The sequence below is a fragment of the Jaculus jaculus genome, chromosome 11 (assembly GCF_020740685.1).
Source record: "Jaculus jaculus isolate mJacJac1 chromosome 11, mJacJac1.mat.Y.cur, whole genome shotgun sequence".
Lineage (NCBI taxonomy): Eukaryota > Metazoa > Chordata > Mammalia > Rodentia > Dipodidae > Jaculus > Jaculus jaculus.
In genome coordinates this window covers 55,420,400-55,564,578 of record NC_059112.1, presented here as the reverse complement: position 1 = coordinate 55,564,578, position 144,179 = coordinate 55,420,400, and the positions used below count along the sequence as shown (strand labels likewise).

The following is a 144,179-nucleotide window of genomic DNA, read 5'->3' as shown; positions in this document are numbered from 1 at the left end:
GCTGGTGTTGAGTGCTGGAGCTGGTGCCAGATGAGGTACACAGGTGGAGGACTGGTCAGACAGCAAGCAGCTGGCTGGAGCACAGGCTCTGGGGGAGGCTGGTGCCCTGCTGTCCGCAGCAGCTGCTCCTGGTCTTTGTGTCTGACATTTCTTTGGTGGCTACACCCTGGTGGAAATGCCAAACCCTGGCTGATAAGCTAGAGGGTTGTTGGTGGGGCTGAGGCTCTTACCAGGCCCCTTGGGTGGGTGGTGGGAATCTTGCTTCACCATCCCTGACCCTTATTCCCCTCAGCAGAGGGCAGCACTGTCACCTCAAGTCCCTGCTGAGGTTGGGCAGGAGAGGGGATGGTGCAGCCCACACCATGGACACTGTGGATGGGTTCCTAGTAAGTGACAGAATGGCTGAGCAGAGGGCCAGCATTACAACCGTTCACAAAGCCAGCAGCTCTGCCATCTGTCACAGATCCTGACTGGATTCACTAATTGGCATCTTTATCTTGCCTCTGTCTCCTCTCTGTTTGTCCTCTCTCAAAAGCCAAGATCAGATATTGTCTGCCTGATGTTCTGCTCTGATGAAAAGGGCAGCGGTATCCATAGGAGGCTAGGGCCTTCCTAGGCCCCTCTTCCCCCAGGTGCCCATCAGAGTGGCCACAGGATTCCCCTCTTTGTGAGTAAAGGTTTGCAGAACCATACAAAGGGTCTGGGGAAAGGAGCAGTCCGTGGCAGCTGTGCAGGAAACTAGGCTCCTGCACTCGTTCCATGCAGCCAGCCCAGGACATTAGGCAGTGATGATGGCTTCTCTGAGCCTGGAAGAAACTAGGCTATAGTCTCAGGGCTGATCCAGGGTAGGCTGGCCCTGGGCAGAGTTACAAAAGCAATGATGCCTGTGGTCAGCAGGGTAACCAGGTCAGGCAAAGTGTAGCCTGCGGACACCTCCCCAGAACCCTTGTACCTCCCCTACTTCAGGGCATGGCATGGTGGGGGTGGGGGCTCCAGCCCAGGTCCCCAGTGGAAGGGATGCAAGCTGTGTCCACAGCAGTAACAACAGGAGTAGAAGGCTACCTGCTTTTGACACCAGACCACTCCTGGTTGTTTTTCTGCCCTTGACCAGTGGGTTAAAGGATGGAGGGTGGAGGGACAGACAGATCCAGGAAGCATCTCAGTGTGGGACCTGGGAGACTTGCCTCTTGAAAACTAGTTTGTTCCTTGATCACAGAGAATAGGTTCATCAGGTGCTATATTCGGTTTCCCCTCCCTTAGGCCACAGGCGTAGGAATGGCGTGTGTGACAAAGGGGCATTCCCATGTGGAAGTCAGGAGGGAGAGGGAAGCTCTGGTATGGCGCAGGGCTCAACAGGAGTGATAATGGCTTGTGGCAGAAGGGCTACCTTGCAGTGTGCCCAGCCTGAGGTAGTCAATGCATGGACTCACCCTCACTTAAAATTTCGTGGATAATATAAAATCATCTTGATTGTGCTTAGTGTTTTTGCCTGGAATTCTGCTTTGATTGTTTGCTTGTGTTTGCCAGAAGTGCCCTTGCATGCTTGGCCTGGCACTCCTGTGGTTTCATTCAAGCACACAGAGGCAGTTTCATCACTGTTCACTCAGGGCCTTGGAGGTAGTGCGAGTACTCAGTTAATGTGTCATCACGACCTGACCTGTCACCTTACTTTTAGATGTGCTTCTTTGAGGTTTCAGTGATTCATCTTAATATGGGAACGAGATTTTTCTTTTTAGATCTTAAGGTACTGGGGGCTGGAGAGATGGCGTAGTGGTTAAGGCACTTGCTTGCCTGCAAATCCAAAGGACCCAGGTTTGATTCCCCAGGACCTACATAGGTCAGATGCACAAGGTGGCACATGCTTCTGGCGTTTTTGCAGTGGCTGGATGCCCTGGCATGCCCATTCTCCCTCTCTCTTTCTCCTCTCTCCCTGTCTCTTTCTCTCTTTCAAGTAAATAATAAAGACTAAAAAAACAAAACTTAAAAAACAACTTAAAGTACAGTCAGGAGCATTGCTGTAGGTTCAAGGCCCACTTGTCCCACATAGTGAGTACCCATCTCAGAAACCTAAAACAGGCTGGGCAAGGTGGCATATGCCTTTAATCCCAGCACTCTGGAGGCAGATGGAGGAGGATCGTCATGCGTTTGAGGCCACCCTGAGACTACATAGTGAAATTCTAGGTCAGCTTAGACTAGAATGAGACCCTACCTCGAAAAACCAAACAAAAAAAACTAAAACAGGGCCTTCAGAGATGGCTCAGCAGTTGAGGAGCTTGCCAGCAAAGCCTAATTACCCAGGTTCGATTCCTTGGTACTCACGTAAAGCCAGATGCACAAAGTGGTGCATACATCCAGAGTCTGTTTGCAGTGGATGGAGGCACTGGTGCGCCCATTCTTTCAGTCTCTCTTCTCCCTACCTCTTTCTGCTTGCAAATTACACATGCGTGCACGTACACACACATACACACACACACGCGCACGCACACACACACACACACATGCACACATACAGGGGCTAGGAACATGGCTCAGTGGTTAAAAGCTGGTTGACCCAGGTTCAATTCCCAAGCCACCCACATAACCCAGTTATGTACACACACACACGCACACACACACACACACACACACAGAGAGAGAGAGAGAGAGAGAGAGAGAGAGAGAGAGAGAGAGAGAGGGAGGGAGAGACGGAGGGAGGGAGGGAGGGAGAAAGATGCAAGTAAATGAATAAATAAAAATAAAAGTCTGGGGAGATGGTTCAGTGGTTAAGACACTTGCCTGCAAAGTCTAAGGACCCTGGTTTGATTCCCCAGGACCCATGTAAAGCTAGGTGCATGAAATGGCACATGCATCTGAAGTTCGTTTGCAGTGGCTAGTGCCGCTGGTGTGTCCATTTTCTGCCCTCCAACTTTCTCTCTCTTCTTGGAAATAAATAAATATAAATTAAAAGATATAAAAGCAGAGGCTGGAATTATAGCTTAGCAGTCAAAGGTGCTTGTTTGAAAAGCCTAGTGGCTCAGGTTCAATTCTCCAGTACCCACATAAAACCAGATGCACAGAGTAGTGTATGCATCTGGAGTTTGCAGTAGCAGGAGGCCTGGGCAATCACATTCTCAAATAAATGAATGAATGAATAAAAATAAAGAAAAATAAAGAATAGTCAGGCATGGTGGTGCATACCGTTAGTCCCAGTATTGGGGGGGGGGCAGAGGTAAGAGAATAGCTGTGAGTTTGAGGTGAGCCTGAGCCTACATATTAAATTTCAAGTCAGCCTGGGCTAGAGTGAGACCTTACCTTGAAAAACAAAACAAAACAAAATTGAGAGACATAGAAACAGGCAGAGAGATACAGAAGAAAGAGAGGGAGAAGTGAGTATGGGTGCACCAGGGCTCCCTGCCACTGCAAATGAACTCCAGACACATGCCACTTGTGCATCTAGCTTTACATGGGTACTAGGGAATTGAACCCAGGGCATCAGGCTTTGTAATCAAGTATCTTTTTTTTTTTTTTCTTTTAAGAGAGAGAGAAGAAAGAATGGATATGTTATATGCTAGGGCTTCTAGCTGCTGCAATTGAACTCCAGATACATGTGCCACCTTGTGTGTATGTAGCCTTGTACTCTTAAATCACCTTGTGAGTCTGGCTTATGTGGGACCTGGAGAGTCAAACATTGGTCATTAGGCTTCTCAGACAAGCACCTTAACTGCTAAACCATCTCTCCAGCCCCAATCTAGTATCTTTACCACAGAGCCATCTTCTCTCCCACCCTACATTTTTAAAAAAATTTATTTATTTGAGAGTGACAGAGAGAGAAAGAGTGAACGAGAGAGAGACAGACAGAGAGAGAGAGAGAGAGAGAGAGAGAGAGAGAGAGAGAGAGAGAATGGGCATGCCAGGGCTTCCAGCCACTGCAAAGGAACTCCAGACGCATGCGCCTCCTTGTGCATCTGGCTAACATGGGTCCTGCGGAATCGAGCCTCGAACCGGGGTCCTTAGGCTTCACAGGCGAGCGCTTAACTGCTAAGCCATCTCTCCAGCCCCCACCCTACATTTTTAAAAAATATTTTTATTAATTTCTTTGCAAGAAAATACAGAGAGAAGGCATACAGAGAGTATGGGTATGGGTATACCAGGGCCTCCAGCTGCTGCAAACAAACTCCAGATATATTCACCTCCTTGTGTGTTTGGTTTTATGTGGATATTGAGGAATCAAACCTGGGTTGTTAGGCTTTGTAGGCATGTGCCTTAACTACTGAGCAATCTTTCCAGCCCTGCATTTATTTATTTATTTGTTTGTTTGTTTTTCTAGGTAGTGCCTTGCTTAGTCCAGGCTGACCTGGAATTCACTGTGTAGTCCCAGGCTGTCCTCAAATTTATAGCAAGTGATCCTCCTACTTCTGCCTCCCAAGTGCTGGGATTAAAGCATGTGCCACCACACCTGGCTCAGCCCTACATTTCTTATACAACCTCGGTTTGTCCCACAGTTAACATGTCTCATTTTTTACTTGGTCCCTCCCTCCCTCCCTTACCTGCAGCCCTCAGCACTGTATGTTCATGTGGATGACTATGCCAGATGCTCTGCTAGGCATGTGTTCTCCTTGGAACTCTCCCGTCTATCTGCACTGGTGGTTTTCTAGGCAGCCATGGCACTGGTCTGAGAGTCGCTCTGGGGCTTTCTGGCTCCAGGCCTTCCTGAGAATAGTGGCAGACTTAAGGAGGTCCCTTTGTTCTCCTTTAAGTTTTTTGAGGTAGGGTCTCACTCTAGCTCAGGCTGACCTGGAATTCACTCTGTATTTTCAGGGTGGCCTCAAACTCACGGTGATCCTCCTACCTCTGCCTCCTGAGTGCTAGGATTAAAGGCATGCACCACCACACCTGGCTCCTTTGTTCTTCCTTGTGAGGGCAGTTAGGTTGGGTATAAAATTCTAGATTTGAAAGAATTACCTCTCTGCACATGAAAATGAAGACTTTTTTTTTTGGTTTTCGAGGTAGGGTCTCACTCTGGCTTAGGCTGACCTGGAATTCACTATGTAGTCTCAGGTGGCCTCAAACTATTGCCGATCCTCCTACCTCTGCCTCCCAAGTGCTGGGATTAAAGGCGTGCGCCACCACGCCCGGCTGAAGCCATTTCTTGTTCCAGTTTATGATATCACTGAGAAATCAAGGTGTGCTTCCTGCCTGCTTTGCTGGCTCTTCTGGCATCAGGAATTTCAAGTTCTAAGCCTTGCTGTGGGCCTGGTTTTGTTAACTGTGGTGGTGTGATACCCACTTTCCAGAAATCTTGTTCATGTTGCTTCATGGTTCTCAAATTCCCTGTCCTCTTCTGGAATTCCAGACTCAGCCATGGGCTCCCCACACTGGTTCTGTTTTCTTTTGTTTTCTCTTCTGTTGTCCATCTGTTTAGCTTTCATTCTATTTTCTGGAATATTTTAACATTTTATTTTCTGACCTTTCAACTACATCTTTATTTTCTGCACTTGTGCCTTTAATTTCCAAGAGCTTCGGAGTGTGGGACACGTTACACTTGCTAAGGACAGTGTTGGAATGGTGTGGTGCGTTAAAGGTCACATCAGGAAGAAAGCCAGGAGCCGGCTGGGAGGCAGAGCTTCTGGTGACTGGCCCCAGGCTTAGCTGTGTGATGTAGTGTTTGGCTTCCCTGTCTTGCTGTGTCAGCATCTCACACTCCTTGTCTGTCCTGTTCATCTGCTTTTCTGGTTGGAGACTTTCCAGGGGAGCGCCTTCTGTTTTTCTAGCGGGGGACTGTATCTCTGAGCTTCCCTGTGGCCCTGTGTGGTGAGGGGCTGGTTGTCTTTAGGGTCCTTTGTCAGGTTTTGGTTTCATCTTCCCCAAAATGTATTCTATGTGACTGAATGATAGGCCTGGGTCTGAGTGAGAGCTCTTCTTTCAGGACAACAAACACTCCATCAGTTCCATCTTTGAAGGTTATTTTATTTTACTTATTTTCAAGGTGAGAGAGAGAGAGAAAGAAAGAGAGAGAATGAGCATGCCGCTGCAAAATAACTCCAGATACATGCAACCCTTTGTGCATCTGGCTTTACATGGGTACCGGGAAACTGAACCTAGGATGTTAGGCTTTGCAGGCAAGCACCTTAACAGATGAGCCCTCTCTCCAGCCCAGTTCCATCTTTGTATGTCATTATACCTCCCCAGTGCCTGGGGACTTTTCTGTCTGGGGTCTCTGGTTCAGTTTCTTCTCAATATCCCAGTGCTACCAGGAAGGGTGGTGGGTCACTGTCTCCCACACACCTTCAGCCCATGCCTCACCTCCAAGATGTGGGGCTCTTGCCAGGCAAACCAGCTCCTTGGCAGCACTTCCCTGATTCCATCTACATGTCTGCTTCCATGTCCTCAGCATCATACTTCCTCATATGGCTTCTTCTCCTGTCCTGTGGTCCTTTCAGAAGTAGACTCTTTTTTTTTTTTTTTTTTACAAGATAAGGTCTCGCTGTTCTAGGCTGACCTGACCTGGAATTCACTATGTAGTCTCAGGCTGGCCTTGAACTCTCACTGATCCTCCTACCTCTGCCTTCTGAGTGCTGGGATTAAAAGGGTGCACCAGGGCTAGAGAGATGGCTTAGCGGTTAAGCATTTGCCTGTGAAGTCTAAGGACCCCCGTTCAAGGCTCGATTCCCCAGGATCCACGTTAGCCAGATGCACAAGGGGGTGCATGCGTCTGGAGTTCATTTGCAGTGGCTGGAGGCCCTGGCGCACCCATTCTCTCTCTCTCTCTCTCTCTCTCTCTCTCTCTCTCTCTCTCTCTCTGCCTCTTTCCCTCTCTCTCTCTGTCATTCTCAAATAAATAAATAAAATGAACAAAAAAATTTAAGAGGGTGTACCACCATGCCTAGCAAATTATACTCTTTTTTGAAAAAAATAGGATTTATTTGCACAAGGGAGGGAGGAAGTGAGAGAAGGAGACAGGGAGATACATGTGCACCAGGGCCTCTTCGACTGCCTGTGACACATTGTGTTTGGCTTTATGTGGTAATGGGAAATCGAACCCAGGCCAGCAGGCTTTATAAGCAAGTACTTTAACCACTGCATCATCTTGCCAGCCCAGGGAATTACACTGTTAGATTGCCTTTATTCTCACTTTAATAGAATTTTGGAAAGGGGTGTGTGGATATGTGTTTGGTTCACCATGTTTAACCAGAACTCTGTGCCCTACAGCTTGGATGCCCAGCCTTAAGATAGGCTGTAAAGCCAGGAGTGGTGACACATACCTTTAATGCCAGGACTTGAGAGGCAGAGGTAGGAGGATTGCCATGAGTTTGAGGCCACCTGAGACTACATAGTGAATTCCAGGTCAGCCTGAGCCAGACTGAGACCCTACCTCAAAACAACAACAGAAAAAAAAAGATAGGCTGTGGTTCGACCACCTCCTCCATAACCCATGTTGAAATGTAATTACCATCTTAGGTAATTTTTTTTTTTTTTTTTTTTTTTTTTTTTTGGTTTTTAGAGGTAGGGTCTTACTCTAGCCCAGGCTGACCTGGAATTCACTATGGAGTCACAGGGTGGCCTTGAACTTATGTCAATCCTCCTACCTCTGCCTCCCGAGTGCTGGGATTAAAGGCATGTGCCACCACGTCTGGCAGGTAATTTTTGTGTGTGTGTGGTTCTGAGGATGGAACTTAGGACCTCACACATGCTAAGCAGGTGTTCTGCCTTTGAGCCACACTCCAGCCCAGGCATAATGTTTAATAGGATGTGATTTGGCTTTGAGGGCTCTGGGATCATGGGTGGGATGTTGTGAGTTTTATTCCTTCTGAACTCTCTTTTCCTTCCACCCCTCACTATGGCTGATACCACCCTGGCCAGATGCCCGACAGTCATTCTTGGACTATTCAGTTCTAGGATTGTGAACCAATACACTTTCATTTGTTAAAAATGTACCAGTCTCAGACTTTCTGTTATAGACAGGCACATGGGTTTAGAATGCCTAGTATTGAGCCCCTTGCACTGGACAGATAGCTCTAGGATGCCTGTCACTGGGGTGGCAGTCTCATATGATACCTGTAATGGATGGCAGCATTACAGTGTCTGGTGAGAGCCTTTAAGAATTCACCACCACTGACCACCTATGTGCAATGCTGAGCATCTGTCATGGTCAGTTCAGGCTGGGGAAACTTACTTCTCCAAGCTGAAGGTGCCAGTGGGTTGGGCTCCAGTTTGGGCCCTCTTTCAGCTGCAGACTCAGTTTTCTTATGTCTTCATGTGTCAGGGAGAACTCAGCCCTGTCACTGGCTCCCCCCGCCCCCAACACCATCCTCACTTCTTGCCGGGAGAAGGAGTCCACACAGACAGTTGGGGACACTGTCAGTCTGTAGCAGTACTACACTCCTGGGCTGTTGGGAGCACCACGCTCACATGCAGTTATCCAGTCAGTATCTGTTGAGTGCATCTCTGAGCTGAACATGGCACCATGGTCTCTGGCCTGACGAAACTCACACTCAAATGGGAACTAGATGAACAACAGGCAGGTCACAGTCCCTGTGATGAGGTGAAGTGGCTCAAACCAGGCAAGGAATATGGCAGGCTGCGGGTTTATCTGAGGCTAGCTGTCATGTTGAGTGGGCCCAACTGTAGCCGTGGCAGGGAGGCAACTGTTAGAACCTTGCTGACTTGTCATGAGATGAACTCTGGCCCAAGATGTTACTCAGTGAAGTCCTCTGATGATATTTTCATATTCTGTACTCTAATGGTGCATCATCATACATGAATCACACACACTCAAACACAGGCTCTACCAAACACCTGCTGCCTCATAGCTAAACTTCATCTCCCTCCCCCTGTCCTTTCCTCCCTCTACTTCCTTCCTTCCCTCCTCTTCTCTTTCTCTCCTTTTTTCCCTCCCTCCCTCCCTTCCTTCCTTTTTTCATTTTTGGTTTTTTCAAGGTAGGGTCTCACTCTATTCCAGGCTGGCCTGGCACTCTGCAGTCTCAGGCCAGCCTCAAACCCACAGAAATCCTTCTACCTCTGCCTTCCCAGTGCTTTTTGAGATGGGGGGTGGTCTCACTATGTTGCCCAGGCTGGCCTGAAACGCCTAGACTCAAGCAATCCTTTTGCCTGAGCCTCTAATTGCTGAGACTACAGACACCTGTCCTCCATACCCATCTTGGGCTCACTTTTAATTATTTTTTTTTTGAGTAATTATGTGATTCAACACCTTACATTTATTCAAGAATTTCTGAATATCGGGTAATTGCCATTCATGCTTATTGACTATTTTTACATTTGAGATGGATTTTTTGTTATCAGCTCTTACTGTTCTGTATTTACCACTTTGCTATTTACCTTGATGATGTTTTGTGATGTTTCACTGTGGGTTTCAGCTGTTAGTTCCATCAGGGTTGGGCCTGACTTCCTCATTTTGGGGTGTTTCCAGCTTCTTTGCCGTGCATGATAATTTTTGACTACAGATACATTGTGAATTCTATCACACTGGGTGCTGAGTGGTTTTATGCTCCCAAATATATGCTTGGATTATGTCTACATATGGCCAAGCTGCTTCAGAACTGCTGGTTCTTTCCCATCTTCTTAGACTTTGTTTGCAGGATCAGAACATTTAGTCTAAGGGTAATTTTCCTAAAGGCTAGTCTATGCCTTTCTTGTACCTCTGACTGGTGCCCATGGCTGGTGATTTCTGTCCTGTGTGTTTTAACAGTACTTAGTTAGAAGGCAGAGGTAACTGGGCATGGTAAAACACATCTGCCACTCTAGCGCTCAGGAGGCCGAGGCAGAGGGATTGCAAATCCGTGGGCAGCCTGGGCTAATAGTGAGGCCTTATCTAAGAACAACAACAAAGAGATCAGCCAGGTGTGGTAGCACACGCCTTTAATCCCAGCACTCGGGAGGCAGAGGTAGGAGGATCCCTGTGATTTCAAGACCACCCTGCGACTACATAGTGAATTCTAGGTCAGCCTGGGTGGAGTGAAACTCTACTTCAAAGCAAAAAAAAAAAAAAAAAAAAAAAAAAAAAAAAAAAAAAGAAAGAAAGAAAGAAAAAAAGAAAAAGAAAAGAAAAAAGAGAGCAGATTATCAGATTGAATTTTTTTTTTTTAAATCAAGATCTGATGCCAGGTATATTGGTGCATGCCTTTAAACCCAGCACTCAGGGAGCAGAGGTAGGAGGATCTCTATGAGATTGAAGCCATCCTGGAACTACAGAGTGAGTTCCAGGTCAGCCTTGGCTAGACCCTACCTCAAAAATAAATTAAGATCTGAGAAGTGGGGAGATGGCCCAGTGGTTAAAGGCACTTGCTTGCAAAGCCTTCTGATCCAGGCTCAGTTCCCCAGCTGGATGGGCATTTGTTTGTAGTGGCACAAGAATCTGGTGTGTCCATGCACACACATGTGCAAATAAATGAAAACAATTTAAAACTTAAAATCTAAGGCTGGAGATGCATTTCAGAGGTAGAATTCTTGCAAGGCGTGTGAAAAGCCATGGGTTTGGTCCCAGTACTATAAAGGTCCAACTCTGCTACCTATAAGAAATCTACTTTGGGACTGGAGAGAGAGCTGAGCTGGTAAGTGCTTTCCTCACAAGCACAAGGACCTGAGTTCAATCCCCAGAACCCTTATAAAAATACTAAGGATGGTGCTGTACATTTGTAATCCCACAGCAAGGGAGGCAGAGACAGGAGGATCTCTGGGGCTCCCTGGTCAGCCAGCCTAGCCTAATTGGTGCATCCTGAGTATGCATCTGGCCTCCCAATACATGTGCTACATACACGTCTGTAATGCCAGCATGTATACCCATGCATATAGGCACACCAGCATACACACAAATGTTCACACACATATACATACACATACCCACATTCATAAAAAAGAAACCCTCTTTAAATGTAAAGACACAAGATAATTAAAGTTAAAAAGATGGTACCCGGCATAGTGGTGCATGCACACCTTTAATCCTGCCCTCGGGAGGCAGAGGTAGAAAGTTTGCTGTGAGTTCAAGGCCACCCTTAGACTACATGGTGAATGCCAGGTCAGTCTCCGCTAGAGTGAGATTCTACCTCTAAAAATCAAAAAGAAAAAAAGGAAAAAGAAAATAACTTAAAAGATGGAAAAAGGACTGGAGAGATGGCTTAGTGGTTAAGCGCTTGCCTGTGAAGCCTAAGGACCCCGGTTCGAGGCTCGGTTCCCCAGGTCCCACGTTAGCCAGATGCACAAGGGGGCGCATGCATCTGGAATTCGTTTGCAGTGGCTGGAAGCCCTGGTGTGCCCATTCTCTCCCTCTCTCTATCTCTCTCTGTCACTCTCAAATAAATAAATAAAAATAAAAAAAATTAAGAGATGGCAAAAGCAGGTTGGAGAGATGGCTTAGTGGCTAAGGTGCTTGCCTATAAAGTCAAGGATCCAAGGTTAATTCCACAGGGAACACATAAAGCCAGATGAACAAGGTGGTATGTGCATCTGGAGTTTGCAGTGGGTAGAGACCCTGGTGCTCCCATTCTCACTCTCTTCCTCTCTATCTGCCTCTTTCTCTCTTTCAAATTAACTAGTTAATTAAATAGTTCTTTTAAAAGATGGCAAAAGATAAAATATGCTAGCATTGGGCTGGAGAGATGGCTTAGTGGTTAAGGCACTTGCCTACGAAGTATAAGCCCAGGTTTGATTTCCCCACTACCCAAGTAAGCCAGATGCACATGGTGGCACATGTGTCTGGAGTTCATTTGCAGTAGCTAGAGGCCCTGGTGTGTCCATTCTCCTTCTGTCTCTCTCAAATAAGTAAATAAAAATAAAATATGCTAATATTAATCCAAAGAAAACAGTACTACCTTATAAAATGGATGTCAGGGCTGGAGAGGTGGCTTAGCGGTTAAGCACCTGCCTGCGAAGCCTAAGGACCCCAGTTTGAGGCTCGGTTCCCCAGGTCCCACGTTAGCCAGATGCACAAGGGGGCGCATGCGTCTGGAGTTCGTTTGCAGAGGCTGGAAGCCCTGGCGTGCCCATTCTCTCTCTCTCCCTCTATCTGTCTTTCTCTGTGTGTCTGTCACTCTCAAATAAATAAATAAAAAATTTAAAAAAAAAAAGAAAAAAAAATGGATGTCAGAGGGGAAAGCATTACCAGGACAAAGGTCATTTTTTGTGTGATAAAAGATCACATCTGATGGTAAAGAAGATCAGTTCCTATAGTAAGGAGATCAGTTAGCCAGAAAGTCATAACAGTCTGAGCCACAGTCATATTTTGTAATTGAGCTTCAAAATATACAAGTAGAAATCAACTCAAGGAAATAGTTAAATCCACAATTTTTTTTTTCAAGGTAGGGTCTCACTCTAGACCAGGTTGACCTGGAATTCACTATGGAGTCTCAGGGTGGCCTCAAACTCATGGAAATCCTTCTACCTCTACCTCCCGAGTGCTGGGATTAAAGGCATGTGCCACCATGCCCAGCTAAATCCACAATTTTATGTGGAAGTGTTCAACTCCATAACTGATAAGACCAAAAGACACATTGGGCATGGTGGCACATGCCTGTAATTCCAGCACTTGGGTAGTACAGGCAGGAGCATCAAGAGTTCAAGGCCACACTTGGCTACATAGTGAGTCCTAGGCCAGCCAAGACTACATGAGCCCCTATCTCAAAAACAAAGCAAAACAAGGAAAGACCCAGATAACAGAGAGGTTATTTTGGCTTATGGTTTGAGAGGTTTCAGTTATTGGCACTGGCCTTACTTTTGGGCTGTGGGACTCAGCCATGGTGGGAGTGTGAGGCACGAGGCAGAGGAAGTTGCTCACAAGCAGCAAGAGCCCTAATATCCTTTGCACGCCTGCAAAGATCTAACTTCCTCAGACCTACTCCAAAATTTTTGTTCTGTCACTTCCCAATACTTTCCCTAGCCGAGACCAAGACAGTCATAAAAACTCTATTAGAAAAGAAGACAGGCTACAAATGATTGACATCAGCTTTTAGCATAAGAAGCTGGAAGAAGAGAATCAAATTAAACCTAAGGTTGGAAACAGAAAGGAGAAAGTAAGGATTAGAGCAAAAATGAATAAAGTATGGGAAAACAAATCAAAATTAGTTCTTTAATTGCAACACAGACTGATCAGAAATAAATAATTGGTGTTCAGAAATGAGGAAGCTTTATCTCTACAGTGTTACAGAAAGTAAAAGGACAAGTGAATGTTCATGCCAATGAATTAGGCAATTTGGACAAAAGAATCAATTTCTTAAAAGACTGCATTAAAAAATAAAAACAGCTGGGCATGGTTACACATGCCTTTAATCTTAACACTTGGGAGGCTGAGGTAGGAGGATTGCTGTGAGTTGAAGGCCACCCTGAGACAACATTGTGAATTCCAGGTCAGCCTGGGTTAAAGCGAGACCCTACCTCAAAATAAATAAATAAATAAATAAATAAATAAATAAATAAATAAATAAATAAATAAATAAATAAAAAACGTGCTGGGCATGGTGGCACATGCCTTTGATCCCAGCACTCAGGAGGCAGAGGTAGGAGGATCACTGAGCGCAAGGCAAGCTGAAACTTCACAGTGAATTCCAGGTCAGCCTGGGCTGGAGTGAGACTCTACTTTGAATATATATATATATATATGTGTGTGTGTGTGTGTGTGTGTATGTATATATATATATATATATATATATATATTTTTTTTTTTTTTTTTTTTTTTTTTTTTTGAGTTAGAGATGTAGCAAGCTACCTGGTATGCACTAGGCCTCAGGTTCAATCTTTAGCACTGAAAAAAAAGTTTCATGTTTTTAAAAAATTATTTATTTACTTATTATTTATTTACAAGCAGGGAGAGAAGAGAGACAGGCAGAGAGAATGGGCATGGCAAGGCCTCCAGTCACTGCAAATGAACTCCAAATGCACATGCCTCTTTGAACATCTGGCTTTCTGGGGAATCAAACCTAGGTCCTTAGGCTTTTCAGGCAAGTGCCTTAACTGCTGGGCCATCTTTTCAGCCCAAAGTTTCTTTTTTTTTTTTTTTAAATATTTTTAAAAAATTTTTAAATTTATTTATTTGAGAGCGACAGACACAGAGAGAAAGACAGATAGAGGGAGAGAGAGAGAGAATGGGCGCGCCAGGGCTTCCAGCCTGTGCAAACGAACCCCAGACGTGTGTACCCCCTTGTGCATCTGGCTAACGTGGGACCTGGGGAACCGAGCCTCGAACCGGGGTCCTTAGGCTTCACAGGCAAGCGTTTAACCGCTAAGCCATCTCTCCAGCCCCAAAGTTTCTTTTTGAAAGCATACTTTTAGTGGGGCACCAACCTGGGCTACAGAGGGAGTTCCAGATTAGTTTCAGCTATGTAGCAAGATCCTGTCATGAAGGGGAAAGAGAGAAGAGGAGGAGGAAGAGGAGAATCAAAAACAGGAATAGCCAGACATATAAAAGTTGATGAATCACTAGAGATATGCAGATGAAAGCTGCAGTGAGGCACCATCTCACACCCACAAGGTTGGCCACCAAGCCAGTGCCGTGTTGTGCGGGGCCCAGCCTTGTGTCTGCCACAAGGTGGGTGCAAGTGTAACGTGGTGGAACCAGCTCTGCGGATCTGTTTCTTCAAAGTGGAACTTAAATGTATTGGACATCTTGGCAATGGCTCTCAGGACACACCTGGAGAAGTGACCAGTGCACTTGTTCTGGAGACCCAAGGCAGTTCTTGGTAGAAACACCTAGTGTGCACCACCCCACAACAGACAGACTTACTGTTGCCTCACCGTGGAACCTTGCAGTGAACGATCCACACAGGTGGCACACTGGCTCCTATATGCATAGGAGGGGATGCTCAATCCTGAGCCAGTCCCAGGCTACATACTGTGGGTTCCACTGATCTAAAATTTCAGAGAACACACCACCAACTCTCTATGGTAAAGAGGACGAAGCCATCTGGGTGCTAGAGTGAGGGGGCGCCGTGGCCATCAGGAGCCTGCCTTTACTTTTATAGAGGTTCATGTGTGTGTTTGCTCTGGCAATGGGCTCTGAGTGTGGCAGGGGATGAGGGGGCAGCTACCTCTGCTTGCCATGGTCATGTTGTGACTGTGTGTGTGGACCTCACCCCTTAGCCACAACTGTACAAGGCAGGATGAGGGAGGAGGAGTAGTGGAGCCAGCAGGGAGTAGAGTCATAATGCTACAGAGCCCTTTCTAAAGGAAGATGAAAGCTACAGCTACCCCAGCCCAGAGCTTTGCGGACACAGGATGCCATTAGCTTCTGTCTGTAGGGGTGGGGTAGGTGCTGGGGCATGCAAAGATCAGAACAGCATCTCGTGACATACATACAGTCCATGATGGCCCCTGTGCTTCTGGGCAGCATCTGAGTCATGACTGATGATCTTGATGCTGATCCATCTCTATCTTCCCAAATGAGCCCACTACATGCTCCCTTCCTGGAGGATTCCCTAAGCAGTACCAGACACCAGCTTCCCTTCACTGCTGGGCATTTTAGCAGGTTTCCATGCTGGGGCCTAGCACTGGGTGGGTAGCTTGTCTGCCTGCCTGCCTGTCTCCTTCCCTCTTATGCTAGTTTAATCTTAAAAAAAAAAAAAAAAAAATAGAGGATCTTCTAAAGCCAGGCATGGTGGCACACACCTTTAATCTCAGCACTTGGGAGACCAGGGTAAGAGGACCGCTGTGAGTTTGAGGCTAGCCTGAGTCTACATAATGAATTTCAAGTTAGCTTGGGCTAGAGTAAGACCCTTTCTGGCAAAACAAAAATAAATAAATAAAAAAAGAACATCCTAACTACCATGGGAATTATCTGTTTCTTAAGTATTTGAGAAATCCCATCTGTGAATTCTTAGACATCATTCTTGGCTTTTTATAACTTTTTTTTGCAAATGTATTTCATTCAAGATTGCCAAATGTATGAGGATAGAGTATACGGTGTATTATTTGGTCATTTGAATTTTCTTCTGTTTGCCTCCCCTCAGCTGTCCCTCCAATGGAGTGTTGCTGCACTTGCTTTCTGTCCTCCACTCACTGACCTCCTACCCAGCCTCACCGTCAGGTTTCCATACCCACTCCAGCTGTCTTGTCTCTTCCCACTCACTGCTCCATGTCCTTATCAGCTTACCATAGCCCCTTTCTTGGGCTCTCCCTGGCTTGTTTGCCTCTTTTTCTGTAGAGGGCTGAGGCAGAGGCGTACCTCATCCATCATGCAAGCCCTTGTTGGCCCAGCAACTATGTTCAGGAATATGTGACTGGCTGCTCTTCAGGTTCTGTTGAACTCAGGGCTCATCACCAGAGAGGTAGCAGCTGTGGTCCGACATCCACAGCTCAGCCACTGTTAGAGAGAAGTCACAGTCACACACGGGGTGGTCATGTCATTCCTAGTTGTGCTTTCACCATGCTGCACCAAATTGGTCACAACCTTATGTCTGCTTTAGGGAACTTGGTGGGAAGATGGAGTTACAAGTAATTTAAAATTGTCGTTATCTTTTGTATTGTGAAAAAATATGCTTTAACCATTTTAATCATCTTTATGTACACCATGCAGTGGCAGTAAGTACTACCATGCTATTGTGCAGCTGTTGCCTCTATTTCCAGAATATTCTCATCCTCCCAAACTGAACCTCTGGCCCTCAGGCCCCACATCTGCCATTCTATTTTCTGCTCTATGGGTTTTGATGTTTCTAGGGACCTCAGAAGGAGCTCACAGCGTCCATCCTTTGTGGCTGGCTTATTTCGCTCAGCATGATGTCCCCAGGGTTCTTCCATGCTGTCAGGTCAGCATTCCCTTTCTTTTAAAGGCTGAACGACAGCCATTGTGTGAACAGATACATTTTCTTTCTCCATTCACCTGTGGACTGGTGCTTGCTGTTTCGCCTCCTGGCTGCAGTACGTGATGCTGCCATGAATGTGGGTGGACAAGTATGTCTGAGGACTTGCTTTCAAGTCTTTTGTATTCATACTTAGGAATGGAATTCCTGGGGGCTGGAGAGATGGATTGGCAGTTAAGGTGCTTGTCTGCAATGCCCAGTGAAGTGGGTTCAATTTCCCAGTACTCACATAAAGCCAGATGCACAAGATGATACATGCATCTGGAGTTTGTTTGCAGCAGCAAGAGGCCCTGGTGCACCCATTCTCTCTGTCTTTCTTCTCTTTCTCTCTGCTTACAAATAAGTAAATAAAAATACTTCAAAAATTTAGCCAGGTGTAGTGATGCACCCCTTTTAGTCCCAGACAGAGGGTGACAGAGGTAGGAGGATGGCCTTGAGTTCAAAGCCACCCTGAGACTACATAGTGAGTTAGAGGTCAGCCTGAGCTACAGCAAGACCTTACCTTGAAAAACAAAATAAATAAATAAACAAAAGAGAAAGAGATTGCTGTGGTAATTCCAGGTTGGTCTTTTTGCGGATTCGCCGCACTGTTTTTCACGATGGCCGCACCATTTCACATTCCTACTGTTGAGGCACGAGGAGTCCACTTTCCCCACAGCTTTGCTAATACCTGCTGCTGTTCTAATCGGTGCAAGGGGTGTCCCATCGTGGTGGACACTGATGTGTGGTGCATCTTGTGAGTGTTCTTCACAGCTTGAAAAAAACTGCACGCTGCTTTCCAGGGCTCAGGATTAGTGCTAGGCCGGCATGCGGTCTCTGATCCCTTTCCATTCCTAGAGAACCGTGAAATCATGGCTTTCTCCTCCCATAGGCCTTTCTCTTTGCTTTCCAATAATGCGTCTGTGATGTACTTGTCTGCATGCTAGGCAGCCCCTCTCTCTGCTCCAGGCCAGCCATAGCCCTGTCCTGAGTGTATCTACCTCAGCCCCAAGTGCCCTGTGACCTTGTGTGGGCTGCATGTGTGGCCAGTATACCCATGACATTACTTTGTCTCTAGCCATATGCTGGGGTTGTGAGCATTACTGTGATTGGACAAATGGCTTGCATGTGACAGCAGGGTAGAAGGATGTATACGATAATATCTGGCTGTTTTTCGAAACTGCTGCCATTATACCCCTTTCCCCATGATCTGAAAGTGTGCCTTATCCAGTAATACACACAATCACATTTATTTCTTTAAATTTTATTCACTTACTTTCAAGTGAGGGGGAGAGAGAGAGAGAATGAAAATATGGGCACACCACAGCCTTCTGCCACTGCAGACGAACTCCAGATACATGTACCACTTTGTGTAACTAGCTTATGTGGGTACTGGGGAATGGAACCTGAGCCACTTTGCATGCAAGCTCCTTTATTTATTTTAGAGAGAGAGTAAATATGGTAATGCCAGGCCCTCCCCTCCTGCAGATGCATGTGGTACTTTGTGCATCTGGCTTTACATGGGTGCTGGGGAATCAAACACCAGGGCCAGCAGTCTTTGCAAGCAAGTGCCTTTAACCACTGAGCAATCTTTCCAGCCCCACAATCATATTTGAAATGCCTTTGATGTGACTTCTTTGAACTGTCTGTTACTCTACTGGCCTTTCCAGGGCCAAGGAAGGTGCATTTACACTCCTCCTCTTCTTCCTCCTCTCTCTCTCCTTTTTTATTTTTCTTCAAGTTTTTTGAGAAAGATCTCACTCTAGCCCAGACTCACCTGGAACTCACTCTGTAGTCTCAGGGTGGCCTCGAACTCATTCTTCCAACCTCTGCCTCCCAAGTGCTGAGATTATTGGCATGCACCAGCACGCCCAGTGTTTGTTCATTTGTATTTTGAGAGAGGATCTCATATAGCTCATGCTGGCCTCAGACTCACTAGCTGGCTGAGGGTGGCCTTTAACTTGTGATTCTCCTGCTGCCACGTCCCAAGTGCCGGGATTACAGGTGTGTACCACCACCTCTGGCTCTGTACTCTCACCAATTATAGAATTTGCTGTAAAACTTCTTTGATACTTCTTCTGCTATATGAACTTTAATTTTATCCAGACTTTAAAGATAGAAAGAAAAAAGAAACCCTAGAGTTGAAATCAGAGGTGTAATCAGAGATATAACGTGTGTGCATGCAGTTGAACTCCTTGTTGGTGCTGTTGCCATCTTCAGGACACTGAGCGTATCCAGCAGGAAGCTGGTGTGTCTTTCCAGAACCCTACAGTGTGGTTAGAAGGTCCCTTCCTCACAGTTGTGGATTGCTTTGTCAAGTGTATTTTATGTTTTCATAATTACTGTGGCCAGGTGGCATACACCTTTAACCCCAGTACTCTGGAGGCAGAGATAGCAGGATTGCTGTGAATTTGAGACCAGCCTGGGACTACAGAGCAAGTTCCAGGTTAGCCTGGGCTAGAGTGAGACCCTACCTCAAAACAAAAACAATAATAGGGCTGGAGAGATGACTTAGTAGTTAAGGCACTTGCCTACAAAGCCTATGGACCCACATAAAGCCAAATGCACAAGGTGGTGCATGTGTCTGGAGTTTGTTTGCAGTGGCTGGAGGTCGTGGTGTGCCCATTGTCTCCCCCTCCCCCTTTGTCTGTCTCTCTCTCTCAAATAAATCAAAATAAAATATCTTGAAAACAACAACAATAATAGTAACTGCAAATGGAATATCCCTCCCACGTGTGCCTAGCTAGTGTTGGCAGTTAGAAGCAACACTATTGGCTCTGGATGAAAAGATCATGCCCAGTGTCCTGCCAAGTCCACAGTTCGTTCTGGCTGGTTTTGCTAGCATGTTCTGGTGTTTGATACACCATGGTATCAGTAGCAAGAGAAGTGGGAGACAGAGAGTACTGTGCCTTCTTTTAGGATCTAAGACTAATGGTTTCATTTTCTTTTCTTTCCTTTTTTTTTTTTTTTTTTTTTTTTTTGATTTTTCGAGGTAGGGTCTCACTCTAGCCCAGGCTGACTTGGAATTCACTGTGGAGTCTCAGGGTGGCCTAGAACTCACGGTAATCCTCCTACCTCTGCCTCCCGAGTGCTGGGATTAAAGGCGTGCACCACCATGCCCGGCTTTGGTTTCATTTTCTTATGAAACTCAGTGGTACCCCCAAAGCAATGTTGAATAACAACAGCATGAACTTGGCCGTCCTGAGCTTGACTGTTAATGTAAGTGGGTCCACATGTATTGCTGTTGGTATTCTGCATCAGTTACTCTTTTCTCTTCCTGTCTGGGTTATTCTTTTTTTTTAATTTCTTGGAATGAAAGTGAAGTCTGTCTACTTTCTGTTTTTCTTATTTTATTTTTTTTCTACCTTTTATATTTATTTACTGAGAGAGAGAGAGAGAGAGAGAGAGAGAGTATAGACACACTAGGGCCTGTTACTGCAAACAAATTCCAGATGCGTGTTGCACTTTGTGCATCTGGCTTTACATGGGTGCTGGGGAATTGAACCCAGGCCTGAGGCTTTGCAGGCAAGTGTCTTTAACCACTGAGCAATCTCTCCAGCCCGTCTTTTCTTCTTTACAACAAAAGGCTGTCATTATTTTTCCAAAACAGTTCCAGCTACAGACTCTAAGCTTAGATGTGCAGTCTGTTGGACTGGACGCATCCAATCATGGATCAAAGATATTCAGAAATTAAAAAACAAAAGACCTGTATCTGTACTAAAAATGTCCAGATTGTTTTCTTTACAGTAGGTGGGAAGATGTGTGCAGGCGCTATGCAAATACTGTGCCATGATGTACGTGGGATCATGTGACCCACCTGATGTCAGGAACAACAAGAGGGTGCTTGTTTGCTTTATGTTGTTTTCTAACTTTCCTCAGTTGCAGGTTTATTTATTTATTTATTTATTTATTTATTTATTTATTTATTTATTTCAGAGAGAGAGAGAGAGAGAGAGAGAGAGAGAGAATGGGCACACCAGGGCCTCTAGCCACTGCAAATGAACTCCAGACACATGCACCATCTTATGCATCTGGCTTATGTGGGTACTGGGAAATCAAACCTGGGTCCTTAGGCTTTGCAAGCAAGTGCCTTAACCGCTGAGCCTTCTCTACAGTTGCAGTTTTAATCCCCTGTTGAAAGGCTAACTACCATGCATATTTCTAATGCTTGAACTTTTTGTTTTGTTTTGTGTTTTTGAGGTAGGGGTTCACTGTGGCCTCAAGCTTACACCGATCCTCCTACTGGGCCTCCCAAGTGCTGGAATTAAAGCTGTGTACCACCATGCCTGGCTTTACTTGAACTTTCTTTGGACTGAATTCAGGGCTCGCACATTCAAGGCAAAGGCTCTACCACTGAGCTACACCCCAGCTCTACTATTTGAGCTTCTGTGGCTATGAGTTTTGTCTTCTTTTTTCTTTTAGAACCAACAGCTTGATCACATTAGCACCAGGGAGGATGGTTTCTCCTACCTCTAGATTTGACAGTGGCGTGGCGGGTGCTCAATGGTTATGAGTAATCATGTTCAGGGATCAGTCTACAAGTTCTGTGGGCCAAGCCTGTTGCCCTGCCTCCTGCCTACACCAGACAATTCCCAGGGTGTCTTGTCACTGTAGCTTAGCTTACACTTGCATTTACAGAAATGAAATTGTTAAATTTGCATTTGGCTTTTTGTTTGTTTGTTTTTGTTTATTTTTTTTGAGGTAGGGTCTCCCTCTAGCTGAGGCTAACCTGGAATTCAGTATGCAGTCTCAGGCTTGCCTCAAACTCACAGCAATCCTCCATCTCTGCCTCCCAAGTGCTGGCATTAAAGATATGTGCCACCACATCCAGCTACTGTATTTGGCTTTTTTTCACCCAGCATAAAGATTCTCAGATTCCTCCATAATATCATCCTGTAACAGGGTGCTAAGGGTCCAGGAAAGTCCTTGAACCCCCAACCCTGGGCTCATTTCAAATTTTTGTCAAAGAATTGAATAAAAAAGAAAACCAAGAAGGATAATTATTAAATTATTATTATTATTTTGGTTTTCCAATGTAGGGTCTCACTTTAGCCCAGGCTGACCTGGAATTCACTAGGTAGTCTCAGGGTGGCCTTGAACTCCCAGTGATCCTCCTACCTCTGCCTCCCAAGCGCTGGGATTAAAGGTGGGGCACACATGTCTTAAATTATGTTTATTGAGGGAAGTAGAGCCAAGGAAAGGCACCCACATGGCTATAGATCCCATGTGGAGGGCCTGGGAAAAAAAGCATGGAAAGAAAAGAGAAAAAAGAAGTTCAAGGAGCTCCTGCCATGTGGTGAGATGCAGGGGATAAAGAACCCATGCGGAGAGTAAAGGCTGAGCCCCTACCACCCCCAGGTGGAAGTTCCCAAGTGATGAGAGAGAGAGGGTGGGTGGGGAGCCGGGGGGGGGGGGGGTGAGGTGGGGGAGAGCCTGCTCTCCCCTTGCAAAGGTATTTATAACCTCATGGGGGTGGGCTGACCTGAGCCAGAGGGACAGCTGGTTGGTTAGGGCTAGGGGCAGTTTCAGGAAGAGATTAGCCTTGGCACCAAATTCTAGGGGCTGAATTTGACCAACTACAATGTTTAAATCCCATGAAAGACCTCCCTCCCAGGAGGGGACCTGAGTATAGACAAACAGTCTATGGAACTAAGCAAGAGAGATAAGAAATCAGATCATCTTTGATTTCTAGCAAGTGCAGACTTTCCTGCCCTCTTTACCTTCAGGGGTCTAGTCACCCTAACTCTATCCCGCACCTCAATCCACTAGTCCATTTTGTGTCACCAAGTAGAGCTCCATTCATTACATATATGTTCCACAGTTTACTTACCCACTTGCCTGTCAATGAACATCTGAGTTGGCTTGCTTTTTACTATTACAATTAAAATTGCTGCAAATTTCTTGTTCCTAAATTTATGTGAACGTAAGTTTTTATCTCTCTTGGGTAACTACTTGTAAGTTGCGCTTTTGAGCCACAAAATAGGTATAGTTAACAGTATAAGAAACTGATACATTGTCAAGCCAAGTGTGGGGGCACGTGCCTTTAATCCCAGCACTCAGGAGGCAGAGGTAGGATTGCTGTGAGTTCGAGGCCACCCTGAGAATACAGAGTGAAATTCAGATCAGCCTGGGCTAAAGTGAGACCCTACCTCAAAACAGCAAGAACAACAAAGAAACCCCAAATAAACAAAAAAAGAAATTGCTACATTGTCTTTCAAGAGTCTGTGTCATCTGCATTCCCACCCATTATGTGAAGTGTCCTGGAGCCTACGCCTCACCACCAGCACTCATATGACCAGTCTGTCTAGGTTTACAAGCTTGAGAGGTTACAGGGAGGCATTTCTGTGATTTGAGTTTGAATTCCCTGTGAGTGATCACATTGGTCTGTGTTGTTTGTACCATCCAACTGAATGTTTTTAAAGATTTTATTTTTATTTCTTTATTAGAGACAGAGTGAGAATGGGGACGCCAGGGCCTCTAGTCACTGCAAATGAACGCCAGATGCATGCACCACCATGTGCATCTGGTTTGTGTGGGATCTGGAAAATAGAACCTGGGTCCTTAGGCTTCCAGGCATGCGCCTTAACTGCTAAGCCATCTCTCCAGCCCCACCCAAGTGAATTTATAAGTGTGTGTGTGTGTGTATTATTTATTTGAGAGAGAGTATGTAGCAATCAGCCTCAGGTCACTGGGATGAACTTTCAAACCAGACACAGTTATGGAGGAAGGGATATTTATTGAAGCTTACAGATCCAGGTGATGTTCCATAATGGCAGAAGAAGCTGGTCTGCTTTCACAGGTCCAAGTAGAGAGAAGGAAAAGCCACAAGCCCCCATCAAAAAGCAAACATGCACACACTTCAGGAGACTCCATCCAAAACTCAAGTATTTTACTTATCTTTAGACTGGAATTCCAAATCCACCCTGACACCTTAGGATCAACTCACAGTGACACCACCTCCAGCCAGGTGGCTACAGATCTAAATTATAAACTTTAATAAAATCCTGAATATTGCTGGGTGTGTGGTGCACACCTTTAATCCCAGCACTCGGGAGGCAGAGGTAAGAGGACTGTCGAGAGTTCCAGGCCACCTGGCTACATAGTGAATTCCAGGTCAGCCTGGGCTAATGTGAAACCCTACCTCAAAAAAACAAAATAAACACGAGGCCCTGGGTTTGATGCCCAGCACGACATGAACCAGGCATGCTAATGCACTCCTGTAATCCTAGCTCTCAGGAGGTGGGCACTGGAGGATGGAGGATCAGAAGTTCAAGATTGGGGCTGAGGAGATGGTTCGGTGGCTAAGAGCACTAGCAGCGCAAGCATGGTGGCCTGAAAGTGTTGCTCTGCCTTGAGTTCAATTCCCCAGCACCCATGTAAACTGCTGTGCATGGTCATACAGCCTGTTATCTTGGTTCTGTGGGGAGGAAAGACTGAGGAATTGCTGGGACTCATTGAAGGTCACTAGTCCTCCTCTGGCTTTGGCATGTGTGCATGAAGTGTGTGCATCTGCATACACATGTGCATACATCGCACACACCCCACACCACATCACACATACTATAGTGCACGCACACACACACGCACACACACACCATTGACTACATAGGAAGTTGGAAGACAACCTGAGAAAATTCCCATCTTTCAACTGTAATAAACTGAGACTGATTACTTACGAATTCATTACGATATTTGCAATAATAAAGCAATTTTGTGAGGTTCAAAAAAAAAAAAGATAGTTCTAAAGTCCCAAGTCCCATCTGAGATTTAAGATTATCTCTTAACTATGAGTCCTGTAAAATCAAACAAGTTATATATGTTTAACATACAAAGGCACATAGTGAACATTTTTTTAAAACAGGTTTTTTAAATTGTTTACTTATTTGAGAAAGAGGTAGATAGAGAGAGAGAGAAAGAGACAGAATGGGCATGCCAGGGCCTACAGCCACTGCAAACCCACTCCAGACACATGTTCCACCTTGTGCATCTGGCTTATGTGGGTCCTGGGGAATTGAACCTGGGTCCTTTGGCTTTGCAGGCAAATGCCTTAACCACTAAGGCATCTCTCCAGCTCAGAGTAAACTTTTTTTGTTTTTTTTGTTTTTCGAGGTAGGGTCTCTGGTCCAGGCTGACCTGAATTAACTATGTAGTCTCAGGGTGGCCTCGAACTCATAGTGATCCTCTTAACCTCTGCTTCTCGAGTGCTGTGATTAAAGGCGTGCGCAACCACGCCTGGCTCAGGATAAACATTTTTAACTGCTATAAGGCATGGCAAGGAGAGACTGAACAATGTAAACCCAATAACCATCAAGCAAACATCAAACTTTTGCAGTTAACAAGTCTGATATAACAACCAGTGACTGACAATGCTATGGTGTCTGGTGTCGCACAAGTAAGACCATCGACTCACTGAATGTGAGGCAAAAAAAAAAAAAAAAAAAGAAAAGAAAAGAAAAGAAAGAAAGTCTGCTATATCAGCTCTGTACCCCAGATTCTCAGAGTGTAGCACTGAACTGTTCCGAGTGTCAGCTTTTGTTGCAAATAACCACATGATGTTAGGGGAAAAAAAAAAAAACAGGATGGGAGTTAAACCTTAAATCACAATATACATGTGACAGTTACAAGCATAAAAGTTTAAAAAATAAAGGAACTTGTAAACAGATCTGTTGGTCAGTTACAGGAAGTGCCACCTGGGGGTTGCGAGGTAGGCCTGTGACCAGGAGTCCTGCTTATCTTAAGGAGTTTGATCCACAGTGCAGGCCCCAGGAAATGCTATTCATCCCTGCAGAGCCTCTTGTTTACCTGCCAGCAGCAGAGCCTACTACAAGGAAGTGACTTCTATATTTCTCTAGGCCAGGTATAAGGAACTGTAAAGAAATACATTTTGCTTTCTTTACAACAAATCTCTGGATTAAAAAAAAAAATTATTGTTATTTATTTATTTATTTGAGAGTAACAGACAGAGAGAGAAAGAGGCAGACAGAGAGAGAGAGAGAGAGAGAGAAAGAAGAGAGATAAGGGGGCATGCAAGGGCCTCTAGCCACTGCAAATGAATTCCAAATGCATGCACCCACCACCTTGTGTATCTGGCTTACATGGGTCCTGGGGAATTGAGCCTTGAGCCAGGGTCCTTAGGCTTCACAGGCAAGAGCTTAACTGCTAAGCCACCTGTCCAGCCCCAAGTCTCTGAATTTTTCAATTCCACCCCTCCAGCTGGGCTGAATAGCCAGGGAAAATTTCCATCTTGAGCCAACAGCCTCCATGGTACTCCTTGCACAGAGTTCTGGCATAACCAAAACATCTTTGGGTCTCAAAGTAAACCATGGTGCATCTTCCAGTGGCTTGCCAGCCTCTTAATAAGGGTCATCATGCCCTGCCTATATGCCATGTTTCAGCGTGGCTCCTGGGACTGTGTGTACTTCATGACCACTCCATGCATTTTTCATGCTTCCGAAATCAATACTGTGCAGGACACAGTCATAGTCTGTTTTTTGTTGTTGTTGTTGTTTGTCTGTTTTGTTTTTTGGTTTTTGGTTTTTCAAGGTAGGGTTTCACTCTAGCCCAGGCTGACCTGGAATTCACTATGGAGGCTCAGGGTGGCCTCGAACTCACGGCCATCTTTCTACCTCTGTCTACTGAGTGCTGGGATTAAAGGCGTGTGCCACCATACCGGGCTCACAGTCATATTCTTAATTCAGGGACAAAATAAATCATGATCTTGAACAGCAGGTTCCTTCTCCAGTCAAATCTTTTCAAAAGAATTTACATTTTTATCGTAGTCTTTTCTTAGGCATCCTTTTCATTGTTTTAATGTAAAGTAGTTGGGCCTTTTTACTTAAGATGCTAATGTGTTTGACAACAGCAGTTTCTGTAACCTAAAACAAGTCTCTGTGCCAGTAAATTTTAAACTTGCTTGAATTTTTTCAACTTAAAATCTTAAATCTCATGGGCTGGAGAAATGGCTTAGTGGTTAAGGCAGTTGCCTGTGAAGCCTTAGGACCCAGGTTCAATGCTCCAGGTCCCATGTAAGCCAGATATACAATGGTGGTGCATGCATCTGGAGTTCGTTTACAGTGACTAGAGGCCCTGGCGTGTCCATTCTCTCCCTCACTCTGTCTCTAGTAAATAAGTAAATAAATAAATAAATAAATAAATAAATTTAAAAAATAAAAATAATTCTTAAATATCAGCCAGGCGTGGTGGCACACACCTTTAATCTCAGCACTTGGGAGGCAGAGGTAGGAGGATCACTGTGAGTTAAGGCCACCCTGAGACTGTATGATGAATTCCAGGTCAGCCTGGGCTAGAGTGAGACTCTACCTCAAATTAAAAAAACAAAATCTTAAATCTCTCAGTCCCATATCTTTAGCCAAGTACATCAGTCTATTACAAATTTAACCTTGATCAAACTCCCTGCCCATGGGCAGCAGAATGCAGCCAGCCCTTTTGCCAGTAGCCCAGTTCCAACAAGGTGGGTTTCTTTGTTTTATAGTTTTTCCTTCCCCTTAGAAAGTTCATAAGCTAAGCCTTCAAATTTACTTGTCTGCATTTAGCATTTTCAAACTCTCATCAGAATAGTTCACAAAACTTGACTTACTGCTCTAGAAGGTGTCTTCATTTGCAAGTACCAAGTTCATGCTCATTTCTCCAAAACAAAAGTTCCAAAATACCAACATCCACATGGTCATATTCATCTCAATCACAATCCACTCCTCACAATTCTGTAGTAGTCAGCCTTAGGTTCACTGAGATGAACTTCCAGACCAGGCACAGTTATGGGAGAAGAAATATTTATGGAAGTTTACAGATCCAGGGGAAGTTCCATAATGGCAGAAGAAGCTGGCCCTGCTTTTACAAGCATACTTCAGGAACTCCAGGCAAAGCTCAAGCACTTTGCATATCTTTACACTGGAATTTCAGATCCACCCCCACACCTTAGGTTTGACCTTAGGACCTGCCCACAGTGACACTACCTCCAGCCAGGTGGCTGCTGATCTAAATACAAACTTGAATAAAATCTTGAATATATTGGGGACCATTCATTCAAACTACCACAAAGTGTGAAAGAAACAGGCAGAGAAGCTGGACATGGTGGCTCACACCTTTAATCCCAGTACTGGGGAGGCAGAGGTAGGAGGATTAGCATGAGTTCAAGGCCACCCTGAGACTACATAGTGAATTCAAGGTCAGCATAGGCTAGAGTGAGACCCTACCTTGAAAAACCAAAAAAAAAAAAAAAAAAAAAAAAAAAGGCAAACAACAAGAGAGGCAGAGAGGGGCGAGACAGAAAGAGGGAGAGAATGGACATACCAAAGCCTCTAGCCACTGCAAATGGACTCCAGATGCATGTGCATCATCTTGTGCATCTGGCTTTGCATGGGTACTTGGGAATCGAACCTTGTTGTTAGGCTTTCCAGGCAAGCACCTTAACTGCTGATCCATCTCTCCAACCTTTGAAAATATTATTTATTTATTTGCAAGCAGGGAAAGAGAGAGAGAGAAAGAAAATTGGAGAAAGGGGAAATGTTGCACCAGGGCCTCTTGTTACTGGAAACAGACTCCAGATGAATGCATCATTTTGTGCATCTGGCTTTACATGGGTACTGGGGAATGGTACTCAGGCCATCAGGCTTGTAAGCAAACCCCTTTAACCGCTGAGCCATTTCTCCAGCCCCCTAATTGTATTTTTCTGTATTTAGTTGCCATGCACAGCTCAATAAAATGTTCATTCAAACCTGTTTCACCTATTTTTTTTTTTACTTTTTTATTTTTATTTGAGAGAGAGAGAGAGAGAATTGGTGCACCAGGGCCTCATCTACTGAAATCCAACTCCAGACACTTACGCCACCTAGTGGGCATTGCAAACTTGCACTTGCCTCACCTTTGTGTGTCTCGCTTATTGGGATCTGGAGAGGTAAACATGGGTCCTTAGGCTTCACAGGCAAACACCTTAACTGGTAAGCCATCTGTCTAGCCCTTTTTCATCTACTTTTTTTTTTTTTTGAGGTAGGGTCACACTCTAGCTCAGGCTGACCGAGAATTCACTATATAGTCTCAGGATAGCCTTGAGGCAATCCTCCTAACTCTGCCTCCCAAGTGCTGGGATTAAAGATGTGTGCCACTATGCCTGGCTTTTTTTTTCATCTATTTTAAGATTAGGTTACATTTTGTGACTTTTCATGGAGATACTATTTCTGTTCACCCAAGATAGAAAAGTCATTAACACACCAAAGAAACAATTCCATCCAAGTCCAGCTTGATAATCCAATGAGTTTATTGGATTTACTAATGGGAACATGCATGGTGAGAAGTTATTTATAGGAGCATGAGTGACTAAGGCAGCTACATCACCGAGAAGCCTACCCCAGTATTGATAATGGTTCACAGAAGCTGCTTTATCAGAACTCCCTTCACGATTTGTGGGCAGTTTCACAGAGGAGTCTTCTCTCCTCCAGCAATTATTCATTCCTTATATAACTTTAGAGAGGGGCCTCATGTCTTATAAGTTTCTTGAACTTTATGAGTTTTGTGAGTTTCCCTCCAGGAAGAAATATTTCAATCCAGGAGAAATAGCTGCACCCCTTTTTTCTGGCTCATATTCTTTCCAGCTATTCCATTAATGGAGTGATGGAGTGATAGAGATGTATGCTTATTTTTTTCTTTTAATTTGTGGTTGAGCATTGAGCCACTATACCTGAGAAGCAGTCACTTATTCTCAATAGTTTTTCCAGTTGAATTGCTAAAGTAACTACTTTCCACCATAAAATCAAAAGAAGCTTGAGCACCACACCTTTAATCCCAGCACTCAAGAGGCAAAGATAAGAGGATCACTGTGAGTTCAAGACCAGCCTGAGACTACATAGTAAATTCCATGTCAGCCTGGGCTGGAGTGAGATCCTACCTCAAAACAAAAAAAAAAAAAAAAAAAAAAAGAAAAGAAAAGGAGAAGAAGAAGTTGTTTCGTTCATGACTAAGATGGACAGCAGCAGGTGTCTACTGGTGTAAATTCAAATATTAAGAAAGCAAGTTGACAGGGTATGTATTTCTATCCATCCATTGTTAGGGTCTATAACTTATCCAGTCAGGTTTTTCTCTTTGCTAATTACTGTACCAAGCATGAGTTCCCTCTTGTGGAACAGTTCTTAAATACAACTGGAAAATAATTGCATTCATAGCAGTCATGCCACTATTGCACCAGTGGACACATCTTGCCTAGTATGCTGATAGTGTAATATGCAAAGGCCATAGCTAAACAGGGCCACTGGCAACAAGTCTCCACCAGTAGCCTGCATAGAACCCTTAGCACTATAAATACCAGCCAGTAGGGAGGGAGCTTTCAGTTCAGTTTTATGATTTCTCCATGTCTTGCAATTAAAGTGTATGATGTTTCCAACAATAGGGGCTTAGTATGTTGTTCTGGCCTGTAACCAGAATGAATAGCAATGGCTTGTATTATGTGTGGAGCTTTAGGGGGCTTCCTATCCAACAACTCATAGTGAGATGGCCCACCTCTGGCACTGTGATTGTCACCCAGCAACATTATGGTTTCGAGTCCACTTATCTATACATACAGGACATTGTTGCTCAGTAGTCTTCAATTGCTATTATTATTGATCTTCCAGATGTTTATTCAGACCTGTAAGACACTTAAATGTTAGCATTATATAATGAAACTTTTTTTTTTTTTTTATTGGTTTTTCAAGGTAAGGTTTCACTTTAGCTCAGGCTGACCTGGATTTCACTATGTAGCCTCAGGGTGGCCTTGAACTCATGGTGATCCTCCTACCTCTGTGCTGGGATTAAAGGCGTTTGCCACAATGCCTGGCTCTGAATCTTTTTTTTAGAGGGTAGGCAGGATCGCTTCAAGCAAGTGCCAATTGATCTTGGGATTCAGAAACTAAGGGAATACTTAAAAAAATTAACAAGGTCCAATACAGCACAAAAATTTCATTACTCTTATAAATGTTCTATTAAAAGAGCAATGTTAGACTGGAGAGATGGCTTAGTGGTTAAGGCGCTTGCCTGTGAAGTCTAAAGACCCAGGTTCGATCCCCAGTACCCATGTAAGCCAGATGCACAAAATGGTGCATGTGTCTGGAGATCATTTACAGTGGCTAGAGGCCCTGGTACACCCATTCTCTCTCTCTTCCTCTTTCCCTCTGTCTCTCTCTCTCAAATAAATAAGTAAGTAAAATTTAAAAAAGACCAATGTTGCTGGGCATGGGGGCACATGCCTTTAATTGCAGCACTTGGGAGGCAGAGGTAGGAGGATTGCTATGAGTTCAAGGCTAGCCTGAGACTACATAGTGAATTCCTGGTCAGCCTGGGCTAGAGTGAGACCCTACCTCAAAAAAAAAAAAAAAAAAATGAGGGGCTGAAGAGATGTCCTGGCATGCCCATTCTCTCTCTCTTACTCTCTCTGCCTCTAATAAATAAATAAATTAAGGGCTGGAGAGATGGCTTAGTGGTTAAGCACTTGCCTGTGAAGCCTAAGGACCCTGGTTCGAGGCTCAATTCCCCAGGACCCACGTTAGCCAGATGCACAAGGGGGCGCACGCGTCTGGAGTTCATTTGCAGTGGCTGGAGGCCCTAGTGCACCCATTCTCTCTCTCTCTATATCTGCTTCTTTCTGTCTCTGTTACTCTCAAATAAAAAAATAAAAATGAACAAAAAAATTTTTAAAAATAAATTAATTAAAAACAAGATAGTAATGGGGAGGTAATATGATGGAGAATGGAATTTCAAATGGGAAAGTGTGGGGGTGGGGAGGGAGGGAATTACCATGGGATATATTTTATAATCATGGAAAATGTTAATAAAAATTAAAAAAAAAAACAAGATACATAAATAAAGTAAAATAAAAACAATGGTGGGCCAGGGGTGATGGCACACACCTTTAATCCCAGCACTCAAGAGGCAGAGGTAAGAGGATCACAGAGTTCAAGGCCACCTGAGACTATATAATGAATTCCAGGTCAGCTACGGCTAGAGTAAGGCCCTGCCTAAAATAAATAAATAAATAAAAAGTAATATTGGGCTGAGGAGATAGGAGATGGGTCAGCTGTTAAAGATACTTGTTTGCCACTTGCCTATGAAGCCTAAGGACCCTGTTTCGAAACTCGATTACCCAGGACCAACGTAAGCCAGATACACAAGGTGGCATATGCATCTGGAGTTCGTAGGAAGTGGCTGGAGGCCCTGGCATGCCCATTTTCTATCTATCTGCCTCTTTCTCTCTCTGTCTATCTGTCACTCTCAAATAAATAAAAATAAACAAAAATAAATTTAAAAAAGATGTTTGCTTGCAAAGTCTGATGACTCAGGTTCAGCTCCCCAGTACCCATTTGAAGCCAGATGCACAAAGTGGCACGTGAGTGTGGAGTTCATTTGCAGCAGCAAGAGACCCTGCTGTGCTTATACTTGCTCTCTCTGAAAGAAAGAGAAGGCTGGTGAGATTGCTTAGTGGTTAAGGTGCTTGCCTGCAAAGCCTAAGGACCCATATTTAACTCCCCAGATCCCACATAAACTAGACGCACAAGGTCGCACATGTGCACAAGGTGGCACACATGTCTGAAGTTCAAGTACAGTAGCTGGAGATCCTACAGTGCCAATATGCTCTCTCTCATGAAAAAGGCCAGTCTGTTGGATCCTACCCCACCCCACCCCACCCCGCCAAAAGAAAGAAAGAGGGGCTGGAGAGATTGCTCAGCAGTTAAGGCACTTGTCTGTAAAGCCTTTGACCCAGGTTTGATTCCCCCATACTCACGTAAAGCCAGATGCACTAAATGGTGCATGCCTTTGCAGTAGCAAGAGGTCCTGGCATGTCCATACTCACTCTCATTCTGTCTCTTTATCAAATAAATAAAATATATATTTTTTAACCTTCCAGAGGTTCACAAGCACTGAATTTGGCTTCCTGCCAAGTTTTGTTCAGGAAATTCCAGTTTGATACAACTTTCCCTACATTTGCTTTTAAGTGACCCAGATAGATCTCTTTGTCTTCCTTTTTTTTTTTTTTTTTTTTTTTTTTTTCCGGCTTTTCAAGGCAGGGTCTCACTCTGGCCCAGGCTGACCTGGAATTAACTATGTAGTCTCAGGGTGGCCTTGAACTCCAGGCGATCCTTCTACCTCTGCTCCCAAGTTCTGGGATTAAAGGCGTGCACCACCATGCCCAGCTTGATTTTTTTTTTTGTTTGTTTGTTTTTTAGCATCTTATAAACCTGAGTTACATGCCAGTTTAAATCACTCAGATCTGCCTCTCCTACCTTGTAAAAGAACATGCCCTACCATGGAGCTCAGCAAAACCACTAAGATCCCATACCAGTCCTGAAGTATCTCCTAAATTAACTTCTTTCTTACCTCTCCCATGAACACAGTTCGCAGTGAGCTGCATATCAAACTGCCTCTCTCATGCTCACTTTTCTTAGCAATGTCTAGCACTCTATCATATCACAATCCTTAATATTAATGGGTGTCTCATGCAGTGATAACCAGGTTTCCCTAATGGTTTATATGAGCCAGTCTATCAGGGACTGATTTTGCTCACATCGCTTCAGGTTATGGAAAGGCTAAGCAGTTTATATTACTCAGCTTATTTATTTATTTTGGTTTTTTGAAGTAGGGTCTCACTCTAGCTCAGGCTTTCCTGGAACTCATTATGTAGTCTCAGGGTGACCTCGAACTCTTGGAGATCTTACTTCTGCCTCCCAAGTGCTAGGATTAAAGGTGTGCACCACCACACCCAGCTCTTATTTTTATTCTTATTTTTTGTTCATTTTTATTTATTTATCTGAGAGTGACAGAGAGAGGGAAAGAGGCAGAAAGAGAGGGAGAGAGAGAGAGAGAATGGGTGTGCCAGGGCCTCCAGCCACTGCAAACGAACTCCAGATGCATGTGCCCCCTTGTGCATCTGGCTAATGTGGGTCCTGGGGAATTGAGACTCTAACTCGGCTCCTTAGGCTTCATAGGCAAGCATTTAAACACTAAGCCATCCCTCATCTTTTATTTTTAATATAATTTTATGTATTTATGTTTAAAGTATGTATTTTATTAGCATATATTAGTTAAACCAAACAAAAGTTTCATTATATTTTCATACATGCACACATTTTTTTGAAGGTCTCATTCTAGCCCCAGATGACCTGGAATTACTCTGTAGCTTAGACAGGCCTTGAACTCATGGGAATCCTGTTATCTCAGCCTCCTGAGTGCAAATATGGAGGTAAAAAATGAGTGCTACTACACCGGGCTTCACAATTTTTGTTTGTTTTGATTTTGGAGGTAGGATCTTGCTCTAGCCCAGACTGATCTGGAATTCACTTTGTAGTCTCCGGGTGGCTTTGAACTCATGGTGATCCTCCTACCTCTGCCTCCCAAATGCTGGGATTAAAGGCATGTGCCACCATGCCCAGCTTCACAATTAAAAATTTTTTTAAATTTATTTATTTGCAAGCAGAGAGAAGAGAGACAGAGAGGCACCAAAGCCTTCAGTCACTGAAATGAAGTTCAGATTATGTGCTTCTTTGTACAATAGGCCTTACATGGGTACTGGGAAATCAAACCTGGGTCATTAGGCTTTTCAGGCAAGCACCTTAACGGCTGAGCCATCGCTCTAGCTCACAATGTATTTTTTAAAATTTATCACATTAACCATTAGCCTCTCCTGCTCCCTAACTTCTTACCAACCAGTCCCCCTTCTACTTACATGTCTTTTCTTTTGTCCTGTGGACCCAATGAGTTTCATTATAGTTGCACAAGGTCCTGAGTATTTATTATTTAATTAATTAATTTTTTTTTTTTTTTTGTGTTTTGAGGTAGGGTCTTGCTCTAGCCCAGGCTGACCTGGAATTCACTATGTAATCTGAGGGGGGCCTTGAACTCACAACAATCCTCCTACCTCTGCCTCCTGAGTGCTGGGATTAAAGGCATGTGCCACTATGTCCATCTTATTTATTATTTTTTAGATTCACATTGTGGCCCAGGTTAACCTCAAACTCATGGGAATCTTCCTGTCTTGGCCTTCCGAGTGCCCAGATTACAGGTGTGATCAGCTTCATTTCTTGTTTCAATCAAAGCAGGTCAGATATTCCTTGATTCATAGTTTCCTGCTCGAGGCCATGACCAAGGCCCCCAGTCTGCATGTTTGCCGGGCCCTCTGGCAGGTAGGGCTGTGGGAGAGCGGGTCCTGCTGGTCTCTCCTTGGGGCTGAGCGGGATGGTGAGTGTCCACGACCCAGACCCCTCCTAGTCACTGAAGAGAAACACACTGAGGCGGGAGACTTGTCGAAGCAGGATCTCACTTTATTGTAACAGGCAGGTGCTTATATAGCATTGAGAAAGGATGAGGTGTAAGGGGCAATAGCATATCGCTACTTTTGAAATGATTGGTTCTAAGTGCGTGTGGGAAGTCTAACTTTTGCAGAAGTAACAGGCCAGAGGCAATGTGGAGCCCTGCTGAGTCATAGCTAGCCAGAGACAGGTCGGTGAACTTTAGCTACACTCAGGAAGGTCCACTAGACCTCGCGTCCGGGCCTCTCAAGGCCCAACACATGTTGACTCATGGATTTCCTCTGCCTGTGTATTAAAGGCTGGACCTGAAGGGTTTCTTCTCTAGCTTCTCTCTGCTCACTGTCCAGTTCTTCCCTTGGGTTCCAAGTTTTTGGATCCCAACAAAGGCATTTTAGCACAGATCTAATTTGTGCTCTCTTTCCCTTATGTCCTGCCAGCTGTAAAACACAGCAAGCCAACACCTCCATTTCATTCTCTCGTTTTTTCCATGTTTCCTGCCAACTCGGAGGCTCATGCGGAGGATAGCATCTGCATGTCTTTTTCTTGTAATTCTTCCCTTAAATAGGCAAGTTCTTTCCAGGCAGACAGCTTAGCTTTAGATGCATGTCTTATTACCCATAGCAAGAGCCACACAATTACCAGTATATGATTCTATCATATAGTCTTTAATCCATCAGCTATTTGGGAGGCCTTCCCCTTACTCACTTGATGGAAGTGTGTACTACCCCATACCACACAAAGGAAGAGAGCGAGAGCCACCCTGACATTCTCCCTAGGGATATTTCACACCCCAATGACATGCAACTGTGTCTCCCAGGCCCATATTTAATCCTGCCAGTCCCTAAGAGTATCACATGACTTTTCCTGTCAGGTGACCAGTATAGGGGAGATTATTTCTCTTTTAAAAAAATTATTTATGTATGAGAGAAAGATGTGGATATATATAGAGAGAAAGAATAGGTGTACCAGAGCTTTTAGCCACTGCAAATGTACTCCAGGCGCATGTACCACATTGTGCATCTAGCTTTATGTGGGTACAGGGGTATTGAACCAGGCTCCTCACTTTTCAGGCAAGCACCTTAACCACTGAGAAATCTCTCCAGTCTGAGATTCATTCATTCACTCTTTTTTTTGGGGGGGGGTTTAAGGTAGGGTCTCACCCTGGCCCAGCCTGACCTGGAATTAACTATGTAGTCTCAGGTTGGCCTCGAACTCGCAGTGATCCTCTTACCTCTGCCTCCTGAGAGCTGGGATTAAAGGCATGTGCCACCATGCCCAGCTTTATTAATCTTTTTGAGGTAAGGTTTTACTCTAGCCCAGGCTGACCTGGCACTCACTTTTTAGTCCCAGGCTGGCCTTGAACTTGCAGTGAACCTCCTACTTCTGTCTCCCAAGTGCTGGGATTAAAGATGTGCACCACCACGCCTAGCAGGAGAAACTATTTCTATTTATCTCAGATACAGAGGGCAATGACAGACCAAAGAAATGACTCAGGTCCATTCAGTGAACAAATGAAGGAGCATGGATGGGAGATAATTTAAAGAAGTATGGTGACTCAAGCCACTGCATAACTGAAAAGCCCATACTAGTATAACAGAAGATTCATGAAAGCCCCAGCACTGGAGTCCATGCACAACTGGCAGGCAGTTCCTCTGAAGAGTCTTCCTCACACCCCAGCACTTGTTTACCACTTATACGACTCAGGGAGGAGCCCCATGAGTCTTGTAAGTTTTGTGAGCTTCCTGAGTCCTTGTGAGGACTCTTTCCAAGAGGGAATATTCCAATCTGGAGAAAACAGCTTCACAACAGGTTATGTTCTTATTATTGACTTTAAGAGTTCTTTACAGGGTCTGGAGAGATAGCTTAGTGATTAAAGGCACTTGCTGACAAAGCCTGGCAGTCTGGGTTCCATACCCAGGAACCACATAAAGTTAGATGTATAAAGTGGTCAATGTATTTGGCAGGAGGCCCTGGCATGCCCATTCTGTCTCCCTCTGCTTGCAAATAAATAAATAAACTTAAAAAACAAATAGCAACAACAATAACAACAACAATGAGAAAAGCCTTTGCTTAAGCCAAGGCCTTAGAGACTCATAACTCACCAAATATTTGTCAAGCACCTGCTGCACACTGGTCACTGCCCTAGTGCTGGGGCCAGAGCCATGAGCTGTGAGTCTCTCTGTCTGCATGGAGCTTTTTAAAAAAATCTCATTACTTTAATCATTTTGTCAAAATAATATAAGCATATTTGCACAGATTTGATTTGTTAAGAGAATGTGTAGCCTAAAAGTCCCTGAGACAAGGGCTGGAGTGACTTAAAGACAGTTATTCACCAAACTAATTACCAGGGACCTGGTTCCTATCCTGGATATCTGTGAAATTATAATGTGTGTATGTATGTACAAACACACACTCAAGTGAAGCTGTGCCTGTTTTCTGCATTTCCTACTCCAGGGTATGAACTCATTTCCAGACTTTAAGGAAGGTACATGGAGAGCAATTAGCTCTTAAAGCTTTAGGGTGACACTTAGCAGAATGAGAGCAAGTAGAACTGGAAGATCCCATGAGTTTTTGTCCAATCCCCTCATTTTGCAGTTCAAGTGACAGAGGCACAAGGGGTTGTCACACACAGACACAGCTGTCTCTACCACTGTTACTGTCCCCTTAGGTAAGTATGGACCTATATTCATTCCTGTTTCTATAAGAGACTGGTGCTGATATCAGCTGCATTTTCTTCATGGACCAGGCACTATAGTGAGTACATTAAGTGTTTTATGCATTCCCCTTTATACCTCCATGGATGAGCAAAACACAGAAAGCTTACATAATTTGCCCCAGTGATCTCTACCTCCAGAATTCTTAAATTCCAATTCTTACTTCCCTTTTAAGAGATGCCTATCAAGCTAGTTAATTATATCTGTGAACATCTAGAGCCAAACTGGCAAACTGAGTGGGCCAAATCTAGCACCCCTATTGTGCCATGTATCTTTGAGGCTGCTTGCATGGAGCTTTTTGTCTAGAGGGAGAAAGGTAAGAAATGTAACTGTTGTTACTGGAGCCTGTAGTCAAGGTGGGGAGAAAAAGATATGGAGAGAGGAGAAGAGAAAGAAAAAGAAAGCAAAGAGACAGAAAGGAAGACAGGAAAAAAGGAAAGAGGAAAAAGAAGGAAGAAGCAAAGAGGGACAGAGAACAAGAGAAAGATAGAAAGAAAGGGAGACAGTGAGCTAGAGAAGTAAAAAGAAATGAATCATAGACAAAGAGAAATAGAGGAAGCCAGATGTGATGGCACACACCTTTAATCCCAGCACTTGGGAGGCAAAGGTAAGAGAATCTCTGCCTTCTCTGTCTCTAGCCTTGGAGTCACACGGTTTCCCAGAACTGTCCTGCTACAGTCCACAGGCTCAGTTGCCTCATGTCAAAGGTGGATCTTCCCTCAGCCAAGTGGATCTTCCTAGAGCCCAAGGCAGACTAGACAAGAGGTCCTGGCCTGTTAAGAGGAGCCAGGAAAGGCAGCAGACACCAAGATAGTGCATATTCAGTTCATAATTGGCACTCAGTAAGTGGTGTTTCCATTGCAGGACCAAAGTCTCCATGATGGGTCAGAGGAGTGTTAGGCATGCAGCCACAAGTCACATCGCTCCTCTTGCCTCATCCAAGGCACTGCACACCTTTCGCTGGAGAGGAGAGACATTGGGGCCAGGTTTATCCCTCTCTGCTTTAAGATGCCAGCATATTTCAGGAAGGAAAAAAGTTATGTCTCTCTCTCTCACTTTAGTGAAAATATTCTGGTGAGGCATACTTGCACAAAAGCAGTCAAGATTATAAGGTTTGTCCTTGGCTCCCCAACCCCTGCCAAAGACAGCTGAGAGATTCCAGTGAATTATCTGGAAACATGTTAGAAGATGCTATTTTATGACTCAGTTTCCCTCAAGTCCTTGACTGGAAACCTTTGCAAAAGTTTCTAGATAAGGCTGAAAAACTGACCATGAGCATCCTTTTTTTTGAGGCAGGGTCTCTCTAGCCCAGGCTGGTCTTGAAGGTATGACCATCTTCCTATCTCAGCCTCTCGACTGCTGGGATTAAAGGTGTACATCACCACACCAGGTTCCAGGCTAATTCTTTGTTGGTTGAGATTTGTTCTGTTGGCAAGTTCTTAGTCCAGTTTGGCTGCTTGTCTCCTTTGTGGCAATGACAAGAATATGGCTTTGGTCTCTTTACATCCTATCCACTGTGGTAGAGTGTTAAGTAGCCAAAATGTCCCTAGCCTATCAGGAGGACTCAGGGCCCCGCAGGCATCTGGAAAGCAGGTGTCAGCAATTAGTGCCCAACACTACTGTCACTCTTTGGAGTGGCTCCGGTCTTTTGGTCAACCAGCCTCCCACAGCTTATCACAGGGCACTATGCAGAGAAGAGGGTGTGGGTGTGGGTGGCTTTGCTTCTGCCTTCCATAGTGCAGAGTGAGCAAGGGCTCTAGTGAAATGTGGCCCAGAAGACCCCATGCTGAGATCCAATGGGGCCTGCCGGGTCCTGGGTGACTTTGGTGTCTGGGTGTAGTGGGCTGGGGTTTGCCCATGGGGCTGTGCTCCAGGCTGTAATTACAGTGTCTGTCCTGTGGGCCAAGCTACAAGGGCATTTGGGGAGGTGTCTGTAGGGCCTGTGACTCAGGAGCTCATGAGAAAAGTAGTGGGTAGCACAGGGAAAATTAGAGTCTTGGTGCTGGTGGAGACAGGCAGCATCTGGAGCCCAGGCCACAAGTGCCACCCACCTGGCACCTGCTTTGGTCCTGGCACAAGAGCTGGTGACCTTGCTAACCAGATATATCCCCTGCCTGCTCTTCACTTCTGTATCTGCATTTCTGGTTCATTCTTCCACCACCTTCTGGAACTTCACCCTCCAGGGGACCCAGGGAGGAAATACATGTGCCTCTTAGGAGTATACAGATAGCAGATAAATCACTACACACAGGCACCATCACATGACCATACAGAGATCTAGAGACACACAGATACATAAACAAACATGCAACCACAATCCAGCTGTACATTCATGTGGACACACACAACCACACACAAGTAATCACAGTACACACAACCACACACAGTCACACCTCTCAGAAACCAGCATGTCCACCCATTTCCTTTGAAGGACGGACAACACTGGATCCCATGGATAACGGGGGGGGGGGGGAGGGGGACTGAGAGTGCTGGATGCAGCTGTCTGACCTCTGCTTTTGTCCCCAGGGGCCACCAAGGACATGGGGAAGATGCTTGGGGGTGATGAGGAGAAGGACCCTGATGCTGCCAAGAAGGAGGAGGAACGACAGGAGGCACTGCGGCAGGCAGAGGAGGAGCGTAAGGCCAAGTATGCCAAGATGGAAGCAGAGCGTGAGGTCATGCGGCAGGGCATCCGTGACAAGGTGGGCAACTGAAAGGTATGAGAGGAGAGCTGTGGGCCTCCTTCCTTGAAAGGCTAGCAGCTCCTCCCTGACAAGGAGACTTCTGTGGAACCACAGATGTTCACATTGCGATAGGGTTCACTCACAGGGCTGACTTATCCTGACCCTAACATTGCGACCGGTCGTCCTTTTTGGGTTAGTCTTGGCTCCTTGCCCAGGGGAAAGACTCCGCGAGAGGGATGGAGGATGATAGGGCAGGTGGTCTTAGCCAGACAGGGTAGCCAGGGATTCCTCCTGAGGTAGCCTAGGCCTTAAGGTCAGGTGAGCCCCAGGAAATTCTTGCGCCTTCTGGACTCACCCAAGGGGATTGGGTGGGCAGGTGACCTCCTGGGGTGGGTCAGCCAGAGCACCATGCCCATAGCTTGTGAAAAAAAGTGAGGTTTCAGGTGGGATCTTGAGTTGAGGCTTTTGTCCCCAGCACTAATGGCCATAGCAGCCATTCCAGAAGATGGCCTGTTCCCACTTACCCTCATCCCTGCTGTACCCAGTGGTATGGAACAGGTTCCACAGCGTTCTGGAGAAGGGGTAGCTGAGGGGTGGTTATCAGCTTTATTAATGAGCATCTGAAGAGGCTGCAGGTAGCCAGGTGGGAGGTCACAACAGTGGAGTCCAGGTCTCTGTCCTGGGTCTCTGGATGGAGGTGAGGGTGGAATCATGGTAGTAGACCATAAGCTCTGCTCATAGGCCAGATGCATAGTGATGACAACTGCTGCCCACACAGAGGAGAGGCTTGGAGCCACCAAAGCACCTCACCTGGGTCCCTCCCAGAGATGCTTCAGCAGGCCCAGGTGTCATAATACTCCAGTTCTGGACTCGATGAGACATGAGGTTGTGGCAGAAGTGTGTATACATAGAAGACCCAGGCCCTGAGCTCTGTTCTTTCTTTTTTTTGGAGGTAGGGTCTCGCTCTAGCCCAGGCTGACCTGGAGTTCACTATGTAGTCTCAGGTGGTCTCAAACTCACAGCGATCCTCCTGCCTCTGCCTCCTGAGTGCTGGGATTAAAGCTGTGCATCACCATGCATATTCTTTTTTATGAGAGAGAGAGAGAGAGAGAGAGAGAGAGAGAGAGAGAATTGGCACGCCAGGGCCTCCAGCCACTGCAATAAAACTCCAGATGCGTGTGCCACCTTGTGTGCCTGCTCAACCTTGTGTGTCTGGCTTACGTGGTCTCTAGGGAGTTGAACATGGATCCTTAGGCTTCATAGGCAAGCGCCTTAACCACTAAGCTATCTCTCCAGCCCCTGAGCTCTGTTCTTAAGTCTGGGGGCTGACAACAGTTTCTGTGTCAATGTGTTAGGGGTAAGGATTTCCATGGACCTCTTGAGCTAGACAGAGAGAGATGTTTGGCAGGTAGCTGGGCACATTCTGTTCCCTGAGCACACAGAGGGCCAACTGGGTGGCTGCCTCCTCTCCCACATGCCCTAAACTAACCTTAGCGTACATGTGGCCAGGATGCAGAGAGCTGTTGATAGGGACTGGCTTGTTCACCCTGACACCCCATCTTGGGGTACCATCACTCAACAGTTTCCTGGGTCCTGCAGAAAGTACCAGTTGATTTTGCCATGACCCAACTTGCCACAGCCAGTGAGCCTCATACTCTTTTTACAGTCCCTTTGCAGTCAGCAGGATATGCCACTGGCCATGTGAATGATGAGGTGACATACTTCATTTTGGCTGTAGTGTATCAGGAAAGGGGGATGGAAATGAGGAAGAGGGAGGCAGTCAAGCAGCAGTTCTGGAAGAGAGACAGTCAGATGGAGGGATAGAAATAAAGAAATGAAGGGACAGAGAAGCAAGAAAACAGTCATAAAGGTCCCCAGATGGGGCTACAGGACAATAGCTCAGAAGGGAAGAGTGACTGGAGAAGTAGGGAGGACTGAGTGTCCAGGTATGCAGCAGCTCTGGGAAGCCGGGCCTCCCTCATGTCCAAAGTTGGGCTGGGTGCAGGGCCCAGGGGTGTCTTGTGCTTGGCCCAGTCCCTCCGTGCATCCCTAGGCTCCCAGACACCATCCCACCCATGAAGATGTCCTGGCCCCCAGCCGACCTGGTCTGGCCAGTGAGGAACACAGGAGGTGAGACTTCCAGCTCCCACTGCTGCTGCATAGCTGCTGGCCCCTGTAGCCTCACCCTTGGGCCTTTGCTACTAGTACCCCACCTTTCCTGTTCTCCACAGGCACACAGCCTGCCTGTCAAGAGTGACTTCTCAGATAGTCTTCGCTGACTACTCCTTCTCCCTGGCATTGGCTCCCCAGTCACCCTGGACCATGGGCACCCCACTGTCTTGGGCACTGGTCAGAGAAGGAAGGCTACTGAATAGTGGTCCAAGATTTCTCTTTGCTGAGGAGTTGGATGAAGAAATGAGGGTTTGGGTCTAGTTCCCACATCTTCATGACTTGAGGCCCCAGAGAACCTCATCCAAGGAAGAAGTAGGCATGGCTACTTGGGACTGTGGGTTTCTAGGGTGGTTCCCAGAGGAGCATCTCATTGCCATCAAGTAGCCACAAACTGGGCGTGGTGGTACATGCCTTTAATCTCAGCACTGACAGAGGTAGGTGGATTGCCTTGAGTTCAACCCTGAGACCACATAATGAATTCCAGGTTAGCCTGAGCTAAAGTGAGACCCTAACTTGGGAAAAAAAGAAGCCACATAAACCCAGCATGGTGGTGCACGCCTAATCCAGAACTCAGGAGGCAGAAGGAGAAGAATCACCATGAATTTGAGGCCAGCTTGGGACTACAGAGTGAGTTCCAGGTCAGCCTGTGCTAGAGTGAGACCCTATCTGAAAAAAAAAAAAAAAAAGATGTCATAGAAGCAAATACTTAATTTGCATACCCACTGTCAATTTGCATTCTCATCACCTGCTTTGCAGAGAGCCAGCTTTGCATACACACCTCCGGATTTGCATATACACCACATGATTTGCATGTGCTTTCAGCCACCCACAGTGGTCTTCTGGTGAGGAGACAGACAAGGCTCTCAAGTGTCTCAAGTGGAGCTGGCTTGCCCCAGTCCCCCCACCACCTGCGCTCACTAGGGCTCCCTTAGCCTGTGTGATGTCAGCAGGTGTACAAGTGGAAGCCAGCCAGAGTTATTTGCTCTTAGCCACTATGGACTTTTTTCACCAATGTTCTCAGGGCTTCTGTTACCCTCCCACCCCACCCCACTCCCAGTCTTGTCCTGGCCAAGTGGAAGCTACACAGGATTCAATTTGTAGCAGTCCTTGCTGGCTAGTGCTAGTTTTGTCTTTGGGCCATTGCTCCTGGCAGTAGTCACCTGATATGATTGGATTGGCCTGGATTGGGCTGGCATTTATATCTGGAGCCCAGAAGCTCACAACTGGCCACACCACATGAGTCTGACTCTGAAATGGAGACTGGATAACATCCCCCAGCAGAGTAACCATGACCCTCCCTCAGGTGAAGCTCAGAGTGGCCACAGCATTAGTGGAAAGAGTGGCACTTCAGGCCAAGCTTAATGACCACAGGGCAGTGGTGGAGCTTGCTGTTGTACAGGTTTCCTGCACGCTCACATTTTCCTAGGGTAGCCTTGGGAAGCTCACTTTCCTGGGTGGCCTGCAGACCTCACCTGGCCCATGCCTGCTGCTCCGCTTCTGCTTGGAGCCGCCCGTCCAGCCTGGGCTGCTGGCTGCTCTGAGAGCCTGACCTAGTTTCTGGAGACATCTCTCCCAGCCCACACACTACCCCACAGGACACTGAGACACATGTTCCTCCTCTCCACAGCAGGGGCTCTGCCTGTGTGGGTGAGGCTGCCTCAGGAAGTGACCTGCAGTGGCCAGCACAAGGTTGGTCACAGAGAGGGCCTTGTTCTGTTTGCTTCTCATTCTGGCTAACTCATCATCTGTCCTGTGCTGCCAGGTGCCAGTGGATGTGACTTTCTCTTGCTGGTCATGAGGACCTGCACTCTTAACTCTGTTAAGGAGTGACCGAGGAAGCCAAAACAAGCCCCTGCTGCCTCTTCTCAAGGGTGACTAGTGTCCTCTGTATCTTGGCTAAATGTAGCCTTTGCCTCTTCTACATCCAAAGCCACCCATAGCACCAGGAGAAAGATGCCCTTGGTGGGTGAGGAAGCAGAGTGCACCCCTTCTCTGAGGAAGGGCTGATGGAATGATAGATACTCCAGGAATGGCCATGTTGCCTTTCAAACAGGGGAAGCAAGACCTTCAGGCTTCCAGGGAAGAGAAGTCTGTAGCAGGAGGGGCAGGAGAAGGAGCCAGATTTAGTGTGTGTGTGTGTGTGTGGGGGGATGTCCTAGCATTACCTCCACTAGGGAGTCCCAATGTGCAGCCTCCACATGTCTCTGTGATCTCAGGCATCTCTCTCTCCTTTTTTTTTTTTTTTTTTTGAGGTAGGGTCTTGCTCTAGCCCAGGCTAACCTGGAATTCACTCTGTAATCTCAGGGTAGCCTCGAATTTACAGCAATCCTCCTACCTCTGCCTCCCAAGTGCTGGGATTAAAGGTGAGCATCACCACGCCCGGCTTCAGGCACCTCTTAATTGCCCCGCTCTCAGTGTGGGTCCCCCATATCTTAGTGAGAGCACTTCTGGTGCTCTGGTGCACAGGATGTGCTGGGGGCTCTGCTTGGGTCTTTCTCAGCATGGGCACCACTTTTCAGGGTCCTTGGGTGATTCCTCCAGTGCAGGGAGGGCCCAGACTCCCTGGGTATGGTGTGGGTGTCACCCAGGCTGGGGATGGGGCATGCAGGATGTGGGAGGCCTGGGATTGACCACCTTCTCCTCCACAGTACGGCATTAAGAAGAAGGAGGAGCGTGAAGCTGAGGCCCAGGCAGCCATGGAGGCCAACGCGGAGGGTAGCCTGACTCGACCCAAAAAGGCCATCCCTCCAGGCTGCGGAGACGAACCAGAGGAGGAGGATGAGAGCATCCTGGACACCGTCATCAAGTACCTGCCTGGGCCACTGCAGGACATGTTCAAGAAGTAATGCTACCCAGTCAGCGATGGGAGCCCCGCCCTCTGTACAGATTCCCACCCCCCACCCCCACCCCCGCGGAGGCCCCCCCACCAAGGGATGTTGGGAGCAGATGCAGCCCCCCACGCCACAATAAGCCATAGTCCTAGATCTGTCCTGCCCATGCCCCCTAGCGCCTCGGGAGCCTTCGGCCGCCCCTCCCCGCACTGCCATTACTGACACCACCTGACAAAGGATTGACCCTCAGGTCTCCGGGGTCCTGCTGAAGGCCAGAGTCTCATACTCTCCACTCTTGCCTGTGGGTGGTCGGACCCTCCTCCACCTTACTGATCTCGCATTCACCCCCCCCCACACACCTAGCCCAACGAGGTCAGGCCCCAGAGGGCCAGTCCTGACCATGAAGCATCGTCCCTTCATGGGTGGGTGCCTGTTGGGGCCCAAACTCAGGAGCACAGCCATAGTGGGGTGGGGCCTAGGGAGTGGGCAATGGGTGCCCGGGGGCCCCAGCCGCTCCCAGAGCCCAATGCCCCAGTTTCTGGACCCATTGTACCTGCTGGACCACGCTCTGTCGTCTTGTCTAGTGTCCGCTGGCAGCCCTTCCATTCTTTGTCCAGCTGTCTCTTTGTTGCTCCCCCTCTTCCTTCTTCGCTGTTGTTCCGAAAGGTTTGGCCTCTTGGGAATGCCGCTCCCAACTCAACCAGGGGAAACAAAGCAATAGGTTTAGGGGCGTTCTCAGACACACCTCGAGTCCTTTGGCACTCCCTGTGATGCGAGCTCTCCTGAGTCCCAACTCTTCCTGGTAGTCTCCTGCCCTCTCCACAGAGGGCACAGTTGGTCCCTGGGGAGCTCCTGCCTTTCCTACTGAACATCCATCTTCAAATCTTTCTAATCAAGAAATCCAAGGCTTTGGGGACCCACATGCAGAGCAGACAGAGGACCTTGGGGTTGGGTGTCCTCACCCTCCCAGCCCATCCCTCCTCTGAAGGGCTGAGGGTAGCCAGCAGGTGCAAGCCCCTGGGTTGGGGCTGTGGTGTTCTGTTCTGCTCTGCAGGAAGCCCAGCCAGGCCTGCGACCCAGCTCCCCTCTCCCTCTGCCCGGCCAGTGACCCTTTGTTCATTCTTGTTTAATTTACATCATAATATGTTGAATCTCAGGTAAATGAGGTCTGTATTTGATGAGTTTTCTCTTGACAGAAAGGCCATCGTAGCCTGGTTTTCCCCGGCCCTTTCTGTCCACATCAAAACTGCATTCAGCGTTCAAGAGTTGCGTGGGGCCAGGGGCGTGGCTTGGCATTGACCTTCATGACCTTACATAGCTCTTTAGAGAAGCCATAACAATTAGACTGCAATACTTACTAGACTGCCCTCTGCCCAAAGACATGAAGCATGCCCGGCGCACGCGCGGCCCTTTGCGCCCCCACCGGTTTTCACGCGTTGAAAAGCCGGCTGCGAGCAGACTGGGCATTCGCTAGTTACCCTGCATCTCGTTCCTCGCATGGGGCGCCGGGCCGCCGAGCTTAGCATAGCGCGTGTTACCTGTCCGTCTGTCCTGTGCCTGCGCCTCCTCCTGCATGTCGGAGGTCTCACGTGTGTTCTCTCCGGAGGGAATCACAGCCAATAAACAGTGATTTCACACCGTGTGGCCATTCCTTCCAGGACTCCCACTCTGACTGGCTCTACTCTCCCCGCCCTCTGACCTCTTGCAGCGGACAGTGCCTGCCAGGTGGGAGGCATATCCCCTCGTGGTGAGGCAAACACAAGGTGTCCCCTTCAGACCCCAAGTCAGATTTACCATCCCAACTCATTCTGTGAAGGCAAAAGCTGTCCCTGTGGGCCCCAGCGCCCATGGTGAGCCTCCAAGATGCTCACACTCCTCACAGCTCTCCCAGGCCCTGGGGGGCTGACCACACTGCTTCCCAGATCTGGGCCTGTCAGGAATTTCCTAGCCCTGCTCTCTTGCCTGAACTGAAAGGCTGTTCCTAGTGTCTGCAACACTGGGTCTTACACCTTTAGGGATGGCTGCCAACTCTGCTGAGGCGGGAGGAGATGCTTGTAGGACTTGCCAGCTTTCTGGTCTGGCAAATTTTATCTGACCCTGGGCCACAGAATAGCCCATGTGCCTCCTTCCGTGTGTGGTTCTACCATCGCAGGCTGTCCTAATGCTCAGCCCAGCCCTGAGGCACCAAACCTGGGAATCCTGTGACCTTCCCCACATTGGGACCTTCTAGCAAAACCTGCCCAGTCCAAGCAGAATGGCCACATATATCTCATCTCTGTTTGGGTATTCCTGGATGTGGGGTGGGTACTGGTAAGAGTGGAGGTAAAGGGGATTCTCAGAGGGATCCTTCTTTCCCCCAAGTAGGAAGTGGATCCTATGCCATTCCCTCTGCCTTTGGGGGCGTAGACCCACTCATGCCTTCCCATGTCCTCTAGGGGAGTGGACCTAGCTCCAGGCACCATTGCATGACTCAGATAACAGTCCACCTGCAACGATAGTTTGACCTCTTTCCTGGAGGTACATCTGAAATCCGTCTCTGGGGCCTTACCTGTCATCCAGCATGGGTGCCCCAGAGTCCACCCACCTGTTACCCCATGCCCCACTTGACAGCCGTGTCTGACCCCTCTTGAGCCTGAACGGTGACTTCAGTGTAGTAGCTGATGGGGAGCTTGACCAGTTGAGCTTCCGGGTACAGATGGCTCAGATCCTGATCAACTACAATGAGGTGTCTTTTAGTCCCTGGAACAATCGAGGTCCCTCCTGAGGTTGATTTGTTTAGTGATGGCAGATGTGTTATATAATGTAACTGATGATTTCTACTGGGAGGAAACTGGGGGTGAGGGAGGGCTTGCTATTCTTAAGTGGTCTAGGAGCTGTTGATGTGATATGTCAAAACCAAGAGGGAAGAAGGCATGTGTACAACTATGTGGGGGTGGGGAGAAGGAGGTTTATTCTAGGCAAAAGGACAGCCACCAGGGACTGAAGAGCCGTTCTAAATACCCACAGCAGGGAGACAGGCTGCTCCAAAAAGTCTACCCTGGCCGGCTTGGCCCCAGGCACTCCAGATCACTTTCCCTTCTGAACACACTAAAAATTGTTATTGCCAGACTCCGGTCTCCGGTTATCCCTAGCATTCGCCGGCAGGGACGTTCCACTCTCTGCGGGATCTTCACGGAGGGCAGGAGCTACATTCAATCCCAAGCCGCTAACCATCATGGCTTTCCCAGGAAACTTTCAAAGGTCCAGCAATTAAGGACCATTTTGTCTAGTTTCGCTAATCCGCAGCTAGACAAATCCTGCCGTCCATCACAAAACAGCAGGGCCAAGGAACCCTGGGTCTGGGCCACCTGTCCACACAATGTGGACAGCTCTGAATGGGGAGGTGACATGACAAGCGGGAGAAGGGGCTTCGGGGCAGGATCTCTCCTGTGGGCGCGGACTGGGCACAAAGGAGAGGTCTTGGGACTCTGCTGCATCCAAGCCTGGGTTCCGCTCGCTGTAAGGTAAACCGCAGAAGAGCTACCTGCTGGAACAGCGGACCACGGCGAGGGGCAGCCAGTATCCCCGCCCCCAGCTCCCGCCAATCACTGCCCGCCACAGAGAACCGTCGCGATTGGTTTCGAGAGAATCACGTGCAGAGGCCTCGGCCAATCAGAGCTAGAAAGACGTCATTGTTGACAGGGTGCCACCTCCCCCGCCGCGCCCCTTCACAGAGGAGGGGGACAGAGAAAGCGCTTCCAGCCTAGCCGTATGGAAGGTGTGTGGTAGACCATGGTCATCAGCAGTCACAGTTGAATCCCATCACTTCCGCTCTGGTCCCCCTCCCCATGAAATGGGGGGCATCAAAGTCAGTGGAGACTTCCATTGTATTCAGTCCTGCAACTCTTCTAGGCTGGAAATCTCTGCCGACACGAATTGCTCCCCTTCCTCTGTCCCCACATAGTGACCTCAAGGATCAAGCCAATGAGGTTCAAGGGAAGGCAGGTGGGAGAAGAGAGTGCAATGTGTGTGTGTGTGGCGGGGGGGGGAGGGCATTACAGGATCCCAGCTGTGGGAATCCATGTAATAAGCTCAGGTGGACCCTGAGCTGGGCTGTCCCTTTTGGCTCCACCTGTTGTCTTGGGCAAGGCCAGGCACCACTGCTGGTGCTAGACATGATGTGGTGGTTGGTGCCCAGGCCCTGTGGAGGTACAGGTCCATGCTTCTTGAGCACAAAATTGAGGAGGGGCGTAGGGCCACAAAGCTCCCTGCAGGACCCCAGGGCCTTTTTTCTTCCAAAAAGCTGCTCTTAGTCAGGTGATTTCTGCCAGCAATGTGAACCTGACTGCAACAGTAATGTTGGTACTGAGGAGTGGTGTCATTTGCTGCTAGGCACCTGACTGCTTTGGGCATTTTGGAGCTGATTTTCAAGAGGAATGTGGAAGGATTCGAACCTTTAGCTTAGGAGATGATTTGCAGTGCTGTAAGTACAACTTGATGGACTATTCTGGTCAGAGTTGAAAGACCTGAATGCAAGAAGAACTGTGACTGTGAGATTTGGCTGATGAAGGTGAGAAAGAGCTTTGTTTGGACTGGGCTGACAGTTTGTATGAGAGGCTTGCTGTTAAAGCTGTGTCCTGAGAAGTTGTGCAGTGTTGCTTTAGTAGAAAGGACTGGTGTGTGCAGAGGGATATGACACAGAAAGACATCTGTAGGCCCAAACTGCTGCCTGTTCAGCTGCAATTGAGAGATTACAACCTTTGAGATGGGGCCAGATCACCTGTACTGGGGTAACAGGAAGAATGTAGACTCTTCTGAAGGGGACTGAGTGCTCAAGGAGTGTCCTGTTCTTCAAAGTCTGCTTTATTCCCCTCCCCCCCCCCGGGATTAACAAATTGGCACCCTACCTGGTATTGTGGAGTATAAGAAATGCAGGAAAGAGAGGGTCATTGAGTTTGAAACACGGTCTTGTGTTTTGGAAATGGCCATTGGTTGTGTGAAGCAGGTTTGCTGGATGTCTGCATGGAGACCCAATGGAGCCATGAGAATGAACCGTGGGTTGCAGTGGAGACCCAGTGGAGATGCTGGGACCACGACATGGCTGCTAAGAAAAACTTCCAGCCCGGATGAAGTTTTCCAGGACTGTGAGTAGTCTAGCTAGAGGGGTGGAATTGGAACTCCAGAGACTTGTGGCTGTTTAGGATTCTCAGACTTGGAGACTTGTCACTGGCTAGAGTTGTTCTTGGAACTACAGAATTTGGTGTTTGCCCTTTTTAAATCTTGTATTAGTTGAATATTCTTTGCTATGCTCAGTGCCATCTTTTGCAGTATGAGTGTTTATTTTGTGCCATTATGGGTTTTGGGGGGGGGATTCTTTTGGTATTATGGCTCAGTTAAAAGACCTTGGATTATGGGGATGTTTGAACATCATTAGGATTGATAAAAAAATGTGGGGACTTTGAAAGTTGGACTGAATGCACTGAATTTTACATCATGGGTGGTTAACAGCTTATGGGGCCAGGGTCAGAATGTGGTGGTTTGATTCAGGTGTCCTCCATAAACTTAGGTGTTCTTGAATGCTAAGTTCCCAGCTGATGATGATTTGGGAATTAACACCTTCTGAAGGCAGTGTATGTATTGTTGGGGGTGGACTTATGGGTGTTATAGCCAGTTTCCCCATGCCATTGTTTGGCACACTCTCCTGTTACTATTTCCCACCTTATGTTGGCCAGGGGTGATGTCCACTCTTTGCTCATGCCATTGTTTCCCCCTGTCATCATGGAGCATCCCCTTGAGTCTTTCAGCCAAAATCAACCTTTTTTTTTCCCAAAAGCTTCTCTTGGTTGGATGATTTCTGAAAGCAGTGCGAACCTGACTGCGACACACTCTGACCCTAGTTTCTTCTTAACAGTTTTGGAGATTAGCTCTCTCAGGACCAGAGGTTCCTTTGTTAGTGATGTATTATATTACCTTTTTAAAGTTTGGCATGTTCAGCTACTGCTGTAGATGCTAATTTTCAGAGCAAATGTGTCTGGAGTTTGTTTGTAGTGGCAAGAGGCCCTTGTGCAGCCATTCTCTTTCTCTATGTGCTTCTATCTCTCTCTTTCATAGACAAATAAAATATTAAAAAGAAACAGAAGACCACTGGGAGTGGTTTTACACTGTCAGCCTGGGATAGACTGAGACCCTTCCTCAAAACTACCATCAAAGAAAAGGGCTCCCTGTTCATGGGTAGAGGGACAAGATGGTTAGAACATCAGGACTCCCAAGCTGACCATTGTACATTATTCATAACAAAGTCCTACAGCTAGTCTCTACAGAAATTAACGAGAAATTGTAATGTTTTTTTGATTTTTCAAGGTAGTGTCATGCTCTAGCTCAGGCTGACCTGGAATGGGCTATGTAGTCTCAAAGTGGCCTCAAATTCAAGGTGATCCTCCTATCCCTGCCTCCAAGTGCTGAGATTAAAGGCATTCACCATCACACCTGGCAGAAATTGTAAATCTTTTTTTTTTTTTTCAAGGTAGGTAGGGTCTTGCTCTAGCCTGGGCTGACCTAGAATTCACTATGTAGTCTGAGGGTGGTCTTGAACTCATGATGATACTCCTACCTATCCCTCTTGAGTGCTGGGATTAAAGGAATGTACCACCATGCCTGGCAGAAATAATTTTTTCAAGACAAGGTCTCATTCTAGCTCAGGCTGACCTGGATTTCACCATGTAGTCTCAGGCTGACCTTCAACTGATGGTGATCCTCCTACCTCTGCCTTCCAAGTGCTGGAATTAAAGGCATGAGCTGCTATACCTGGTTAGAGATTGTAATTTGATTTTTTTTTAATTTTTTGTTTATTTTTATGTATTTATTTGAGAGCAACAGACAGAGAGAGAAAGGGGCAGATAGAGAGAGAGAGAGAATGGGCACGCCAGGGCCTCCAGCCACTGCAAACGAACTCCAGACGCATGCGCCCCCTTGTGCATCTGGCTAACGTGGGTCCTGGGGAATCGAGCCTCGAACCGGGGTCCTTAGGCTTAACAGGCAAGCGCTTAACCGCTAAGCCACCTCTCCAGCCCTGTAATTTGATTTTTAAAAAAGCCGGGCGTGGTGGCACACCAACCAGACAAAACCTGGAAAGAACCTCTCCTTGCCATATTATAATTAAACTACCAAACATACAAACCAAAGAGAAAATATTAAAAACAGTTAGAGAGAAAAATTAAGTTACCTATAAAGGCAAGCCCATCAGGATCACAGCAGATACTCAACACAAACTTCAAAAGCCTGAAGGGCTTGGAGTGATGTATTCCAAGTTCTGAAAGATAACAACTGTCATCCAAGGTTACTTTATCCTGCAAAGCTATCCATCCAAACAGGCAGAGAAATAAGGACATTCCACAACAAAAGCAGGCTAAAGGAATATTTGAAGACAAAACCAGCTCTACAGAAAATACTTGAAAGAATCCTCCATGCTGAAGAGAAAGAAGCCTGGGCTGGAACACATATAAGGAACCTGGAAAAAACAAACCATACTCAAATACTAGTTAATACAAGAGAGCAAAGGTAAAACAAGAACTACAAAAGAAGAAAAATGAGCTGGGCATGGTGGCACAAGCCTTTAATCCCAGCACTTGGAAGGCAGAGGTAGGTAGATGCCTGTGAGTTTGAGGCCACCCTGAAACTACATAGTGAATTCCAGGTTAGCCTGGGCTAGAGTGAGAGCCTACTTCAAAAAAACAAAAATCTCCCAAATAAAAAAAGTCCAGGTCAAGATGGATTCATTGGTGAATTTTACCAGATCTTCATGGAAAAACTAACACCAATGCTTTTCAAACTTTTCCATAAAATAGAGAAGGAAGGAATCCTACAAAACTCCTTCAACAAAGCCAGCATCACCATGGTACCCAAACCAGACAAAGATAGAACAAAAAAAAAAAAAAAAAAAAAAAGAAAAGAAAATTATAGACCAATCTCCCTCATAACATAGATGCAAAAATTCTCAACAAAATATTGGCAAACAGAATACAAGATTACATCAGAAAGATCATTCACCCTGACCAAGTAGGCTTTATCCTAGAGATGCAGGGATGGTTCAACATACATGAATCGATAAATGTAATATAATATATAAATAGACAGAAGGACAAAAATCACATGATCATCTCATTAGATACAGAAAAAGAATTTGACAAAATCCAACATCTCTTCTTACAGAAACTGGGAATATCTCAACATAATAAAGGCTATTCATGACAAACCTACAGCCAACATAATACTAAATGGAGAAAAACTTGAAGCTTTTCCACTAAAATCAGGAACAAGACAAGGGTGTCCACTGTCCCCATTTCTATTAAATATAGTACTGGAAGTCTTAGCCATAGCAATAAGGCAAGAGACACACATAAAAGAGATACAAATTGGAAAGGAAGAGATCAAGTTATCATTTTTTACAGATGATTCTATATATGTAAGGACCCTAAAGACTCTACCAGCAAACTGTTAGAGCTGATAAACACCTGTAGCCATGTAGCAGAATACAAAATAAACACACACACACATAAATCAGTAGCCTTCCTATATGCTAACAACAAACACACAGAGGATAAAATCAGAGGATCACTCTCATTCACAATTGCATAAAAAAAGTACCTTGGAATAAATCTAACAAAGGAAGTGAAGGATTTCTCCAATGAAAACTTTAAAACACTCAAGGCAGAAAGTGCAGAAGACACCAAGAAATGGAAATCCTTCTTGGATTGGAAGAATCAATGTTGTAAAAATGGCAATCTTACCAAATGCAATCTACACATTTAATGCAATCCCCCTTAAAATTCCAATGGCATTCTTCAGGGAAATAGAAAAAATATCCAAAAATTCATTTGAAAGCACAAAAAAACTCGAACATCTAAAAAAAATTTTAATTTTATTTTTATTTATTTGAGAGAGAGAAATAGGCAGGGAGAGAGAGAGAGAGAGAATGGGTGCACCAGGGCCTCCAGCCATGGCAAACATACTCCAGATGCATGTGCTCCCTTGTGTATCTGGCTTAAGTTGGTCCTGGGGAATCGAACCTGGGTCATTTGGCTTTGCAGGCAAGTGCCTTAAACACTTAGCCATTTCTCCAGCCCCTAAAACATTTTTTTTTTTTAATTTGAGGTAGGGTCTCAGTTCAGGCTGACCTGGAATTCACTATGTAGTCTCAGGGTGGCCTTGAACTCATGGTGATCCTCCTACCTCTGCCTCCCAAGTGCTAGGATGAAAGGCATGTGTCATCACACCTGGTGCCTAAAACAATTTTGAGTAACAAAAGTAAGGCTGATGGTATCACCATACTTGATTTTAACCTATACTACAGAGTCATAGTAACCAAAACAGCATGGTACTGGCACAAAAACAGACATGTAGATCAATGGAACAGAATAGAGAACTCAGGTGTAACTCCAGATAGCTATAGACTCCTGATCTTCAACAAAAATACTCATTGCAGAAAAGACAGCCTCTTTTGCAAATTGTGCTGGGAAAACTGGATATGTATGTGTAGAAAGATGAAAATAGATCCTTATCTCTCTCCATGCACAAGAATTAAGTGCAAATGTATGCAAGACCTTAATATCAGGCCTGACACTCTGAAACTGTTAGAGGAAAAAGTAGGGAAAACCCTTCAACATATTGGTCTTGGCAAAGACTTTCCGAATATAACCCCAATTTCTCAGGAAATAAAACCATGGATCAACCACTGAGCCCTCATAAAATTACAAACCTTTTATACAGCAAAGGACACTGTGAACAGAGCAAATAGGCAGCCTACAGAATGGGAGAGAAATCTTTGCTAGCTATACACCTGACAGAGGATTAACATCCAAAATATACAAAGAACTCAAAAAAACCTAAATAATAAGAAATCAAACAAACCAATTAAAAATGGGTTATGGAACTAAATAGAGAGCTCTCAGAAGAAGAAATACAGATGGCAGGCTGGAGAAATGGCTTAGTGGTCAAGGTGCTTGCCTGCAAAGCCAAAGGATTCATGATCAATTCCCCAGGACCCACATAAGCCAGATGCACAAGGAAGTGAACACATCTGGAGTTCATTTGCAATGCTGGAAGCCTGGCGTGCCTATTCTCTCTCTCTCTCCCTGCCTATTTCTCTCTCTGTCAAATAAATAAAGAAAAATTTTAAAATTGTAAATAAAAAGACACACAAAATTACAAAGATTTTGCACTGCAAAGGACACAGTGAAAAAAGCAAAGGGGCAACCTACAGAATGGGAAAAAATCTTCACCAGCTATATATCTGATAGAGGATTAATATCTAGGATATATGAAGAACTCAAAAAGTTAAATAATAAGGAATCAAACCAACCAAAAAATGGGCTTTGGAGCTAAATAGAGCATTCTCAAAGGAAGAAATACGAATGGCATATAAGCATCTAAAAAAATGTTCTATGTCACTAGTCATCAGGGAAATACAGATTAAAACTACATTGAGATTCCATCTCACTTCTGTCAGATTGACCACCATCATGAAAACAAATGATCACAAATGCTGGCGGGGATGTGGAAAAAGAGGAACCCTTCTTCACTGCTGGTGGGAATGCAATCTGGTCCAGCCATTGTGGAAATCAGTGTGGACGTTCCTAAAGCAGCTAAAGATTGATCTACCATATGATCCAGCTATAGCACTCCTAGGCATATATCCTAAGGACTCATCTCTTTCCTTAGAAGTATGTGCTCAACCATGTTTATTGCTGCTCAATTTATAATAGCTGGGAAGTGGAACCAGCCTAGATGTCCCTCAACTGATGAGTGGATAATGAAGATGTGGCACATTTATACAATGGGGCTCTACTCAGCAGTAAAGAAAAATGAAGTTATGAAATTTGCAGAAAAATGGATGGATCTGGAAAGGATTATACTAAGTGAGGTAACCCAGGACTAGAAAGCCAAGCGCCACATGTTCTCCCTCATATGTGGATCCTAGCTACAGATGATTAGGCTTCTCTGTGAAAAGGAAAATACTTAGTAGAAGAGGCCAGTAAGTTAAAAAAGGAGATATAAAGGGAAGAGAAAGGAAGGGAGGAGGGTACTTAATAGGTTGGTATTGTATATATGTAAGTAGAATGATTGAGATGGGGAGGTAATATGATGGAGAATGGAATTTCAAAGGGGAAAGCGGGGGGGAGGGTATTACCATGGGAATTTTTTTATAATAATGTAAAATGTTAATAAAAATTAAATAAAAAACCACATATGGCACATATATACATCTAAAAAATGTTCTGCATCCCTAGCCATCAGGGAAATGCAAATTAAAACTACATTGAGATTCCATCTCACTCCTGTCAGAATGGCTACCATCATGAAAACAAATGACAGTAAATGCTGGTGAGGATGCAGAAAAAGAGGAACCCTTCTACACTGTTGGTGGTTAGTGTGGAGGTTCCTAAGACAGCTTTTACCATATGACCCAACTATACCACTCCTAGGCATATATCCTAAGGACTCACTACCTTAGAGATACTTTTTCAATCATGTTCATTGCTATGCTATCCACAATACCTAGGAAATGGAACCAGCCTAGATGTCCCTCAATTGATGAGTGGATAATGAAGATGTGGCACATTTATACAATGGAGTACTCAACGGTAAAGGAAAATGAAATTATGAAATTTGCAGGAAAATGGATGCATCTGGGAAGGATTATATTTAGTGAGGTAACCCATGCCCAGAAAGCCAAATGTCACATGATCTATCTCATATGTGGATTCTATATACAAATGATTGGACTTCTATGTGAGTAGGACTAAAACTCAGAAACTGAGGCTAGTAAGCTAGAAAGGGGATAGAAAGGGAGGGTGGACTTAATAGGATAGTATTGTATATATGTAAGTAGAAAAACAGATTAATGGGAGTGAAAAGGCCTAAGTGAGGTCAGGGGAAGAGATTGAGTAAAGGAAAGATGGAGGAAGGGCTAATCAAAATCTAAGAAAATATATATAAGTCATACAGAAACCTACTTTTGTGGATATGGAACACACAGGAGCCATAGATTGTTAATAGAAAATTTTCAGTGCCAGGGATGGGATACCTTCCAATGAGTTGTTGGCCCAGGAGGTCCCTGATGCCCCCAAAACATTACAGGCCATTGCCAAGGCTCTTGGTTTCCCACCAGGAATAGATGGTAAGACCCTATTGCTGAAGACTCCACATATTTGGCCTGCAAGGTCACTGAGAAATCCTGCTGAAGGTGAGCTGAAAACCTCCTCCATGTAGACCAGCTGACAGGAAGCTAGAAGCCATTCTGTATGCAGTTCAATGGGGGAGAGAGAAATCACCAGTGAAAATACTCAGCAGTTGACACTGCAAGCCTTACATTTGACCAGCAGGCCAAATGAGCCAATGGGTGCAATAGTGGCACATCTGTTATTGGGGAAATCAACTGCCCTCTAATTTGACTGGAGGCTTGCTCCATGGGAGGGTATACATCCCTGATACTGAAAACCTACAACAGGGGTAGTCATGAGTCCTAGGGGTATAACATCTGCTGCTGTCTGGCTAAAAGTATATACTATGCTCACCAAAGTGCCCAGTAAGCACTTCTGTTAATGTTCATACCCATATATTAATGCTACTTTCACTTTTGGTTAGAGAAGCTTCTCTTTGCAGATGACCTTGGGGTGACTCAGAAGGTACCATATTGCTGAGAAAAAGGAACAGAGGGCTGCTCAGCACTGAAATAGGTCTATAACATCTTCCAAGGCTCAGGGTCCATTGTGGAAGAGGTGGTGGAAAGAATGTAAGAGCCAAAGGAAGGGTAGGACTCCTTATAACATGCTCCTCTAGACACAACAATGGCCTGGATATCCATGACCTCACAGTGCCTGACACTATCTACACAAGACCATCATAATAGGAGGAAAAGATGATGACATCAAAATAAAAGAGACTGATTGAGAGGAGGAGGGGATATTATGGAGAGTGGAGTTTAAAAGGGGAAAGTGGGGGGAGGGTGGGAATTACCATGGGTTAATGTCTACAATTATGGAAGTTGTCAATAAAAAAATTGAGAAAAAGGGCTGGAGAGATGGCTTAGCGGTTAAGCGCTTGCCTGTGAAGCCTAAGGACCCCAGTTCGAGGCTCGGTTCCCCAGGTCCCACGTTAGCCAGATGCACAAGGGGGCGCACGCGTCTGGAGTTCGTTTGCAGAGGCTGGAAGCCCTGGCGCGCCCATTCTCTTTCTCCCTCTATCTGTCTTTCTCTCTATGTCTGTCGCTCTCAAATAAATAAATAAATAATGAACAAAAAAAAAAATTGAGAAAAAGAGGCCGGGCGTGGTGGCACATGCCTTTCATCCCAGCACTCGGGAGGCAGAGGTAGGAGGATCTCCATGAGTTCAAGGCCACCCTGAGACTACATAGGTAATGCCAGGTCAGCCTGGACCAGAGTGAGACCCTACCTCGAAAAAAAAAAAAATTGAGAAAAAGAGAGGGCTGGAGGGCTGGCCATGGGTGGAGGTGTTCCACCATTCAGGCACACCTTTAGCTCTAGTGTGAGGAAATTTGACAAATGCCACATTATCTACTTCATAGTTTGGATAGGAAATATCCTTAGGCCAATGTGTTAGGGCTTCACAACTGATGGGCTGTAGGGATTTGCCTAGTGCCACTACAAACAAACTCCAGCACCTGTCAAGTTTATGCATCTGGATTTATGTGAGTATTGAGAAAGAACCCAAGTTGTCAGGCTTTGCAAGCAACCCCCTTACCTACTGAGCCATATCCTCAGTCCTGATTTCTGTTTTTTTTTCCCTTTTTCTTTTTCAAGGTAGGGTCTCACTCTAGTTCAGGCTGACCACCACGCCCTGCTTTTTTTTTTTCTTTAATATTTTTAGCCAAGAGTGGTGGCTCACATCTTTAATCTCAGCACTTGGAAGGTAGAAGTAGGAGTTTTGCCATGAGTTCCTTTATTTCCCAGGGATATTCTTGCCTCCACTTCCATTATTATAGATGTGCCCCACTACACCTGGCATTTTACATGGTCCTGGGGATCTGAACACGGCCATCTCCTCAGACCCTAGGTCCCACTTCTTTAAAAAAGTCCATCACTCCTAGCCAGGGGGTGGTGGCACATGGCTTTAATTCCAGCACTCTGGAGGCAGAGGTAGGAGGATTGCCATGAGTTTGAGGATAGCCTGGCGCCAGAGTGAGCTCCAGATCAGCCTGGGCTAGAGCAAGACCCTACCTCAAAAGAACAAACCAAGGGCTGGAGAGATGGCTTAGCGGTTAAGCGCTTGCCTGTGAAGCCTGAGGACCCCGGTTCGAGGCTTGATTCTCCAGGACCCACGTTAGCCAGATGCACAAGGGGGCGCACGCGTCTGGAGTTCGTTTGCAGTGGCTGGAGGCCCTGGAGCGCCCATTCTCTCTCTCTCTCTATTTGCCTCTCTCTCTCTCTCTGTCACTCTCAAATAAATAAATAAAAATGAACAACAAAAAAAGAACAAAGCAAAACAAAAAAGCCCATCACTTCCTACTACTCTAGGGACCAACTTTTAACATGTGGGCCTTTGGGAGACATTTGAAATCCAGACTGGAGCACCCTCAGATTCTGAGGCCCTGTGGTTCAGGCAGCCTGGTTTGAGATGTAGACATGGATAACACACTGCTTAATAAATAAGATAACGGGAATCATCTCTACTATCACCCAGATAGTAAGGACAGCTTTGTAACCCCAGAGATGGTTGTCCAAGTATACTGCACCCCAACACACCAGCCTCCATCCTGCGGGCAGGAGATGCACTGGTTTCTTCAGCCCGGTCTAATGGTCATGTGCCCCAGATGTTCTGGAGTGACTGGATGGGGAAAGCAACTGCTGAGGACAGGCATTCTGAGATGGGGGCGCTTGCATAAGCCACTTTCTGGTCAACTCCAATAATCCCACTGCCCTGGATCACATGCTTCAACCTTGACTGACCTGCCTTACCGCCTCCAGTGACCTGACTCTTTTCCATCAAAGCATCTTTTGTGGAAGAGCACAACATGGCCTAGTTTTTATAAATGGCAGATGTTTTCATTTTCCAAGAGATTCTGGATAAAAATATTCTTAAGGGAGCAGTATTGCCCTCATGGAATACCAATATGTATTTTAAAGCATAGGAGTAAGTAACGTTCAAGCACTCTTTTTTTTTTTTTCTTTTTTGAGGTAGGGTCTTGTTCTAGCCTAGGCTGACCTGGAATTCACTAGATAGCCTCAGGGTGACCTCCTATCGCTGCCTCCTGAGTGCTAGCATTAAAGGGGTGCAGCACCGTGCCTGGCTGAATCTTTTTATTTTTATTTTTTTAGAGAAGCACTCCTTTTTAATGTACATGCAAAACCCACAACCAAATGGGCAGAGTGTTATCTACAGAGCAGGCTGCCCCAGCAAGCACATGGTCCAGAAGCTCAGTACACAGCTCAGCACAATTGCAAGGTATCTCCTTCCAACACGTCAGGCAGAAGCAATCAAAATCCAAAGATACTAATGTGCTCTTCAATTTTTTTTTTGTAAAAACATATTTGAGAGAGACAGAATATGCATGCCAAAACGTTTTTTTTTTTGGTTTGTTTTTTTGGAGGTAGGCTCTCACTCTAGCCTGGGCTAACATGACACTCATTCTGTAGTCCCAGGTTGGCCTTGAACTCATGGCTATTCTCCTACTTCTGCCTGGGATTAAAGGCATGTATCATTACGCCCGGCCTCAGCTTTTTATTTGTTGTGTGTATGTAAGTATATGATGTATATATGGCACACATGTGGAGGTCTGAGGACAAACTTGGGCATTTGTCCTCTTCTTCCACCTTGTTTGAGACAGGGTCTCCCTTGTCTTTGTGGCTGTGCATGCACCAGTCTAGCTGACCTGTAAGTTTTTGGATTCTCCTGGTTCTGCTTCCCATTGACATAGGTGCATTGAGATTGCAGTTGCATGTACCACTTTGTATCTGGCTATATGGATGCTAGAGCATTGAAGTCAGGCCTGCAGGCTTGCAAGCAAGTACCTTTAACTACTGAACCATTTCCACAGCCCCCCCCATCTTCTTAGAACTTTTTAAAATTGACAACTTCCATAATTATAGATAATAAACCACAATACTTCCCTTCCTACCCTCACTTCCCCCTTCAAATATCCACTCTCCATCATGTCTCCTCCCCCCTCAGTTAGTCTTTTGTTTTGATGCCGTCTTTCCTCCTATTGTGAGGGTAGTACTAGTACTAGTACTCCTACTGTGTAGGTAGTACTAGGCATTGCGAGGTCATGGACATCAAAGCCAATTTGTGTCGGGAAGAGTGCAGTCCTACTCTTTCTTTGGCTCTTACCTTCTTTCTGCCACCTCTTCTTCAATGGACCCTGAGCCTTAGACGGTGTGATAGAGATGTTTCAGTGCTGAGCATGCCTCTGACACTTCTTCTCAGCACTATGGTAACTTTTGGGTCATCCCAGTGATTACCACCATCTAAAAAGAGAAGCCTCTCTAACCAAAAGTGAGAATAGTATTAATATATGGGTGTGAATGTTAAGAAAAGTGCTTACAGGGAAGTTTGGTGAGCATAATATATGTATTTAACCAGACAACAGCAGGCATTGCACACCTAGGGCTTATGACCTCCCCGGCCATAGGCTTTTGATTAGGTTTTCAGTACCAGGCATGTATTTCCTCCCATGGGGCGGGTCTCCAGTCCAATTAGAGAGTGGTTGGTTTGACCCATAACAGACCTGCCACTATTGCACCCAGTGGGTCATTTGGCCTGGCTGGTCAAACTTAAGGCTTGCAGTTTCCACTGATGTTTTTCTCCATTGATGACTTCTCTCTCCCATTGGGCTGCATGCAGCATAGCTTTTTCTATCTTTCTGTCAGCTGGTCTATAGGGATGAGGTTTTTGGCTCAGTTCCAGCTTGATTTCTCAATCACCTTGTAGCCAAAGCATGTGGATGGAGTCTTCAGCATAGGGTCTTATCATCTATTCCTAGTGGGAAACCAAGAGCCTTGGCAATGGCCTATAATGTTTTGGGCACATTGGGGGCCTCCCTGGCCAACAACTCACTGGAAGGTATCCCATCTCTGTTACGGAAAATTTTCTAATAACAGTCTAATAACAGCTTCTGGGTGTGCTATTATCCAAAAAATAGGTTTCAATATGGCTTATTCATAACATCTTAAATCTTGATTAACCTTCCCCCGTCCTTCCTTAGGCTATTCCACCCCTAGTAATCTGTTTGTCTACTTACATATATACAATACCATCTCCTTAAGTCCTCTCCTCTCTTCCCTCCCTTATAGCCCCTTTCTAGCTTACTGGCCTCTGCTGCTGATTTTACTCTAGCTCACATGTAAGTCTAAACATTTGTAGCTAGGATCCACATATGAGAGAGGACATGTGACGTTTGGCTTTCTGGGTCTGGGTTACCTCACTTAGTATAATCTTTTCCAGATCCATACATTTTCTTGCAGATCTCATAATTTCATCTTTCTTTCTTTCTTTTCTCCAGGTAGGGTCTCACTGTAGCTCAGACTGACCTGGAATTCACTATGGAGCCTCAGGGTGGCCGTGAACTCATGGCAATCCTCCTACCTCTGCCTCCTGAGTGCTGGGATTAAAGGCGTGCATCACCATGTCTGGCTCCTTCTTTTCTTTTCTTTTCTTTTCTTTTCTTTTCTTTTCTTTTCTTTTCTTTTCTTTTCTTTTCTTTTCCTTTCTTCCCTCCCTCCCTCCCTCCCTCCTTTCTTTCTTTCTTTCTTTCTTTTTTACAAGGTAGGGTCTCACTCTAGCCCAGGCTGACCTACAATTCACTCTGTATTCTCAGAGAGGCCTCGAACTCATGGTGATCCTTCTACCTCTGCTTCCTGAGTGCTAGGATTAAAGGAGTGCACCATTATGCCCAGCAATTTCATTTGTATTTACTGCTGGGTAGAACTGCATTGCCTAAGTGTGTCACATCTTCATTATGCATTCATCAGTTGAGGGACATGTAGGTTGGTTCCATTTCCAAGGTATTGTGAATAGAGCAGCAATAAACAAGGATGAACAAGCATCTCTAAGCATATATCTTAGGATATATGCCTAGGAGTGCTATAGCTGGGTCATATGGTAGATTTATTTTTAGCTGTCTCAGGAACCTCCACATTGATTTCCACAATGGCTGTACCAGTTTACATTCCCACCAATAGTGTAGTCCTTTTTCCCTGCATTTATTGTCATGTTTTATTTTTTTAAGATTTTTAAAGATTTATTTTTAGTTGAGACAGAGAGAGGTAGAGAAAGAGAGAGAGAGAGAGAGAGAGAGAGAGAGAGAGAGAGAGAGGGGGAGGGAGGGAGGGAGGGAGGAAGGGAGGGAGGGAGAGAGAATGGGTGCATCTGGACTTCTAGCCACTGCAAATAAATTCCAGATGCATGCGCCACTATGTGCATCTGGCTTACATGAAACCTGCAGAACTGAACCGGGTCCTTAGGCTTGCCTAGCAAGTGCCTTAACTGCTAAGCCATCTCTTGTCATTTGTTTTCTTGATGATAGCCATTTGGACAGGAGTGAGATAGAATCTCAAAATAGTTTTAATTTGCATTTCCCTGATGGCTAAGGATGCAGAACATTTTTAAAGATGTTTATATGCCATCTGCATTTCTTCTTTTGAGAACTCTCTATTTAGTTACATAGCCCATTTTTTTTAAATTGGGCTGTTTGATTTCTCATTATTTAGCTTTTTGAGTTCTTTGTATATCCAGTATATTAATCCTTTGTCAGATATATAGCTGGCAAAGATTTTCTCTCATTCTGTAGGTTGCCTTCACTCTATTTACAGTGTCCTTTGCTGTACAAAGCTTTTTTAAAGTTTTTTTTTTTGAGGTAGGGTCTCATTCTAGCCCAGGCTGACTTGGAATTCAGTCTGTCTTCTCATGGCAATCCTCCTACCTCTGCCTCCTGAGTGCTGGGATTAAAGGTGTGTGTCATTATGCCTGACTTATTTTATTTATTTATGAGAGAGAAAATGCAGCTAGAGAGAGAATGTGTGTGATAGGGCCTCTAGCTATTGCAAATGAAATCCAGATACCTGCACCACCTTGTGTATCTGGCTTATGTGGGTACTGGGGAATCGAACCTGGGTCCTTAGGCTTTGCAGGGGAGTGTCTTAACTGCTAAGCCACCTCTCCAGCCTTACAAAAGCCTCTTAATTTCATGATCTTCCAGTGGTTGATTAGTGGTTTTATTTTCTGAGCCATTAGTTATATTCAGAAAGTCATTGCCTATGCCAATATGTTGTGGAGTGTTTCCCCTACTTTTTCCTCTAGCAGTTTCAGAGTTTTGGATCTGATATTAAGAACTTCAATCCATTTGCTCTTGATTCTTGTGCATGGAGAGAAGTAAGGATTTATTTTCATCCTTCTACATATAGATATCCAGTTTTCCTAGAACCATTTGTTAAAAAGGCTGTCTTTTCGCCAATGAGTATTTTTGGCATTTTTGTAGGAAAACAGATGGCTATAGCTGCCTGGATTTACATCTGGGTACTATTTTGTTTCATTGATCTACATGTCTCTTTTTGTGCCAGTACCTTGCTGTTTTTGTTACTATAGCTCTGTATTATAGCTTAAATTCAGGAATGGTGATACAATCAGCCTTATTTGTGTTGCTCAAAATTGTTTTGGCTATTTGAGGTTTGTTTGGGTTTTTTTTTTTTTTGTGCTTCCAAATGAATGAATTTTAGGAATTTTTTTTTCTATTTCCATGAAGGCCATTGAAATTTTGATGAAGATTGCATTAAATGTGTAGATTGCTTTTGTTAAGATTGCCATTTTCACAATATTCGTTCTTCCAATCCAAGAACATGGGATGTCTTTCCATTTCCTAGTATCTTCTGCAATTTCTCTCGAGTGTTTTAAATTTTTCATTGTGTGGACTGGAGGATGGCTTAGCCGTTAAGGCGCTTGCCTGCAAAGCCCGAAAATGCTTTTCAAATCTCCAGGTCCCACAGATAGCCAGATGCAAAAGTGAAGCAGGCATGCAGTGTCGTACATACACACAAGAGGGCGCACGGAGTTCACAGTGGCTGAAAGACCCCTGGCGCACCCATTCTCTGTGCCTTTTTCTCCCTCTCTCAAAAAAATTAAAAGAATAAAGTTTTAATTGTTGAGATCATTTACTTCTTTGATTATGTTTGTTTCAAGGTACTTTATCTTATTTTAATTATTTTTTGAGGCAATTGTGAATGGGAGATTCCCTGATTTCATCCTCTGCATGTTTGTTGTTAGTATATAGGAAAGCTGCTGATTTCTGTGTATTTATCATGAATCTTGCTATGTTGCTAAAAGTGTTTATCAGCACTAATAGTTTGCTGGTAGAGTCTTTAGTGTCTTTTATGTATAGAATCATATCATCTTCAAATAATGATAATTTGGTCTCTTCCTTTCCAATCCATATTCTTTTTTAAATCATATTTTATTATTTATTTATTCATTATTTATTTGGGAGAGAGGCAGAGAGAGATAGATAATGGGTGTGCCAGAGCTTCCAGCTGCTGCAAACAAACTCCAGATGCATTTGTCACCATGTGCATCTGGCTTACATGGATAGTGGGAAATTGAACCTGGGTCCTTAGGCTTTGCAGGCAAGTACATTAATGGCTAGGCCATCTCTCCAACCCCAGTATTCCTTTAAAAAATATTTTATTTTTTATTTATTTATGGTTTTATGAGATAGGGTCTCACTCTAGCCCAGGCTGACCTGGAATCCACCTGTATTTTCAGGCTGGCCTTGAATTCACGGCGATCCTCCTACCTCTGCCTTCTGATTACAAAGCGTGCACCACCATGCCCAGTTTATTTTTATTTATTTGAGAGATAAAGAGGCAGATACAGAGAGAGAGAAAGAAAGAGAGAGAATGGGTATGTCAGGGCTTCCAGCCACTGCAAACAAACTCCAGACACATGTGCCACTTCGTGCATCTGGCATACATGGGTTCTGGGGAACCAAATCTTGGGTCCTTTGGCTTTGCAGGCAAGTGCCTAAGTCATCTCTCCAGCCCTCCAATTTGTCTCGCTTTTATGTGTGACTCTTGCCTTATTGCTGTAGGTAAGACTTCCAGTACTATTTTAAAAGTGGGGAGAGTAGACACCTTTGTCTTGTTCCTGTTTTAGAGGAAAAGTTTCAAGTTTTTCTCCATTTAGATTATGTTAGCTTTAGGTTTATAATAAATAGCCATTAGATATGTTCCTTCTATTCCCAGGATTTTATTTTATTTTATTTTTGAGAAAGAGAGATAGACTGACAATGGCTGCACCAGGGATTCCAGCCACTGCAAATAAACTCCAGACACATACACCACCTTGTGCATCTGGCATCTATGGGTAGTGGGGAATTGTGCCTAGGTCCTTAGGCTTCACAGGCAAGCGCCTTAACTGATAAGCCACCCCGCCAGCCCTATTCCTAGTTTCTTTTGGACTTTTACCATGAAGGGATGTTGGATTTTGTAAAATGCCTTTTCTTCATCTATTGAAATGTTTATGTGATTTTTAAAACATTTTTTAGTTATTTGAGAGAGACAAAGAGGCAGGTAGAGAATTGGCACACCAGGGCCTTCAGCTAGTGCAGACAAACTCCAGATGCATGCAGTACCTTGTGCATCTGGCTTATGTAGGTCACAGGGAATCGAACCTGGGTCCTTTTGCTTTGCAGACAAGTACCTTAACTGCTAAGCCATCTCTCCAGTCCTGATCATGTGTATTTTGTCTTTCTGTCCATTTATATAATGTATTACATTTAACAATTTGCATATGTTGAACCATCCCTGCATCTCTGGGATTAAAGCCTGCTTGGTTGGGGTGAATGATTTTTAAAAAATTTTTATTTATTTATTTGAGAACAACAGACAGTGAGAGGAAGACAGAGAGATAGAGAGAATGGGTGCACCAGGGCCTCCAGCCACTGCAAACCAACTCCAGATGCATGCACCCCCTTGTGCTTCTGGCTAACATGGGTCCTGGGGAATTAAGCCTCGAACCAGGGTCCTCAGGCTTCACAGGCAAGTGCTTAACCACTAAGCCATCTCTCTAGCCTGGGGTGAATGATCTTTTTGATATATTCTTATATTCTATTTTGTTGAGAACTTTTGCATCTATGCTTCTGAGGGAGATTGGTTTGTAATTTTCTTTCTTTTTTTTAATTTTTGTTCTGTCTTTGTCTGGTTTTGGTATCAAGGTAATGTTGGCTTTGCAGGAGTTTGGTGGTATTAGTTCCTTTTCTATTTTAAGGAAAAGTTTGAGAAGCATTTGTCTTAGTTCTTCTGTGAAACCATCTGGGCCTGGACTTTTCTTTTAATTGGGAGATTTAAAAAAATATTTTATTTATATTTATTTATTTATTTGACAGAGAAAGAGGGAGGAAGGAAGGGAGGGAAGGAGGGAGGGAAGGAGGGCAGGAGGGAGAGAGATAAGAGAATGGGCACACCAGGGCCTCCTGCAACTGCAAACAAACTCCAGACATGTGTGCCCCCTTGTGCATCTGGCTAATGTGGGTCCTGGGGAATTGAACCTGGGTCCTTTGGCTTTGCAGGCAAACTCCTTAACCACTAAGCCATCCCTCTAGCCCACGATTTTTTTGTTTTCAAGGTAGGGTCTCTCTAGCTCAAGCTGACCTGAAATTCATTATGTAGTCTCAGGGTGGCCTCAAACTCACAGTGATCCACTCTGCCTCCCAAGTGCTGGGATTAAAGGCATGCGCCACCGTGCCTGGCTCTGGTAGATTTTGTATAACTGCTTTGATCTTCACACTTGTTACAGGTCTATTAAATGGTTTATCTCATCTTGATTTAATTTTGGTAGGTCATGCAAATCTAGGAAATGATCCATTTCTTTCAGATTTTCAAACTTAGTGGGTTATATGATCTTAAAGTATGTCCTTATGATTCTCTGTTGTAATGGTGCCTTTTTTTAATCTGATTTTTTTTTAAATTTTTTATTTTGAAGTAGGGTCTCATTCTATCCCAGGTTGACATGAAATTCACTATGTAGTCTTAGGCTGGCCTCAAACTCACAGTGATCCTTCTACCTCTGCCTCCTGAGTGTGGGATTAAAGGCATGTGCCACCATGCTCAGCCACTTTGAAAAAATATATTTATTTACCAGAAAAGAAAGAGAGAGAAAGAGGGAGGGAGGGAGAAAGGGAGAGGGAGAGAATGGGCATGTTAGGGCTTCTAGTTAGTGCAAAATCCAAACACATCTGACTTTATGTGGGTCCTGGGGAATTGAACCTGGGTCATTGGTGTTTTGCAGGCAAACACCTTAACAGCTGAGTCATCTCCTCATCCCCCCCTTTCTAAAAGAATACTTTTTAGGGCTGGAGAGATTTGTGGGAGGTTAAGTTGCTTGCCTGCAAAGTCAAAGAACCCAAGTTCAATTCCCCAGGACCCACATAAGCCAGATACACAAGGTAGTACATGCATCTGGAGTTTGTTTGCAGTGGCTAGAGGCCCTGGTATGCCCATTCTCTCTCTGCCAAATAAATAAATTAATTAATTAAAAAATTATTTGCAAGAAGAGAAAGGGAGGCCCTCACTTTTTTGATAGTCAGGCAGCCCAGGCTACCCAAAAACTCATGATCCTCCTGCCTCAGCTTCCTGAGTGCTAGGTTTATGGGCATGTACCACTCTCACACTTTGTGGTTAATGGGCAGACTGCAATTCATGAGCACAGCTACATATTGGTTAAAAAAACGAAGTAATTCTATCCTCTTCTTTCTTTTTTTGGAGATATTATATATATATTTGACCTGAGCATGGTTGCACGCGCCTTTCATCCCAGCATGTGGGAGTCAGAGGTAGGATTGCTATGAGTTTGGGACCACCCTGAGACTACATAGTGAATTACAGGTCAGCCTGGGCTAGAGCAAGACTCTACCTCGAAACAACCACCGAAAAATTTATTTGAGTGTGTGAGGAGGAGGTGGTGGTGGGGGGAGGGGTTGGGGGGAAGGCATGTCAGGACTTCTAGTTACTGCAAACAAACTCCAGATCCATGTGTCACCTTGTGTTTTTGGCTTTATATAGGTACTGGGGAATTGAACCTGGGTCCTTTGGCTTTGTCAGTAAGCACCTTAACTACTAAGCCATTTCTCCAGTCCAGTTCTATCTTTTTACTAAAAGGGACACTCGCCAGTTACTGTGAGTGATGTCCATGACACTGGCTTCCCTCTTCTCTCTCCATTAGAACGTGGCTAAGGAGGGATATAGTACATCTGAGAAAGGGTTTAGCCTGAATAACCAAGAATTAGACCAAAACTTCAGCTCGGTAGATCAGTAGTAGAGTGGGCCTCTGTGGTAAGTGTGTGCTCCTAAAGAGAAATATTATTGTCTCAGTCACACCAACACCTGTTTCCATGTGCCTGCTGAATGTTAGGGGACACAAACCTTTACATCTGTTATGTGGTCGGGAGGAGCTTGCACACAGAAGAGTGCTAGAGAAATAGTACCACCTACCAGCACAGGGGCACTGGATCTGGTTCCATGTAGCAACTGAGGGCCACTGAGCCACGTGGGCTGAAAGAGCAGTTGTGGCCAGCAGTGTGTGAATGGACATTCCTATTCTCCCCTCTCTGGGACAGATAACCTCTCCATGAGGGAACTGCTTCATGCTATAGCTCTGGTCTTGGGTAAAGTTGGAACCTCAGACCCTGCCACCTGTGCACTAACTAGCATGTGGATGGCAGTAACCAAGCTGGTCTTGAGGACTTCACCCACCACTCCATTTTCTCCAGTGTAGGGGTGGGGGGAGGCTGGCTGGTGGTACACCTGTGATCCTAATATAAGACATGCCAATGACCTACTGGGAAATTCTGGGTATGGGTTTGCCTTTCCTGCATGTAATGCTTCTGCCCAAACTACCATCCATGGACTTACAGAATGCCTTATCAACTACCATGATTGTATATGCTCTAAATCAGCATCCATTATATATACATATACACATATATATACATAATACTGTTTTTCTTACAGCCAGGATTCATGGGTCCGGGAATCAAAGTGTCGAAATTGGAATGATAACACCATCACCCCTAGTGACCCACTAGCAGAATTTTTCTTCTTGTCCTGATAACTCTTCTGGCCTGGAAGTCTTGGTTTCAGAGGGAGTGTTTCTGCCAGAAGGTTCAACAAAAGTTTCATTGAAGTAGAAGCTAAGATTTCCTCCTAGGCTTTGGTCTCCTGATGCCCTCGAGTCAACAAGCTAAGAAAGGAGCAGTGCTAGCAGGGATGACTGATCCACAGTACCAGGGGAGAACTGGACTGCTCCTCTCAGTGGAGGTAGAGAAGTGGTTTTTGTGTGCAAGAGATCCGTTAGGGTACCTCTTGGTGATATGCTCTGCAACCAAGGTCAAAGGGAAACTACACCAACTCAACCAAGGCAAGGTGGTAAATGGCCCAGACCCTTCAGAAATGATGTGGGTCACTTCTTCAGGTAAAGAAGGCCTGCTGAGGGTGGAGGGATTATGTAACGATAAGGTAGTTATAAATGCTAAGACCTCATGGCCAGTTACAGAAACAAGGATTGCAATTGCCAAGAATATTTCTGTCTTATTTTGTTAAGAATGTTTGCATAGGGCTGGAGAGATGGCTTAGCAGTTAAGGGGCTTTCCTGTGAAGCCCAAAGACCCATGTTTGAGTCTCCAGATATCACATTAGCCAGACGTACAAGATGATGTTAAGCATGCAAAGTTGTACATGCACAGAAGGTGGCACACACATCTGGAGTTTGATTACAGTGGCTAGAGGCCTTGGTGTGCCAATTCTCTCTCTCTCTCTTACTAAAAAAAAAACCTTGGAGACAAACTATTTAAATAGATCTGTAACAGTACAGAGATCCAATCAGTTATAAAAAGTCTTCCAACTAAAAAAAGCCCAGGTCCAGATGGATCCACTGGTGAATTTTACCAGACCTTCATGGAAGAACTAACACCACTGCTTCTCAAACTTTTCCATAAAACAGAAAAGGAAGGAATTCTACTGAACTCGTTCTATGAAGCCAGCATCACCCTCATACCATAACCAAAGACAGAACAAAAAAAGAAAATTACAGACTAATCACCCTCATGAACATAGATGTAAAAATTCTGAACAAATATTGGCAAACAGAATACAAGGATATATCAAAAAGAATATTCACCCCGACCAAGTTGGCTTTATCCCAGGGATGCAGGGGTGGTTCAACATACGCAAATCAATAATTGTAATACATCACATAAATGGTCTGAAGGACAAAAATCACATTATCACCTCAATAGATGTAAAAAAGACATTCGAAAAAGTCCAACATCTTTTCATTACAGAAACTGGGAATAGAAGGAACATATCTCAACATAATAAAAGATATTTATGACAAACCTACAGCCAATATAATACTAAATGGGGAAAAAGTTGAAGCTTTTCCACTAAATTCAGGGACGAAACAAAGATGTCCACTGTCCCCACTTTTGTTTAATATAGTACTAGAAATCTTAGTTATAGCAATAAAGCAAGGGATACTCATATAAGGGATATAAATTGGAAAGGAAGAGATCAAAGATGATATAATTCTATACATAAAAGACCCTAAAAACTCTACCAGCAAACTGTTAGAGCCGATAAATGCTTTTCCCAACATAGCAGGATACAAAATAAATACATAGAAATCAGTAGCTTTCCTATATACTAACAACAAACATGCAGAGGATGAAATCAGGGAATCTCTCCCATTCACAACTGCCTCAAAAAAAAAAAAAAAAAAGGTATCTTGGAATAAACTTAACCAAGGAAGTGAAGAATCTCTACAATGAGAACTTTAAAATACTCAAGTGAGAAACTGCTGAAGACACTAGGAAACGGAAAGACATCTCATATTCTTGGATTGGAAGAATCAATATTGTGAAAATGTCAATCATACCAAAAGCAATCTATACATTTAATGAAATCTCCATTAAAATCCCTACGGCATTCGGATACCAGCACAAAGGGGAAGGAGACCAACGCAGAGAAAAATCAACTCCTACCAAATCAGAGAGCCCGAGCCTCAGAGGCCCCCAACACCTCAGCACTGAAGCAGACCAAAAATGAACCCAACATGGCTCAGGGAAATTTTGTGGAAGAGGGGGTGGAAAGAATGTCAGAGTCACATGTTGGGTCATGATTTGCAGAGACATTTAGCATACCAATAACTGGGGACTAACTCCACAATGCACGACCCATTTACATCAACAAGGAGGGTCTAATGGGAGGGTGTAGATCATAGATGAGCCTAAACAATGGTACCAAACTGCCTGTATTTGATGAAAAGAAAACTAATAAATCAAATTAAAAAATATATATATAAATAAAAATAATAAATAGTTAAAAAAAAATCCCTATGGCATTCTTCACAGGAATAGAAAACACAATCCTAAAATTCATTTGGAAGCACAAAAAACCTCAAATAGCCAAAACTATTTTGAGCAACAAAAATAAGGCTGATGGTATTATCATACCCGATTTTCAGCTATGTTACAGAGCCATAGTAACAAAAACAGCATTGTATTGGCACAAAGACAGACATGTAGATTATGGAACATAACAGAGGACCCAGCTGTTAATCTAGGCAGCTACAGCCATCTAATTTTTGATAAAAATGCCAAAAATATCTATTGGAGAAAACACAGCCTCTTCAACAAGAGGTGCTGGGAAAACTGGATGTCTATATGTGGAAAGATGAAAATAGATGCTTGTCTTTCTCCATGCACAAGAATCAAATCTAAGTGGATCAGGGACCTGAATATCAGACCTGAAACTCTGAAATTGCTAGAGGAAAAGGGAAGGGAAACCCTTCAACATATTGGCATAGGGAATGGCTTTCTGAATATAACCCCAATTTCTCAGAAAATAAAACCACTAAATCAACCACTGGGATCTCATAAAATTACAAAGCTTTTGTACAGCAAAGGACACTGTGAATAGAGCTAGAGACAACCTACAGAATGGGAGAAAATTTTTGCCAGCTATACATCTGACAGAGGATTAATATCCAGAATATACAAAGAACTCAAAAACAAGAAAAATAGGAAATCAAACAACCAAATGAAAAAATGGGCTATGGAACTAAACAGAGTTCTCATCAGATGGCGTATAAACATCTAAAAAAGTGTTCTACATCCTTAGCCATCAAAGAAATGCAAATTAAAACTACCTTGAGATTCCATCTCTCTCCCAATAGAATGGCTACCATCAAGAAAACAAATGACAATAAATGTTGGCGAGGATGCAATAAAAGGGGGACCCTTATACACCGTTGGTGGAAATGTAATCTGGTACAGCCATTGTGGAAATCAGTGTGGAGGTTCTTGAAACAGCTAAAAATGGATGTGCCATATGATCCAGCTATAGCACTCCTAGGAATATATTCTAATGACTCTTCTCACTACCTTAGAGATACTTGCACAACCATGTTTATTGTTGCTCTATTCAAAATAGCTAGGAAATGGAATCAGCCTAGATGTCCATCCACAGATGAATGGATAATAAAAATGTGGTACATCTATACAATGGAGTTCTATTCAGTGGTAAAGAAAAATGAAATTATGAAATTTGCAGGGAAATGGATCTGGAAAGAATTATACTAAGTGAGGTAACCCAGGCCCAGAAAGCCAAATGTTACATGTTCTCTCTCATATGTGGATTCTCACTACAAATGTATAGACTTGTGTGTGAGCTGGAATCAAAAATCAGTAGCAGAGGCCCATAAGCTAGAAAAAGGCTATATATAAGGGAGGGAGGACAGGGAAGGTATTAAGGGGATGCTATTGTGTTTCTATAAGTAGGAGAACAGATTACAGGGAGGGGAAAGGCCTAAGTGAGGTCAGGGGAAGAGATTGTATAAAAGAAAGGTGGCGGGGGACAAGGGGGAATCAATAAAAATTCAAGATATTCTGAATAAAAATCTACTTTCTAGAATAATGGCACATCTAGAAACCATAGATTGTTACTAGAAAATTTTCGGTACCAGGGATGGGATACCTTCCAGTGAGTTGACCAGGGAAGTCACTGTTGCCTCCAAAACATTATAGGCTATTGCTAAGGCCCTTGGTTTCCCATGAGAGATGGTAAGACCCTGTTGCTGAAGAGTTCACATGCCTGAGCAGCAGTCACTGAGAAATCAATCTGGTGCTAAGCAGAAAACCTTCTCCCTGTAGCCCAGCCAAATGAAAGCCAAATGCAGCCTTATAGGAGACAGAAATCATCAACTGTGAAAACTTGAAAACTTCAAGTTTGGCCAGACAGGCCAAGTGCAATAGTGGCATGTCTGCTCTGGGAGAAACCAACTGCTCTCTAATTGGACTAAGGCCTGCCTGCTCTATAGGAGGGAATACATGCTTGGTACTGAAAACCTAATCAAAAACCTATGGCAGGGGAGGTCATGAGCCTTAGGATATAAAGCCTGCTCTTGTCTGCATAAATGCATATATTATTCTCACCAAATTGTCCTGAAAGCCCTACACTTAATGTACATATTCATATGTTAACGCTACTCTCACTTCTGGTTACAGAAGCTTCTCTTTTCAGATGGTGATGACCACTGGGATGGCCCAAAAGGCAACATAGTACTGAGAAGAAGGGACAGAGAAGTGTCCAGCACTGAAACATCTCATACCCTCCAAGGCTCAGGGTCCACTGTCGAAGAGGGGGTGGAAAGAATGTAAGAGCCAAAGGAAGGGTACCACTCCTTACATGCAACTGTCCAGACAGAAATTGGCCTCGATATCCAAGACCTTGCAGTGCCAAGCAACACCTACACAAGAACCTCATTATAGCAGACTAATGGAGAGAGGGAGGGGATATGACAGAGAGCAGAGTTATGAAGGGGAATGTGGGGGAAGGGAGGGAAATACCATGGTTTGTTGTCTGTAAGTATAGAAGTTGTCAATAAAAAAAATATATATTTAAAAAATGACATTGGGAGGCAGAGGTAGGAGGATCGCCATGAGTTCAAGGCCACCCTGAGACTACAGAGTTAATTCCAGGTCAGCCTGGACCAGAGTGAGACCTTACCTCAAAAAACCAAAAAAAAAAAAAAAAAAAAAAGAAAAAAAATCTTGGATTCCCACCAGGAACAATTGGTACGGCCCTATTGCTGAAGACTCCACATGCTTGGGCTGCAATGTCACTAAGAAATCTTTTGGAGCTGAGCTGAAAACCTTGCTATAGACCAGCTGACAGAAAGATGGAAAAAACTATGCTGCATGCAGATCCATGGGAGACAGAAAAGTCACCAGTAAAGATGAGCAACAGTGGACACTGCAAGCCTTAAAGATGGGCCAGCCAGGCCAAATGAGCCAATGGGTGCAACAGTGGCATGTCTGTTATGGGGGAAACAAATTTCTAAATTGGACTGGAGGCACACTCCACAGGAGTGAATACTTGTCTGATATTGAAAACTTATGATGGGGAGGGGAGATCATGAGCCCTAGGGATGTAACACCTGCTGTTGTCTGGCTAAACACATATATTATGATCACCAAACTGCCTAGTAAGCACTTCTCTTAATGTTCATTCTCATATATTAATGCTAATCTCACTTTTGGGTTAGAGAAGCTTCTCTTTTCAGATGGTGGTGACCTCTGTGATGACTCAAAAGGTACCACAGTGCTGAGAAGTGAGAGAGGAGTGCTCAGCACTGAAACATCTCCATCACACCTTCCAAGGCTAAGCGTCCATTGCGGAAGAAGAGGTGGTGGAAAGAATCTAAGAGCCAACAGGGAATTTTGGAAGACAGGGAAGAAAGAATTTAACAGCCACAGGGTGAAACATCATGCCCACAGGCATTTCCTCCCCATAAACAACAACAAAAAGTGACTGCTGCTCCCACAATGCATATCCTACAACCCCATGGGAAATACCTGTAACCCCACTGAGGAGGGTCCCTGGTGGAGTAGGGGCAGGGACGAGAGATAAGAGGGAACCAACACATGATGTATCCATTTGAAATATGTTAATAAAAAAAGAATGTATGAGGCAAATGAGGGTAGGACTCCTTACAATGCACTCTTCTAGACTCAAAATGGCCTGGATATCTGTGACCTCACAGTGCCTGGTACTACCTATGCAAGACCATTGTAATAGGAGGAAAAGATGACATCAAAATAAAGGACATTTAGAGGGGGAGGGGATATGATGGAGAGTGGAGTTGTGAAGAGCAAAGTGAGGGGGAGGGAATTATCATGATTTATTGTCTATAATTATGGAAGTTGTAAATAAAATGAAATCTTTTAATCCATTAAAAATAAAAGAATGTGTGTGTGTATATATATACATATACTTGTGGGGGCTGAAGAGATGGCTCAGCAGTTAAGGCATTTGCCTGCAAAGCCTAAGGACCCAGGTTTGATTCCACAGTCCCCACATAAAGACAAATGAATAAGGTGGCACATGTGTATGGCGTTCGTTTGCAATGGCAAGAGGTCCTGGCATACCCATTCTCTCTCTTCCTCTTACACTCTCTCAAATAAATAATAATTTTTTTTTTTTTTTTAAAAGAAGCCAGGCATGGTGGCACATGCCTTTAATTCCAGCCCTCAGGAAGCAGAGGTAAGGAGGATCACCTTGAGTTTGAGGCCACCCTGAGACTACATAGTGAATTCCTGGTCAGCCTGGGCTACAGCAACACCCTACCTCAAAAAAAAGGGCTAATAAGAGACAAAGGAAGGGTAGGGCTCTTTATAACGTGCTCCTCCAGACACAAAATGGCCTGGATAGCCATGACCTCACAGTGCCTGACACTACCTATGCAAGACCATCATAAGGAGGAAAAGATGATGACATCAAAATAAAGAGAGACTGATTGAGAGCAGAAGGGGATCTGATGGAGTGGAGTTTCAAAGGGGAAAGTGGAGGGAGGGAGGGAATTACCATGGGATATTGTTTACAATCATGGAAGTTGTTAATTATAAAAAATTAAAAATGATAATAAAATAAAAAACGACTGGAGAGATGGCTTAGTGGTTAAGGCATTTGCTGACAAAGCCAAAGGACCCAAGTTCAATTCCCCAGTACCCATATAAAGTCAGATGCACGAGGTGCCACAAGTACCTGGAGTTTGTTTGCAGTGACTAGAGGCCCTAGGGTGCCCATTCTTCTTTGCCTTTCTCTCTCAAATACATAAATAAATAAATAAGCAGGGCTGGAGAAACGGCTTAGTGATTAAGGCACTTCTGAAGGCCCTGGTGCACCCATTTTCTTTCTTTCTGTAAGTTTATTTCTCTCTTTATCTCAAGATAAAGTAAATAATAAGTTTCAAAATAAATATTTTAAGGGCTGGAGGGATGGTTTAGTGTTTAAGGTGCTTACCTGAAAAGCCTAAGGACCCAAGTTTGATTCCCCAGTACCCATGTAAACTAGATGCACATGGTGGGCTGCGTCTAGAGTTTGTTTGCAGTAGCTGGAGGCCCTAGTGTGCCCATTCTCTCTCTCTCTGCATCTTTCTCAAATAAATAACAACAACAACAACAAATTTAACAAGTTATTTGTGCTTTCCTCCCATCTATTTTGTTGCATTTATTTATTGGTGAGTAGAGAGTGTGTTTATGTCTTAAGGGCATGCCAGGGCCTCCTGCAGATGCAAATAATTCCAGATGCATGAGTCACTTTGTATATATGGCTTTACATGGGTACTGGGGAATGAATCCTGGTTGGCAGACTTTGTAAGCAAGTGCCTTTTAACCACTAAGTTATCTCCCTAGCCCTCCCTCTTATTGCTTTACCATGTAATACTGACCGAGATAATATCAGTAGTTAAGTGCTATTAAATCTAAAGACTAAACATTCCTCAAGGAACCTTGCTATCTAAAGGGGGAGTAATAGGGAAATAGTTATGTTAGGTGGAATTATGACCATTGTTATTGGAAGTTAATCATGACATAAGGAGATGTGTTTGGGTGTCCAGTGAACAAAAGGTGGTCAATCTCTATTTTCAACTGAGTGGATCAGGAATCAAGCAAACATGCACTTCACAGATTCTGCCAAACTCCAGTATCCAATGCTGGGCCAATTTAAATGAAACTGAATGTCCAAAATGATTTTAGAAATACTATGTGGAATAGAGGAAGGGGTAGTAAGCCTGGGAAAGGAACAGCACACTCATGAGCACACATGTGACTGTGGTATGGACATGCATATGGTTATGTGCTCCTGAGTGAAGAGGAGGCCTACCTGGATGGTCAGCACCTGCAACTCCAGCATTTCTTGTGACACTCTCGGGAGCCCCTCAGCTTCTGTGGGGCAGGATCTCCCATAGACACCAGAGTCTGCAGGCACTGAAGTCCTCTTTATAAAATGGCATAGGATTATCTATAGCCATGTCCACCTTCCTGTATTCTTCATACCATCTCTGGATGGCTTAGAATATCATATACAATGTGAATGCTATGTAAACAGTTGTTAGGTTCTAGGGAACACAAACAAGAAAAATGTACATTTTCAGGTCAAGTAAGTTTTTCTGAACAAGTGTCAACTACAACTAGTTGAGTCTATGTATAAAGAGGGCCAATTACATACCATAATAGTTCATCTTGTTTCAACATCTACAAATACTTCAGGTAATAATTTCCAGCCTAGGACATATTAGTTTTCTTCTGCTTTTATTACAAGCATATAATATCAATTGGCAAAACACTGAATACAAGCTTCACTATCATAAAATCAAAACATTAAGCAATATTCCAAAAAAGATTTTAGACAAAAACTAGCCACCGATGGTACAAAAATTACACACTAACACAATCATAAAAAATGTAAACTTTCAAATAAAACAGTCAAAAATCTGTATCTGCATCATCATTTCCATACACCAAGCAGCTGTTAGCTGTGGGCCGCACTCCGAGGTGAGGGCTCAGGTGGATCTGCCATCCCTGACCTGATGTGAAGTTGCTTTCATTCAGGAAGTGTGTCTGGTAGGCAGCACACACACACATCTCATGGATACACTTTAGTTCACTCCAAATGTGCTCTTGAATGGGAGTGAATGACACCTGACAGGAATGCCATGCGAGACAGCCACTGCCACAGCCCCGCACAGCGTATTCCCCGTAGGAGCCTGAGGGACAGTCCCTGCCTGGAGGAGTGCAAGATATGCAGATATAATTTAAGTGATATTCCTAATCTACATATCCCAGTTTATTCATTTAGTGTATTTAAGTATCAAGGCGGAGAAAACCTTTGTTTTCATGTTAAGGTCACATGTGACATGTTGGGGCTTAAATGATTTCCTGAGGAAGCAGAGACATGTGTGTTTATGTGTGTGTGATTTAGCTATCTGCACTAAATGTGTTTTAACAGCACATTTAATATCCACATACAAGGTAGAAATCAGTTGGCTCATTCCTAAAACATTCATGCCAATGATACATTTCAGAGCACTGTGAAATGCCATCCTGTGTGCCCTCAGAAACAAAACAATTCAGGCTCCAAAGACTATGATGTCAGGGCAGGTGTCAGGGGCCAGCGGCCTGTTCAGGGCAGCACTGCCAGGTTTGTGGGCAGAGACCATGAGATCCCAAACCCCAGGGTGGCTCAGCCATGGCACACAGCTCCAGGACTCGGAGCATGGCATGACCCTAGTCACTCCCTGCCTGTCTGTGTATTTTTGAATATTGCTGGCAGGTATCCTCACGCACACACACACACGCATACACACACGCACACAATTCCAATAACAGCATTCTTATCATAGTAACAATGAAAAAGGCAAAACCAAATAGCTGAATGCACACATTTTGAAATTCCAACTATATTCCCTTTCAATTTAGTAGCATCGATGCTAGATCACAATTGAACCACGGCTAATAAACGCATGTTGGAACCTATTGCACAAAGCATAAAAATGCTCTTCATCCCTATAAAAACATACAAACTGAAGCTACGCAAAGTAAAAGAAGCTTGCAAAACACCTCACAATCGCATCTTATATGCCTGTAACTAAAGCTGGACCACGGAAACCAAACAATTGCATGGGAAAATATGATAGAAGGCTTAAAATAGAATAAATAATTTTATAAAGTTAAGTTTTCTTTTTTAACCCCCCAAATCTTAAATTCAATATTATATATTCTATCTGAGTTTTCTATTTTTGTGAAAATGGTGTCTAGCGAGACCCAGAACTGGGAGACTGGTCCCGCCGCTGCCAGCCGGATGCACCTGGTTTCTAGCTTCGGCAGCTGTGAAAACAACTTCGCAGGAGCTCTGCCTGCTGCTAAGAAAGCGCGACAGGACCGGCCACTAACTGATCCTGTGTTCATGCTGGAAAAATAAACTTCGGCCTTTGATGTCACATGAAGCTTGGCAGAAGTGAAATGCGACGCATGGACACATCCATCTGACGCAGGTTCACTCTGCCCTGTCTCTGAGCGAGGTAAGGCTACAGGTCAGACCAAAGGGCGGAAGGGCATTGGGAGACTGTCTGCAGTGCAGACAGGTGCACGATGGAATCTTAGAAAAATAGGTACTTTTGCTGCTGAGGTTTATCAGGTTAACGTGGTGACAGAAGCAGGGCGGCTGGGACGTCGGGGCCAGCTGTGACGTCCGCCTTGCTGAACACTTAGATCTATCAACTTAGCACCATAGCAAAGTCAAGTGATTCCAAAAGTAGCTATAAAGTTACAAATATATATCGTGAGATTATTCAGCGATACTAAGTTTGATCTGAATTGTGAATTAACTTTATTTGAATTTGGAGGCTCCTAACTGCTGAACCCTTCTTTAATTTCACCACACAGGAAAATACCTAAATTCTAATGTAATGCATTGTGAGAACACGGTCTTGCAGAATGCTTCAGCAGCACGTGTGTTCTGAGGTAGACAGGTAATATTTACGTACAAACCCTTGTATAGAACTCTAGAAGTGATTTGGATAAACAGCAAACTCAGGAAACTGAATAGTCCCAAAATCTTGGGCTGAAATAAAGGGAATTTTGGTCAATTCCTAACAAAGCGCTTGTTTTTGTGTTTTAAAAGGTCATACGTTAAAGACTGCTTGGATGAGTTAATTTGGATGTTTCCTCATCACTAAGATCGGGTCTCACTAGCTGATACTTCTGACATCTTGTACACATGAAAGAGGAAGCAGAAGAAAACAAGCCAAAGAGAGGCCAACCAGCCCATCTCCAACTGCCGAAGCAAAACTCCCCCCCCAAAATTCCAGTTGCTAAGGTGAAGACTCAGAAAGCCCAGCCCTTGGGAACACACTGAGACCTCTGTCTGCCCACTAAGGGCACAGGACTGGCTGGGATTGCAGGGTGCTGGACCTAGGAGGGAGAGGAGGGGAGAGATAAGATGACACCCAGACTTGAGAGAGGTCCCTGGGAGGACAGCATCCCTGCCCTTCATTCTTGCCCACACAGCAACCTCTACCTTAGGAACAAATGTGGGTGTGCTGGAGACTTATTCTCTAGTAACCCACCACCATCTTATCTGGGGACAGAGGGGCTAACAAAGAGTATTCTGCTGCGACCAAGAAAGTGCCTTCTGCTGGGCAGAGCACCCATGCCACTGGGTGGCTTGGCCACCTTTGGCAAAAAAAGAGCTCCAAAGCACACATGTCAACCTCACCAGCAGGAAGGTAAACGTGCAAACAGTAGCCACCAGGAGCATGAGGGCTTCCCATGAGCCTGTGCGAGGTATCCCCATAGGACAGCCTGCAATGACTGGTCAGCGTGGAACACAGCTAGCGCAACAGCCTTTCATCAAAAGGAGGTGGGAAGGAAGAGGCAGGAAACACAGGGACAGCCTTTCCAACAGAGGCAATTTAGAACAAGAACTTTTCAGCAAGCGATGGTCAGTCGCACTGCTGTGCCACATCTGCTGTGCTCTGCCGAGTGGATCAGAATCGTGGCCGTGTGACATTGAGGGTAATGAAGGACATAGGCCAGCCCCAGGACACAAGGCAGAAATTAAATGCCATGGCTAAATCACAGCATTACTGCAAGCCTCTTTATGTGTGCATCTTCTAAGTCTTCAGGAAGCTAAAGGCAACATAAATATTGACCATGAAAGGACTTTTTCAATAACTTAGGAACTCATTAAAATTAAAACTCATACAAGGATTTTTGAGGCTTATCATGAAGCCTAACCCATGAATTAAACAGACATGAACTGGATTTTTGAGACCTGGAAAGCAAGCAAAGGTGCTCTGTGGTGGAGGCGCTGTGGAAGCGTGTCGTACTATTTCACTTGTTCTCTGGCCTGTGGACCTGAAGCAGAGATGAGCATGTTTGGCTCCACAGAACTGCGAAGTGTTTTCATCTTCTGTAAACGCGTGCTGGTAGTGTCTTGTTGGGTGTGGATTCTCTCATACAAAAGTTATAAATATTCTCTATTCAGAAATCTGGTCCACATGACACCCAGAGGCAACATTCCACGCAGGGCTGCTGTGTGGAGCGCCGGGTGCGGGCTGAGTGTGGCTGGGCTCACAGCAAGTCCATCTTGGGTCTGTAGTGTAGCAGGAGGGGCGCCTTCTGCAAGACAAAAATACAGATGGCCGAGGAAAGAAGGGGATGCTAATAACTGCAAGAGCAGTGCCACATTTGAACCCAGTCCTGGGTGATGCAGTCACGGTCCTTGGTCCCAGGGTTGTGCAGTGTTTGGGTTGCATACCAGGGCCAGTGCTCATTACTTCAATTTGCTCTTCCTGCCCACAATACTAGCTTTAGTCCTTCCTGAGATGCCTTTCACTTCTGCTAGCCTTCCCTAGTCAGCACCAATCACTGGCCATCCTGGATCCTGGCCTGGCTCTGTCTTTCCCCTTCTTTCCAGTTGGCTCAACTGGAGAGGGAGAAGCTGCCTTCTAGGTCTGGTCAGGGACCCCCACTACCAGTTTCCTGACTCAGAAAGATACCCAATTTGAATGTTCACTCCTAACTGCAGTTGTCATGACCCTACCATGTCTTGACTTGGAGTGGGGTGGGGGAAAGATCCTGGCTATAGTGGATGATTACAGAAAGACAGCTGTTCCGCAGCAGTAACTCTGATGAAACTGTCAGGTTTGTACTCAGACAGAAGATATGCACAACAAGTAAGGAAGGGTCATGTGGTTGTCTAAAAACCCAACAGCTTGAGCACTATGCAGTCTTACCTTGAATCTCCACCTCGTGACAACCACAAATTTGAGAGTGTGGTCCTTGCCCAGGATCTCCTCGTTGCATAAAATGTCCAGCTGAAGGGAGAAGGGGTACAGTTAGTGGCACCTTCTAATCACCCTGAGATGGAGGCTGACAGTGACAGTGTCTACGAGCCCCTCCCCAGTTGTGTGGGAATATACTTGTCTATCTGTTCATCCACCTGCCTCATCCAGGACAGAAGCCAGGCATGAGCACAAGTTAGAACATTAAAGAACATTCCTGTTTGGACCACAACTTCCTCAAGGGACCAAGCAGTATGGCCCTTCATGGCTGTTACCAGGTGGGCCTGCGAGGCACAGCCTAGCTGCTCTTTGCACTGCTAATGCCTGGCACCTGACCCTCAGTTCTTACCCTGGTCCCTGGCTTCTTTGGTGAGGCTCAAGGCCTCAGTTAAGTCCCCTTCTTGGGAATTACTCACTGCCCCTCAGGTCACTGTCCTGGGCCTGGGCAATAGTAGCACATTTGTCCCTGGGATACTCATGAGCTGGCTGCAATACCTCCCCTCTCCCTTCTGTTTTTTTTTTTTTTTTCCTTTTTTAATGTAGGGGCTTACTCTAGACCAGGCTAGCTTGGAATTCAAAATGTAGTCTCAAGGTGACCTTGAACTCAGTGATCCTCCTACTTCTGCCCCCCAAGTACTAGGATGAAAGGTGTGCACTACTATGCCCAGCCCCTCTCCATTCTGGTTCTCAGAAGGAAATGTTCTTGCACTGGGAAGGCAGTTCCTCTCAAACCTCCCCACCTCTCCACAAATACTACACAGATGCCCCTTTCATAGTACCTCAACTGTCACAGGGCCCACGGCTCCCTTGCCTCTCTCATTTTTTCCTCATCCTTTTTCCCAACACCAGCCACATCCAGGCTTTGTTTCTCCAGTGGGCTCCTAGTAGCTGGTGCTCAAGGATGTCCTCACCCTGTGTCTATTGACCTCTCCCAACCTCCTATGGGGCAGCTGAGGCTTGGGACTAGGCCCCGTGACAACTTCTCAGACCCTGGTTCTGAGGTCTGACACACAGTTCTAGAGCCCAGAGTTCAGGGTAGTGGGGGATGTGTCTATGTGGTTGTGGAGAACAGCAGAGATTGGATCATTGATGAGGAACAGCTTGTTTGTCATGTGCCAGAGGCTGAAGTCCAGGTTACTGTGCCTGTGGAGGTCTCAGCCATGTCCTCGTAGGCTAGAGGAACAAAGAGAGAACCTTTTCCTCAGAGTTCAGCACTAACAGCCTCCCAGACAATAGTTCTGGGGTTAAATTCAAGCACATGCATATGGGGATACTCAGACCACAAGGCCCCTTGGTTCCTGTGAGTCCTTCCAGTTTCTGCCTTTGTTGTTTTTGGCTTCTTCTGTCTGACTCATCTGTATAATGAGTGCTAGTCAGTGGGCATGGTGGTGCATGCTTTTAATCCCAGAATTTGTGAGGCAAAGGTATGAGGATCACTGTGCATTGAGACCAGCCTGGGCTACTGGGCTGTTGTGAGACCTTATCTCAAAAAATCAAAATAGGGCAGTTATAGCAGTTAAGGCGTTTGCCTGTAAAGCCAAAGGACCCAGGTTCAATTCTCCAGGATCCACGTTAGCCAGATGCACAACGGGGCACATGCATCTGGAGTTCGTCTGCAGTGGTTGGAGGTCCTGGTGCACCCATTCTCTCTCTCTCTCTATCAAATAAATAAGTAAAAACAAAAATATTTTAAAAATAAATAAAAAATAAGGATGCTTGATCCTGAATTGAGGTCATCAGATAATATGGGATATTTTATCTCTGAATCCTAAGGTGGTCACTTTTGCAAAGACTCTCTTCAATTGGAGCCATACCTACAGGCTCCAAAGGAGACGTTGGCTCACCAGGTGGCGCAACTCCATACACTGTACTGAGTACTTCTCAACCACCACTTCTTATGTCCACAATATGCAGGCCTGTCCCACAAGCCATTTCCCACACAACCTGTGGGTCCTTCTCAAGCAGCAGTACAAATCACAAACCCCTGCACAACTATAACCTATTCTAGAGCCCTGCATTCTCTGGGCTTTTTACAACCCTACTGGTATTCCTTTCCATACTACCTGCAGGGCGGGAAAAACAAGGCTTTTTTTTTTTTTTTTTCTGTTAAAATTGCCAAACAAAGGGGCTAGAAAGATGGCTCAGTGGTCACAAAGCCTAAATGATGGATTCGATTCCCTAGTACTCATGTAAAGCCAGATGCACAAAGTGATGTATGCACCTGGAGTCTATTTGCACTGGCATAAGACCCTGGTACACTCACTCATATTCTCTTCCTCCTTGCCTACAAATAAATAAATAAATAAAACTTAAACTCTCCAAAGAAGACTGTTCAAGTTAAAAACAAAGAAAGACCCCGCCCCAGCTCCTGTGCTGCTGGCGGCTACCTCATTGAAAGAGGAGAGGTTGAGCTTCTTGGCGATGAACTTCTTCAGGTGCAGCACAGTGGCCTGGGCTGAACAGCGGATCCACTTCCGCTTTAGGCCCCGTAGCTTACTGCTGTTGCACTCCAGGCAGATGCTCACCTGAGGGACAAGGGCATATGGTCAGGAGCACTCAGGCCTTTCTGAGAGGAATGCTGGCTCCTACATCTACTAATGTAGCCTTCTTGAAATCAGAACAACACTGCAGAAGTTTTACTTCAGTCACTGTCTCTACTTTCCTAAAACCTCTTAAGTGTCTGCTTGAAATGCTGAGAAATGCCATAGCCTATCAATTTGGTCTTCTTAACTGCTTAACTTAACTTATAGCTGCCCTGAGAATTATGTGTCTCTGTCTGTATCTGCCAACAGTAATAGACTCCGAGTGACCATCCCTAGCCTCACAAGGGCTGCACTGAGCAAGGTTTGTGAAGGAAGCAGAGGTTGTTGTGTTCCCAGCAGAGGAAGAGCCATGAGAAAAGCCCTGGTCTGGAATCTGGAATGCACTCTGGCTGAGCCTCTGCATAGCGTTAAGAGTGTAGGCAGAGTAACAGCCAGGGGTGCTGGGCAATGCAAAAGTGCACTTTCTTCATAGGGAAAAATGTCATTCACATTCGAAGACTGGGGAGAAAGCTCCACTTTCAACACAGATTGGTCAGGGAGTAGCTACCCTAAACATGTACTCAAAAGTCGGATGCGGTGACTCACACCTTTAATCCCAGCACTTGGGAGGTAGAGGTAGGAGGATCACTGTGAGTTCAAGGCCACCCTGAGACTACAAAGGTAATTCCAGGTCGGCCTGGGCTAGAATGAATCCCTATCTTGAGACCTGGTCCCCCCAAAAAAGAATGTACTCAAACCCCTGAAAATTCAGACAAAAAGAATTAACAAAGGAATTAACCTGAAGTGTGTATGTTTAAAATTGCAAGAGATAAAAAAGAATTTTAGGGCTGGAGAGATGGCCCAGTGGTTAAGGCGCTTGCCTGAAAAGCTAAAGGACTGAGGTTTGATTGCCCAGTACTCATGTAAAACCAGATGCACAAGTGTCTGAAGTTCATTTGCAGTGGCTAGAGGCCTTGGTGTGCCCATTCTCTTTCTTGTCTGCCTTTCTCTCTCATATAAATAAATAAAATGTTTTTGATTTTTAAAAAACATTTTGTTTATTTATTTGAGAGAGAGAAAAGGTCAGATATAGGGAAAGAATGGGCACGCCAGGGCCTCCAGCTACTGCAAACAAACTCCAGATGCATGTGCTACTTTGTGCAACTTGCTTATGTGGGTACTGGGGAATCTAACCTTGGTCCTTAAGAGTGCCTTAACTGCTAAGCCATTTCTCCAGCCCTCAAATATATATATTTTAAAGAATTTTAAACAAAAGATGCTGAATGAAAAATAGGTTGTCTTCTTTTTGGCTATTTACCTGTCCTGAACTTCCAAGTCCCTGCCCTGGTAAGTCCCCCTCATGAGATGGGGGGAAGGGACCCCTACTCCCACAAAGGCTTTACCCCTTTTCGCCTCCCTCATGGTGGGAGTTCTCTGTACTTCCTTCTCCCTCTCTCTCTTTTTTGGTATATTAATTTTTCTAGGTAGAGTCTCACTGTAGCCCAGGCTGATCTGAAATTCAGTCTGTAGTCTCAGGGTGGACTTGAACTCACAGTGATCCTCCCACCTCTGCCTTCTAAGTGCTGGGATTAAAGGCATGAGCCACCATGACTGGCCCTTCTCTTAATCTAATAAAGTCTTTCTCTAAACCTTAAAAAAAAAACCACCCAGCTGCTGGGTCTTCAAAGTCCAGAGCACAGTACTAATACCACTGCCTGCTCTGGGACTGCAGAGGACAGGGAACCCTGTCTGGGTAGAGTTGAGCGGAATCCAGAATTAAGGCAAGTCAAATTCTCACACCAAGGACAGCCAGGCAAAGTTTGGAGATGGAGAAGTTTGAGACCCAGGGAGCCAGCATGACTTTCCTTGCATAAGAGCCTCCAGAGGGACTGGGGCTCAAAAGCTGAAACGGGATCAAAATTAGTCAGGGACCCTTTAAAGCTAAAATAGCTGGTCATATGGAAGACACTTTGACCTTCCAGCAGTCTATGTGAAATAGACTTGCATCCCCTCCCCCACCATGCTGGCAGCAGCGTCATGCCCACAGGCTAGATTCTCCAGGTCTGGGGACATTCGTTCTGAAGCATCTCCTGAGGAAACAGCTCAGGAGGGAGATGTCATGGGAGCTGCCTGCCCACCCACCAACTACTGCTGCTCAGACAGCTCCAAGAGGAAAAAGACCACCAGAGACTATGTCTGGGATGACATACAGCTTCCACTTCAGAAGATGACAACAGCCTAGCACATCTGAAGGTTCAGCCTCGTTGACCTTCCCACTGTGAGGAAAGGCATCAGAAAAGAAAAGACCCTGGAAGCTCAAGGTAAAGCTGAAGAAATTGGTGTCCTGGAGGAGGAAGAGCAGCAAGGACAAGCACAAGGACTCCAAGCAGCAGTCTGACAATAGGCAATGGAGCCTGCCGCTGATAGAAGGGAGGCTGGGGCTCCTGCAGAAAGAATCTCATCATTCTCTGGCATCAGGAAATAAGAGAAATAAGACTGTCAAGCTGGACATGGTGGCACACGCCTTTAATCCCACTTGGGAGGCAGAGGTAGGACTGCCGTGAGTTTGAGGCCACCCTGACACTACATAGTGAATTCCAGGTCAGCCTGGGCTAGAGTGAGACCCTACTTCAAAAAGGGGGGAGGGTGCGAAGGTAGCCGGGCATGGTGGTGCACGCCTTTAATCCCAGCACTTGGGAGGCAGAGGTATGAGGATTGCCATGAGTTGGAGGCCACCCTGAGGCTACATAGTGAATTCTAGGTCAGCCTGGGCCAGAATGAGGCCCTATCTCAAAAAACCAAAAATAAATAAGTAAAAATAAAATAAAATAAAAAAAGGGAGGGCTGGGGAGATGGCTTAGAGTTGTAAAAGGCTCTTGCTTACAAAGCTTGATCGCCTGAGTTCAAATCCCCAGTACCCATGTAAAGCCAGATGTATAAAGTGGTCCATTTACCTGGAGTTTGTATGCAGTTGCAAGAGACCCTGGTGCAACTATCTGTTCTCTCACTTGCTTGTTCTCTCTCTTTCTCCCTCACTTCTTACAAATAAGTAAATAAAAAATATATATTTTTAAACAAAAAGAAGCAACACAAAAGCCCACATTACATACCCCAAAGCACCCAGGACATGGGAAGGTCTAAAAAGAAACCAAGGTAAATAAATAAAAAATGAACAAAAAAAAAAAAATTTAAAAAAAAATAAAAAAATAAAAAGGGCTGGAGAGATGGCTTAGCGGTTAAGCACTCGCCTATGAAGCCTATGGACCCCGGTTCGAGGCTCAGTTCCCCAGGTCCCACGTTAGCCAGATAGATGCACAAGGGGGCGCACACGTCTGGAGTTCGTTTGCAGTGGCTAGAAGCCCTGGCGCGCCCATTCCCTCTCTCTCCCTCTATCTGTCTTTCTCTCTGTGTCTGTTGCTCTCAAATAAATAAATAAAAAATGAACAAAAAAATTTTTTAAAAAAAATTAAAAAAATAAATAAATAAATAAAAAGAAACCAAGGGTGTCAACACCAGAGCCAGATGGACCAGTACGCAGAGCAAAGGAAATGCCCGGAAAACAAGAACTCACACTGGCAGAAGGCATATTTCATCAAGAATGTGGACTTGGCAGTCATTGTGGAAATCAGTGTGGAGGTTCCTAAAACAGCTAAAGATTGATCTACCATATGATCCAGCTATAGCACTCCTAGGCATATATCCTAAGGACTCATCTCATTTCCTAACAAGTATGTGCTCAACCATGTTTATTGCTGCTCAATTTATAATAGCTGGGAAATGGAACCAGCCTAGATGTCCCTCAACAGACGAGTGGATAATGAAGATGTGGCACATTTATACAATGGAGTTCTACTCAGCGGTAAAGAAAAATGAAGTTATGAAATTTGCAGAAAAATGGATGGACGTGGAAAGTATTATACTAAGTGAGGTAACCCAGGCCCAGAAAGCCAAGTGCCACATGTTCTCCCTCATATGTGGATCCTAGCTACAGATGATTGGGCTTCTGCGTGAGAAGGAAAATTCTTAGTAGTAGAGGCCAGTAAGGTAAAAAGGAGACATAAAGGGTAGAGAAAGGAAGGGGGGAGGATACTTAATAGGTTGATATTGTATATATGTAATTACAATGATTGTAATGGGGAGGTAATATGATGGAGAATGGAATTTCAAATGGGAAAGTGTGGGGGTGGGGAGGGAGGGAATTACCATGGGATATATTTTATAATCATGGAAAATGTTAATAAAAATAAAAAAGAAAAAAAAAAAAAAGAAAAATGAAGTTATAAAATTTGCAGAAAAATGGATGGATCTGGAAAGGATTATACTAAATGAGGTAACCCAGGCCCAGAAAGCCAAGCGCCACATGTTCTCCCTCATATGTGGATCCTAGCTACAGATGATTGGGCGTGAGAAGGAAAATACTTAGTAGCAGAGGCCAGTAAGTTAAAAAGGAGATATAAAGGGAAGAGAAAGGAAGGGAGGAGGGCACTTAATAGGTTGGTATTGTATATATGTAAGTAGAATGATTGAGATGGGGAGGTAATATGATGGAGAATGGAATTTCAAAGGGGAAAGTGTGGGGAGGGAGGGAGGGAGGTATTACCATGGGATATTTTTTATAATCATGGAAAATGTTAATAAAAATTGTGAAAAGATAAAAAAAAAAAAAAGAAAAGCAGAACCTTAAAAAAAAATAAAGTTGAATAAAAAAAGAATGTGGACTTGGCCTGGAGAGATGGCTTAGCAGTTAAGGTGTTTGCCTGCAAAGCCTTAGAACCCAGGTTCGATTCTCCCATGTAAGCCAGATGTACATGGTGGCGCATGCATCTGGAGTTCGTTTGCAGTGGCTAGAGGCCCTGGTGTGCCCATTCTCACTCACTCACTATCTCCTTCTCCCTCTCTGTCTAATAAAAAAAAAAAGAATGTGGACTAGCCACCAGCCTGTGCGCCCCAGTAACACAGCAGACAAATGCACCTGCAGGGATCACAGAGGGAAACTGACAAGACAGGTGTAAAGCCTAAACTAACCTCCTTGGCTGGCCTAGGTGCCTCACTGTCCAATTCTCAAACTTACTACATTCACATGGTTCAACTGTGAGGCCATTCAACCCTACTGAAGTCCAGGACAGACATTACCACCATCCACTTTACAGGTGGGAAACTGAGGCACAAAGTAGTAGTTTGTGAACAACATGGGGTTAGGGTTAAAGTTAGAATTAGGAAGTGAGAAAATGTGGCGCCCAGTGTTTAACCATGCATGTTAGGTCAGGACAAAATGGAGTCACCTGGGACAGCAGGAGGGCGACAGAGAAGTGGGTCATCCACATTCTTCAAGTAATTGCTCAGCCATTGTCCCTTCCCTGCCTAACAAGGCTCCAAGTCTAGATTTACTGCCCCCCTTTTTCTCACTGGGTCACTTCTGGTTTCACCCTATGGCTAATGTAAAGAACAGAGATTTACTGCTCCAACAAGAACAACAAAAAATTCCTTCCCTTCCTCACCTTCCCCCAACTAAAGAGCCTATAAAACCCACTATCTGTCACCCCAAGCTGACTGCTCTGCTCCTGAGAGTCAGTCCTGGCAGCTCGTGTTTTTCCTCAGATTAAAAACTTCCATTTTTGCCTCAGAGTGCTCATGATCTGTCACTTCTAAACCTTACAATGCAAACAACCAGATTAGTGACAGTCCCCCTGGGTCCTCCACACACCTGCACATAGGAGGAGCTTAGGTTCCATGCAGACAATGCCGACAGCATCCCCTGTGTCCCAGTATACAGGGGACCAGAAAACATCCTCTGCACATCAGTGCCCAGGGGACCAGTGAAGGGTTAACAGCCTTCCCTGAAAACTAAAGGGAACTAAAGAGTTAATAACTATCCCTAAGACTAGCAGACAATAAAGAAAACCTCAGAAACATGTGGCCTTGACAAACTTGTCTACTCCCAATTGATTAAAGTTTCCTTAGCTCAGAACCTTGAAGAAACCGTCTGGTAGGATATCCTCCCTAGACAATTTTGCTAAAAAAGCTTATTCTGAGTAAAGACACAAATAACTATAGTTTCTTATCTACATCCTTGGACCTGCAGCTGTTCCAATCTGTTTTTTGTTAGGATCCTCCTTATAAGCCTGCACCCCAGCCTGGCCCAGTGCTTTAGCCTCCATCCCGCAGGAAGGTTGCTGCCCCTCATTATTTCTCTCAATAAACACTATGTAGAGATCAGGTCCGGTGTTCTCTTTTGCTTTTCTCTTATACTTTCCTTACAACCAGAAAGCATCCTTTGTGTACCAGTGCACAGGAGATCAGCAAACCAGACTAAAGCAGGCTATGTAGGTGGACACTTGGGCAAGGTGATGGCCCTAATGCCTTTCTAGAAATGAAGCCTGCAGAGCATGCTGGCACCAGAGGAAGCACTTGGGGTACTACTAAGTAAGGCACATAGATTTTAATACTGAAGTGACCAAGAACAAAGAACAAGTTTAGCTCAAAAAGCCAGAATAAAAGGGTAGGCATGGTGGCACACACCTATTTCAATCCTAGCACTTGAGAGACTGAGGTAAGAGAATCACTGTGAGTTCAAGGCCAGCCTGAGCTAGAGGGAGAACCTGTCTCAAGGAAGGGAGGAGGGTACTTAATAGGTTGGTATTGTATATATGTAAGTAGAAGAATAGATTAACTGGGGTGAAAAGGCTTGCCAAAGTGAGGTCAGGGGGAGAGATAGAGTAAAGGAAAGGTGGAGGGAGGGCTAATCAAAATCTAAGAGGATGCAAATAAATCATATGGAATCCTCTGGTTTCAGACAATGGAACACTCAGGAGCCATAGATTGTTGTTAGAAAATTTTCAGGGCCAGGGATGGGATACCTCCAGTGAGTTGTTGGCCAGGGAGGTCCCTGATACCCCCAAAACATTATAGGCCCTTGGTTTCTCACCAGGAATAGATGGTAAGACCCTATTGCTGAAGATTCCACATACTTAGGCTGCAAGGCCACTGAGAAATCCTGTTGGAACTGAGATGATAACCTCCTCCATGTAGACCAGCTGACAGAAAGCTGGAAGAAGCCATTCTACATGTAGTTCAATGGGAGGAAGAGATACCACCAGTGAAGATACTCAACAGTGGACACTGCAAGCGTTACAATTGGCCAGCAAGGCCAAATGAGCCAACAGGTAAAATAGTGGCAGGTCTGTCATGGTGGAAACCAATTGCCCTCCAACTGGACTGGAGGCCTGCTCCGTGGGGGGGGGGGGGGGGGGGAACACATCCCTGATACTGAAAATATAAAATAGGGGTAGTCATGAGCCCTAGGTATGTAACATCTGCTGATGTCTAGAAAAGTGTATATACTATGCTTATCAAACTTCCCAGTAAGCACTTCTCTTAATATTTATACCCTTAGATTAACGCTACTCTCACTGTGGGTAGAGAATCTTCTTTTTTCAGATGGCAGTGACCGTGGGATAACTCAGAAGGTATCATAGTGCTGGAAAGAAGTGACTGGAGTACTGAGTAATATCTAGATCACACCTTCCAAGGCTCAGGGTCTAATGCGGAAGAGGTGGTGGAAAGAATGTAAGAACCAAAGGAAGGGTAGGACTCCTTACAATGTGCTCCTCCAGACATAAAATGGGCTGGATATCCATGACCTCACACTACCTACACAAGACTATCATAAGAAGAGGAAAAGATCATGATATCAAAATAAAAGAGAGACTGATTGAACTGGGGAGGGGATATGATGTATGGAATTTCAAAGGGGAAAGTGGGGGGTGAGGGTATTACCATGGGATATTTTTTATAATCATGGAAAATGTTAATAAAAATTGAGGAAAAAAAATCTACTAAAACATTAAAAAAGAGTTGTTGGCCATGGTGGCACACACCTTTAATCCCAGCACTCAGGAGGCAAAAGTAGTGTGGTTGGGGCCAGACTAGTGGAATCTTGTATTTAAAGCCTGTCCATCTCTTTTTTTTTTAATTTAATTTTATTGGTTTTTCAAGGTAGGGTCTCACTGTAGTCTGGGATGACTTGGAATTCACTATGTAGTCTCAGGGTGGCCTTGAATTCATGGCAATTCTCCTACCTCTGCTTTCTGAGTGTGGGGATTAAAGGTGTGCACCACCACCCTATGCCTTTTCCTACATCTTCTGATATGGCCAAGAACCAGCCATGCTCTCTGCACATCTCCCACTGTTCAGGCGTGCACCCATCTCTGTGAGCTACACAGTGGCCTACTGTTTCCAGTCAATTTTGAGACCACAGCCTAAGGTCAGCTCAGGGGAACGCCATCTTTCCTCCAAGGACGTTAAAGTCTCTGACTTGTGTATGGACTAGGTCCCCATCATTCCTTGTTCCTGCTGATTTCTACATGTTGGTCTAATCTCCCAAGTAGTAAAATAAATGCTGTTTTATTGACTGTCTTAGCCTTCATGTAGGATAGTATCACTCAGGAATAACAGCTTCTATGCACTCTCTAAGTACCTCATTCTAGTTTCCCCAATGTGTGGGCAAGAACCCTTAAACACACTGAGTGACAGCCTGCCATGGCATTTCCTTACTCCTTCCTTACTTTAGTGAGGTGATGATCATATTTCATCAACAAGCATGACAAGCCAGACATGGTGGTGTACAATTTTAGTCCCAGAACTCAGGAGGCTCAGGGAGTAGGATCACTGTGAGGCCAGCTTGAGGCCACAAAATGAGTTGCAAGTCAGCCTGGGCTACAGTGAAACCCTGCCTTGAAAAAAAAAAAAACATGACAGGGTTCCAGTGGTTAAAAGCACTTATAGCACAAGCTTGACCACATAAAGATTCCCAGAACCCACACAAAAACCTAGACAGGCTGGAGAGACGGCTCAGCAGTTAAAGGTGCTTGCCTGTGAAGTCTAAGGACCTAGTACCCATGTGAAGCCAGATGTACTAAGTAGTGCATGTGTCTGTAGTTCATTTGCAGTGCTAGAGGCCCTGACACACCCATTCTCTCTCCCGCCCTCTCTCAAATAAATAACTTAAAATTAAAATAGTGCCAGGCATGGTGGTGCATGTCTTTAATCCCAGCACTAGGGAGGCAGAGGTAGGAGGATCACCATGAGTTTGAGGCCAACCTGAGACTACATAGTGAATTCCAGGTCAGCCTGGGCTAGAGTGAGACCCTACCTCAAAAAAAAAAAAAAAAAGTGTACTGACACCTGAAATCCCAATGTGCCTACAGCAAAGGGAGGTGAAATCAGAATTGGGAAGCTTGTAGGTCAACATGTCAGCCACTTCAAAAGTGGCAAACAAGGGAATCCCTGCCTTTCTTTTTTTCTTTTCTCTCTTCCCCCTCCCCCCAAGGTAGTGTCTCTCTCTAGTCCTGGCTGACTTGGAATTCACTCTGTAGTCTCAGGGTGGCCTCGAACTCATGGCGATCCTCCTACCCCTGCCTCCAGGGTGCTGGGATTAAAGGCATGTGCCATCATGCCTGCCTCCAGCACCCCCTTCCTTTTTAATGCAAGAGAGTAAGAGAGTGTGAGAGAGAAATGGCATACCAGGGCCTCCAGTCACTGCAATCGAACTCCAGATGCATGTGCCCGCTTGTGCACATGTGTGACCTTGCACACTTGCATTACTGTGCATCTGGCTTATGTGGGACCTGGAAGGTTGAACATGAGTCCTTAGGCTTCATAGGCAAGCACCACTACGCCATCTCTCTAGTCCCTCCCCCTCTTTTTGAGACCCCGTCTTAAACAAGGTAAAATGCAAGGACCAACATCTGAGGCTGCCCTCTGACCTACACACAGAAAGTATGGTAGGGGCTGGGGAGATGTCTCAATGAATAAAGCACTTTTGCTAGCACCTTCATAAATGCTGGATGGGTGCGGCAGCCCACTTGTGATCCTAACATTCAGGAGGCAGAGACAGAGAGCCCAAGGGCAAGATGGCTAGCTAGAGTAGCTGACTGGGCAAGCTTGGTCTAGGTTTAATGACTCTGCCTCAGTAAATAAAATGGACAGCAACTAAGGAAGATAGCTGAAGTCAGCCTCTGGCCTCTATGTGAACACAAATACAAACATTCAGAAAAAGTAAGATGGCTGTTAGGGTTCATAAACTAAGATGCTAAATCAGGAAGTTCTGTAGATGGGGGTATGGAGTTTTCTCATAACTTCCTACAGCACCTGTGTTAGTCTAGTTTTCTTTGTTACCTGATAATGAGGCATGGACAGGTCTCAAGATTACTTCCCTTTACTATGCTGCTGTGTCCCTTCCCTCCCTTGTACAGAAAAGCACTCAGCAGAAAAGGCATCAAACCGCCAATAAAAAAATACAGGGCTAAGGGGAAAGTGTTGGGGGGGGGGGGAGGGAGGGAATTACCATGGGATATTTTTTTATAATCATGAAAAATGTTAATAAAAATTAAAAACTAAAAAAAAAAAATACAGGGCTGGAGAGATGGTTTAGCAGTTAAGGTACTTGCATGCAAAGCTAAAGGACCCAGGTTTGATTCCCCAGTACCCAGATGCTCAACGTAGCATATGTGTTTGAAATTTATCTACAGTGGCTAGAGGCCTTGGTGTGTCCATTCTTTCTCTTTATCCACCTTTGTTTTGCCTAAGTAAACAAACAAACAAACAAAAAAAACATACAATGGGTTGGAGAGAACAAGACCTGAGTATAGACTATAATTCATAACATATTTGCTTTTCAGTCAATATGTGTTTTGGTAATTTAAAAAAAAAAAAAAAGAATAGGAGCTGGAGAGACTACTTAGTGGTTAAAGCACTTGCTTGAAAGCCTGACAGCCCAGGTTCGAATCCCCTATAACCATGTGAAGCCAGATGCACAAAGTGGTGCATGCATCTGATGTTTGTCTGCAGTGGAGAACCCATTCTATCTGTTTCTCATTCTCCTTTCTTGCAAATGATAATAAATTAAAAAATATTTTAATAAAAAAGAACAAAAAGAAAAATAAAGTGAAGAACTCATAGGAAGAAAAATCCCATGGCATCTCCCGCCATTACAGTTTCATGAGACAACGTGGTGTGCAAAGCATTCAAACATGGAAACAAATTAACCCAGGCAACTCAGACAGGAGGCACCCTCACCTGCTCATCACTCCTGTGGTAATCATTGTCCTCTTCCTGCTTCTCTTCTGCCGTCTCTTTATTTGAACTGTCATCTGCTTTGGTTTCACCTTTTAGCACAAAAAATATTATACAGTCTGAGTATCTGGAATCCAAAGTCCAAAATGTTCCAATATCCAAAACTGTTTGAGGTACAGGTGGAAACTTCCATATTCAACCCCATGTGACAGGCTGCAGTCAAAGGCAGGTGCACTAAAAATATTGTATGAACTTACCCATGCACCAGGTGTATAAGGGGTATAAGAAACAGATGAATTTTATGTTTAGACTTGAAATTCCACAAGCTATCTTATTATACATATGCGAATATTCCAAAATAAAAAAAATTATGAAAATTTTGGCCCCAAGCGTTTTGGATAAGAAATAATCAACCTGTATTATGAAATCAAAAAATGTTATACTATTTGTTAAACTCCACAGTATCCTCAAAATGTTGGTGATATTCACTCTACTAAGAGCTTGGACACAAGGAACATAATGAATCAAAGCCATGCTGCAAGTCTAATAAAGTACCAAGCTTCTCTGTGGCATGACATCTTCCCATGGATACAGCTTGGTGAGGTGCTCAGAACTGTGTCTGGGGGATTTAGATGGAAACAATGACCAAAATTGGTAAGCGTAGCAAAGACAAGCTCCCAGGGCCACTCAGCACTCACTACAGCAGCCTTCCTCTCTAGCAAGCCTAGGTCTTAGAATCCCACTGTTTAAACACATAGTCAGGACTGGATCCCTGGTTCCCCTCCCACCCAACCTGGCCCTACTTCCCTGGTAATGTGTGTACTGGCTTTCCTTGGGTTGCCAGGAATACACAGGGTGGTCTAGGGGTATTCTGTGAGCTTTGTGTGGGCCACCATAAAAGTGCCAAGACTTGAAGAGCTACATAATTTAACACATACACAGACTTTTTAAAAGCAGAAATTAACCTTATGTCCAAACCAAATTTTTCTTTAGCTGCTTTACCATAACTGAAGCAAAGGCACAATCTCATCTGACAGTATCTGCCTATTGCTCCTTCTTTATAGGCCCTTTCGAACACCTACCCTCCTCCACCTAACCTCCCCAACCTACATGACCATCTACCAGGATGATGAAGAGCCTCCCCAGTACCCACCATGGCACTGTCTGTCACTTTCTGGTGAAACCACCTACAGGTTAAGACAAAGTGTACTCTCTGAGAAGGCTTGATAATGAGTTCCTGAATTTCACAGTGGCCTGTGCAGTTACTCACCATTTCGGGGATCTAAGTGCTGTTTGGCGGAGCACGCCTCCCCCTTGATGTCACCCGGTACTTCCATGCCCAGCTTGTGATAAAATTCCCTCTGTTTCCTCATTTCCGCTATTAAAAAACCAATAAACAAGCTTTAATATGCAGTAGGCAAGGAGTTACAGTAAAACTGTTCACAGACATCACATGAAGGAAGTTGGAGAGTTAGATTATGAAGTTTAAAGGGTGCTGCTAACAAGAAAATATCAAGTGTGGTCATAATAAGCATGGGCCAGACTTGGCACCTTAGAGCTCATGCTACAGACATAGGAGAGTACAGACGAGACACAGCATGTGAGGACCTAGTGCAGCCAGATAGGTTCTGGAACCATGGGAGTCCTGTCCCCAGGACTGTGGCCCAACCTCCTTAACCACCTCTGATGTGGAGTTAATCATTACCTTAAATATGGCAGGCCCTAAGGTGCCTGGGGACTTCTCAGAGTATATACCAGACCCTAAGAAAAGCTCAGGTGGTCCCTACCAGCTCAGAGACCCTTCAGTGAGTGTGACAGAACCCAAGGGAGGTGGTTTTGATGACTCTTTAGAATCTGACAGACCCTAAGGAGGCAGCTTGGGAGATTCCTCAGTGTGACAGATCCACTAGGGAGGAGGTTCCAGTGATCCTTCAGAGAGTGTAACAGCCCCTAAGGAGGTGTTTCAAGGGACCTCCTCCCCTCCCCTGAGAATGTAACACGACCCTAAAGGGTGTGGCTTTGACAACTTCTCAGAAAGTGCGATAAATATTAAGAGAGGCAGCTCCAGTGACCCGTTAGAAAACAGAACAGATCCTGAGAGGTGGCTCTAGTCACTCCTTATACATTAACACTGACAATGTAGCTGCCAGTAAATTCCCATATCCCGCCTACTATTATTGTGCTATAGGCAACTTAGTGATCCAGGGCTGCCAGGTGTCCCCATAATCCCTGCAGCCATGACAGACCACAGCTCAGAGACACTTGGCTACCACCAAGCAGTTCAGCAGAATTCTAACTGGGCTGATGGGCTGCATCAGGAGGACAAGGACAGCCCCAGGGCAGCCCTGTCCTGGGAGGCTGTGTCTGTGTGCCAAGATTACTTGGCCCTCACTTGCTACCAGGGTGGATACCTCTCTGGTGTTGGGTGAAGACTGCCCCCTGGTGTATGTGGCCAGCAGTCACAATACAAGAAAATAAGGAAGGAACCATAAACCTCCAACCCATGAAGGAGTTTGCTCCTGAAGACCAGTAGCCAGTTCAGAAGCCGCCCTATCTTCTGACTGCCTTGTTTCTCTGGACCACTGGGTACGAAAACAATTTGGTTTGTCCTTGGACAATCAGTACACAGCCTCTGTAGGCAGGGCCAGGCTGATACCCTGCATATTCCAGAAGATCAATTCTGAGAAAGAAAAGCAGGTACTGACTTTCTTTCAGTGAAGTTCCATCTGTGACTCTAAAACTCAGACCGAGGTGACAAGCAAAAGAGACTAGCTGCTGCTAAGGACATACCAATGACAACGAAAGCTTAGAACAAATTGTTTAAACCAGTACTCTGAAAGACCTTTTTTTTTTCTTTGAGTCAGGGTCTTACTCTAGCCCAGGCTGACCTGGAACTATGCAGTAAAGTTCTGCAGAGTTCCAGGCTAGCTTCGAACTCACAGCACTCCTCCTACATCTGCCTCAAGTGCTGGGATCAAAGACGCTACCATGTCTGGCTTCCTTTTCTTTTCTTTCTTTCTTCTTTTAAAAATACTTTTATTTATAGTTATTTATTTGAGAGACAGAAAATGGACACAACAGGGCCTCCAGTCACTGCAAACAAATTCCAGATGCATGTGCCACCTCGTGCATCTGGCTTACATGGGTCCTAGGGAACTGAACCTAGGTCCTTTGGCTTTGCAGGCAAGTGTCTTAACTGCTAAGCCACCTTCCCAGCCTACCCTTTTCATTTTGGAGTTTTTGAGGTAGGGTCTCACTCTGGTCCTGGCTGACCTGGAATTAACTATGTAGTCTCAGGGTGGCCTTGAACTCAATGGCGTTCCTCCTACCTCTGCCTCCTGGGTACTGTGTCACCATGCCCAGTTAATGGTTATTTTGAATCCAGCCACTTTGTCCAATGTTTAAACAACAAGCTGTTTAACACTAAAGCAGAAGGTAGTGCTACAATGTGCCAGAGCTATGGCTCTATCCATGACCTGTCACACAATTATACATTAAATGTTTCTGCAAAGCCCCCCTCATCCCTACTTGTTCTAAAACATCAGATATGCTACCCTACCGAAAAAGCACATGAGGAAACTTGAATTTTTTCCTATCTACAGCTGGTTTAAGTTCAAATAAGTTCTCAACCTAACAAATACCCTTAAGGTTTACCCCAAACCAAAAACAAAGTGGAAGAAAGAGACTTAGACAACTTTTACTTTGAAGCTGAGACTAGACTTGCCTCTAGCAGGCAGACACCAATGTTAAATGCCTTTAGCATAGGGCATGGAGGCAGAACATTTCTAAAGACAGAACTGCCAGGCTCTTAGCATGACACTCACTAACCTGTGTTTTTCTCTCTGCTTGCTTGCCTGCTTTCTTTCCTTCCTTCTTCCCTCTCTCCTTCTCTCTCTCTTTCTTTCTTTCATATTTCTACTCTTATCTAAGTAACCAAAAATAGGTAAAATTTAAAAGTACTTGGCCAAACCATGGTGATGGCCCTCCCATCAGTAAGGATTTAAATCTATATATCCCAGGCTTCCAAGTACAATCCTGAAAGTGCCTTATGTGTAGGCTCTCTGTGCTCTAAAATGTTATACCACCTTGGCACTCTTGGCTGCTGGGGGACCACATGTGCCAGGCTTGGGGGTATGATCTTGAGGTCTCCAGAGACTTGCTTTTCTAACTAAATGTAAGTGCCACACAAGACTACTGAGACTTCAAATCAATGTGAACATACTGGGATTCTGACTCTCTGTATCTCTCCTTTTATTTGAGAGAGAGAAAGAGGGAGAGAAAGAAGAGGCAGATAAAGAGAAAGAGAAAATGGGCATACCAGGCAGGGCCTCTAGCCACTGCAAATGAGCTCTAGGTATATGTTCCCCCTTGTGCATCTGGCTTACGTGGGTCCTGGGGAATAAAACTGGGGTTCCTAGGCTTCGCAGGCAAATGCCTAAACTGCTAAGTCATTTCCCTAGACCATCTCTCCCTTTTTCTACTTCACTGTAATGTAAATTATACTAATAAATTGTCATATATTGTTTAAATTCATGATAAACTGGTTGCTGAGAAGAGACTGGCCCCCTCCTGTCTAAGATCCCAAGGAGATTTGCACCATGTGTCCCCCAGATCTTATCTTTTTTTTAAAAAAACTTTTATTTCTATTTATTTGTTTGAGAGCAACAGACAAAGAGAGAAAGAGGAAGCTAGAGATAGAGAGAGAATGGGCGCGCCAGGGCCTCCAGCCACTGCAAACGAACTCCAGACACATGCGCCCCCTTGTGCATCTGGCTAATGTTGTTCCTGGGGAATCAAGCCTCGAACTGGGGTCCTTAGGCTTTACAGACAAGCACTTAACTGCTAAGCCATCTCTCTAGCACCCAGATCTTATGTTTAGGCAAAATGGCCACCTGTCTCTGGGACAAGGAAAAGGAGAATGACAAACAGGATATACCTTTGGTTTGATTCCCCATTACCCATATAAAGTCACAAAGTGGCACGTGCACCCAGAGTTCATTTGCAGCACTGGAGGCCCTGGTGTACCCTTTCTTTCTCTCTGTCTTCTCTCCATCTCTCTCTGCTTACAAATAAATAAAAATTTAGCCTGATGTGGTGGCACACGCCTTTAATCTCAGCACTTAGGAGGCAGAGGTAGGAGGATCGCTACAAGTTACAGGTCACCCTGAGACTACATAGTGAATTCCAGGTCAGCCTGGGCTAGAGTGAGACCCTCCTTGAATTGCTCCTCACCAAAAAAAATTAAAAATTTAAAAAATTCTAGGGATAGCTTAGCAGTTAAAGCATTTACTACAAAGCCAAAGAACCCAGGTTTGATTCCCCAGGGTCCATGTTAGCCAGATACACAAAGTGGAGCATGTGTCTGGAGTTCATTTGCAGTGGCTGGAAGCCCTGGTGCACCCATTCTTATCTCTTTCTCCCTCTCTGTCAAGTAAATTTTTAAAAAATTAAAAAAGTTGAATGTTGACATCTAAGGCAAGCAGGTACATGTATAAGGAGGCATGAATCTTCTAGATTCACTTACTGAAGTTGTATTTGTAAACTGAAAAATCAGACGCAACTTAAATGCTGTATGTAGGTGCTGGACCTGACAGATTGGGTCTGACATTGCTCATGCTGCTTCATGTACTCAGCAGATACTCCTACAGAGGCCATGAAGAGGCCATCAATCCTCAAAGTTGTGGAGGAAGGAAGATACTGCATAGAATGCCACACAGCAGTGCTATTGCTGGGGGCAAGTGCCCACCAGAGGTTCACATGTTGAAGATGACACCATTGAGAGACAGAACCTACTAGTAATGGTGCCTGTGACAGGCCTTCAGGTCATTGGAAGGGGATCCTCAAGTGGGATTGCAGGGCTCCAGCCCATTTCTCTTTCCCTCTTTGGCTTCCTCATTATCATCAGGTAAGCAATTGGGCTCAAACATATACCTCATCATGGCACAAAGCCATGGGATCAACCAATCACAGACTATTAGCTAAAACAAGCCCTTCCTCTTTACAAGTTGATAACTGAGGTATTTTGTTATAGTAATGGGAAGCTGACTAACATTAAGCAGCTTGATACTACCTGTAATTCAAACATGAGTTGTTACTGAAATGGCCTTACTGTACTGTAAGTTTTGCATATAAGTTGTTTTAAACAGAATTCATTAGCACTATCAAGTCTAGCAAAATTAAATTATAGATTTAGAAAATTTCCAAAACACAACCAGCATTTGACAACAGTGGTTATAGTGCTAAATCTCATTCAGAAAATAAGCCCATCTCTGCTTCAGCTCAAACGAATAAAAAATCCAAACATGTATGTGTGCATGCGCAAATGTGTTAGGAACATTGTTTGTCCCTGATGTGCCAGATGCAGTGCTCTGCCATTTAGCAGCAACTGGTCAACAGCATGGTGGTCCAAGACTTGAGGTCCTTTCTTCTTTCCTTGTGCTGATGGTAAAGTCTCCATGTGGTGAGAACACAGAGTTTGTTAAATTGTAAATGTGCTGAGGAAATGTCAGTGTACTGAGCAGCAGCTCAGGCTACAGCCACATGCACATGGTCTGTTGCTACTGAAGGTGAAACCAGAAGTACATATATCCATGAAGAAACTGGTTGTGTTCCAATATAACTAGTTATGCACTATGAAATTTTATTTCGTATAATTTTTACATCACAAAATATTAGTTAAATTTTTTCCAACTATATAGTGTCATAGGAGACATTTGTGCTCATGTGCCATGTAAGGACAGGCAGTATAACAGATGGGGCATGTGAGCTGCAGAGTATGGCTCCTGCTCTATCCAGCACAGAGGGAAGAAGACAGAAATAAAAATCAACACATGGGGACTGGAGAGATAACTCTGTGGTTAAGGCACTTGCCTGCAAAACTTAAAAAGACCCACGTTCGACTCTTCAATACCCACATAAACCAAATGTACAAGGTGGCATATGCGTCTGGAATTTGTTTGTAGTGGCTAGAAGCCCTGGCATGTCCATTCTTTCTCTCTCTCTCCTTGCAAATGATTTTTTCTTTTTTGTTTTTTTTTTTGAGTTAGTGTCTCGCTAGCCCAGGCTGACCTGAAACTCACTAGTTAGTCTCAGGCTGGCCTCGAGCTCATGGCAATCTTCCTATCTCTGCCTCCTGAGTGCTGGTATTAAAGGAATGTGCCACCACACCCAGCTAAATAAAATACGTTAAAAAAAATCAACAGCTGGGCGTGGTAGCGCACACCTTTAATCTCAGCACTTGGGAGGCAGAGGTAGGAGGATTGCTGAGAGTTCGAGGCCACCCTGAGACTACATAGTTAATTCCAGGTCAACCTGGACCAGAATGAGACCCTACCTCAAAAAATAAAATAAAATAAAAAATCAACATACTTTTTGACCCAGAAACTCTATTTCCACAATAAAGCCAGTAAGTACTTTCACCTATACTCATAAGAGCATACCTTTTTTTTTAAAAAAAAAGCACAAGGTAAGAAGCATGCTAAATATCCACGAGTAGATGACAAAACTCATGACCTCATCTTGAGTTCGTGGAAGCAATAAGCTGTGAGCAGTATGAAAAAAAGCAGAGGAAGCCGGGCGTGATGGCGCATACCTTTAATCCCAGCACTCAGGAGGCAGAGGTAGGAGGATTGCCATGAGTTCGAGGCCACCCTGAGACTCCGTAGTGAATTCCAGGTCAGCCTGGGCTAGAGTGAGACCCTACCTCGAAAAGCAAAAAAAAAAAAAGAAAAGCAGAGGAGGTGGCAGCATTGCCATATCAAAAAGTGTGTATACTCAGGGCTACAGAGATAGCTTATTGGTTAAAGCACTTCCCTGCAAAGGACTCAGGTTTGATTCCCCAGGGCCCACTTAAGCCAGATATACAAGGTGGCGCATGCATCTGGAGTTCATTTGCAGCAGCTACAGGCCCTGATGTACCCATTCTCATTCTCTCTCTAATAAATAATTTTTAAAAAATTTCTTTAAAAAGATGTTCTCTTAGGAAAGACAAGTTTAAAAATGCTACAGAAAAGGGGAGACTGGAGAAATGGCTTAGCGGTTTAGCGCTTGCCCATGGCTTTAAGGGCCTTGGTTCAAGGCTCTATTCCCCAGGACCCACGTAAGCCAGATGCCCAAGGTGGGTACATGGATCTGGAATTCCTTTGCAGTGGCTGGAGGCCCTGGTGCATTCATTCTCCCTCTCTCTCTGCCTCTTTCTCTGTCACTCTCAAATAAAAAAACAAACAAGCAAATAAACAAAGAACAAACATCTAAAATAAAATCACCCACCACCCATATGCAAGGAAGAAAAAAGGTAAATCAGGAGCTTCTGGGATCAGAACTCCGAGACAGGCCACAAGGGAAGGAAGCTATCACCAAGAGGCAAAAGCAAGAGTCAGGGCCACAGCAAGCTTAGGCAGAGCAGTGGAAAGGGTTGGAGTCATGCTGGTATTTTCCTTTAAGAACTAAACCTGGGACTGACTTCAGAGTCAGTGTTCTGTCTCTCTACTATCTTGGGTAGCACGTATCCTAGGCTATGTAGGAGCCCAGCAAAAGGCCTTGGGCCTGAGAAATGAAGTTTACGACTGTGGATACAACAAAAAAAAGCCAAAGAAATTGCAGACAACCTTCATCAAGAGCACAATCACACTGTTAAAGGAGTTTCAAAGCATGGGGCTGTGGATGTAGTTCAGTGGCTAGAGTACTTGTTTAGCATCCAAGAAGCTCTGGGTTCAATACTCAGCACTACTTAAAATTGAATATGCAGATGCACAAGGTGACATATATGTCTGGAGTTCGTTTGCACTGGCTAGAGGCCCACCAGCACCCATTCTCTCTACCACCCATCCATCCTTCTACTGCCTCTCTCTCTCAAATAAGTAAAGAGGATCAGAAGTTGAAGGTCATCTGTGGCTACCCATTGAGTTTCAGGCCAGCCTGGGTTAAATGAGACCCTGTCTCAAATAATAATAATAATAATGTTTTAGGTTTGATTACCCAGGACCCATGTAAAACCAGATGTACAAAATGGCACAGGCATCTGGAGACCCTGGCATGCCCAGTTATTCTTTCTCCTTGTAAATAAATTTTTTGTTTTGTTTTGTTTTTGGAGGTAGGGTTTCACTCTAGTCCAGACTGACCTGGAATTCACTATGGAGTCTCAGGGTGGCCTCAAACTCACAGCAATCCTCCTACCTCTGCCTCCCAAGTGCTGGGATTAAAGGCATGTGCCACCACGCCCGGCTTTTTGTAAAGAAATATTTTAAAAATTAAAAAAAATGGGGCTGGAGACATGGCTTAGCAGTTAAGGCATTTACCTGCAAAGCCAAAGGACCCAGATTCAACTCCCCAGGACCCATGAAAAACAGATGCACAGGTAGCACATGTATCTGGAGTTTGTTTACAGTGACTAGATGCTCTGGCACACCCATTCCCAACCTACCTTTTTCTATCTCTCTCAAATAAATAAATAAAAATTAAAAATATTTTTAAAATGTTTCAGAACTAGAAATACTTAAATTTTTTTAAAAATTTATTTAAGAGGTGGAGGGAGGGGGAGATAGAGAGAGAGAATGGGCATGCAAGAGCTCCAACCACTGGAAACAAACTCTAGATGCATGTACCACCTTGTGCATCTGACTTACGTGGGTCCTAGGGAATTGAACCTGGGTCCTTTGGCTTTGCAGACAAGCGCCTTAACTGCTAAGCCATCTCTCCAGTCCTAGAATGATTTTTCTAAAGAGCAAGAAATGACCAAAATCTTGAATGCAAAGATACACCTAGACAAGAAACACTCCAGTCTGAGGGGTCTATGAGCATACCAGGAAGGTATCTGGCCACAAGGCAGGGTGTGGTTTCCTACACAGGTAGTGTGAGCTCAGAACTGACACTACTACTTCTCAGTTTCTCCAACTTCAGAGTACAGTCAATGGCAATGATACTGGGGTGTAGTGTGAGTGTGTTAAAGACAAGAACAGGAACACACAAGGTGTCCAAACCAAATGATCATCCACTTGTATCCCTTCCCACACCTGCAGCAGCTCCAAGACAGAATATCACTGAGTGCCCAGTACCTAGCCTATGGCCTCAAACTTCCTGTTCTTGAATTCATAGACACCCAAGACCACCAGTGTTATAGGGACCCTAATCCAATGTGAGATGCCAGCTGGACACTGAAGAGAGGATTCAAGTATAAACAGGACAATAACTGCAGTGAACTGACAACATAGGACCACAGTGGCAGGAGCAGACAGTAAGTATTGCAGTCAACTTCTCATTGTTAGCACAAAACTCCTGACCAGAAGCAGCTGATGGGAGGAAAGTTGTTTATTTTGGTTTATAGTCTCAAGGGGAAGCTCCATGATGGCAGGGGAAAGGTGGCATGAGCAGGGGCGGGACAGTGGAAAACAGCAGCATTAGAGTGTGCCAAACACAGGCAAGGGGAAACTAGCTACAATACCCATAAGCCTGTCCCTAACACACCTCTACAGCAAGGCTTCAGTGCCCAAACTGCCACCAGGTGGACCTATCATTCAGAACACATGAGTTTATGGAGGAGCCCTAATTCAAACCACCACAGTAAGGAATTGCTACCATGAAAGTAGATGGAGGATTCAGCATCTGTTCTATTATGGGCCTCAGGGAATACAAGCAGTGGAGGCATTCCTACTAGAAAATGAAGGTAGGTAGGACTGTAAGAGCAGTAGGTTAGCCACAGGATGATTTGGTGCCAACAGCATCTGCTCAGGGTGGGAAGCCACCCAAAAATAGGCTTGCTGACCACAGAGACCAGAAATATCTCAAGATGGACCCACTAGGAATTCCACCAACTCATGGAGGTGAAGACACCTCTATGCACAGCTAGACATGGGTACTCCCTAAGATAAGGCAGAAAGACACAGAAGGGACCCAAAGGAGGTCTCAGGTCAACCCCCAGGGGCCAGGTGTATGTGAATCCTGACCAAAGCAACAGGAATGTGTCATGAGACAACTAGCAAGGTCAACACAAGTAGACACCTGATGTTGAGGAACTGCTAAGACTTTCTCCTCAGTCTTGGCATTTAGAAAAGAATTCTTATCACTGGAACACAAACTGCAACATCATAGATGAAATGCCTTGAGGTGGGAGTAGGCCCTGCGGAGGTAGCCACAGCACACAGGACTGTTTATGTATTTGGTTGCGTGTGTTTGAAGCTATCACCCATACATTTAAAGAATCTTCACATTGTATTTCAATGTGTTCTTTGCCTTGCCCCAGCATAAACATAGTCTATACTTGGGAAGACAATGGAGAATCCAGAACCAAGAACAATGAGATGGATGATGTAGACACTTCAGGAGCAGGGGGCCTTAGCCCAAAAGCCAAGACCCTAGCTATAGACCTGGGCCAAACAGTGTCTGGACTCACCTTCCTGGAGGCCTGGCACCAGCTTATAAACAATGTCTTGCATGGTTCTGTCATGACTGTAAAGAGACAATAGGCAGGGTCAGCCAATAATGTTAATCCTGCAATTCTCTGTATTTTATTTTATTTTGGTTTTTCAAGGTAGGTTAAACTCTAGTCCAGGCTGACTTGGAATTCACTATATAGTCTCAGGGTGGCCTTGAACTCACAGCGATCTTCCCACCTCTGCTTCTCAAGTGCTTGGATCAAAGGCATGTGCCACCATGCCCAGCTTGTATTTTCTATTTAAACTCAAACTTTGTGTTTTTTTTTGTGTGGGGGGGATTGGTTTTGTAGGGCTTCACTCTAGCTCAGGCTGATGACCTGGAATTCACTCTGTGGTCTGAGGGTGGCCTTGAACTCATAGCGATCCTCCTACCTCTGCTTCCCAAGTGTTGGGATTAAAGGCATGTGCTACCACACTTGGCTTAAACTCAAACTCTTAATCTTGGTATCTTCCCTGACAGGTAAGTATTAACTCAAACTGTTAAATCACAAACTTGCACTTTTGGTATGAACATTTCAAGTAATACTGGCGATGTTATTTTGGGAATAGCCTGCTAGGCACAGGCTAACATGGAGGGCCTCTCAGAGCAGTGAGCACCACTGAGTCCCATGTATACGAATAACACTAGCCCCTTGCCTCTCTTACCCCAGAGTCCCCTTAGGCTCCCTTACACTAGGTTGTTGTACCTATAAAGGTTCTCTGAGGGGCTGGAGAGAGATCTCAGTGGTTAAGGCACTTGCCTGCAAAGTCTAACAGCCTTGGTTTGATTCCCTAGTACCCACATAAAGCCAGATGCACAAAACGGTGCATGAATCTGAAGCTCCTTTGCAGAGGCTAGAGGCCTTATCGTGTATTCATTCTCTGTCTCTTTCCTTGCAAATAAATAAATAAGCCAAGTGTGGTGGCACATGCCTTTAATCCTAACACTTGGGAGGCAGAGATAGGAAGATTGCTGTGAGTTGGAGGCTATCCTGAGACTACACAGTGAATTCCAGATCAGCCTGGGCTACAGCAAAACCTACCTCAATAAATAAACAAACAAATAAATAAATAAGGCACAAGGTGGCAAATACATCTGGAGTTTGCAGTGGCTGGAGGCCCTGGTGTACCCATTCTCTCTCTGTCTGCCTCTCTCTCAAATAAATAAATTTAAATTTAAAAAGGGGGCTGAAGAGATTGCTTAGTGGTTAAGGTGCTTGCCTTCAAAGCCTAATGACCCAGGTTCAATTCTTTAGTACCCATGTAAAGCCAGATGCATATAGTAGCACACACATCTGGAATTCACTTGCTATGGCAAGAGGCCCAGGCATGCCCATTTTCTCTGCCCCTCTCTGCTTACAACTAGGTAAATAAAAATATTAAAAAACAAACAGGGCTGGGCGTAGTGGTGCACGCCTTTAATCCCAGCACTCGGGAGGCAGAGGTAGGCGGATTGCCATGAGTTTGAGGCAACCCTGAGACTCATAGTGAATTCCAGGTCAGTCTGGGCTAGAGTGAGACCCTACCTTGAAAAACAAACAAAAAAAAAGAAAAGAAAACAAACAAACAAACAAACAGGGGCTGGAGAGATTGCTTAGTGGTTAAGGTGCTTGCCTGCAAAGCCAAAGGACCCAGGTTCGACTCCCCAGGGCCCAAATGAGCCAGATACATAGGGGGCACATGCATCTGGAGTTTGTTTGCAGTGTCTGGAGGCCCTGGCATGCCCATTATCTCTCTCTACCTACCTATTTTTTTTTTTAAATTTAATTTATTAGTTTTCATTTCAGTGAATACAGGCAGTTTGGTACCATTATTTAGGCTCATCTGTGATCTACCCCTCCCATTAGACCCTCCTTGTTAATGAAAATGGGTCGTGCATTGTGGAGTTAGCCCCCAGTTATTAGTATGATAAATGTCTCTGCAAATCATGACCCAACATGTAACTCTGACATTCTTTCCGCCCCCTCTTCCGCAAGATTTCCCTGAGCCATGTTGGGTTCATTTTTGGTCTGCTTCAGTGCTGAGGTGTTGGGGGCCTCTGTCTACCTACCTATTTTTATCTATCTCTCTCTCTCTCAAATAAATAAAATATTAAAACAAACAAAAGGGCTGGAGAGATTACTCAGTGCTTAGGCACTTGCTTGCAAAGCCTGATGACCTGGGTTCAAATCCTCAGTACCCACGTAAAGTGGCATGAAGCCCTGATGTATCCATTCTCTCTCCCTCTCTCTGCCCCCATCTCTCTCAAATAAACATCTTTTTAAAAGTTTTTCTGAGAAGGTACAGACTTGCCATATCTCAGATATAGTTTCTACTACAGGTTGGTATTGTGCTTTTTTTTTTTTTTTTTTTTTTGGTTTTTCAAGGTAGGGTCTCACTCTGGTCCAGGCTGACCTGGAATTAACTCTGTCATCTCAGGGTGGCCTTGAACTCATGGCAATCCTCCTACCTCTGCCTCCCAAGTGCTGGGATTAAAGGCGTGCACCACCATGCCCGGCCAGTTTGGTACTTTTAAGCATGAAGTATAAACAAGTTCAAGTAATTAACTTCTTTTATTCAAATATTAAAAGAATTTCTTAATTTTCCTAACAACTTTAATGTCTAAATCTCATCTATAACAAGAAATCCCTTATGTGCCTAATACCTGACCAATGATTGCATTTCACCAAATTCAAAGAAATCTAGCCAGCCCAGTGGCCACTCAGTGGCAAGTTCTACTGCAATTGCAAGACCATTACTTGCCACATCCATCAACTTCAGTACTCTAGAAGCTCTGCCTCTGAGGCCCAGCCGTGGTATGGTGGCCACACAGGGCTCTTACTCTCCTCACCACCCCCATGTGAGGAAGCATGGTACACACCTAGACCAGGACGCCTATGCATGCCCTCCACATTTTCTATCGCTCCCACCTGGCTTCTACTCGAGCTCACCGATCAAGACCATGCTAGGTGGAACAGGCAGTCAGAGCTCCACCTGGGTCCCAAGCACTGTAGCCAAGCCTTACCCCACCTGGGAGGCCAGTAAGGGGGCCAGAAGTGGGGGATAGATGAGATGGGATTTATCCTCAGAGGAGATGCTAAACACATGGGACAGCACAATACAAAGGACTTTTTAGGTGGCAGTGCCTTGACACAGAGCTATTTCTTTAAAGTGAATGTGCTCACACTCCAAGCTGAAAGCAGTACACATTCTTTGTCACTCACTACCACACCATGGACCCAGGGGCAGCACCTGACTGGGGCAAAGCTCATACCACATCTGCCAGCTGTGGCTGTACATCCATCCACTATTCCAAGTCCTGAAACATAAATGCTAAAGCCAAGAAAACCCCATGGGCCTTTATATGATGCTGCAGGGCATACTGTCTATTCTACTTCACCTGCAAGTAAGAACCAGGCAAGAAGCCAGGTGTGCACCATGCCTTTAATGTCAGTACTTGCAAAGCTAAGGTAGAATGATTGCTGTGCATTTGAGGCCATCCTGGAACTACAGAGTGAATTCCAGAATAGCCTGGGATACAGTGAGACCCTATCTTGGAACTACCCTCCCCAGAAAAACAAAAACAAAAACAAAGAAGGCAGGTGTGGTGGCATATGCCTTTAATCCCAGCACTTGGGAGGCAGAGGTAGGAGGATCACTGTGAATTTGAGGACACCCTGAGACTACATAGGGAATTCCAGGTCAGCCTAGGCTGAGCAAGACCCTGCTTTGAAAAGCTAAAAATTAAAACAAAACAAAACAAAAAAGAAAAGGAGAGAGAGAAGCTAAGAGCTCCCAGAGGCCAAGGGCCCCATAGCAGGCCCACTTCTCTACCCAACTTACAGTCACTGAATCACTGCACACAGAAGAGCCAGAGGCTTTCTTTGTGACCCCTCATGCATTGTGGGGGTATGGGGTTCATTCCTACAAGTGATCTTCAAAGTCAGAATCTGTACCCACTGGCACCTCACCTCCCTGGGCTCAACCCCCAGATAGCAGCAAGTTACTCCCACAGAGAAGTGGAACTGGGAATGACTTGTACTTCAAACTTTCCAATTTAAGAAAAGTCATAAATTCCTCTTGCTCACATGACCCTCAAGTGACCAGGATAGGTGCTGCTGGATGTCCACTGGCATGGTCCTGATATCCAGGGGCCTAGAGCCATACAGCTGCATGGACGCCATGGCCAGGAGCCCAGCCGCATGTGGAACTCACCCGATGTACTGCAGCGGGTGGCTCTGATGAATCACAATTCTGCAGGTGGGACAGGTATTGTTCTCCTCCAGGTACTTCACCAGGCAGCTCCTGCAGACTGTCCACAAAGCAAGAGGTGAGAGTGACCCCAGAAGAGAGATGCCATTGGCATTGTGCCCATCCAACTCCCAGAGGGTTGAGGGGACACTTGTACAACCTTCTCTACAGTTCCTGACCCCTGAAAGAAAATATCTGCCTTCGGGTCACACTGAGCACTGTCAGCCTGCCCCACACTCCTGGGCTAGGAACCAAGTGTGAGGAAACACAAAACACTATTCAAGGTCAAAGGTTTGATGTAAGATGAGAATATGGCTAATATTTAAACCTCTGGGGCTAGAGAGATGGCTTAGTGGTAAAGGTGTTTGCCTGCAAAGCCAAAAGACCCAGGTTCAATTTCCCAGGACCCACATAAGCCAGATGCACAAGGTGGTGCATGTATCTGGAGTTTGCAGTAGCTGAAGGCCCTAGTGTGACCCTTTCTCTCTCTCAAATGAATAAATAAAAATTAATTTCTGTATATTGAAAAAGTAACAAAACTAGGGCTGGAGAGATGGCTTAGTGGTTGAAGTGCTTGCCTGCATAAGGTGGCTCATGTGTCTGGAGTTTGTTTGTAGCAACTGAAGGCTCATTCTCTATCTGCCTCTCTCTCTGCTTATTTTTCTTTCTCAAATAAACCAAAATAAAATAATAAAAAACACTAAGTAAAATTTAATGAAAATGCTTTAAAAACTATGTCATCATGGATGGAGACATAACTCAGTAGTTAAAGGTGCTTGCTTGCCAAACCTGACAGCCCAGATTGATTCCCCAGTACCCACGTAAAGACATATACACAAAGGGGTGCATGTGTCTGGACTTCATTTGCAGTGGCAGGAGGTCTTGGTGTGGCCATTTTTTTCTTACTGGTTGCAAATAAGTAATTAATAAAAATACCTTTTTTTTTTTTTTTTTTTTTTTTTTTTGGTTTTTGGAGGTAGGGTCTTGCTCTAGCTCAGGCTGACCTGGAATTCACTCTGTATTCTCAGGGTAGCCTCAAACTCTGGGCAATCCTCCTACCTCTACTTCCCAAGTGCTGGCATTAAAGGCATGTGCCACCATGCCCGACTCGATAAAAATACTTTAAAAAAATTATGCCAGGCATGGTGGCACATGCCTTTAATCCCAGCACTTGGGAGGCAGAGGTAGGGATGTCACTGAGAGTTTGAGGCCACCCTGAGACTACATAGTGAATTCCAGGTCAGCCTGAATGAGACTGAGACCCTACACCTTGATAAACAACAAAAAAAGTGTCATCAGTTCCTAAATTAAAAAAAAAAAATTATTACTTGTTTATTATTTGAGAGAGAGAGAAAGAGACAGGTAGAGAGAGAAAATAGTGTGCTAGAGCCTTCAGCAACTGCAAATGAGCTCCAGATATATGCGCCACCTTGTGCATCTGGCTTATGTGGGTCCTGGGGAATTGAACCGGGGTCCTTTGGCTTTGTAGGCAATCACCTTAACTGCTAAGCCATCTCTTCAGCCCCACTAAAATATATTTACTTGTTTGTTTATTTGCAAGGAAAGAAACAGAGAGGGAGAGAAAGAGAGGAAGACAGAGAGGGAGAGAGAATGGGCACAACAGGGCCTCTAGCCGCTGCAAATAAACTCCAGACCCATGTATCACTTTGTGCATCTGGCTTTATTTGGGTACTAAGGAACAGAACTCGAACCATCAGGTTTTCAAGCAAGTGCCTTTAATTACTGTCTCTAGCTCATCAGCTTCTAACAATATGATTAACATAAAAAAATTCAAACATGGGCAGCATTTTTTGAAAAAAATGAAAAGTACAAGGTTGAAGTTCTTGTATACCATGAGTTTTTACTTCTATGAACTGCCTTTCAGTGGTCACCAGAGGAACTGTCACCCTTACTCAGCAGCCATGTGTCCAGGTACCCACACAAAACATCTGTCTTACAGTGAAACAGAAAAACATCCTACACAGGCTCAGTGCCTAACAGACAGAACAGGTAAGTAGGCACCAGTGACTGGCCCCTGATAACCAGAGGCCAGCCTAGAAAACCAAAGGACTTCATTTGAAATTTCACAACACAGCCACAGCTCCCTGCTAGAGATAATATACCATGGTGGCTGACCTTTTGGACAGAGAAAAAAATGCAGTTTTCCTGTTTGGTTGTGTTGACAGAAATCTCACTCCAGGAAGTCATCTATGGTATGCCTAGTTTGAAATGCTTTTCCCAACCTCCCCTCAAGATTTGTTTGTCTTCTCTGTCAGCTCTGTTACCCTTGTGCCCAAGCCAAGGTCCTTGGCAATACACTAAAGCAGCCATTACCCACCCCCCAGATTAGCAGAGCTGGTCACACTCACATGTGTGCAAGCACTCAGTCACTGTGGTCGCGTCGATGAGGTAGCCGCTGCACAGGCGGCAGGTGATGTGGGCGTTTATGTCCCAGAGCTTAATCTTCCTGGTCAACATCTTTGGCTTCTGTAGGAGAAACAAACACACAATGGATCATGATCCCGCATGCTTCTGTCTTGCCTACGGTTCCATCTTGCAGATACAGGATGGAGTCTACTTGCTTAACCAGAACCAGAGGGCACAGTAAGTTAATGGTCTCATGGAGGACTGGAAAGGCAAGTTGTGGCCAGTGCAGACATGTAACAAGGACCTTGGGATGACCACCTCAATAAGACACTGGGCTCCCATGAGGCATCACCTTTTTGGGGGGCATGTGTATATATGCGTAGTGTGCGATGTGTGTTTTTATGTGTGTTTGTATGTATGTGGACACAGGTATGTGGCCACAGGCCAATGTAAGATGTCTTTCTCAATCACTCTTCAACATTTTTTATTTTTTTTGTAGACAGGGTCTCTTTCTCTCCCAACCTGGGACACACCAATTTGGGTAGACTGCTAGCCACTGAGTCTAGGGGATCCTCGTATTTATGCCTCTTCAGCTCTGAAATTACAGGTGCATAGTACCTTGCCCAGATTTTTTTTTTTAAATTTTTTGGTTCATTTCTTATTTATTTATTTGAGAGCGACAGACATAGAGAGAAAGACACATAGAGGGAAAGAGAGAGAATGGGCGCGCCAGGGCTTCCAGCCACTGCAAACGAACTCCAGACGCGTGCGCCCCCTTGTGCATCTGGCTAACGTGGGACCTGGGGAACCGAGCCTCGAACCGGGGTCCTTAGGCTTCACAGGCAAGCACTTAACCGCTAAGCTATCTCTCCAGCCCCCAGATTTTTTTTTTAATGTGGGTTCTAGGGATCCAAACTCAGGTCCCTGTGCTTGTACAGTAAGCATTTTACTCGATGAGCAGTCTCCCAGCCACTGACTTCTCTCTGCTCACCATACTCCTTCTTCCTACTGCCGAGTGCTGGTGAGGCAGTGGGCATGAAGGGTGTATGAAACAGAATAGGCCAAAGCTAGGAAGGCCTGGAGTTAAGCCCAAAGGCAGAACCCCAGACTACTGTGACAGGCTCTGCTCTGTGAAGGCAGATGAGGGTAAGGACAGAGTTGTGAGAACATGAGTGTGAACTGGCATCTCAGGGGCCTGTGCACAGTCTCCACAGTCACAGGTGCCATGTATTAGGACCTCAGGGCCTCACCATGTACTTGCTGCAGCTCCACAAAGGCAGAAGTTACCTCAATTCTTCTTCCTGAACTCAACACTATGCCGATGCCAGCCAGGACCAGATCCCCTTTGGTGAGCCTGTTTGGCTGTTTCCTCCTCAGTTTCTCTCTGCTCAATCCATAGAATACAGGCAGAGGACCCATCCTAGCATCTTAAGACACTGGCTCCCATGAGGCATCACCTTTTTGGGGGGCATGTGTATATATGCGTTAGTTGGGCACACGACCAAGCCCAGTCTATTAGACAGTGGCTCTTCCCAGGCTGCAGTAGCAGTTAAGTATGAATCTCAACTCAAGGAACTGCCATTGCCCACTCTCTTGTACATCAGAAAGACACAAAGCCCCACAAAAGGCTGTCTCTAAGGTCCTGTGGGCTCAACACTGTCCACAGCCAGTTTGATCTGGATCCGTCACGTGCTCTTTGGCATTACAGCTGAAGTCCAGGCCCTACTCCCACCTTATGGTCAAATGCCATTCCCCACACTGCACTTTGTATGAGTGGGGACATTGTCAGATGTCCACTTCACAGCACAGGAAACAAACTGTTGTCACTTCAGTCAAGTTACCACTCAGACCCTGTTAACTCCAGGCCCAACAACTGCCCCTCAGCAGAGTGACCACTTTATTACCCTAAAAACACTATACTCAGCCAACCACAGCCATGTAGTTGCAGCAAAGCCTATCACTGGCAACTTGCAGAGGGACCTTTAAAGGGCCCACCTGCCCTGCCCTGGGCTAGTGGGAGTCAGGACAATCAAGTATATGGGGGGGGCCTCTTGGTACAGAGCACTGGAACGCCTTCCTCTAGTCAGCAGAGTCCCACCAAAGAGCACCAGTTCTTACCTCCTCTGGACGTCGGCGTGTCCTTCCTCACCCCGTGGCATGGAGGCTTCAGGCCACCAAGCGGATGTGATGATCCCTCCTTACTCTGAGTTCTGGCTGGCTTCTGCACCTTCCTTCTGTCCTTTGCTCCTTTTCCATTTTCTAATACAAAAACAGCATTGTTGAGCTGGAGAGATGGCTTAGTGGTTAAGCACTTGCCTGTGAAGTCTAAGGAGACCGGTTCAAAGCTCGATTCCCCAGAACCCATGTAAGCCAGATGCACAAGGTGGTGCATGCATCTGGAATTTATATGGATTGGTTGGAGGCCCTGGCACAGCCATTCTCTCTCTGTCTGTCACTCTCAAATAAATGAATAAACAAAAATAAATTAATAAAAAACAGCATTGTTACTTTAAACCATACTGTGCTTCTGGCCCTGTACAAAATATCACATTTAGCCCTTACTAGAGCTTAGACAGGTCCTATACAGCCAGAGTACATTAGAAATGCTGTGAGGAGGGCTTAGCAGTTAAGGTGCTTGCCTGCAAAGCCAAAGGACCCAGGTTCGATTCCCCAGGACCCATGTAAGCTAGATGCACAAGGGGGTACATACATATGGAGCTCATTTGCAGTGGCTGGAGGCCCTGGCGTGCCTAATCTCTACCTGCCTATTTCTCTCTCTCTTTCTCAAATAAATAAAATAAATTAAAAAAAAAAAGAAAAGAAGCCAGGCATGGTGGTGCATGCCTTTAATCCCAGCACTCTGGGAGGCAGAGGTAGGAGGATCGTCGTGAGGTAGGAGGATCATTGTGAGTTCGAGGCCACCCTGAGACTACATGGTGAGTTACAGGTCAGCCTGAACTAGACTGAGACTCCACCTCGGAAAAAAAAAGAAAAGAAAAAACAAAAGAAAGAAAGAAAAAAGAAATGCTGTGAGGAGCTAGATATGGTGGCTCATGACTAGAATAATCAGTCAGGAGGCCAAAACAGGATTGCTGTGAAATCAAGGTCAGCTTAGGCTACAGTGAGACCACCTCCAAGAAATACTGCAAAGAAAGATGGGCATAACCTTTAATCCCAGCACTCAGGAGGCAGAGGTAGGAGGATCGCCATGAGTAGGTCAGCCTCAAGTGGAGTAAGACCCTACCTCGAAAACCAAAACAAAGCAAAAAAAAGACAGTCAGGCTGCAAAGAAAATGAGGAAGCCTGGGTGTGGTGATACACACCTTTAATCTCAGTACTCAGGAGGCAGAGGTAGGAGGGTCACCATGAATTCAAGGCCACCCTGAGACTACATAGTGAATTCCAGGTCAAGCTGGGCTAAAGCAAGACCCTTCCTCAAAAAAGAAAGATAATGAGAGGGCTGGAGAAATAACTTAGTGGTTAAAACATTTGCCTGCCAAGCCAAAGGACCTAGGTACAATTCCCCAGGACCCACGTAAGTCAGATACACAAGGTGGCACATGTATCTGGAGTCTGTTTGTAGCAGCTGAAGGCCCGGATGAGCCCATTCTCTATCTATCTTCCTCTCTCTCCTTCTCTCAAATAAATAAATAATTTTTAAAAAAAGGAAAAGAAAAAGAAAATGAGGAGACAAATCTCCACAGATCAAACTTCAAGGAACCACAAAGAACAGATTTCTCTGTGGCTACAACACTGAGTCACAGGCAGAATGATTAGCTTCAACTGCACTTACCTGTGAATGAGCCTGGAGTCCCAGCTACATGGTGAAGCCTGTGAAGAAGCAGAGACAGGTGTCAGCATGGAAGGACATGGGCAAAGCCCACACTGGACCCCATGCTCCAGCAGCTCTGTCTTTTTCGTTAAACATGTCTACTCACTAACTTGCTTTAAACAATCAAGAATGAGAATTAATGATGTTGGAGGGGGCTCTACCACAAAGATTGCCTGGGTTCCTGAGCCTAGTCTCACCCACAGCAGAGATACAGCTTGTGGGGATAAGGGAGAGAGGAAGTTCACCACACCATAGGACCTATGAAGCAGGATGGGGGCTGTGGAAGCCCCCTGGGGTCAGGGAGTTTTGTGGGTGACTTAGGGACATCAGGAGAACAATGATGAGCACGTTGTTACTCATTTATGTGTCTGCAATTTCTGCCCTCACATCTGGAGTGAGCTGTCATCTTTCCTGGTCACAGACTTGCCACCCACTCATTGAATGTGCCCTGAGGCTCATGTGGGCATTGTGCCAAGACAGGCTCAGGGGGATGAGGCAAGATGAGGCATTCATGGTAGGGGTTGGGACAGGCAGTAGGGGACCTAGAGAAGAAACCCTGAGCCAGGTGTGGAGGCACACACCTTTAATCCCAGCACTTGGGAAGCAGAGGTAGGAGGATCCTCATGACTTCGAGGCCACCCTGAGACTACATAGTGAATTCCAGGTCAGCCTGGACTAGAATGAAACCCTACCTCGAGAGAAGAAAGAGGAAGAAAAAAGGAAGAAGGAGGAGGAGGAGGAGGGGAAGAAACCCTGGTGGAGTGATCTGGGACCTCCCCAGAGTGACCATGCAAGCATTCTACCTTTTGACTTGAGTGCTTTGAGAGCACTCAGAAGCCTGGCTGGGCATCCCTCAGTACTGCCTCTGTGCCTATTCAGGGCTCTGTTCCATGTGGGAATAGGCCATTCTACAGAAGGGTTTGGTAAGGTTCCTGAAGCCTAACTCAGCCAGTATCAGTACTACAGGAAGATGTAGGGTGTTTGTGGTTTAAAGAGAATCTGGGACGTGTGCTAGCATGTGCTAGAATGATCTTTTTCTTACATATTCAATTCCTATTATTTCACCCTTAACTTTTTTTCCAGAACTGTACTTTTTAATTAACTAATCTGGAAACTCAGGCAACATTTTTTTTAAAGGGGACTAGAAAGATGGCTTAGCAATTAACGGTGCTTGCTTGCAAAGCCTGTTGGCTTGAATTCAAATTTCCAATACCCACATAAAGCCAGACACACAAACGATGCATGCATCTGGAGATTGTCTGCAGCATAAAGAGGCCCTGGTGTGTCCACACTTACTCACTGTCTCTCTCTTAAATTAACAAAAAAAAAAAAAAAATTTAAGGAGAAAAAAGGGAGTGAAGTCTATCCTTCCAGGCAAGCCAAAGAAGGACTGACAGATATGTTAGAAACATTTACATGACAGGGTGGAGCCAACTCAAGGTCAGGCCTGTTGTAAACTGGCCTGCCCACTGACCACACAAGGATGCTGGCGCTTGAAAGGAGCTTCATGTAATAGAAGAACCAAAGTCATTCAATCATTCTTCATTCATCCATTTTGACCCAAGGTCTTGCTATGTAGTCTTGGCTGACTACATACAACAGGCTGGCCTTGAACTTGCAGTGATCCTCTTACCATAGCTTCCCATGTGCTGGGAGTGCAGGTATATGGCCAGCACAGCTGCAGCCTCCTGGCTGGAGTGCCACACACGAACCTCCACAGAGACATCACAGATGGCAAGCAGATAAGTTACCTAGTATATCAGAAGGTGGGAAATTCTAAGAAAAATTAACAGGGAGGGGCTGCCAGGAGCATGTGGGCCCCTGACAACAGTGGGCATCCTGTGGAGCAGGGGAAACCTGAGCCATAACAGCTGCATGCCAATAAAAATGGAATTTGTGGGCTGGAGAGATGGCTTAGGGGTTAAGGTGCTTGCTGAAAAGTCTAAGGACCCATGTTTGACTTGCCAGAGCCCATGTAAGCCAGGCACACAAGTTGACGCGGCACACGCATCTAGCGTTCAATTACAGTGGCTGGAGGCCCTGGCACATCAATTCTCCCTCCCTCTCTCTCTCATTAAAAAAAGGCCAGTCTGTTGGGCTTGTCTCAAGAGAAAAGAAAAAGGGATCTGTGAAACCAGGCAAGGTAGCACATGCCTTTAATCCCAGCACTTGAGAGGCAGAGGTAGGATCCTTTTGAGTTCACAGCTGGCCTGAGACTACATAGTGAATTCCAGGTCAGCCTGGGCTAGTTAGACTCTACTTTGAAAAACCAAAATAAATAAATAAAATAAAATAAAATAAAATAGTGGGCTGGAGAGATGGTTTAGATGCTTGCCTGCAAAGGCTAATGACCCAAGTTTGATTCTTCAGTACTCACATAAAGCCAGATGCACAAAGTGATGCATGCATCTGGAGTTCATTTACAGCAATTGAATGTCTTGGCGCACCTGTTCTCTGTCTCCCTCCTATCTCTCTCTGCTTGCAAATAAATAAATAATTTTTAAAGTGGAATTTGGCTTACAGAGTTAGGAAGCCAAGCAGTTCTTCTGACTAAAGCTTTATTGCAACATATTTTTTCTAAAATATTTTATAATAGAAATAAAAATATCTCATTTATTTAAAAAGCCAAATTAAAAAAAATATTATTTATTTATTTGAAGAGAAGGAGGGGGTGAGAGAGAGAGAATAGGTGCGCCAGTGCCTCCCGCCACTGCAAACGAACTCCAGACGTGTGCACCTCCTTGTGCATCTGGCTAACATGGGTCCAGAGGAATTGAACCTAGGTCCTTTGGCTTTGTAGGCAAACGCCTTAACTGCTAAGCCATCCTTGCAGCCCTAAAAAGCCAAAAAAAAAAAAAAAAATGGTGGTGGGTGATTGAAGAAGACAACTGATGTCATCCTCTGAACCTCCACATGCACATGCATACATGTATGCCCACACACATGCCAAAAAAAAAAAAAAAGAGCCAGAATCAGGTCAACCCTGTATAATATAACCCTGTATGTATAATTGTACCTCCAGCAACTCACAAAAATCCTGACACTCAAGGGGGGGGGGGTCTGTAAATACTGGCTGGATGCGCAGAAAACTTGAATATGATATGTCAACCACACCCCAGTTTATGCCAGAAGAATGCTGAAGCCATGTTCTTCAAAAGGGCAGATGCAGACTAGAGAGATGGCTTAGCTGTTAAGCGCTGTGAAGCCTAAGGACACCGGTTCGAGGCTCAATTTCCCATGACCCACGTTAGCCAGATGCACAAGGGGCGCTCACATCGGGAGTTCGTTTGCAGTGGCTGGAGGCCCTGGTGTGCCCATTCTCTCTCTCTGTCTGCCTCTTTCTCTGTCTGTCACTCTCAAATAAATAAATAAAAAATAAAAAATATTTTAAAAAATGTTAAGTAGAATTTGGAGCCTGGTGTGGTAGTGCACACCTTTAACCCCTGCACTCAGGAGGCAGAGGTAGAAGATCGCCATGAGTTCAAGGCCACCCTGAAACTACATAGTGACTTCCAGGTCAGCCTGAGCTAAAGTGAGACCCTACCTCGAAAATCAAAAAACAAAACAAACAACAAAAAAATGGAATTTGTATGAAATGATTAGTTAGATTCCTAGAGAGGAAAAACTGATTAGGTGAAAAAAAAAACCCAAAATGCTCTATTGCTGGGCATGGTGGCACAGGCCTTTAGTCCTAGCACTCGGGAGGCAGAGGTAGGTGAATCGCAGTGAGTTCGAGGCCACCCTGAGACTACATAGCAAATTCTAGGTCAGCCTGGGCTAGAGTGAGACCCTACCTCAAAAAACCAAAACACAAAATGCTCTCATCTACTAAGGGAGCTGCAAAAAACAAAAAAGAAAAGCCAGGCTTGGCAGTGCACACCTTTAATCCCACCACCCCAGAAGCTGAGGTAGGAGAATCACTATGAGTTTGAGGCCAGCCTGTGCTACAGAGTGAGTTCCAGATCAGCCTGGGCTAGAGTGCTTTAACCCCCTCCCCCAAAATAAATAAATAAACATCCCAGGACTTAAACAAGACTTAAAACAAGATGGCAGACATACTCCTAGTGATACAACTAGAAAAGCAATCAAGTATGTGCCAGGTCAATATTTTAGCCCCACAGAAAATACTATGAACATCATCCTTCTGACCCCATGTGAGATCTGTGAAACATTAAATGAAAAATACTAGCTACAAAGGAAATTAAAACTTCATTAAAATAGCACATCACGGGGCTGGAGAAATGGCTTACCGGCTAAGGTACTTGTCTGTGAAGTCTAAGGACCAAGGTTCAATTCCCCAGTACCCATATGCAAGGTAGCATATGCATCTGGAGTTCATCTGCAGTGGCTAAAGGCCCAGGCACACCCATTCTCTGTCTACCTCCTTCTCTCTCTCAAATAATATATAGATAGATAGACAGACAGACAGACAGGCTGGAGGGATGTCTTGGTGGTTAAGGTGTTTGCCTACAAAGCCAAAGGATCCCAGTTCAATTCCCCAGGACCCATGTAAACCAGATACACAAGGTGGTATATGAGTCTGGAGTTCATTTGCAGTGGCTGGTGCTCTGGTGCGCCCATTCTCTCTCTGTTTGTCTGTCTCTTTCTCAAATACATAAACTATATATTTTAAAAAATAGAAAAACTAAATATTAAAAAAACATATTAAGACATTAGGGCCAGTCATGGTGGCTCATGTCTTTAATCCTAGAACTTGGGAGACTGAGGTAGGAGGATGGCTGTGAGTTAGAGGTCAGCCTGAAACTACATAGTGAATTCCAGGTCAACCTGGGCTAGTGCAAGATCCTACATAAAAATAACAACAACAAAAAAAAGCCCAACAAGAAAGGCCAGATGTGGTGACACACACCTTTAACCCCAGCACTTGGGAGGCTAAGTTCGAGGCCAACCTGACTTCACAATGAATTTCAAGCCAGCCTGGGAGAGAGAGAGAGAGATCCTACCTCGAAAAACTGAAAAACACCCAAAAACAAAACCAAAAGAAGAGAGGTTACCAATGAATACCAGAGGCAACAGACACCACATGCTAGTGAACAGAGGGCCCTGGTGCCAGCTGCCATCAGGTGTATGCCCAGGTGTATGCTGTATTCAGGAGACAGTATGGCATCTCATGGTAAAGGACACACGCACATCCTGCCAGCTTCTGCACCTAGCTGTTATGAAAGGCTCCAGCCTTCAACACCCAGCCAAGCTTCAGCAAGCTCACTAATCCCACATCAAGCCTTCCTCTTCAGGCCTTCTGAGGCACTTGCCACATTGGATGTCATTATGCCACAGTCACAAGAACAGGAGTACACATGGATGTGACCAATCACGACAGCAGTTGGCTAGCCATGAGTCCAGGCAGAGACAACTCTGAGGTTGAGTCTGATCCACACAGAAGATGGTGGAGAATGTCTTGAGCTCCTGAGACAGGGAAGCCATCTAGGCACAGGCTTGTGGCTTGCTGCCCTGAGAGCTGCAGATCTCTGAGCTCAGGGGCTCTGGGAAAAGCCAGCAGGTTTCTGAGGGTAGAGGCTGCTCGGGCCACTTGCTTCATCTCCTACAGGGCAGGCATGATGTATATTCCCAAGGGCTCACACACCTTACGCAAGTTTGTTCCACGCATGAGGGAACAGGGACAGGGGACCTCATGAAATGAAAGTGTTGTGGGAACCTCCTAATAGCCTCCTAAGGACTGGGATTCACACACCCTAACTCTAGTCAACACCTAGTCATGAAGTCTCAATTTATCATGGCTTCCTGATACGTACAAATCTAAATGATAATTAAAACTAGAAAATAAAATTTCCTTTAATCCTGGCTCTACTCACATCTTGGTAACTGTGAGTCATGCAACCCAAGTGTTCCTTATACAGCCTTGAACACAGACACAATCCTCCATACCCAGGCACACAGGATGCTGGCCTCACTGACATCAGTAACATGAGTCTGAGTGCACAGCACCATCAAATCTGCGTGTCTCAGCACCAAGACCCACGTGTGTAACTGAGAACAGACTTCATCCACTCTGGTAGTAGCTAGTACTTCCTAGCAATAACAATAAAATGGACGTTTTACAAATAAGGCAGTCACAAACCTTCAACTGCTCCAACAGCTGCCTTCTCCACCCATTCCCAATGGTGGACTCTACTTTCTGTTCCATGACCTGTCTACAGTGCTGTCTACCATGTCCTGTGGTGACAGATCCCTTTCCTTCTGAGATGATCATTCTAGTGGCCAGCAATGACTGAGCCCTTGACAAGTAGTGGACACAGCTACTGCATCCAAGCCCACCACCCTTTCCATTCCAGATTCTTCCAGCACTTTTGACATCTGTGGGAGACTTGCAGAGGTCCCTTCTGTTGTTAACAGATGGTACAGCCACCCTTCAGTAGGGCATAGCTGGCCCTTAGCTGATGGGAATTCCCTATATAAATTTCCCAGATTAAGAAGTGCTGTGTTGGACTGGAGAGGTGGTTTAGCAGTTAAGGCATTTGCCTGCAAAGCCAGAGGATACAGGTCTGACTCTCCAGGACCCATGTAAGCCAGATGCACAAGGGAGCCCATGCACCTGGAGTTTGTTTACAGTGGCTGGAGGCCATGGCATGCCCATTCTCTCCCTCTCTCTCTTCCCCCTCTCTTTCTCCCTCTCAAATAAAAACTAAATAAAAATATATATTTAAAAAAATTAAAAAAGGAAATGCTGTGTTAGCCAGGCAATATGGTACACGCCTTTAATCCCAGCACTTGGGAGGCAGAGGTAGGAGGATCACTTTGAGTTCAAGGCCACCCTGAGACTACACAGTGAATTCCAGGTCAGCCTGAGCTACAGTGAGACCCTACTTGAAAAACTAAAAAAAAAAAAAAAAAAAAAAGTGCTGTGTTTGCCAGGCATGGCTGTGCAGCATGCTTTTAATCCCAGCAATCGGGAGGCTGGGGTAGGAGGACAGGACTGCCCTAAGTACAAAGCCAGAGTGAGTGCTAGATCAGGCTGGACTAGAATAAGACCCTACCTCAGGGATGGGGATGGGGGGGAGAAGCACTGTGCTAAGCCTGAATGCTGTGCCATGGTGGTTTGTGCTGAAACTACTAAGATGGAGAAGTGCGTCTGAGATCAGTGACCAGTGGCAACCCTTAGCCTTATGCATGGGCACAATCTCCCAGGTGTCACCACTGCCTGCTGCTTGGGATAGAATCCTGTCCAGACCTATGACCTCACCAATATGCCTGACTGTGCTGAGTCCTTTCACCTCACAAAGGTAACCATCAGAGAAACAAGTCTCCAACAACCTACCAAGGCTGTGGTCACAGGCTGCTGAAACACATCACAAATCCAAAATATTCCGATCTAGAGTGTCCTGCTCCAACTCTAGCACACTCTCTGTGCATCATGAGGACAGATACCAACACAACACCAGACCTCCTTGAATGTGTGCAAGCCAGACACCACTAGAACTCCATTAGTGTGTCAGAATGGTGGTGACCAGCCCAATACCCCACCTCTCAGCATCTGCTAGGAGGATGAACACCAGATCCCAGGGATCTGCTCAGGGAAAGCCTTAAGGACTTCCTCACATCAGCAGGGCCAATTGTAAAGTCCTGAAAGTAGCAATCTGTGGGACATGTCAAGCTCCCCACTTTGTGGGAGTGGGGGAACGCAGGGTGGGAGCCAGGTCTGTCTCAAGTTTTTCTCCCTTCCTGCAGGAGGCAGCCTACCATCTGCAGTTGCTCTCCAATGCTTCAATGACAAAAACAAACATACTCAGTGAACCATGAAGCAAATGGGCATGGAGATCCTGTCTTAGATTGTACAGGCTACTGTCACAAACAGCCTATACTGGAGGTTTATGAACAAAAGAAGTTTACCATTCAGAGCTGGCAGCCCAGTCACAGTGGGTGACACTGACTCATAAGTGCTTAGGTCAGATCCTCATGGATGGCTCCTTACCAGTGGGATAGGGATGTACGTGTGTGAAGAAGCTCTCAGAACCACTGATGAAGGTGCTAATTCTGTCCACGAGGACAGATCCTCTCCAGGGCTCACTCTTCATGCCATCCCCTTGGGGCTAGGATTTTAACTTGAGAATCTGGGAATACAACTGCAGACTACAGTACATACTCATTGATTGTATTATTCTTAGTTTTCTCCACTGTGATTTTTTGTTGCTGCTGCTGTTTTTGTCTTATAGGTATTTTTAGATAAAAAAGTAAATCAGGGCCTGGCATGGTGGTGCACACCTTTAATCCCAGCATTTGAGAGGCAGAAGTAGTATTGCCATGAGTTTGAGGTCACCCTGAGACATAGTGAATTCCAGCTCAACCTGGGCTACAGTGAGATCCTACCTTGAAAAACCAAAAAACAGAAAAGAAAAAAAAAAAAAAAAAGCATGGCATGGCTGCACATGCCTAAGACCCAGTGCTGAGGAGAGAGAATCGCTGGGCTTTCTTTTTTTATGGTCAGCTACTCTGACCATAATATGGAGAGCTCCAGGGTCACTGACTGTCTCAAGGAAGTAAGGCAGAAGTGTGATAGATGACACCTGATGGCTTCCTCTGGTCTCTAAATTTCATGTGAGGTGTGCACACCTGCATTTACAAGTGCATACACAACATGCACACACACATACCAAAAATATTTTTAAAGAATTTAAATAAAAAGAAGGAAGGCTCATGCTTCTCTGCCTCTACCTCCTAGTATATACCTTCCCTGTTCTTGCTGAGTAGAGCCATCAAGCCTATACATACCACCTCCTTAGAACAGAGCTACAGGTTCATAATCTGCTTTAGGCTACAGTTTGTTGAGCACATAATACATGCCAAACCCTGACTGGAACCTGGAGATGGAGCAAGAGGCTACATGCTCCTAAAGTTCCCACAGGCTCCCACTAGGCTTTACAATATCCATACAGGATTCATGGGTTCCATTAAGTCCCACAGCACATGACAAGGGCCATGAAACCCACTCAAGACCCATAGGGCTCCTGTAGGCCTCACAGGACTCATAGAGTAAGTTATACAAAATCCTCCAAAGTCCTATAAGACCCACACAGGAACCATGGGGTAGCAGCAGAGTCTTTGGGAAGGTCTGCAGATAGGCATGCTAATTTTTGTTCTGTGTGTGGTTTTTCAAGGTTGGGTTTCACTCAACCCCAGGCTGACCTGGAATTCACTATGTAGTCTCAGGGTGGACTCAAACTCATGGCGATCCTCCTACCTCTACCTCCCAAGTGCTGGGATTAAAGACGTGTGCCACCACGCCCAGTTCTGCATGCTAATTTTTATAGCAAAGTCCAGTAAGTATCTGTAACTTTGCAAAAACAAAAATTAGCCTCCACTTCTGATATTCAACCAAACAGAGAATCTTTAATAGCACACAGCCAACACCAGGTTGACAGGGACAGCATTTCCTGCGAGCACTTCTCCTGTCTGTAGGAGTCTGCCAATTCACTACAAAACCACGTAGGTACTGCTCACAACTACTTCCCTCTGTCCTTTTGGCTTCTGAATAGTGTAGTTTTATTTTTTTTAAAATGTGATAGTGCTGGAGAGATGGCTTGGAGGTTAAGGTGCTTGACTGTGAAGTCTAAGGACCCAGGTTTGACTCTCCAGGTCCCATGTAAGCCAGATGCAAGGTGACACAAGGTTGCAAATGAGCAATAGGTAGCACACGTCTGGAGTTCAGTTACAGTGGCTGGAGGCCCTGGCATGCCAAGATTCTCATATTCTTGAGCGCGCGCTCGCTCCCTCCCTCCCCCCTCCTCTCATATAAAAGAAAAAAAAAGGCCAGTCCGTTGGGCTTGCCTCAAAAAAAAAAAAAAAAAAAAAAGGTGGTATAAGCAGGGTGTAGTGGTGCAAACCTTTAATGCCAGCACTCTGGAAGGCAGAGTTAAAGAGATTTACAGGGGTTCGGGGCCAACCTGGGACTACAGAGTGAGACCCTACATTGAAGAAAATAAAAATAAAAACAAACATGTGTTACATGAGATAGTTTAAAGGCTTCACCTTTCTTTAAAATTAATTTTTTTGAGACAGAGTCTCAATATGTTGCCCAGACTGGTCTTGAACATCTGGGCTCAAATGAGCCACCTGCCTCAGTCACATGAGTAGTAGCTAGAATTACAGGCATGTGCCTCTATGGCCAGCTAAAGTTAATGATAATCTGTCAACTCACCGAACTCAAGAACAGGCCAGGCGTGGTGGCGCACACCTTTAATCCCAGTAGGCAGAGGTAGGAGGACCATCGTAAATTCAAAGCCACCCTGAGACTACATAGTGAATTCCAGGTCAGCCTGGACTGGAGTAAAACCCTACCTTGAAAACAACAACAACAAAAACAGCTAATTTTGAGCACAATGTATTGCATAGCATTCTTGCAATATTAGAGGCAAGGATCATGAGATTAAACAGACAACAAAAAATTGACCCTCAATCTCCATGTATTTGAGCAAATCAAATTTACATCCTCAACTTTAAATCCCATTTTAAACATCAACCCAAACAAGGCTGCATATAACAATTCCTGTCATTAAAGAGCAAGAATATAAACCCAAAAAAATGTGCTTTATAATCCAAATCAAACAACCCAGGTCAATTCCAGCCAATGGCCAAAGGCTCGTGATCTTGAAATAGAACCTCCCCAAGGGCAGTGAGGCAGCCACTAGAGGCCATAGCATCCATGATGGGTTTGATGGGTGCTCTAGGCCACCCTCAAGGCCTGGGGTGTGGAGCAGGGGCTCCCTGGAACATAGTGTTCACAAGGGACAAACATCCCAAACTTTTCAAGATGTCACATCTACACTATTTTGAAAAGGTTACAAATAATAAAGTACACAAAGTTCATTCAAGATACCAGGAATGCCGGGCGTGGTGGCACACGCCTTTAATCCCAGCACTCGGGAAGCAGAGGTAGGAGAATTGCCGTGAGTTCAAGGCCAGCCTGAGACTACATAGTGAATTCCAGGTCAGCCTGGGCCAGTGAGACCCTACCTCAAACAAAACAAAACAAAACAAAACAAACAAACAAAACCAGTAATGACACTTTCTCCACATAATTTAAAAGGTTAAGTTAAACTTCTTACAGAGGTCTGTTATTTCTGGACCAAGTTTTTGGCAGAATAAATGATGACTCTCAGAACACTGGAAATCTTGGGACTCAGAGCTTCAACACCAAGGTGAGTTATTTCTGGAACTTTTTATGCTTGTAACTCATCTTCCCTCTAGTGTAGGATCCACACATCACAATTATTTCAACCATTAGAGTGACATCAAAGGAACCTGCATGGGTCAATTAGGAAGCCTCAGTCTATCATACAAGTCTACACTCAAGTATGATTTTGTTTCTTTCAGGCAGGATCTCACTCTGTAGCTCAGGTTGGCCTTGAACTCACTTAGAATAGAATCTTCCTGCCTCAGACTCCCAAGTTCTGGGATTGGAGGTGTGACTGGCTCTACATGGAACTTTTAATTTACTTGTGAAATTTTCTTGGATATGGGCCATGTGGTATGTAAAACTTGGTAAATGCCTGGTTCACGGCACAAGTGCAACCACATTCACCTCCTGGTATGCCCGTTCTGTGGGATCCCCCTCCTCCTGTGTGTGCACAGAGCCTAGTGTCTCTTATTAACAGAATTTAGCAAGCGTGATGACATGCCACTTCCAAGGATGGGCTGAGAAACCTGCCCATCTCCTTCCTGAGGTTGCCTTGCTCTGCCACTGGCCCCTCACCCCTGCTGCTTTTTTGAGATGCCCCAAGAAAGGAACTGGGTCTCCAGCTGGCAGCACAAGAGGGAGCCTGGATGGGAACACTCCCTATGGAGCCCTCAGGTAGGGGTCAAGCCAGAACATGGACTGCAAGTCTTTGAGTCCTGGCCAGAGCACATGCAGGACCAGGCTTGGGCTTGTGACCCACAAAAAATGAGTGCTGGCTTAGGGCACTACGTTTTGGGGAAATCTGTTGCATAGTAACATATAAATAATACAACCCCACTGTACTGTCCCACGATTAAAAGTCCCAAACATGCAAAAATGAAAAGCTTGGTCAAACCTGAGCTCATACCCCGACTTGAAAGTCTTTTCCAACATTTCACAGCAAATTAAGCTTTTAAAACAGTAAAGGGCACAGCAAAAGAACAAATCAGAAGTAAGATCCGAATACAAAGGTCCCAAGTGTAGGATTAGGCAAATACAACTTTCCATACTGGGTCATTCAGGGCCATAACTTCGTTGACACCCAGTGCTACAGATCCTAGACTTGTTTTCTCCTGAGAAGCCAACTAGTTCAAAATGAAACATGGAACTGACTAGTTCAAGTACCTCTTGGGAGGACCAGGATAGCTTAGAGTTTAAACTCACACCTCACCCCACTACCAATACCTGTAAGGGCAGCCTGGGCAAGTGGAGTTTCCACAGGGGAACATACCCACCCACTTTACTGCCCACATGGGCCCAGCAAATCTTCAGACCCCATGGCTTTCTGATCTCAAAACACATCTGACAAACTCTCAGGAACATGCTTAGTACCCTAGTCAACAGCAACATACCACTCACTACTTCCTAACATCTCACACAGCATTAAAAATGTACCCCACTTTTCCACAGCCACTCATTCTCAGGGAAAGGCTGACTGGAGATTTCAAAGAAATAGCCCTCTCCCCAAGGGCCTCGAATGACTTTTTTTTCCAGGAATGAAGAGGGAATAAGGGTGACAGCTGCTCACCTACTCAACACCACCACCCTCAACTCCCTGCCCATCCAGTCCATGATCCTGCCCTCTAGACTCAAAATACACCCCGTGACCTTGTCAGAGGGAAACCAATGAAAGTAGACACTGACCTGTGGCCAAGGTGAGCAAAGGGCACAGCCCCACAAGGAGGGGCTGGGAGAGCAGGCAAGAGGCAGGCAGCTTTAGGGTCTGGGGCAGGTGTGCACAAGGCACACCCTTAAGTCCCTGGAGCCAGGGTGAGCCCCAACCTTGCCTTGTTCTGTCCCCAAGTCCTTAATGTTGGGGTGCTCAGGGGCCTTGTGGGAAGAGGAAGGTTTGGACCATGGGGCTCATGTGACCAGAATCCCAGATAACAACATGTCACAGCAAAGGTCCAGTGGGTACTGGAAAATCCAGGGCAACTCTGGATCCCCCATGATCCCAGCAGCCCTTACAAATGAACAGAGTCCCAGGCCTCCCTGGAGCCTTCCCTGAAGTTCTAGCTCTTAACCAGGTCCTCCTTGAGGACCTTCCTCGTGGTCTAGCCCAACCTTAAATGAACCACCTGGGGTCCTAGAACCTGTCTATGTCCCAAGCCTCCTCACAGTCTAGCCTGAGGGTCTCAGCTTTTGGGGGCACAAGGCTGCCTCAAGGCCCCAAAAGTTTTCACATGACTGCCAGGGTTCAGACCTTTTTGGGGCCAGTCCTGATGCCCCAGCCCTCTACAGTGGACTTGTCCCAGTGTTCTGACCTTCCTATGGCCTTGCCCCAGGTCCTGGCCCTTCTTACAGAGATCTCAGTGCGTTGGCCCTTATCTGTGACCTTTTGGACCATCTCAGTGATTGTGGCACTCTCTAGGTCTTGAGCTCCATCCCTCTTCAATGACCTTTCCCAGAAGCCTGCTAGGTCCCTAGGCCTAACCCTCCCCAGTGATCCACCCTGGGGTCCTTGCTTGTCCTGGAGTTCGACTCTTGGATGACCTATCTTGAGGTTCTAGAAACTCCGTGGTTCCTGCCCGGTGACTGATCTTCAGTCACTGGCTCTCTGTGGTTCTGACCTGGCCTGGGGTCCTGTTCTCCCAGGGTCCTGCTTGGTCCAGGTTCCTGTCCTCCCAATGGCCAGACTTGTCCTGTTCTCTCAGGGTCCAGTCTGTTCCAGGATCCTGCCTAGTCTGGGTTCCTTGTCTTCCCCAGGTCCTGTCCTTCCAGGGTCCAGCCTGTTCCAGTATCTTGCCTGGCTGAGTTCCTTGTCCTCCCAGAGTCTTGTCCTCCCTGGGTCCAGCCTGTTCCAGAGTCCTGCCTGGTGTGGGCTCCTGTCCTTTTGGAGTCCTGCCTGTTCTGGGGTTCTGTCCTCCCAGGGTTCAGCTTGTTCCGGGATCCAGCCTGGTCTGGGGTCCTCCCTGTCCTGGGGCTCTTCCCACCCGGGGTCCAGTTCTTCCGGGGTCCTGCCCTCCCAGAGACCCTGGCCTTCTGGCTGGCCCTTGGGGTCCCGCCTCCCGGGCCTGCCGAGGGCGCTGGGCTCGCAGCCTTCAGCCGGACACCGGCCGAGGCCGCGGCCTGAGGAGCGGGCGCGCGGGCCCAGGCCGGGCGGGGCGGGCTCACTGACCTGCGTCTCGGGCGGCGGGCGAGCGGGCGCACGCGGGGGCTTGCCGGGAGGGGGAGGGGGCGCCGCTCCCTCCGGGTCCCCCCCAAGAGGAGGAGAAAAAAGCCGTCCGGAGTTTAAAACAAAGAGGCGGAAATGCCCGAGCCGAGCCGAGCGCCGAGTCGGGGGCGCCGCGCTTGGAGCATGCGCGGTGTATGGCTCGGCTCCCACCTCGCCGGCGGGCGGGGCGGGGCATGCGGGGGGCGGGGCGCGTAGGGGTGGTGTCCGGGCGGGGCCAGAGGGCGCAGGCGCGTGCAGCCGTGCTCCGCCAGGAAGCTGGCGCTGCAGCACAGGCCGGATAGAGGTCGGGGCGTGGTCACTGGGTGGGAGGCGTGGCCCGAGGAAGTGGTGGGGCGGGGCTAGGCATGATAGGCGACTGGGCCAGGGCCAGTGGAGAAACCTGGGATCCAGGAGGGAGTCGACTGCGTGGGTGCAAGGTGATTGCATTGGGCCAGGCTCCTGGACCTCCCAGACCAGGAGTTTTCTTTTGCAGAAGACGTTGGTGCTTGCACTCGTCCTTGGGAACCATCCAGGTTCACAGAATGCTGAGGACCGACAGTGGGCCTGCTGCCTGACACAGCTCGGCCAAGTTTGTCCACTGTGCGCCGTCAAGGCCCTCACTGTAATGGGATCGGGCAGCAAAAGGAAAAGGGAAGTGTAGGGCCCTTAGGTACAGAGTGGATGGGGCAGCCCTGTGCTGAGCAGGCGGCGGGACAAGGAATGGGCCAGAGGGGCACAGAAGTTTGGGGGTGTCTTGCAGGCAGGCTCAAGTGTATAGGAAAGTCAAGAGACTGCTTGAAAGCATTGCTGGGACCATGTGACTGCAGGCATGGGACCATGAGGCAGATAGTCCCTCAGAGGAAGGCAGGCTGGGCAGTTGCTGATGGTCCAGAATGCGGGACACATAGTGTGGGGCTGGAGACCAAGTCAGGACTGCTGCTGTACTGTCCCTTTGGCCTTGATGGAGCCTTTTGAAACATCTGGAGTCTGTCAAGGGGGTGCCCTTGAGGTGCCACATAAATTGTGGGGACCAATGGAAGCCTGCAAAAATGACTCCGATAAGGCAGCCATGGTGGTGACTGGAGTCGGCTCCTGGGGGTCCTGAGCTGCTGGGCTATCAGAGGCTTTGGCCAGCAGTGTGGATATGTTAGATTGAAAGCTGAGTTGTAGTGTGTTCGAGGGAAGATACAGAAAGTGCAGATGAGTTTAGACACATTTTAGGGTGTGTTGCTCTGAAGGAAAGCAGCAAAATGGGGCTCTGGCTACCGAGATATGAGGGTCAAAGGGCTCTTTCTTGCATGAAAGCTTTAATGGTCTTGTGGAGACTGCTAAGGTGGCCTGGTAGAGGGGAAGATTGACAGTGCTGCAGAGGAGGGCAGGCAGCCTGGGACACAGTACCTGGGCCCAGATGAGGCCGCCTATAGAAGCCTGAGAGCACTTGGCAGCTTTGGGGAGGCTCCTCATGAGAGAGAGGGTTAGAGACTGTCCCAGAAACAGGAAGGTTGAGGTGTTAATGAACAGATTAGGAAGAGCCCTGGGCTTAAAGGAGTGTGATGGTTTGATTCAGGTTTCCCCCATAAATGTAGGTGTTCAGAATGCTAGGTCCCCAGCTGATGGCAATTTGGGAATTAAAGCCTCCTGGAGACAGTGTATTGTTAGGGCGTGCTTAGGAGTATTATAGCCAGTGTCTCCTTGCCATAATACTAGGTGGAGTGCCAGTTTGTTAATTCAGGGGGGAATAAAGCAGACTTTGAAGAACAGGACACTCCTTGAGCATTTAGAACGCTTCAAACGAATGCACATTTTTCCTCTTGCCCCAATGTAGGTCAGCAGGCCCAAGCTCAAAGGTTGTAATCTCTCATATAATTGCAGCTGAATGGGCAGCAGTTTCAGCCCAAATATTAAATTTTTTTTCTGTGCCATAACCCTCTGCTCACACCAGTCCATTTTGATGCAGAGCAACCCTGTACAAGTTCTTAGGACATGGGCATCACAGCAAGTCTTTCACACTTCTAGCCCAATCCAGGCAAAGCTCTTTCTCACCCTCATAAGCCAAACCTCACGGTCCACAGTTCAACTCTGACCAGAATAGTCCATCAAGCTGTACTTACAGCACTGCAAGGCGTCTCTCAGGCCAAGGTTTCAAATCCTTCCACATAACTCCTGCAAAGCAGCTCCAAAAGGTGAAAGCCACACAGTCAGGTGTCTAGCAGCAAATTACACCACTCCTTGGTACCAACATTACTGTTTCAGTCAGGTTTACATTGCTTGCTGAAATCACCCACCAAGGGCAGCTTTTGTGGATAAAGGGTTTATTTTGGCTTAAAGACTTGAGGGGAAGCTTCATGATGGCAGGGAAAAATGATGGCATGAGAAGGGGGTGGACATCATCCCCTGGTCAACATAAAGTGGACAATAGCACCAGGAGAGTGTGCCAAACACTGGCAAGGGAAAACTGGCTATAATACTCATAAGCCCACCCTCAACAATACACTGCCTCCAGGAGGCATTAATCCCCAAATCTCCATCAGCTGGGAACCTAGCATTCAGAACCCCTAAGTTTATGGGGGACATCTGAATCAAACCACCACACCATATAAAGCCAAATGCACAGAGGGGCGCATGCATCTGGAGTGTGTTTGGGGCAGCTGAAGATCCAGGCATACACTGCTCATTCTGTCTTTTCTTTATCTCTCTCTGCTTGCAAATAACTAAATATTTTTAAGATGGTCATGGTGGTACACACCTTTAATTCCAGCACTTGGGAGGCAGAAGTAGGAGCATCACTGTGAGTTTGAGGCCGCCCTAAGACTATATAGTGAATTTCAGGTCAGTCTGGGCTAAAGCGAGATCTTACCTCAAAAAAACCAAAATATACATATTTTTAAAAAATTGAACTTTGGGCTGGAGAGATGGCTTGGCAGTTAAGGCATTTGCTTGAGAACCCTAAGGACCCTGCTTCGATTCCCAAGTTCCCACAAAGGGGCACATGTGTCTGGAGTTTATTTGTAGTGGCTGGAGGACCTGGCATACCCATTCATTCTGTCTCTCTCAAGTAAATAAATAAAAACAAAATATTTTTTTTTAAAAAATTGAACTTGTCTACAAAGGCTAATGACCTGGGTTCTATTCTCCAGTACCCATGTAAAGCCTGGTACACCAAGTGGCACATGCATCTGGAGTTCATTTGCAGTGGCTAAAGGTCCTGGCACACCCATTCTCATTCTCTTGGTGTCTCTCTCTCTCTCTTTCTCTGAATGCAAATAATTTTTTTTTTAATTGAACTTGCCATGACTGTCTAGATCAGTAAACAGTTGACCCTCCACACTCCAGTACCATGGCTGTAGGAAAAACCACCACATCATAACTGAGTGACCTCTGCTGATGAGTCCAGGACACACTGGTCAGATGTGAGAAAAAGATGAAGGCTATACAGGGCACGGTGTCTACGTGGGGACACTGAGTGCTCTACACACTTGCCTATGCTGAAAATGCTACAGATTTGGAGTCAGCAGCAGCAAGAACAGAAAGTTTGGGTCTCCCTGAAATCCTTCATAAAACACATAGACAAATGAGGCAGACAAATCCCATTTAGAGTTATAGTAACTGAAAACCTTGTGAGTGGATGCATGGCTCCAGCCCTTATCACAATATGAACATGGGTCTGCAAGGGTTGAGTGGGAGTCACCGTGTTTCCATTAGCCAGGAGGCCCTCACGTTCAAGAAGGCACCCAGAAATTGTCTAAGGTAAAAGATTGTTCAGTGGTTAAAGGCACTTGCTAGCAAAGCTTGATGGCCTGGGTTCAATTGCCTAGTACCCATATAAAGTCAGATCACAAAGTGGTATATGGATCTGGAGTTCATTTGTAGTGTCAAAAAGCCTGGACACAGGGCTGGAGAGATGGTTAGTGGTTAAGTGCTTGCCTGTGAAGCCTGAGGACCCAAGTTCGAGGCTCAACTCCCCAGAACCCATGTTAGCCAGATGCACAAGGGGGTGCACACGTCTGGAGTTTGTTTGCAGTGGCTGGAGGCCCTGGCGTGCCCATTCTCTCTCTCTTTCTCTGCCTCTTTCTCTGTCTGTCTGTCACTCTCAAATAAATAAAAATAAATTTTTTTTTTAAAAAAGAAGCCCGACACAGCCATACTTTCCCTCTCTCTCTCTCTCTCTCTCTCTTTCTCTTGCTCCCTCTCACTCTCTCTCTCTCTCTCTCTCCTCACAAATAAAACTAAGTTAAGGGGCTGGGCATGGTGGCACATGCTTTTAATCCTAGCACTCAGGAGGCTAAGGTAAGAGGATCAATGTGAGTTCGAGGCCACCCTGAGACTATATAGTGAATTCCAGGTCAGTTTCAGGATTCCCAAGTTCCCACAAAGGGGCACATGTGTCTGGAGTTTATTTTCAGTGGCTGGTGGCCCTGGCATACCCCTTCATTCTGTCTCTCTCAAGTAAATAAATAAAAACAAAATATTTTTTGAAAAATTGAACTGGTCTACAAAGGCTAATGACCTGGGTTCTATTCTTGGTAATACCTATCTTGGGGGGGGGGGGGAAACTAAGTTAAAACACTTCTCTGTTTAGCCTGATAGGGTCTTAAGGTTTAGAAGGGACTGAAGTGTTTCCAGGTAACTTGGCCTTGTCTTGAATGGCACAGTATATACAGGACTTCACATGGTGAGAACTCACGGGGAAAGGGTGACATCCACACCTAGTTGGCACTGGCAGACAGGGAGACTCACAGAGGAGAATGATCCTAAAAGAGAAATCAGTCCCCCAAAGTAGACCTAGAAACAGCAGGACTGTGTTCCTAGGGCTCAGGTGGCAGAAGGCCCAAGAGATAGTCAAGAAAACAGATGTGAGGACATGGGATCCAACAAGGTTTTGTTGGCAAAGAACAGTGCTGCAAACCATCTCCAGAAACAACAGTAGCAATTGATCAAAACACAGCCAGCATGTTCAAACCTTGGGTGCATAAAACCCAGTTTTATAGTATTATAGGACTCTGAGAAACCTGCTCCTTAAGGAAGCATTCAAATAGTGGGCGGCAGCTAGTCATTTACCTTCTCTATATATGAACTGCTCCTCAGAGTAACCACAGGCTTGTGGGTGGTATCTTTCCTTTATGCATAATCCACTTAATATGTGGAGGGAAGGGCTGGAGAGATGGCTCAGCAGTTAAGGCACTTGCCTGGAAAGCCTAATGGCCCAAGTTCGATTCCCCAGTACTCATGTAAAGCCAGATGCACAAAATTGCACATGCATCCAGAGTCTGTTTGCAACAACGAGAGCCCCTGGCACACCCATTCTTTCTGTAGCCGGGTGGTGTGGCACACACCTTTAATCCTAGCACTAGGGAGGCAGAGGTGGGAGGATTGCTGTGAGTTCAAGGCCACCATAAGACTAAATAGTGAATTCCAGGTCAGCCTGGGCTACAGTGAGACCCTATCTCAAAAAAACTAAAAATGGGGCTGGAGAGATGGCTTAGTGGTACTTGCCTGCAAAGCCAAAGGGCCCAGGTTTGATTCCCCAGGACCTATGTAAACCAGCTATACGAGGAAGCACACATATCTGGAGTTTGTTTGCAGTGTCTGGAGTTCCTGGTGTGCCCATTCTCTCTCTCTCAAATAAATAAATAGATAAAAACCTACAAAAAGACTTCTGGTTAAGTTCGTGGCAAGGAACCACACCAAAGCAGCCTAGGGGAGAAAAAAACCCTGCAAAATATACTCTTCTACTAAAAAGGGAAGGTGTAACCACAGCAGTGAAGTAGGAGAGATCCAGAGCATCTAGAGACTACAGAAGCAGGCAGGAGCAGCTCCAGCAATGGTGGCACCAGATCTTCTTGGCATTGGCCTGAGGCACAGGAAAAGCCAGGTGAGGGGATTTTCCACTCCCATTGGCTTCCTAGCAAACCCAAGAAATATGAAGGGGAGGATGTCAGCGACCAACTGAGCAGTTCATGAGGAAAAGAATCGGGAGGATCAAGGACCAACGTGAGAACTTCAGCCACCATCCACAGCCTCCCCTCCCCCCAGAAAGTGCAAGTGCCAGCAAGCACCAGAGACCTGAGGAAGGGAGCTCACCTACATAGCACCCAGCACAGGTGATCAGAGCAGTGACCCACTAACCCAGCCAACCTACCTGAACCCATAGCACAGCAAAGAGGGACCCCAATCTGGAGTGCAGTATAACTGAGACCAAAGCCATCCCAAAAGGTAAACTGGGATTACATGAGGTCAGTCCCCACCAAAAAAGCTTGGTATATAAGGGTTGCATAGGAAGTGCTAATTGCACCTTCCATGTCAGGGTAAATTATGTGTTAAATCTGATGGATGGTTGGATTTGACATTCTTAAATCAGCTATATTTTGGGCTTGTCATTTGTTGCTTCCTGATTTACAGTGCCGTTGTCTCCTCTTCTGTCATCTGTTGGGTTAGGGTCTCATTCAGTCACAAGCTGACCTTGGAACCCTCTACAGACAAGAAATCTCAGCCTCCCAGTTGACAGTATTAAGGGTGTGGTACAACACACATCCTTCAGGACTTTGCCTTTGTTAGAGGATCTGTTGGTCATAATGCCCACTTTTGCATAAACAATCTGTGCTTTTTTTTATTGACTGTGTATATTGTTTAGTTAAATTTTAGAATTTATCTGTATTTTGTTCTACCCAGCCTACTAGAATAGCCTCATAGTAGGAAAACCCAACACCTAGGGTCACTTCTGTGGTTAATCTGAGAGTTTTAAGAGCCACACCTAGCACCTTAAGTTCATATCATGAAGATATATAATGTCAGATTGATTGATACATCTAATAATAGTGCAGACAATTAGAAAACCCAAGCATTAAATTAATCAAAGATGCAAAACTGTCTACATTATAATACAAGAAACACAAAAAAATCAAAACAATATAAATCTACCAAAAAGTATAAATCCATCGGAAATGACCTCTAGTGAGGCTGATTTAGAGGAAATGCTGAGAAAGATTTCAAAAGAATGATTATAAATATGCTCAAAGACATCAAAGAGGAAATCAAGGGAATCAAAGACACAGGAAACCAACTTAATGAAATAAGGAGGTCAATACAAGACATTAATAAGAAAATAGAAATAATAAAGAAAACCAATCAGAAATACTAGCAATGAAATACACAGTACATCAAACAAAAAACTCTGTAGAAACTCTTGCCAGTAGAATGGATGAAGGAGAGAACAGAATATCTAAACTAGAAGACCAGGTGGCAGATCTAATACAGTCCAACAAAGAGAAAGACAAACTAATAGGAAGGTAGAAATGGGAAATTCAAGATATTTGGGACACTATGAAAAGATCAAAGATAAGAATTCAGGGTATAGTAGAAGGAGAAGAATTTCACTCCAAAGGCATAGTGGCATTTTCAACAAAATCATAGAACAAAACTTACTCCAAATTGGGAAAAAGATGCCAATGCAGATATAAGAAGCCTTTAGAACACCAAACAGACAAAACCTAGAAAGAACCTCTCCTCGCCATATTATAATTAAGCTACCAAACACACAAACCAAAGAAAATATATTGAAAGCAATTAGAGAGAAAAATCAAGTCACATATAAAAGCAAGGCCATTAGTATCCAGCAGATTACTCAACACAAACTTTAAAAGCCAGAAGGGGGCTGGGTTGGCTTAGTGCTTAAGGCATTTGCCTGAAATCCAAAGGATCCAGGTTCAATTCCCCAGGACCCATGTTAGCCAGATGCACAAAGGGGAACATGTGTCTGGAGTTCATTTGCAGTGGCTGGAGGCCCTGGTGCACCAATTCTCTCACTCTCTCCCTCTTTCTCTGTCAAATAAATAAACAAAAATAAAATATTAAAAAAAAAAAATCAGAAGGGCATGGAGTGATGTGTTCCAAGTTCTGAAAGATAACAGCTGTCAACCAAGGTTACTTTATCCTGCAAAGCTATCCACTCAAATAGAGAAATAGGGACATTCTACAACAAAAGCAGGCCAAAGGAATATTTGAAGACAAAACCAACTCTACAGAAAATACTTGATATAGGCCATTGCCGAGGCCCTTGGTTTCCCACCAGGAATAGATGGTAAGACCCTATTGCTGAAGACTCCACATACTTGGGCTGCAAGGCCACTGGGAAATCCTGCTGGAACTGAGATGATAACTTCCTCCATGTAGACCAGCTGACAGAAAGCTGGAAGAAGCTATTCCGCATGTAGTTCAATGGGAGAAAGAGATACCACCAGTGAAGATACTCAACAGTGGACACTGCAAGCCTTATATTATAATTGGCCAGCCAGGCCAAATGCGCCAACGGGTGCAATAGTGGCATGTCTGTCATGGTGGAAACCAACTGCCCTCCAATTGGACTGGAGGCCTGCTCCATGGGGCGGGAGGGAGGGAGGACACATCCCAGATACTGAAAACTGACAACAGGGGTAGTCATGAGCCCTAGGGGTATAACGTCTGCTGATGTCTGGAAAAATGTATATACTATGCTTATCAAACTGACCAGTAAGCACTTCTCTTAATATTTATATCCTTCTATTAATGCTACTCTCACTGTGGGTAGATAATCTTCTCTTTTCAGATGGCAGTGACTTTGGGATGACTCAGAAGGTATCATAGTGCTGGAAAGAAGTGACTGGAGTACCAAGTAACATCTTGATCACACCTTCCAAGGCTCAGGGTCTAATGCGGAAGAGGTGGCAGAAGGAATATGAGTCAAAGGAAGGGTAGGACTCCTTACAATGTGCTCCCTCCAGACGTAAAATGGCCTGGATATCCATGGCCTCACAATGCCTGATACTACCTGCACAAGACCATCATAAGAGGAAAAGATCATGACATCAAAATAAAAGAGAGACTGATTGAGATGGGGAGGGGATATGATGGAGAATGGAATTTCAAAGGGTATTACCATGGGATATTTTTTATGATCATGAAAAATGTTAATAAAAATTGAGAGAAAAAAAGAAAATACTTGAAAGCATCCTCCATGCTGAAGAGAAAGAAAGGCACACATATAAGGAACCAGGAAAAAACAAACCATACTCAAATACTAGTTAATACAAGAGAGCAAAGGTAAAACTGAAAGAACTATGAAATGAGAAAAATGGCAAAAATAAATACACACCTTTCAATAATAACTCTTAATATCAATGGCCTTAAGGCCCCAATCAAGAGACACAAGTTTGCAGACTGGGTTAAAAAGCAGGATCCTTGAGGGCGGGGGTGTGTGGTAGCATACACCTTTAATCCCAACACTTAGGAGTCAGAGGTAGGAGGATTGCTGTGAGTACAAGACCACCCAGAGACTACATAGTAAATTCCAGGTCAGCCTGAGCTAGACAGAGACCCTAACTTGAAAAACCAAAATCAAAAATAAATAAATAAAAGCATGGGCTGGATGGATGGCTTAGTAGTTAAGGCATTTGCCTGCAAAGCCAAAGGACCCAGGTTTGATTCCCCAGGACCCACGTTATCCAGATGCACAAGGGGGCACAAGTGTCTGGAGTTCGTTTGCAGTGGCTAGAAGCCCTGGTATACCCATTTTCTCTCTCTTTCTCCTTGTCTCTCTCTCCCTCTTTCTTTGTCAAATAAATAAACAAAAATAAAATATTTTTTTAAAAAGCATGATCAAATTTGTTAACTCCAAGAAACTCACTTTTCTATAAAGGATGGGTACTATCTTAGGGAGAAAGGTTGGAAAATGGTTTTTCATGCAAATGGGCCTAGAAAACAAGCAGGGGTCACTAAACTAATATCTGACAGGGTAGACTTCAGACCAACATTGGTTAGGAAAGATAGGGAAAATCACTTTATATTGATTAAACAAACACTCCAACAAAGCCGGGCATGGTGGTATACACCTTTAATCCCAACACTTGGGAGGCAGAGGTAGGAGGGTTGCCGAGAGTTTGAGGCCACCCTGAGACTACATAGTGAATTCCAGGTCAGCCTGAGCTAGAGTGAGACACTACCTCGGAAAGCCAAAAAGAAAAAGAAGCACACCAACAGAAGGATATTACATTCCTAAAAATATGTACCTAAAATGTGGGGGGATCCTAATTTAATCAAACAAATGTTATTAGAATTTGGGTCACAGATAACACCAAACACAGTTATAGTAGGTGACTTCAATATTCCACTCTCATCAACTGACAGGTTAACCTGGCCAAAAAAACCCAGAGATGCATCTGGATTAAATGAAGTCATAGACAAATGGATCTAACAGATATATACAGGATATTTCATCCCACTGCTGCAGAATACACATTCTTTTCAGCAGCACATGGAACATTCTCTAAAATAGATCATATATTAGGACATAAAGCAAATATTTTTTCTAAAATATTTAATCAATTTATTTATTTCAGACAGAGAAAGAGAGATAGAGAGAATGGGTACGTCAGGGCCTCCAGCCATTGCAAACGAACTCCAGATGCATGTCCCACTTCCTTGTGCTTCTGGCTTATGTGGGCCCTGGGGAATCAAAACTGGGTCCTTTGGCTTTGCAGGCAAGTGCCTTAACCACTAAGCCATCCATCCAACCCACAGAGCAATTTTAACAAATACAGGAAAATTGAAATAATTCCTTGCATTCTATCTGATCACAATGGGATCAAACTACAAATCAATAACAAGAAAAGCTATAGAGCATACACAAAATCATGGAACCTAAACAATACACTACTAAATGATGAGTGGGTCAATGAAGAAATTAAGAAGGAAATTAAAAAAAAAAACCCATAGAGTCAGGTGATAATGAGAACACAACATACCAAAACCTTTGGGACACAATGA

General features: G+C 45.1%; 2 protein-coding genes across 3 annotated transcripts in view; one reads left to right on the top strand and one right to left on the bottom strand.

Moving 5' to 3' along the window:
* Positions 1-47,082, top strand: part of Cplx1 (complexin 1) — a 54,843-nt gene extending 7,761 nt beyond the window's left edge. For both annotated transcript variants that reach the window (XM_045130100.1, XM_004656056.2), the window contains exons 3-4: positions 40,285-40,460; positions 45,263-47,082. In XM_045130100.1, the coding sequence (XP_044986035.1) occupies positions 40,285-40,460; positions 45,263-45,460 (374 nt within the window). In that variant the 3' untranslated portion in view covers positions 45,461-47,082. The remainder of the gene's footprint in view (positions 1-40,284; positions 40,461-45,262) is intronic.
* A 31,971-nt stretch (positions 47,083-79,053) lies between these two features.
* On the bottom strand, positions 79,054-133,512 carry Pcgf3 (polycomb group ring finger 3). The gene is made up of 11 exons (XM_045161661.1): positions 133,347-133,512; positions 118,999-119,036; positions 117,324-117,464; positions 115,208-115,325; positions 112,803-112,899; positions 108,587-108,642; positions 98,471-98,578; positions 97,204-97,292; positions 85,993-86,130; positions 83,558-83,638; positions 79,054-82,940 (listed from the first exon to the last, which is right to left on the bottom strand). Exons 4-11 carry the CDS (start codon positions 115,314-115,316, stop codon positions 82,893-82,895), a joined length of 726 nt encoding a protein of 241 aa, XP_045017596.1. The 5' UTR covers positions 115,317-115,325; positions 117,324-117,464; positions 118,999-119,036; positions 133,347-133,512; the 3' UTR covers positions 79,054-82,892.
* Positions 133,513-144,179: the final 10,667 nt, after the last annotated feature.

What these genes read in the sequence shown, in the direction of transcription:
- Pcgf3 (XM_045161661.1), bottom strand. Translation starts at nt 115,316, where the DNA reads ATGTTGACCAGGAAGATTAAGCTCTGGGACATAAACGCCCACATCACC. An exon ending in ACCTCTCCTCTTTCAATGAG is followed by an intron (nt 83,639 to 85,992) that starts GTAGCCGCCAGC and finishes TTCTCCCTTCAG; the next exon opens with CTGGACATTTTATGCAACGA. An exon ending in TCACGAGGTGGAGATTCAAG is followed by an intron (nt 82,941 to 83,557) that starts GTAAGACTGCAT and finishes TTTGTCTTGCAG; the next exon opens with AAGGCGCCCCTCCTGCTACA.